This window comes from Oculina patagonica, chromosome 5 (assembly GCF_052425735.1).
Source record: "Oculina patagonica isolate OP01 chromosome 5, crgOcupat, whole genome shotgun sequence".
Classification (NCBI taxonomy): domain Eukaryota; kingdom Metazoa; phylum Cnidaria; class Anthozoa; order Scleractinia; family Oculinidae; genus Oculina; species Oculina patagonica.
This window is the reverse complement of record NC_135762.1, coordinates 2,143,926-2,288,104: the sequence shown is the minus strand read 5'-3', so window position 1 is coordinate 2,288,104 and position 144,179 is coordinate 2,143,926. Positions and strand designations below refer to the sequence as shown.

Below are 144,179 nucleotides of genomic sequence, written 5' to 3'. Positions count from 1 at the left end.
GTACGCTGATGCTTCAAACCGCAAAGTGTGTAGTTCACTTTCCTATGTGTTCAATCTCCTGAAAGATTGCCTGTATAATGTATCCGGCAGTCAATTCCAAGCGAGACCATCCCCCAGGGCATTTGACCGCTACTGAGGCCCAGACAGCGAATTTGATTGAACAGAAGCCCGGACAGTCGGGTATTTGACCGTCGACAAAATGTGTCATAAACTATAAAACGCTATCGAGCTCAAGCTCGTGAAGTTAGTATTTGGTTACGATAACGTAAAGAAGTTTCAAGTCAAATGCCCGGGGGTTTGCCTGGGGGCCCATGATCTCACTTGGAATTGACTGATACATAAATTGTGAAAAACTGTAGACAACCTCTTAAGCACAGACTTAATAAAATGTTAAATAAACTACGTTAACTTAATAAACTGTAAACAATCACATTAGCACGGACTAAACATGTACCAATGGACTAAAACATTTTTTTACATAGAAAAATCTTTTTGGCCGGAAACCTAAGTTTGCCAGCGCGTGGGTTTAGATTACGCGTAAACTACTTACACCCGTGCCCCATTTCTTTGTTATATGTGTATACAATGCTGAAGGACGCATATTTTTTATTTTTAAGCCGGAAACTCGGCGGTTTTGCTAGAATTTTTTCATATTAAGAAATAATAATATGTTGTAATTTCGCATAGGATGTAACCCAATGAAAAAACAGACCAAATACATCGAACAGTTTTAGACTCTCAGTGGCGTTTAACCGGCTTAAAACTAGAAAAAAACAAATATTTATTTCTCCTTACTGGTAAATTCTTATTGGTGCGTTGCAGACATTACTTTTCATGTTAGTTCTGAGAATTTTCTTTCTTTGTTCCGAATCTTGTTCGTTCTCTGCGCTTCAGACATGGAACTGAAAAAATTCAGTCAAAGCACTAAAAAGGAAAATATCATTTGTCTTTCCGTTCACGCGGTTTTATTCTTTATATAGACTCTTTATAGCATAAAATAAAAAACACACCTATCTCCAAGAGGAAGCTGGTCGTTTGGATTCCATCGTCAACGATCAGTCCCAGTTCATCGCTCGCCTCGCCTTTGGTCACGTGTCGATACCGCATCCGGGAAGTTGTTACATCCTGGACACTGAAAGTATCAAGGTGCTGCATTTCCAGTTCGTCCTTGAGGAGAATGCCGTATCTGGGTACAGCGGTCACAGTGAAGGTTATTTCATCGTCCAGTGTATCTTCATCGAAAACCTTCAATTGTTCGCTTCCAAGAATCGCTTGGCTAAGTTCTGGTACTTCTAACGGTTGCACCACTGCACGAGGGGCTTGGTTATTGACTGGCTTCAGAACAATACGAAAGGCCTGATTTTTAATCGTATTGCCCGACAGGTCAGATACGGAAAACTCGAACTGGGCGTATCTAGTGCTAGTACCGAGTTCCAAGTCAGGAGATTTGAAGCTAATTTTCTTGTGTCGTACCTGTAGCTGGGTGAATCTTGGCACTTTTATCTTCATATCTGACAGAATGATTTCTCCTGCAAGCTCAGTTACGTTCGGATTCACGTCTATGAAGTGTGGTTCTTTCGAAATAAAAAACGTTAGCTCGTCATCTACAGAGTCTTTATCTGTGTAGTGAAGAACATCCTCGCTAAGCTCCACCAGTCCGTACTCGTCAGCGGTTATTTCCAGGGGACATCCGGGAAACAGAGATGGCGGCAGATCATCGACTCTGCGAATTGTAACTTGAAAAGTTTTTATTGGAGAAACGTTAGGGTTGTCTGCTTGATCAAACATGACAAAAGCTATTTCATCGCTGAAAACTTCTCCGCCGAGATGTCTATAGTAGAGCCTTCTGTTATTAATATCGGACTGAGAGAACTGTGTAACGTTCTGTTCATAAACACCATCTTCTTGTAAAACCCAGTTTTCGCCTCGTTCGGGCGGATCTCCCATTCGCAGACACAAAACGCCGACACTGTTTTCTTGAAATAGTGAAGAACCTGGATTTTCTTGGAAGTTAGGAAAGCTGATGACTTTGAACTGTATTTTACTGTCCTCTGAGTCAATATCAGTGGCGCTTAGCATGTACTGGTCGACAAGCGCAACCTCCCCCTCGTCCAATATTAGACCAGTGTTGTACACCAATGTTGGAGCCGTATCGTCCACAGGACCAATGGTGATTGGAAACAAGAACTTCACTTCGTGTTCGCCATCGGTCAGACGGAAGATGATATTATCACTGTAAGTATCAGAGTTGTCATGGTGATACGTGATGACAGGTATTTCCAGATCAGTCGCCATGAAGGTATCGATCTTATGTCCCATAATCCTAAGCTCGCCGTGCCGCAGACCGCCGATCACTTGAAGCCGGACATCATTGAAATTATCTTTATCAGCGATGGCCAGATTGGATTTTTCAGTGATAGCGCGAGATTGACCTTCAAACAAGCTCAGGCCGGCGTTTTTTGTGACCATAGGAGCGTCAATATTAGTCGGTTTTACCATAATAAGCAGTAAAATTTGTTCAGATTTCGCGCCCTCTGTGTCCACGGCTTCCAAAAGGGCTTGAAACATGCGCAGTTCGCTGGTCTGTGTGGCAGGCGGTCTGTACGCGATTTTAAACTGTTCGATATCTCTCTGATAGAAAGCTGTCAGCGGATGATAAGGGTCATCCGTGTTTACTAAGGAGCCCTCTCCTGATTGTAACGCTTGAGTGATATTAAAAATTATCTCGCCAGCATCGGTTTCCGTGTCAGAGGCGGCTAGGATATCAGAAGTTATCGGCGCGAACGTGTATTGGTTGACTTCAACGGTATGAGAAGCTTGAAAAGAAGCTACAGGTCGCTGGTTTGATCGAGCTTCTAAAATACGCACGATGATTTGAAAGTATTCCCTCTCGATTCGATGAGTGCTTTTATCGATAAGCTCTACGACCAGGGGAATAAAATCGCGATTAGAAGATGAAAGCTTTTTATGTTGATAGCGAATATTGGCCCGTAAGAACTCGCCACATTCGTACTGCGTCGAGCTGCTTTTGTCTTCTGTCACGTTAACAAGCTGTCCGTATCGCGGAATTATTCCACTGTTGAAGTTTAGAAGTGTCACGGTGCATATTTTGTTTGCGTCGTGTTTGAAGGCAAGCACGTCGTTGTTTATACTTGTGGATATGCCCCCGAGTTCAACCACGGTGATGGGTAGATTTTTGTTGACGATTTCCATGTCCGAGAACGCAACTGTCACACGAAGATTGAGTGGTATTAAACGACTCTGTGTGTCTGTGTCCGCGCGGATTTGTAGCTTAACGAAGTCTTGCATGAAAAACATGGACCCCAAGTGAGAATATTGGACTTCGCCGAGAGAAAAATCACACGGGAATGTGTCCGGGACCAAGAAGCCCACTCTCTGCGATAAGGGATCACTCCGTAACACAGAGACCTTACAAACGGCTCCTTCGGGAAAGTTGATTTTAAGATCGCGCACGGGATCTAGGAACACAGACCGGCCCAATTCCACGGTGATCGGCGATAGCTTTGCCACACGAAGAAATCCATGACAAGAAAACATAAGCTGGAGGAGGCAGGCAACACGCAACAGGCTTAATACTCCGTTCATTGTTTCCAATCCTTTGAGATGCTGAGATTCTCTCTAGTGGACGTGGTACAAATATGACCCGCTTGGCAGCCGCGAAAGCTGTGCTCCTCTCTTTAGCTTGGAACCACTCTGGTCAAATGCTTTCTACACGAGGTTAATGATGTTACCGGAAACCGACTCCGAACAAAAGTTTATTATATCTGCACATCAGCGCTCAAAAAGATTCAATTTACACCTTTATCTGACCGACCACAAATTGACACCGCTATTCGCTGTGCACTCGGTGCGTACGATATTTGCAAAATATTATGCAAACTTGCTCAGACCACCTGGATGCGGAATTTTATAGACCCACGCTTCAAGGTACTGCCCCGAGCTGTTATACCCACTGAATTCGGCTTAATGAACGGAAATGCTCTCGGGAAATATCAGATTCTAGCCGGGGTTAACTAATGTCTGGCAAAATTAACTGTCACGCTCTTATTAGCATTAAGGAGCTGTGAGAAACGATTTTTCAATTCTCATTGTGTTCGCGCCGTGTAGCAACAAGGAGCCAGTCAATTAGGCGACGATTAAATCCCTTCGATTCCTGAAATTTCTATTTTTCTTGTTCGGCGCCAACGCATGCTGGTAAAAATGAGAAACATCTGCTATAAGGCGCTTGAAGAGTTACGAAGCAGATAAGTTGCTTAAGCTCAGCTTATAAACACAATAAAAATAATATGATATTTTCCATTGTTTGCGGAGCTTTGTGTTGTTTTCAAGAGACAGGAAAACCCTCCCGTATATTAAGTAATTAATTTTCTGTCTCGCGCGCGAGGCAACAATTCCAAAGTGGTAGCGGATATACACTTCACTGACGCTATTTGTTTATCTTCACGTGGAAAACGCTGACTAAATTCTCGCATCTTTCATTCATTAACACCACGGGAAACTCGCTGTTTCAACACAGTTGAAAGAACAAAAACTCTCTAGGTTGTACAGTAACAAAACGTTCTGGAAACGCCCGCAAAACCACAGCTTTTTATCTTCTGAAACGAGGGTTGAATGCCATTTTTATTAGGTTCAAAGTTTAGTTTGTAAGCGAGCAATCTCGTACCTTCTCTTTTCAGGTCTTTCAGGTATTACAGATAAAACTCTACGCATTAGATGTCATCTATTGGTGGATTTTCGCTCAGTAGACAAGCTCATTAGCACTGCAGATTAGGTGAATAAGATTTATAGCAATAGAGTGTTTTACCTCGTTAATGTTGATAATAATGTGTGACTTAAATAGTTTTGACACAAATGAGGGGTGCGATCTGTGCCCAGCGGGATCGGAATAGGCGCGGACTACCGTCTGAAGCTTTACTGATGCTTCAAATTTTATCGCAATAAAATCCAGAGTTTTGAAAAGACGAGACATTTAGAAGTTTCCCGGCGAGAAAAGCAATTATTTGCATGCTGGGTTCAGCGGAAAAATCCGCAAGATTGCAACATAACTTTGATGTAACTGTTCTGAAAGATCAGTTACCTAAACAAACAAAGCGTTTTTGATTGACTACGCTAAAGCTTGCTGTTGCCCTATTCAATGCGTTGTTCTTTTTCAATCAATGAATCAAAGAGCTCATTGATAACATGATAAATATACGTCTGAGATAGACCTGCACGGAGTTTTGACTGTTTTTTATCACTTGTTACTTTAAAAATATCTCAGTATGAAAATTCTTCGTGTTGACACCAATCCTGCAGAACAGAGCGCCATGTCTACGTTCTCCAGGTGCAATAGCCCCATAAAGCACGTCATGTAGATAGCGTCCCTCTTACCAGAACACTCCATGCGATAATAGCGAAGAAAGTAAGCCCATAATCTGCGCTTTACCGAACAGAGCAGCTAGTTCTTAATCACATGCTTTTGCCCAACATCGATCGAGCAGATCTTAATGAATTGGCTAATTAGGCTGAAAGTTGCGAGGTTTTAAAGTGAAAACAGACATTAAGGTCACTGATCTCCCATTTGAAGGCGTTGTAAGGAATTTAATAAACGACACTAAATTCTCTGCAGAGAGCAGTTGTCGGCTTTTAGTTATTTTAATGATAAATTGCCTACAAGATGTCGATCAGCAGAAAAGGCAGAGTCTGAAAAAATGTCTACTAAAACTCGACCAGGAGTTAAAAATGGTAAAAAAAATTTAACCCAAGAGGGCGGGGATAGTTCCAGTCCATGCACTAATTCGCTAAACCTGACCTGCGATTGACCGATAACTAAGCAAACAACATCAACTAAGTACCATTTCAAAAATCTTTAGCTGTTTACAAAAGTTACAAAGCACCGGAAAAATAGTAAGATTGCGTGTCCGTGGAACACGAAAGCATTAACCTTTGAGAGTGCCTAGGTCACAATAAGCGTGGAAAAAAATGCCTTTCTACTTTAATTACAAACACAAAACGTTGCGGTTAAAACGAGGCACTCCCTCAGACCTTCTGTAATCTTTCAGATCTTTGACTGCAAAACGAGCAAAGAGGATTTCTTGAGAGTTATAAACTGCATTTTTGCGCTAGTTGACTGCTTTAAGCCGGACAAAATCATGTTACAACCCCAATGTTAGGAGATTTATAGCCCATATTAGTTCCACCTTATCCAATTTAATCATCTGTACTTAAACATTTCGGCTTTTTCTGTTAGTATTTTTACATGTTTTTATAACGTTTCTTTAATCGCCGGAATTTTTTGCCGAGTTTTCATTGCGTTTCAAGATTTTGCATTTCATACGGTGCTCCAAACCTCGCGTGACTTACCCAAGTGATTAAAGTGTGCATGAAACGTTTCTTTGTAGATTTTCACGTGTGGGTCAGTTACTGAGGTCACATTAGATAAAGTTAGTTCGTTTTACTCAGAATTAATCAAAACTGAGGTCCCTTAGGCCGCTTCATGTCACTCTATTGCCCAATTGCAAACTAGAGGGTAAAACTAGTGACTGCAATCAGCCGTTCCAAAGAAAATTTTAGACTGTTCATCCCCCAAAAAGTTTTCCTTCTTGGACCTTCATTTGTCCACTAAAAATATCACAATTAAAACTGTTTTTGTTGCCTGGGAGATTTCTCATAGAAGAACTGTAAAATACTTGTAAAACAAAAAGATAAGAAGCAGAGTATGAAATGAGTTCTATTTACTGTAAATTTACTGTTCTAAATATTGTAAAGTTTACTACAATATGCGTTCTGATCAGCTGTGCAGTAATCTTTGGACTTTTTTAGTTGTTTATTCTGTTGCTGATTAGATCTTTTTAGATCCAGAGTTACTGAGTTCAACAGGATCATTGTCTGCGGCTTTTGATCTTCTATTTTGCTAGAATCTTGGCTACTGCTTTAAAGAGGGGGGTGAATAGGAAAACGGATGGTCGGATTTTGACTATATTTTGGCCCGGATTTCGGATTCAGAGCATATTTTTAAGCGGATTCTCGGATCCTTCAATCAAATTTGGTCATTAAATTACAACGGATCGACGGATTTGGTCATTAAATTGTGACGGATCGGCGGATTTGCATACCCCTATTCACTCCCCTCTTTAAAGTAGCGCACTGGTTGACCAAAAGGGAGACGCGCGGTGGCCTAATGGTTAGCGCGCTGAACTCCGGATCAAGCAATCCGGGTTCGAGCCCTGGCCGGGGCCAATGTGTTGTGTTCTTAGGCAAGACATTTTGCGATGGACTAGCATCCTATTCAGGGGAGAGTAGATATATTCCTACTACAGAAACCGGGATACGCTCCGGCAGTATGGGCCGCATGGCTCGAGGCTTCCCTTACTGGCTGACCAAACTCGTCATTGTTACTCGTCGTTACTTCCAAATGTTGACAAGATTATTGTCTCCATAAGAAATCCGACTCCGTGCGACTTCTTGTTCTCCTCCTCTTACCCTACTCCCCCTTTTTCCCTCTTGCGCCCCGACCCTCTTAACACACCCTTCTTCTCGGCCATATGAAATGAATGAATGGAATACTTTATTAAAGTGTCTGAAGTATTTAGCTTTAAAAAAACTAATTGTGGACACTATTTACATTATTATATATCAAAGCTATTTAAAGTTAAAATATTTACACTTAAATTCTAAGAAGAAGAAAAAAGAACCGTACTACATAGATAAATAAATGAATAAATAAATAAATTACAATATAATATAAAATTTTATTATAAAAGTAGGTGAAATATAAAAACTGCAGTTAAGAGTTAAAAATTAAAAATTTAAAAATGTATATCGGCTAGCTAGCTGCATATGTCACATTTACACTCAGTTTGTATAAGACGTGTAAGGTCTTTTCTCCCAATACTGTTTTTAAAACTCGTGACATTAGGTTTTTCTCTATCACTGTGGTCTAGTTTGTTCCATAGATAAGGCCCGAAATATCGTAAAGAATACCCTTCTGAAAATTCAAAACGTCACTGTAATATATAGTTTACTATAAGAAAGAAAATCACTAAACAGACAGGAACTAGGACTGATAGGGTTCTTGGGAAAAATAAGATTTTCCAAGATGTGGCGCGTGAACAGCCCTTTTTATCCTACGGCTGAAAGAAAAAACACGCACAAACAAACAAGAAAGGAAATTTTGGCAATCAGATCGCGCTCCTGTGACATTTTTAACGGGCTGCCACCAGTTTTTTTGCTGACCGCCCTTTATTTTGACTTTGAAAAACATTATTTTTTCGACCTTCGCTGCCCACAATAATTAGAAGTTCAAATTGAAGTTCAACTTCAGAGTACCGGCGTGAAATCTTCATGGCACAATTCAAGAAAACGAAAATGACGTGGACTAGCGGAAAAGGCCTCATGGAGCTCGGAGGAAAACTCCGGAAGAGGAAAAGAATCATGATCCGCAGAACTCATGGCGTCGAATGACTAACTTTGATATCCATGCTGGTTTTAATTTTGTGACTCATACACCAAGTACGTATTGCGCAGACCCTCCACGAGAAACGCGAGCGACACGCGCGGGAAACGCGCTAGGGGAATGGAACAAAAACCGCGTGAAACCTTTTTCTCTCGCGTTTGTAGATTGATTCTCGCCATACAATCAATGGCGTAAAATAGGAGCTGCTATACCCTATACTTGTGTAACTTTCATTTGAAGCTTGCGTGCTTTGGGGATTATTAGCATAATTATAACAAGGTAATTACCGCTGCTATTTTCGGTTAGAAAAATATTCCTTTTGGCCGACCTATTCCACGTTCAGCTAGTAGCTATATTAAACGCGGCCGAGTTAATTGATACATTAAAACACATGCAAACATGCTTGTCACGTAGGCTACTGATCGCAAACACGAAAAGCTTCAATGCAAACATCATGTCTTCTGCGATTAACCTGGAGGTTAATAGTCATCTCTTTTTTTAATATAAATTTAATGGGATTCTGCGGGTGTACTGGTCAAGGGCTATTGATTAAGATCGATCACTTTTCCAATAAAATGTGCCTGTCATTTTCATTTGCATTCCAATGGGTTTTCCGGAGCGGAACGTTTGATCGAGAGGCACGTAAAAAAATTAGTTTGTATTATTCCAACCCCCGCTTTTCGATTTATTTGTCCGAAATCCGTGCCTAAACTAGCCTGCGAATAAAGCCGCCTCTCATTCACTCCCGCTACGTGCGAAACACGTAGAGCTTTGCGTTTCGCACGTAGTAAGAAAAGCGAATGAGAGGCGGCTGTATTCGCAGGCTATGCCTAAACCATCAAACAATTTCTGCAAGATCAAGCGTGGTCTAACGCTCCAAGCATTAAAAAATGTTATTTTTGAGAATTTTTAGGCACATCTTATGATAATTTTCCTAGTTGATTGTTGCCTATTTTCTCATCACTTTATCTTTTACAGTATATTTGATGATGTGAGGAGAAAAATGGCGTTGATCACACGTAACAGTTACACGGGCAATAGGGTTCCAAACAAAATGTTACGCTGTTTCTGGCGATGGGCAAGTGAAAAGACTAAATCGATTTGTTAATAGTTTAAGCGCTATTTAACAAAGTAAACTCTAAAATTGGAGGATTTTTTGATTAGCAATAAAGGCAGACTGATCCTTTTGGCAGGGAGAAGAAAAACAGAAACGACGTAGAAATAACAAAGTCGAATACACAGATTAAAATATACATATTGTGTTAGGTAATTAACGTTTTAAAGGAGGCTACAAAAAAGATGGGTTTTTTTTTTTCTGTAGGCCCGTAGAAGGTTTGTTTTGCAAATGTGTATGTTTTAACCTGTCTGTCAGTTACTGCGTTTTTACGATCTCGTTTATGTTTTTCTTCTATTTGCTGTAAGAATCAGTGTGCTCAAGACTATTTCAAGTATTCTACTGATCCTGATCTGGTTCTCTGTGGTTTTGCCTTCCTTAGAGTTTTTGAATACGGAATTTTTCCGGCGCGGAAATATGGTCCTTCATTCCCTGCTTGAATTTATTTGCTATTGATGATAAAGGGATTAAAACAATATACTCAGCACTGAGTCAGCAAAAAGAAATAGCTTACTTTCTTAATTCCATGCAATCTTTTTGTTCTTCACGTCCTCTAATACGCCTAAGAACCCTTCGTCGGCTTTTGAACAATACAAGAAAGCCGATTAGGTTATTTACAGCAAGCTAAAGCTCAGCAATGAATTAATGTAAGCTGGCTTGAAGGCGGTCGACTTTAATTTTTGTAATTAATTATCAAGGATGAATTCTATCTGCGGGAGTCTCTAAATAGAAGATTGAAACTTGGTCGTTTTTAATCCTGATTCAGCGTTTAACACTGCCCTGCATGTATTAAATAAATGCAATTGCCAAACATTTGTTAGGTCAATGAAAAAGTAAGTTATAATGGTATGTATCTCGCAGACGTTTTCGATTAATCTATAAATGTACGGAGCGACGGATGTGGCATTTAAAAATAGGTACTTGCAGAGATTATAAAGAATTCGGGAACCGCGTCCCGAAGACCCAAGTTTTGTCGGCTTCATTTTAGACCAAATCTACTTGAGTGCTTGCCGCGTTAAAGATGAGAGGCGCCATAAAATCGCGTTGTTAAAGCAAACAAAATCACTTAAAATAGAAAAGAAGTAATTGCCTCTAAAAACTTCTGCAAGAACTCTCTCGACTTTGAAGTTAAGCATTTAAGCTATTTATTGTATGCAAGCAGACCTCCTTGAAACTGATTGCTTGGGTAACTCGTATAACACCCAAGTTAAACACACATTGCATGTCTATTGCCCAATTTCTCTTATGTCAATAAACCAACACTGTATTACTACAGACTATATACAAATTCAAATTTTAGAGCCGTTATTTTCCTTAGAATATAGTACTGACCCCAAAGAAGACTAGCTCTGTTAGTTGAAATCTGGTCTAGCTCTGTCAGTCTGGTTTTATTAACACTTAAAGTGACGTCTGGTACGAGTATTTCTGAAACAAGAGATCCGGCAAGCCAAGTTGTTTTGTTCTTCATTGCGTGGTCCCATGCATCCAGACTGTTTTTGCAATTCTACGTAGCTCTCACAATTTCATGGTGTCGATCTAGTGAAGGGACCCCTCACCTTTTCGGCAAAAATGTGACGCCCGACTGGGGCGGGGAATTTTTAGCCAGACCCCTAACTCTTTTCTCCGGCCCCCACTTTTTTTCTCCGGGTCTGGATAAACAGGCATTTCAGCTGCCTGTTCTGAGGAGAGTTACGACGAGACTAGACTAACTCATAAGGCAGCTGATATTCAGCGACTATAGACAATATAGCCTCTTGAATTGTAGCACGGCGTATAGGCAGAATATGATAATTTTTCTCATTATTTCTTGTTTGCTTCACACTGCCATGGTATTGTAGAAAGAAATTAGATATATATCACGGCAAGAGAATTAATACAGTCAAAACATCGTAACTGTTATCCGGCTATGGAGAGCGGAAAATTAATTTATTTAAAAGTAGCTGCACACGTGGTATGCTGCAACAGTAGGCAAGAGAACTGACCAAATACAAACTTTAATTAGTTTAATTTCAACTTGGAATAGTGACTGAAGTCGAAAAGTAAATTCTTAAGTGGGATACAATTTTATATAATTATCTTCTCGGTTGAATTTGACTCAAGCCAAAACATCTATCTTTGCGGAAATTTCTTCTTACATAGATTTGTTTTGGTGTTGAAGAACAGGAAGGTTTTAAATATTTTCTCAGCATGTTCTCTAAATGGAAATAGCTTATGTACTTTACACTTTACCAACTCGAGATCTTCATCTCTAAGTTATTTATACGGTAAGTATTTTCTTAAAGTTTTATTAGTGGTAAGTATTTCCAAATTTTTTGATTATTATCTGTGGCTTGTTGTGACCAAAAGAACTCCTGATCTGCCCCTGAAGCCAACAATACAAGCTAAAATTGGCTTTTAGACTGTTCCCAGCATGTTGTCTAACCCAGGATTGGTAAAAGCCGGCTTTCAAGTCATCAACGACGACGTCTTTTAATTTGGCTTTTATTTTGTATTGTGTTGTCAGGTTGTTTTTTGTTGTTTTATATAATGCCAAACTATAATTAACTTAGAATTAGCAATGAAAACGCATAAAAAAGCTCAGGAATGAAGCCATCGTGATTTTTTAATCCTGGATTAACGTAAATTAGATTTCCAACAACCTTGCGGACGGCCACACCAACAAGTCGCCTTTCCAATTAGTTAATTAAATTTGCAGAATCTGCTCGTTATTTTAAGATATCCACTTTTGGGTACACATCTTAAATTTCGGTCGACACGCAGACCCAAAAAGGCCATAATCCTTGCAGACGTTTCCGCGCAATCCATGTACATTTTTATATGTTTCCCCCAATGTTGTGTCTAAGCAAAGACAAGGAAGTCTTTTTGCTACCATTGGGCGCTAAGATCGGTTAAAGCAAAGAGAATCGTAACCGTGAAGGAATTTTGAATACCCGGTCTAATTGGCAAACTTTATACGATTTTATCTCTCCGTTTACTGCGTAGTTTTTGTTTCGATTGAGACGATATATCAAACACTCGAGACTGTGTTTCATCGGCTTTCCAAACACCGTCGAATTTCGTCAAAAATAGTCCGCTGCGCGTTTTATTTTCAACTCTCTTCTCAGTGCTTGGATATCCCGATGAAACACTGTCGCTCGTGTTTGATATATTACTTAAAACAATAAATTAAAATCCAGAAAGACAAGAGGCGCCATAAAATCCAATAATGAAAGAATAAAAAGAAAATAAGAGATTCCCTTTGGTTTTTAAGAGCATTAACGGACGGAAACTTTAGACCTTAAATTTTAGCTGTATAAGAGACCTCCATGAAACTCGGCTTCGGTAACGCTTTTTAGAAGACCAAGTTCAAGATATTGATTTTTTTCTAAAAACAAAAACAAAAGTTATTTAGAAGCCCAAATTGTACCTGAAGGCAGTGTTCCCTGAAGGCGTTTTCTGTTACTGCCATTTATTGATACTGTAAAGAAAAAGATGTTGAGAATTAAAAGAATAAACAGAGATTTCCTGTAGAGCAGTAATCTCTAAGCAGATCCTACGAATAGCAGCATAATCGTTTGCGGTCCCTTCAGGCAGTTTAGTCTAACAGTGACAAATGACTCTCTAAATATGGGAGAAGAAGCAGGCCGCTAACAAAACAACTGGTTTACGTCAACAAGAAAGCGCTACTCGTACAAAAACCCAAGGTGGTGGCAATGTCGACGACTGGAGGTTGTACCAAGCCAAGAGTTTTTGCCCCTGCTATTCTGGAGTCAGCGGTATAATAGGCACATCACTTTCGGTTGGAGCCCGCCAAAAGCGCGCGTAAAGAGAAGGTGGAGTTTGAGGCAATGTCGAAAACTTCACGTTCATGGGAAGAGGAGAAGGAAAAAAGCTCATTCATCATTATTTATGTACAACTGATCTGTACAACTTTATTAAATCCTTGCTACACAAACACTGCATTTGCAACCTCCAGCAAAGGGTCAGCCGGCCACACACTAACTGTACATTTGCAATGTCCATTACGGGACACCGAAGATGTTTCCTTATGGGGGGGTTAACAAACTATTATCATTCATGATTATTGAACACAACCTGTCGACGCCTTAACCCTAGGCCTATCAAGGTTTCACACAATCCTTGACGTTAACAGCTTCAGAAGGCTTTTAACGTTCCCTGCACCGATACGAACCCAGGGTTTTTCCCTTGGTAATTTGGGAACAAGGTTAACGCGGCAACGTGAAAGAGTTTGCATGGATGGCGTTTCCTTTTCAAGAGCACAAGAGCTTGGCCGCGAGACTAAGCGAAAAATAAATTGACAGTCGGGAAGCGTAGAAACCAATCTGTTATCGGCGGTGTACATCGATCCAGTCTCCTGCGACAAGGTTTAGTTAGCTTTTCACGAGTTAATAGTTCAGTTATAGTTAAATTAACGTTGTTATCTCAGTTAGCTTGCGTATCCCAATCGCCAGTATATATTGTTTTCATTGGTTTGCTTCATCCTGTTATCTTTGTTTTACGCCGCCTTTTTCTCTTAGTTTAGCTTCTTTGTACCCCTAAAAGGTTCATATTGCTGGTGCGTTTGCTACAGGATGTCCACTCCCAATTTTACATTCGGTCTTCCATTTAACACTCCCCTTTTGTGGCGTGGAATCAAGGTCACGCCTATCTGTTTTCCAAACTTTAATAGTTATACACTTTTTATGTTAACGCAAGGAAACTTCCTTCCCTCCAGGCTCCAACATTTGCAATTTGATAGGGGTCAAGCAGGGGGGGGGGGGGGGAGAAAGTCGGCACTTGTCTTTGAATAGATAGCAGTGCCTGGAAACGGTGCGAGTCTATGTCAATCAAGCCGTTGCTAAGAAAGACGTCAAACCAAGGTTTTGTTTTCTCGGAAAGATTTAAATATCAATGACTGCGTGCGTGTGAAATGCGAATAGTCGCGGTGTTTGCGTTTGATGTTTTACGCCTAATGTCTCACGTCACTGAGAATGTTTTGGCGGCGTGGAGTAACAACCGAAAAATTTGTCACGGTTGAAATTTAACAACCAAAAAATGGGTAATAATTTCAGAACCATTGGAGTTATTTTTAATTAGTATAATTCACAAGCCTTCTTTTGCCAGACTGGTCACCGTTATCACTGTTCACGGTTGTTTTGATATCCAGAAGACTTCAAAGGAGCAATCAAAATGCAAATAGCTATTGTGTTTTGTGAACGATCAAGACCAAATCATGCGAATTAAACAATGAATTTTGTCAAGCTATTCACTACACCCTTAGCAACCATTCGATAGCTACTGCGCAGTCTCGGTTGCCCGGCACCGCTATGATCACTTTTTGAGTCGTGTAACAAAGGAAGTTTCTTTCCACCCCCCCCCCCCCCCCTTGGGGTCAAGGGTGGGCGCTCAGCAAACGGGTGGCGTATGTTAAAACGGCATAACCGGGAAAATTTCCCAACGTTTGTCTTGGGTTGTAGATATAAATCAGTAATTTTGCCTTTCACGCTTTTAATCCCGAGTTAAGTTCAATAACAAGCGAGTCTTTGAGGAAACATGTTTTCAGAATGCTGGAAAGCAACCTGCAATGGACTAGCCAAATCCATCCCGGAAAAGAAAACAATACTTATTTGCAGCATGCAACAGAAACAATAGTAGGAGGCGCGATGACCCAACGGTTAGCGCACTGCACTCCAGATCGAGCGGTGCGGGTTTGAGCTGGAGCCCTGGCCGGCGTCATTGTGCTGTGCTCTTGGACATGACACTCGACTCTTATAGTGCCTCTCTCCACCCAGGTGTATAAATGGATATCAGCAGAATAATGCTGGGGGCTAACCCTGCGACGGACTAGCATCCCATCCAGGGGGAGTAGAAACCGGGATAAGCTCCGGCGCTATTCTCTATTTTCCAATTGCCCATAATACACTTTGTTTGCCCCCCAAATTTTGCATAAACTATTGTTTTCAAATTCTTTTGGGAGGACTGCATATTTCCAAAAACGATTTTTTATGCAAAATTTGGGGGGCAAACAAAGTGTATTATGGGCAATTGGAAAATAGAGAATTGGACACTTGGCCCGACGTAGACTTTTGTTGTAACAGAAACAAAAGTTAAAGCAAGAAATGTCTACTCCCATAAGTTAATGCAACAAAATCAACCACATCGCTGAGGAGAAAACCTGTTTTATTAAGCTTTTGGGTCTGGATGCAAAATGGCAACAAGCAATCGATCATGCCAAATTTATTTAGACTTGCGATATTTAACTTAACATAAAAAAATCCGAATCTATAATTTAACATTGTATCTTTTTTACAATATTTCATCTTGATACAAAACAATGAACACATGTACAAAACATGCATCAAATACAATATAAATTTCAGACCACCTACGATCTTATCCATAATTTGGATCAGTGATGATAAGCAGCAGTCAAGACCAACAACCCTTTGTGATGCTTACTTCAAACCATGTAAAAACAGCAAAGCAAACAAGACAAAAGAATTTCAGTCGACCACCTTGTTTAGGTTTCCTCAACTTTTCTTATCAATTTTAATTTCTCCACTTTTGTCTAGTCTGTCTAAACCTGCAGTAAACGCGTCAAAACACTAAATAATGAAGTAACAATAACCTGAAAAGGAATATTAGTAACGTCGTGAATAGCCACACCAGTCTTGAAATCACTTTCCAGAAAAGATTATTCTAGCCACGAAAGTACAACAGCCGCCCTTTAACTAAACTACAAGCCAAACTGCAAGCTTTGTTTCCGAATATACATAAAGGAAACAATGTTCTAAGGTAATCACCAAAGGGTGCGGGCTTTTACATGTAAAATGAAACAAATCTAAATGGAAGGGCATGTTGTACAACAAGTGTGAATTCAATGTAGAACATGGCTATTCACCTACAACTGTGTAACAGTATAACATTGGCAATGTACATCAAAATGATTAAAAAGGTGATAAGGTGCATAAAGTGACTGATATCCACCAATACAGTAATTCTGGCTTTTGTTAAACGTACCAAAAAGATAGAAATAATATGGTCATCACAACCAAAATTCAACTTACCCAAACATATGGTGCAATTTTTGTTCTTCAGAAAAGGGATAAGCTTGAACTACTGGGTGAAACCAGTCACTACAGTAAACCACACTTCGCAAACAATAAAGCTAGAGCATATTACAATCAAAGGCTATTCAACTAGTCTAGTTTGCTACATCTTGAAACAGATACATAACATTAGGGCAGTGGACTCTCTCTCTCCAATCATGTCCTATCGACAATACACTGCTGGTAATGAATAAAAGCGAGGCAAACTGATCAAACGACTTCAACTCATATTTATTATCAGATGTGCATTGAATATAGGGATTGATTGGATCACAATTTTTTTTATTTTTTTCCACTTAGTTTTTTGTATGAAAGAAATAAACCTACTTTTTCGGTTATAATAAAATCGTCTATATAAATTGCTTTAACAATAATTAATATAATTTAATTTACACGGTCAAACATGACCTACAAATTAGAAAGCATTCCTGACAGATACTGTTTGAAGTTCGCTTGAAGTTGTTCCTTGCTGCTAGCAGTTCTCGATGAACGAAATGCTTGAAGCAGTAGAGTGTCTCTTCTCTTGATGTATTCACACAATTCCTGAAAAGAAATACAAGTTAGAATTACAAAAGTTTTCCGGATGCAATAGTCACTGACTAAAATCGCAGAACAGTCGTCTGGGCAAGCAAGCTACATGTACTCAATCAGTGAAATAATTTTGGGGAGATGGTGACATTCATTGTAACTACTTTTCATTGACTAGCTCTACAATAAAAATAAATTATTCAAAGCATTCATAAAAATATATAACTTAACTCAAACAAGCAAGCTTTTTGGGGCACAAGAATAAATGGTTTGAAAAAAATCAATGCTGCCTCCTTTAAATATTTTCTTTCAATTTCATATTTCAAGGCAAACCCTGTCTGAATCATTTGGTGCACTGTACATGAAAAGTCATTCAACCCAATGACAAACATCACTGCCAGGTCTAAACAGTTTTGCAAAACCAAATTTTAAAACCTTTATATGAACTTCTCAAAAGAACAACTGATGTTCCTATTTATTTTCATTCTTTATTGTCTACAATAAACTGCTAATTTACCTTGACGTGTTCCGTAGAAAGGTCTCCATTTTGATGCAACTCTCCAAGTTGAACACACAAAGATTGCCAGTCTGATAAATAGTCACAATAAAAAATTTAAATTAATGACAATTTGATAACAAACATTACTGTAGCTACAAGTTTTGGTTTAATGGGGCATTTACAGCAATCAACGATGGTCATTCAGAAACACTACACCAGAACGTTCATCAACTCAAGAGTTGTGATCATCAGCCCATTCAGCATGTGCTAGGAGCCAGCAATTTTGCCACCACCTTACACTAAACTTTGTTAATAAGAAATAGGAGGTCTCTTCTAGTTCAAATTGTTACCAAAAAAAACTGTTTCGTGTAAATTGAGCTGCACACGTACAGATCTTGCATGCTGTGCAGCAGGGTTACTGTGGCTTAGGAAAGCCTTCTTGAACATTAACGTGGGAAAATGAGCTGCATGAAAGGGTCAGCACTCAGTGCCTTGTAATTACAAACAAGATGGCATCCAAACAAGCTTGTGACCTTTGCTGCCTACTACTCCTGCCATCTTGCCCACCACTCAAAAACACTTTGACTGGGCCACATCATAACCTTACACTAAAGTTACAATACAAACACTACAAAGAGATTGTACAGAGCTAGTTGGTGTTAAGGCTTACCTTGTTCCTCATTCACTGTGGGTAACACAACTGGCACAGATTCCACGATTTCCTGGGGTAAGTTGTTCAACACGATGTCGCCAAGCGAGTTGAAATCCACAGGCAAAAAGTTTTCAGGAGCAGTGATAGGAATGGTATGATGCATTTCAACTTCCTGAACTTGTACAGGTTTGGGTTTGTAAGTGAACTCAATAGGTTCACTCGATTTTGCATCTTTTCCATTTCCAAATGTTACCACCACATTAACAGTGACGGGAGAGGTTATATCAGGGTTAGAATACGCTGGAGTGAGGACCACTGCAGCACCCTTCAAAAGAAAAAAAAAACACTGAAATTAGAACACTTTGACTACTTTTGTGTGGTCATTATTTGGCTTTTTTAATGCATGAGACTTCAGATCAAATGGTCTGGGCTCATGTCCTGGTACAGGGCAGCCAGATAAAAATTTTGAGGCTGCCTGTATGGATTGCATCCCATACAGGGGGACTAGCAAAGTCAATCCGTGCCATGGACACCACCTACAAATTCTGGAGCACCCTTCAAATAATGAAACATGGTTGCCACAGACATCAGTTTTCAAAATTCCCTGACTTTTTCCTGATAAAAATCAATTTCCCTGACCAAAAAATGCAAAATGTCAGAAACAGCCAGCCTCCAGCCTTCATTTCCAAAAGAAAAAACATTGCTGAGATCACACTGACCTGAAATATTTCTTCCAGCCTTTAATGTCATTACATCGGCGGTGATATAATTTCAGTTTTCCCCGACTTTTCTTCAATATGTCAGTTTTCCCTGACTCAAAAATAAATTCCCTAACTTTTCCCTGACCTTGAAGAGTTTTAGTTTTCCCTGACTTATTTTCTGACCTGGGGCAACCCTGATGAAAGTCTAGGGCCAAACCATTCTTTTGAACTTGCAACATTCCAGAAACCAACAGGGTTCCTGTCCCTTATTTTTTTCACAAATAAAGTAGCAAAAAAAAGAACACTTGCTTACCTGATGCGACTTACTCTTGTCAACCTCTGCAAAACTCTCCCAATTTTCTGCAAGGAAAAATTGGTTTAACGTTCAAAGAGTGTTTGAAATATGTATTTTGCTCTGAAACCCAGAATCGTGCTGATCAACCCCTATTCAGCACATAATTATTCCCAGGGGCCGACCCATACCTTTTCTTCCCCCACCCCTGCCCCCTCAAGTACCAGGGCAAAAAAGGCTAAGCCAGGCACCAAGCAGACAAGTGTGAATAGGGGATGCAAAATTCTAGTGCAGCTAACCTGGCTGCTTGATGAACTGACTGACTTAATAGCCACTTCAGGGATGGCAGAAAATCCTAACAATACACCTAAAGAAATAGTTAACTTTAAAATAATATGGTAATGATATTAGAAAAGATTATTTTGAAATTTGCATGAGTTGAAATCTAATTTGAGCAAAGCCTCAAAAATTCTCATTGGACATCAAAGAAACAGTGACAAAAAATTGAAAAAAAAATTGCTTATTTCATGAACACTTAGTATTTCAAATCTTCAAGATTCATGCTTAAAACAAGGACTTATGTTTTGATATAAACAAAAATGACCAATCACACATAAACTTGTAATAATCATTTACCTCCAAGGCATATATAACAGGGGATTTCAGGGGCTGTGGGTTAATGTAAATCTCTTTTTTTTAATTTCTATCCAAACTGAGGGTAGGGTTTCTTTGTCACCAATACGCCTTGGAGTTTTATCTGCCATTCCTTGTAAGGATGGTTAAAACAAGCTAATTTCCCATTCCCCTCATGCGCAAAGATAATGACAACCGTCAGCAGATAAATAACCAACATTGTTCAAGAGTCTCTCAAACCTTAAAACAATATGTGGTATAAATTTAGCTTTACAACTTCCATGCAGAGTTTAGAGGGTAATATGAAACATGTTCAATTTCTTTTGGGTAGAATGTTGGTAGTTAACCCCCCAAACAGTTGTCATTTTGGATATTTCTCTTTGTGTTTTTAGCAATGGAAAATAAAGCCAGTTGAATTCAGGGTAAACAAGTTTAATTTGTGATGAACAATTTTAACTCCAAGGCTAAAAACACACAGAGAGAAAAAAAGAAATAACTGGGAAAATTTGAATCACCAGAGTTAAGCAACACTAATGGCCGATTGTTTAAAATGTGTGTTGCAAACAATATGGTTCAAACTACCAGTAAAATGAAAATAAACAAGGAAATACTTTTGCCTTTGATGAGGTGTAAAACCTAACTTTTGCAAGGTAAAACTGTTTGCAAGGAAGCATCTGGCCCAGTCAGTCTAACAGTAAATTGTTAGTTCCTTATGACAGAACACTTTGAAATCAAATTTGCTGTATTGACAATGCAGTCACAACTAGCTCATTTAGAGCCAAGTGATCTAAAATAAAAAACAATTTCGAGTCAAGACTGTGCTCTAAGGAAAATTCTAGCAAAATCCTGCGTGCCTAGCACTTAAGTTTGGGCACCCAAGTGAATTAATCTTGTTGCCTGAAGACAAAAGTAAGTCGCTGCAGCGACCAGGCACTGCTAGAACACAGTCTTGAAAGAGATTTCCTTGAAAGAGCTGGTAACGCACATCACCAAAGGCAAAGCAACTTCCAAACAAGAAAAACCGAATACAAAGTAAAAAGACAAAAAATTTGTCTCACTGTGCAACTGTGGAGATAAAATTCATGCGCAATTGTCTTCCACTGTAATGAAGTGTTAAGGTTGTCGACTGGAGCCCACAATAATAATTGCTCACACATTGCTTTAACCAAACAATGTTTACCACGACTTCTCATAACAGGCTTGCATCAATAACCTTTTTACGATTGTTTTCAGCAAGTCTGAGGGAAAATTTTGACTTAACAAAACTCAAGACAAATTCAACCCGCAATACATTGGGTTTTTTTTGTTTAGCTGTTGTTGTTCTTTTGTTTGTTTTTTAACTGCAACACAAGAAAATGAGATTGCTGCTGTTCCACAAGCCTTTTATTTGTTGTGCATAACGACTGGATGAAGATACACAAGATAGATTATCACACATGCACTCCAAAGACGACAAAATATGCAAATTTCTTGTCTACTTAGTACATTCAGACGTCCAAACTGTAATGAAGCCAGACTTCTTAAACAGTAATACCCTCTTGCGAGTGAGAGAGGTTTACTGTAACTTTGGCCTTAGAATGCACATGTCTGATCACACACTATGTAACCCCATCCACAAGGTGTAATTTTCGCGTTAAAGCCTTAGAATTTCTTGAACCAAATTGCTCTTTAGAACTGTGAAAACAGAATAGAGAAACTTTCCCTATCAAACTTTCTGGTATGATTGAAGAGACATGGTTAAATATGATTCCCGAAAGTTCAAACACTGCTTACTTGAGGGCAAATGGAAGATCTTCATCAGGGTTCGTACTCTTTTTAAGCATTTGAAATTCCATGAGTTTCCATGACCTTTTCCATGACCTTAAAGTTTTCCATGACCTAAATTTGACCATTTTTCTTGGAAACTTTCAAAATTATCTTGATTTCGGGTACATTTTTACCCTTTCCTTCAAAAAAATAACCTGCCCATTTTATTTTGTACAATCAATACCATTTTTCCATGACTTTCCATGATCCAAACTTAAATTCCATTACTTTCCAGTTTTTCCATGACCTGTATGAACCCTGTTCATGTGCAATGAACGACTGCAAAAATAGAATGGCATTCTTTCAGAATGGCTGGAAGAACAGCAACCTCAATGTTGTGCTGATGAGAAGTTTGGTAAACATTGCCTGATGAAGACGAAACTATTCTTAATTTAACATATTGAAACAAGAAGAAAATCAGAGATAGTCAGAAATTTCTCAAGCCAGTGAGACTAATGAAACCAAAACTTTGTTCTACTCATGCCATGACGACCTCAACCTTACAATACTACTTTCACACTTGAATGAAGTTTACGAAGTTACAAATGTTGGTTACTGAAGAAAATGGAACACTACTGTACTTTGCATCAACATTATCTCTTTCTGCACACTCTTACAAGATTGAAATTCAGCTCAGGATTACAGAGAGAACACGAGAAGAAAAGAGAAGTTCTTTACAATAGGAAACATGTTTCTGGCCTATTAGAATGCAGACCAAGCTGTCAGCACTACTTTATGTCAAAAAGATCTTAGAGACACCGAGCACCTGTATTATACAGCTTCCACCGGTAAAAAAGCAATTATGTGAGCAATGTCCATTGTGGTCAATACAGTGTCAACTCTGGAAGCGCAATAACTGCAATCAGCATTAAAACCTTAAAACCCACCCAACAACCCACACGCAACCCCCAACACCATGACAACAAACCCAGTGACAGTACTTTGCAGAACCAACGTGTCAAAATAATTCTGTTCCTTTCAGTCCCAAATTTAATTTATTTTTTGGCCGATTTAGAACTTACAAGTTATAATCTTCAATTGAACCTCATGAGCAGTGACAATTTCACAACTTTGCTCCCTACCATTCAACGACAATGGCACCAAAGCATAAATATTTCAGCGAGCGATGGTGTGCATGTTTATCCATTGGCTATGCAAAGTACAAAATATTAAACAAAAGCTGGCATGCCTCCTGTGGCTGATCTCCAATGAAATTCCTTTACCAAGCACAAAAACAGCTAACGTGTTCTATGACAAGAACAGTTATGCTGGCGACACTTAGAATGCCTCATGTGACTTAAGTATACTCTAAATCAGTTCACCCCCCTCGGTGTGCTTTCTTGCCTAATATCCTGACTGCTACAAAAAAGGCCAAAAAGAATTTTTTTGATCTTGTCCAAACTGAATTTTCTCAGTAAACTTGAAGCTAGTTTCGAACCTTATTTCAAAACCTAATATTTTAGTATTCTACAAATGTCTTCATTTAGTCTCAGATTGATCAAAATATCACCTCACAATGCTTATGTTCAAGGTTGTTACAACCACCTTTCTACATCAAAAAATGTGCTTGTGAACCTTCATCTCAAATGGCAACTACTTTGTTTTAAATGCTTTCTGTTTTTGATTTGTTTTGTTTTCGTTTTCTTTTTTTCAAGCAGAATGCAGCTCTAGGCTGACAAATATCAAACAATTCAACTTTGTGAAGCATCCAATTATCTTCTAATAATTTGAGGAATTACAGGTCACCATAAAAACTTGTTCTATTTAGAAATGAAACAATGACAACTCTCATAGCAACTTGAAGAATTCAGAGCATAACAATTTGACAATGTCTTCATGCGCTAACAGTACTCTCACATTTCAAAGAATGAAATTTAGTTAACAAATTTTTTCTCACAAATATATTTTCCGTCTGTTTTGAAGGAAATAATTTGTTAACAACTCCTCTCCCGAACTAGTTATATAACTATCACCTGAATTCAACACCTTGCTAGGAGAAATGTCAGAGTTTGGTTTCTTTAATGCTTTTGGCCTCAAGGGTGCTGATCTGATCAAAATTTTCGTCATAACACAATACATAACCAGTACATAGTCATGAGAATCATGTGGACATCAAATTCCCTACTAGGTTTTTGGAGGTCAGTGCAGAGGCTTGAAGCTTTAGAACAAGTTTTTATTGTGCCTGTGCATGCTTCTGAAGAGCAAATGGTTATCATGACTCAGACAATTTGACAGAACAAGACAATCACTGAATGCTAACTGACCATTTTTAGACATCAGCATGTTCAAAACAAGTTCCAAAGCACATTTGTTGATGTTTAATGATGTAGATTATAGTTCTTGTGCAACAAGAGTACCATGAAGTGATACTTTGCTACCATGAGACTTTTGCAGACAGTTGTATTTATTGCCAAATTTATTGCACACCTTTCCCACAAGTTTTCCCAACCAAGTAAACACCCCAACTCTACATTACCTGACAAGTCAACCCCCCAAGTCCCTTCAAACAAGAATTCCACAGAGATCAGCCACAGATTAAAAATTACATTTCAACAAATCCAATCTCTTTCAAAATTTGCCAATTTACAGCAAACCACCAGGCTGAGGGTGTCATAGACAAACACAAATTTGACGAACGTAAATAATCTACTTTTGCCAAACAATAAAAGCAATGAATCACTTCAATTTATTTGCCTTGGTCCCGAAGCCAAGAAACAGAGGCATGTCAGCTTAAACATAAAAGTACAAAAAGCTGGGTTATCAGATTACAATGCATGTTACCCTTGGTTATCTCAAAGTTTTCTATTTGAAGCGTACATGTTTTTTTTCTTGATTTTGCTACCTTGTTTGGGATGCAAACTGCTTGAAACCTAAGTGCCTTTAAACATTTCCAATTCAATTCACTTTGCATTGTAAGCTGATACCCATCACTCACAAGAACAAAAGCAAGGAGCATGGCATTCTTCACAGTTTGCTGCAAGTCAGTTAACGTTCATTTAAAGAGTTAACATCACTGACAGACAGCACACAATGAAGAAATTTAACGCCTTGTTTCTACTCCTGTGAACATTCATCAAAACTACAGAGGGAAAAAGAGACAGACTGCCTACCGGAGGGACTTGCCGAAAAGAATCGTACTTTGAAACCTGTCAAAAAGAAAATACATTGTTTAGCTCACAAAGCACCTTTCCATGACGGGAAAAAATTAGGCATTACAAAACATTGGCCACAAAACTCACCTGACTGAAATTTTTTTCCAATCAGACCCAGTTCATCACCGCCCTCAACGGAACCCTCGCTAATACTGGCCCACCAGATTTCTGGATTGCCAGGGGGACCAGCTGCAAAATAACAAACAGATCTTGTCAGTTCTAGAACATGTTCTATCTAAACAAGTTTCCTTCAGATTTTACAATGGTGAGCTCAGCTGTCTAACTATCAATTTTTCCAAATTATGGCATTATTTTTCAATGATTGCAAGTTAAGATTTCATGGTACATGAAGACAATGGTTCCCAGGTAAATGATTTTCCTTTTTACAATAACTACAACCAAATCTTAAACAAAGATGACATAACTGTTTGTAAATAAGCACTACTTACAAGAACTACACTGGAACACTTTCGATTTGCATGACAGCTTTGAAGCAGGACGACCATCTCTTTCTGGTATCTCTGCCTGAAATAACAGTCGTGCTTCTTTGCGTTCCTTCTTCCAAGTTCTTGGATCTATTCCCCTTTTTCTCAACTCTCTATCTCCTTCCCAGTTTCGCAGTCTGCGAATGCTTAGTGAATCAAGCCTATAATAAGAGTGAAAAAAAATTATTAACACAGAATTCTAGCTATAAGTCAATAGCCGTCTTTACACCTTATTTTTGATAAAAAAACTAATTATAGAAAAACATACAAAAAAAAAAAAAAAAAAAAAAAACGGCGAAAATAATTGTGAAAAAAAAACCCAAATTTTAGAGAAACCTTCAGTCGAGAGTCATAGCTATAAGTCATAAAATCATAGCCACACTTTACTCCTTATTGTCCATAAAACATCCTAATTTTAAAGAAACCTTCACCAGATGTAAGAAACTTACACAGCAGTCATGTTGGTATCTGGAGCAACCATAACCTGAACAGCTGGCACTCCCCCAGGTAACGTTGTTTCTTTACAAGGGACCTTGGTTGAGCCAGGCCCGTGAATGGAATGGTAATGTGGCACACCACTGCTGGTGGTCAGGTGGACTGTAATCCACACAGCTTCATCATATCCTGTCACCTAACATGGTAACAACAATATCTAATATCATACAACTCTTATGTCAATGCCTTAGAATTAAATTGTTTCATTTTTTTTTAACTTTTGGCAAGAGAATAATCCACTTTTAACATGTGCAGGGTTACGAGATACTCTTTCCAACTGCACCCATCCTATTCACTGAGCAGCTAATTTCAAAGGATTTATGTACTGCCCACAAACTTTGTGTTCTCCACAGTTATTTTAGCAAAGATTATAAGATAAAGCTGCACGACTAAACACAGTCTTAACAATGAAGTTGGTTAAGTTGGACAGGAAAACCTTTTGTCTAACGACAAGTCAATGACACTGCCTCCCACACAGTACTACAAGCCTGGACACACAACAACCAAAACACTGGCTCAGGGAATATAAACTCAAGTACAGTAATGAATGTTTTGTTTTTAGAAGACAACACAAAAAGAAATTAGCAGTTGTATTACCTTCACAGCTGGAAAAGTATTATCCTGAGAACCATGAATAGGACCTCTGCAGCCTTCACTCTCATATCTTGCTCGGTAATTCTACAACAAGAGTAAAATGAACTTGTCAGTATCAAAAATAATATATCTTGAAAAGAAAGGACTTTCTCAATAAACATTTTACTGATTGCAGGGCTGTGCTCTAAGGGTACCCGGGTGCCTCAGGTGACTAACTTTTTGTCTTTGGGCGACCAGATAATCTTATTTCTTTCATATAAGCTTTATGCTGGGCACCCTGGATCTCATAGTTTGGAAACTTTGGGTTCCTTGTAGCTTTTCTTAGAGCACAGCCTTGGATTGCTAAGTTATTTGAGCATTATTTACAAAAACCTGATTTAGTAAGGACTGACAAATTCAAATTAAATTAAATTAAATTTTTATTGAGATGGCAAGGCAAATACCTCTTCAGGCTCCTCAATAATCACAATCTTCGGTTCATCAGACTTTCGTCCATTTCTCGTGGGCTTGCTTCTTATTCTGGCTGGAGAAGCAACTGGTGGGGAGCTTAGTTTGGTAATAGTAGCCGTTGATGTCGACTGACTGGACACTGACGCAGGGTGCGAGCTGGGTGCCAGTGTAACAGTTTGGCTGGCTTGCACTGACTGAGGACAACTGTGAGATACAGATGTCGGTGAAGCTGTGGTTTGAACACCAGTCATCGTGTTATCTTGGCCAGTCATTTTGGCTTGAGTTTGGCAAGGTTGAGATCCAGATTGATCCATTGAATTTAATGCCAAAGACATACTTGTTTCCACAAGAAGCTTGTTCAGTTCCTCCAAGACACTGTTGTCATTTGCAGTTCTTCTGGAGCTCTTTCGTCTCTTTGGTCTCTCAGAGCTGTTCACTGAAGGTTGGATCAAAGCATTCAGCGGAGAAGATGGATTTTCTGTTTTCACAACTAGAGGTCCATTTACTGTTTGGCTGAACACTGAGGCTGCTTCTTCCATATCACTGACATCCTCAATTCCTGACTCTGATGATGATGCAGAGGAATGTGGTGAAGGTGACGACACTGGGGAAGGTGACGCTGGACAGCTGTCAGAGATATCAGAATCCCACGGTGAACTGGTGGAGGTATCAAGATTGGGGAATCCAAGTGGAGGGCATGCAGCAATCTGTGGCTCAAGGAAGGTCATGTCCATTTGAAAATCTGCTGCTTCCTCCATTGGCACAACAAAATCTGTAAAATGAGAGCATGTAAAATTTGAGGATTGAAAAATAACAATTTCTTTTTCTTAACACTTCCATGCACATGTGAGTATATAAAACTGGTTTTGCCCAATTGCAAAGAGCACACATTATTGGCAAATAGATTTACTCAGTACAAAATCCAATCAGCAGTAACAATAGGTACATGTATCCAGTTCACACCTTCAACAAATGTAAAGGTGTCAGAAGTTGTGCAATTCTCATATAGCATCTTTCTACAACAGTCTTTTTTAGTTTATTCAAAGACTTGTTTCTTGTTTCTTCAGTTTGCCTATTGATATATATCTTACTGAGAATGTACTTTAGTGGAATAAACAAAAAAGAGATCGCTAAGTTGTTTTTCAAACCAATTGCACTGTTTGGAAAGTCTTTGTAATTCAAAATTGACAGATTGTTATGCAACATAACCAAACGAATGTTATGTAAAGAACAATGTTTTTCATACAAAAACAGACCAAAACTATAACTCAATTTCAATTTCAGAATGCACAGGGTTTTTTGCTTCCAAATGGCAGTTACCACAGAGATGAAAGCAAAGTGCAAAAATACAAATTCCAACAGGGGTATTCAATCAGTGTTCTTGCCCAATTGTGCATAACACAATCAATTTATCGACCCTTGCTGCGAATGGAAGACCAAGGAACATCAAAACAGATGATTCTGCTTGAAACACGAGATTTCAAAATTTTTATTATGTTTTTTATTACTATGTTTCTTAAAAGCGTATTAAAATAGAAAAATATCAAACACGTGGGAGGAGAGACACTCAAATCGTGAAAGAGTTTTCGCTGTTGTCAAAACAACACAAAGCAGAGGTGCTTTTACAAAAGAACTTACCACTTGGTTGGGAAGGATTGAAAAGTGCAATTTCTTTATCTTGGGTTTCAGGCGAAAAATGATCTGCAAGAGAACAAAAATAGATGAAGACAAAGCTCAATTTAAACCCCGGAAACGAATGATGTCTCGAGGTTCAAAGTTCGAATATTGTACATGCGTTCTTCACATTTAAATAATTTTCACGCCAATTAGCACAATTTAATTTCCAGATTTTTCGACATTTGTCTCTACCACTGAATGAAATTTTTCCATGAATTTTTTGCGGCTACTGTATACAGAGACGCAAAAACATATATCGTAAATATGTGGCTTGTTGGACCCTGGTAACTTTGCCAACGTGTAAAACCGCTAGATACAGTTTCACCAAGTTTCAACACGTTCGTAACTGCAGAACAAATCGAATTTTTAATGCAAAAAAAATTGACTACAAAAATAAATCAGAGCTTCTTTATCCTGTTTGATTAGTTTATGTTTAGTAATCGTTTTGCTAAGCCGTTTTCAACCAACACCGTAAAACAATGCGTAAATATGACAAGTTTCACAATCGCCAGGTGAATGTCTTGCGAAAGCAGACAGTTCGGTTTGAACGCAAATATTATTTGGCGCAAAAAAATCATTTGCATTCAATTTGATTATACAAGAAGCAATTTGACAGCTCTTTGACAGGGAGAGCTGAAAGCAATCGACGGGTGAGACGGTAAAAGCAATATTGAAGATAAATATGCATGAATGTACATGTGGTCCAAAAACGTGATTAATATCTGTCTGCATTTTGTCGATAAACTAAAGCAGCTCACTACCAGGAAACAATATAAAATATGGTGTAAACACTTAATATCACATTCCTTTTACATATTATAGCTTTGGTCCTAAAAATACACCGTCGAAAAAGCGTTGAATCTAAATTGGCGGTCACCGCAATTCACATACCAGCTACGTTACCTGCTTCGAAGGGATTTCTCTCCTCAAACTCCATCGTAAAGCGCTAGTTTATCCGCTCAATTTCGAAAATGAATCATAAATAATTGTCCCTTATAGCTTTCAGTCTTCTGGAAACGAAATAAAAGCCGAAAGCGAGGGAATAAAGTGAACTTTAGCACTGAACCAATCCTTCCCACACGCCTTCTTCTCAGTTATGAAGCTCGCGAGGCCTACAGGGAGTTATCAATCAACTTTGGCTCCGCCTATTGGTAGTTCGAATAATGACATCATCCGCTACCCAAATATGGTGTTGTTGACCACATGGCGCAAGGCCACCTTTGCATAAATTTTGTATAAATTTTCTATTCGTTCCATTTTATCAGTTTGCATATCTTTATTTTACTCTCCACCAATGACATCGTTAAATTTTTATCCATTACACTTCATTTTTGAAAAGGATAATTTTTGTTTTGGCTGATTATCGAAAACGTGTCTGTAATAAATGCCATAATATAACTTGAGGTAAATTAAAAATTATTTTTAGCCGGGTAGTTTCCGGCGTATTTTGTCTATCCAATGCCTATTTTTCTAGCTGAACGACAAAATAATATCCTCACACACAATCTGAACAACCTCAAAAAACATGCCACGGGGGGAAAGAGAAAACCTTGGGAGACGAAACTAAAACTCGATCGAGGTCGATCGAGGACACGCCGGAAATCCAGTTCTTGATTGTCTTATTATTTTGAAACATCCTTTAGCTCTCCCGGAGACATAGCATTTAAATTTTGTCTGAAGACTTTAATTATCGCTTTTTAGCTCCCCTAAAATTATATATTCCAGCTTTTTTCCTAATTTTAAAAAATAATAGTATTTGAACGAGGCAGGTGAAAAAACGCAAAACAGTTTGGAGGAAAAGAAACCACGATGTTAAATAAAATAGGCAATATTTAAAGTTTATTTCTCAAGTACTATATCTCAAAATTCGCATTTCGAACATACCGCATATTAGGCACTGTAATTTTACAGATATTTCCTGTTGCAAGAGCTAAAGGAAGCCATGCTTGCTGGGTTGCAATCTGTAATAAATGACCTATTCATAGGCCTCGGTTAGGCTAACCATGCGATCGAACTATTGAAGTCTCAAGTTACAGCCTAAGCGACAAAGGTGATCCTGTTTTCGCCTTGTTGGGCCTATCTACGCCATGTGTTTTTCCCTAAAACTGCCGATGTTGACTACAAAATGGAGTTGTTTTGATTAGACACACAAGAAACTTATAAATTATTCAGATCACGCAGAGTCAGTGATCCCTGTCTGACAGCCATATGCAAATTTCCTGTTCAGATTATGGCAACCGAAGACGTCGCAAAGACACAAAGGATTATTCGATTATTCAAGAATTTTCGCTCCGCGCCTCGCCTAATTTCACTTAACTTCAGCCAGATTGTGCTACAGAGCTAAAATAGTGAAACAAGTTCAAACTGGACGAAAAGAAAGTTACGTTTAGTTTATTTTTGAGCGTCAAAGCGAGAAAATTCATACCTATATCGATGAAGTCGACTTCATTGTCGATTGGAGCCATCGATTCACCGACTGCCGTCGTCTGCTTCATCTGCGACCAGATTGTGTCGGTAATCATGGTCTGATTTGAAGTATTTTCAAACCGGTTGGAAGGTCTAGCTATCGGGGGAAACTTTCCTTCGGAGTAAACTCGTTTGACCGGTTTCGGTTTCGCGCGGTATGCAAAGCTTTCCTTCTTCTCACTGGTTTGATAATTTATTCAGCTTCACACCACTTTCTGCGGGTGTTTATATAGCCTTTGATGTCCTGTCGACGTGTGATTGGCTGATAATGACAGCTCCATTCCAAATAAGGGATTTGTCCCATTGCGCAGCTGGAAATGTCTCACTTCGCAAGTGAGCATGCGTGTTGTTTCTATTTTGGGCTAATTTTTTCTGACGTAGCGTTTTAAGTATGAAACAGGAAACGAATACCGGTTTGACGTCCATTAGACCAACCGCAAAAACCTGTTTTTAATCTGACATCGATTGATTGACATGACAACGCTGAATATGTTTTTGTTGAATTAAGACTAAAACTGCAAGGGACCGCAAACGATAATGCTGCTATATTCGTAGGATTGCACTTTGAATTTCTTGTCCCCCGAAACACGTGATGTGGCAGCGCGTGATTCGGGGGACAGGTAGGTTCAAAGTACGGAACTTGATACAGTGTACGGGTTATTGGGCAATTTATTTGCGTTGGCCTTTGGGCTGGCGTCATTTAGATTCGCTACACCGCGCTGATGAGTTCCAATAAGAACGAAACAGCTGCCCGCGGTTGCAATCCTGCTGTATCGGTACCAGTCGTGGTGTTGTCTCGCAAAGCCTACCGTATTTACTCGAATAAGCGCCGCAGCGCTTATTTAATTTTTCGCGCCACTAGTGCGGCGCTTATTCGAGGGCGGCGTTTATTTGAGGGCGGCGCTTATTTAAAATTTGGACGTCGCAAAGAATCTAATCGAAACGAAACTTCTACAGTAACTAAAAGAAGGTTCTTTTGATTGCCAGGATCCGTCTCTTACGGAAGAGAGTAGTTGCACTTGCTGTCCCGACAAAGCTCACGGCCTTCACAACGTTAACAGAACTGCGCATTGATAGAATTTTGGATAGAAAATAATAATAGGCGAGCGGTAAAACATAATAACTTTGAGCTGCAAAACAACGCTTTTGATGATAAGGAATTTCCAAAGCTGTTTTAGAGTTTGTTTGTAGTGCTATTTTTCGTTATAAGGAATTCCTCGAGTAAGCGCCGCATCGGCACTGCGGCGCTTATTCGGGGGCGGCGCTTATTAACTTTTTTGTCCCGAATGCGGCGCTTATTCGAGGGCGGCGCTTATTCGGGGGCGGCGCTTATTCGAATAAATACGGTATTTTTCACGTAGTATGATCAGCCTTGCTTGCAGTTGTTTGTTATGTTTTTGTTGGTTTATTTTTTCATCTTCAAATTTGTTTGCAGCATATAGTCATTTTGGTTGCGAATTTTCCGATGTAGAGAATTTTCTCACAATACACATTTTCATATCTTGACAAAAATTGCGTCTTTGTTAGAATATCAAAAACCTATCTTACATCCATTAATGCGTTTTAAAGCTTGACTGGAGGCATTGAAATAATTGAAAGAGAAACAAAAGCTGTTACTTTACATTTACGCGCAAAATACGTCAGAAGACCAAGAAGGATGAATGTTGATTGTTTTTGTGGTTGAGTGTCCAAATAAATTTATTCCCGCTCGTGATCGTCAGGAGTTTTTTTTTTTTCGATGTATACTTGACTTATGGCCATAAGCCCTAAGTGGGCAAAGGGCCGGGATGTATATTCGATGTATAATGGACATTGTATTCGTTTCCTTCAACGCAAAAGTTGCCAAGGAAGAATGAAACGCGCTCAAACCATCTCACATTACATGATTTGCGGTGTCTGCGGTGTGTACGTTCCAGAAATGGTTGATAGCAAAATCTTGTTATTTTTCTCTTTCCAAGATAACAATGGTGCAGAAATGTCTCCTAAATAAACGAGATCCTACAAGCACCGCTGCAGATTTACTCGATGAATTAAATTTTTGCAGGCTTGTGCGACAGGCCGTTAGCTTTGTACAGTTATATGTTCATAACGTAAAAAATTCCACGCATGATATGTGTTTGAAAGTTTGTCAGATTGAGCGAGCACAATCCACGCATTTTGAATTTTTGTCAAGGATAAAAGGTTAAAACCAACGGTAAGATCACGTACAAACCAATTTCAACTCACACAACATTGAAATGTTCTACTCATCTTCGGTAAAGTTGTTTCAATAAGCAGCTTCAAAAGCTTTTCTATCCAAGACATGTGAAGAATGTGGAAAACTCTGTGGAAGAAAGCCAACAATCACAGGTAACAACGCAATGGTCAACAAAGCGTGTAAAAAATATCGTAATTCAGGCAATATTTTTAGCTCTGTTTTGCATACGAAGCAAAACAAACTACGTGATGCGTAAAATGATCGTAATTTTACGCGAGATGTGTGAAGAAATAAGGGTACCTGACATCGGTCTTATTCTACTTTTGTTGTGCTAGTGTTACAATGCTATTGCGACCCCGATCAGATCGAAAACTTTTGCTTAACGTTTATATATATATGTGGGCAGTGAAAAGGAAGTTGTACTTAAACTTAAAGGTCTGACAAGTGCATCTGTAACACAATATAAACAAAAATAGCTTACCTCCTGGTAGAAAAGTGCTTACAAAATGGTCCACAATTTGCATGGCGTAATCAACACTTTCTCCGGCATATACAGGCGCGTAAGGGCTTTCAGCCAAATTTGGATGTGCAGCTAAAATAGCGAAAAGTCAAAATGCTCAGCCGGTAAGAAGTTTGGTTAAGCTTAAATGAGCAAATCGCCATCAATTGCAATACAATACAATTGCAGCGAGAAAATTCGTACCTTCATCGAGGAAGTCGATAATATTCTTCAATTCCTCCTCCACAGATATTTGGTTTATCTGCGGCCAAATTGTTTCGCCGCCAATCATACTTTTTTTTCGTTTTCCAGAGATAATGTTTTTTAAAAGCTGGATGTGTACTTTTTAAAACCGGTTTAAAGGTCTAACGGGTATCGTCTCATCGAGTATAACTTGTTTGTCCGGTTACGGTCAGGTCGAAGCGCCTTATATAGCCTCCGGTTTCCTTTAGCAGGCGATTGGCTGATAATGACTGCTGGTTATTTAAATTCGGGGCTTTCCCTATTGCGCATCAAGAAATGTTTTGTTTGGACACAGAGCATGTGCGTGGTTATAGTGCGTAATGTTTCTAAAAATGAAACAGGAATAAACGGGTTTGACCAACCACGTTACAAAAAAAGCGGTTCTCCATATGACGTTAATTGCTTGACAAAATGCGTTCGCAGTTTGTTTTCGGGTTTATTATCGGAAATTTACGACAATATGCTATAATTGAACTAATTTACAATACTAACTGCACGTTCTTGCTTGTGATGCTAATTCATCGCAGGTTACTTGGATATCCAAGCATTTTTGTTACCTTGCCAAATAGCTATCGATTTTCCCAAACAATTACTTCTCAGGATGGAAACCCTCGTCCCTAGGGCGCTGGACAAAGGCACGGTGTGAGCGTTGCTTTAATTGTCTTGCCCAAGGATACAACACAAAGAGCCTTCTCTGCCCGAAAACAATTTGGCCCTCTCAAATTTCTGCTCTCACAAATGTTATGTTTTTACATATACGCACTAAGCTGTCAGTTCAAACAATGTTGCAGGTACAAGGAATTTGCATCAATTAATCAATCCTCTATTTAGCGTGGTCAGTACGCTTTGTTTAAGAGCTAGCTTCCAGGTACACCGCGAAATAATAAAATGAAAAATAGATGAATAAAACCTTCATTTTCCTTAGATTATAGAACTGGCCCTAAAAAAGACTAGCTATGGTAGTTGTAATATTGGCCAATAAAATTTGCCCTCCTGCCGTTGTACCAGCCTTTCAGTCAATGTGGTTTCATTAGCAAGTGTATAAATTTATAGTTTATCTATAATTGCATCAGGATTTATCCACAATCTGTAGTTGTTAAAACGGCAGTGGAAAGGAAGACTAAAACGATTTCTACTCAAGAATTCAGTTGTCCCTAGTACGTCCATTTGAAAGGGTAGAGTTTTTTATCCAATCATAGTGAGGGATTGTATCAGCAAAATGGCCCCTCAGTGTATTATTTAATTCAGTCTGTTTTCTGTAACATTAAGTCAAGTTGGAGCATTTCTATGCAAGTCCAGCGCAGGTTACCCCCAAGTGAAGTAACTTTAGTCAAACGTTCGCAGCCCCCCATGGGTGGAGAGAAAGTACTGCGACAACAAATTTCTTTCCTAAGAACAAAAACAACCGAGTACCCTGGCGACACTTAAAACTGCAACTCTCGATTTGGTGTTTGCTATACGCCACCTTGTTCCTTACTGATAAATTTAACCTGTAAGGACTCCTTCGGGATGCCCTTTTCAGTTGGTTTATGCTTTGCCTTCCAAAAAGTAACTAGAATTCTTTTGTTGGCTTTAATTTTCAGCAACCACCTATAGTCGTTCCCACTAATGACCAAAAAAAGAGATGCAACTATTCATTTGTGGATTATTAAAAAAAAAGTTTTCTTGGAGGTAACTCTCAATAACCGAAAAAAGTCAAGAAAATCTGAGTCATTGCAACCGTTCGTCAGCTGAATCAACTAGTCAGTTTTTCCACGTGAGGCTACTAGTTTCTTACTGAATGATTTATTACTGATTGGCTGTGATAGAGCAGGTCTTCTCATTTCTTCTATTAAAGCGTAGTCCTAACAAAACCAAACCTCGTTTTTATGCTCATTGCAAAACAACGGAGTCCAATCACTGTGTTTTTAGATTAATAGGTGCTATGCTCTTATACAGAAGTGTTTTTTCTACACCTAGTTGTGGCCTGAAACTGGTCTTCCAATTTGGAGCTATGCATACAGCAACACACGTTTTCAAACAGGGAGGTCATCCCTACACAATTACACAGTTATTTGTGTTATTTGTATAGCCAGTTTAGACTAAACTGATAGCAAAAGTGAACGCCTAATACTGAAGAAAAGAAGACTAAAATGCGCCAAATAAAGTTTTAGTACTTTTGCCCTGGACACTGGAATCAGACTAAAATCCTTCTTTCTAATACATCCACAACTTAATTTTGACTTTCAATTGTATTTCGTTTTTCTCAACCGCCTTCCTCACAGAAAAGCTATGTTCTAAGTTCCAGATGATCCCAACAGGCGTTATCATGATGATATTCAGTAACAAGTCACTTACTGAAAGTACCAGCCAGAAAATAAAAACTGACTCATTGCAGTTAAACTCCTGGCTTTGAAACTGCTTGTTCAGCTTGTTACTCGGTTTACCATAAGAGTTGCAGAATGACAAGATACTCTCTCTGAAAGGTAGTTTTGGCTCAGTTCCGCTAAAGGAGCCCTGATTTTTTTTTCTGCTTCACTTAATTGCAAACAGAACTGTGAGGATTGCTTCTTCACTTCACACTTTATCTGGCCACTGCGAAACGTATGATTTAATTCATAGACATCACTCAGCAATTCATGTTTGTAATGGTGACAACTAAGTAAATAAATTGCGATATTTAGAGAAGAAGAAGGTTTTTTCAGATGGTTTTCATGCGGGTTTCTCTCATCCAGGTGCACAAACTATGCACAAACCGAAGTGAATTTTAAACTAGTTGGCTTACCGAAACTAAAGTAATTACAGTGTGTTACTTGTATAGTGTCTGTAGTATTACAGATGAAAAAGGAAGAAAATGAGATATCAAGACCTGACGACCTCTGTATTCCGTTTTCAACACCGACCACGTGGCATGGCGAACGTCAGCTATTTCACGAAAACTAGGCAAGTCATATATTCCAGGTTTTAGCTGTTCAAAGTTAGTATGGGATTTTCTGGAAACAAAGTTTGCAATATTTTTGGGTGTTTTGGTAACACTGATACTATTAAAGTAAACAATTGGCAGACCTGCTGGCTTTAGTTGTTAATGAAAAATGTACTGAGCTTGCTTTTTGCCTGTTTAACTTCCACACCGACTGTAGTGAAATCAATTAGAGCAAACCTTGTCCAAATAACGCTTATGATTGATGGTAGTTTTAAGCAATACGAGGCCCTCGTCATTTAGGGTGAAAACCATCTTGGCCCTACTATGAAAGACTTTATAGCTGGAAAACTAGCTAAAGCTATTAGGATAAGAAAAACAGCTTACCTCCGGGAAGGAAATTTATAAAGTGCTGCACAATTCTGATGGCATAGTCAATGTTTTCTCCATAAACTGGCGAGTTGGTTCCGTTAAGGGGTGAACTGGGTCCGTTGAGGGATGAGCTGGGTCCATTGCTGGGCGATCCGTACATCTTCCTTGCTTGTATCCTGTATTCCTGCTTGTGTCTTGTCCTGTACGATTCCTGCTTGGGTCTTGTCCTGAGGCTTGAGTCTTGTCCTGCCCTCCTGCTTGGGTCTTGTCCTGAAAGCTTGTGTCTTGTCCTGTTGTCCTGCTTGTGTCTTGTCCTGAGGCTTGTGTCTTGTCCTGTCTTCCTGCTTGGGTCTTGTGCTGATAGCTTGTGTCTTGTCATGTCCTCTTGCTTGGGTCTTGTTCTGAATCTTGTCTCTTGCTCTGTGTTCCTACTTGTCGTTTTACTTCTATGTGCTTCAGTGTCCTTTTTCCTGAAGCTTGTCTTCTCTCGTTCTGTGTTTCTGCTTGGCCTTTATACTAAAGCTTTTGCCTTGTGCTGTCTTCCTATATCAGTCTTGACTCTTTCTTTTATGTTGTCTTTCTGCTTGGCTCTTGTCTTCACGCTTGTGACTTGCTTGGCTTTTCTGCTTGTAGACCTTTTCTTGCTGATTCTGCAAGTTTTTCCACACGCTTGAGGCTTGAATCTTGTCCTGGGGCTTGTGAAGACCTCCTTCTCTTCTTCAACGAACTGATTTTCAGGTCACAATTCTCGTTCAACTTAAGGCTTGCTTCCTTTGTTCAGTGATCCGCGCGTGCCCTCTGGAGCTTGCCTTACAACAGGTCCTTAAGCTGAGGACGCCAAATGGACTGAGGACCTTTCTTGTAGTTTTAGCACCTACGTTCTGCTCTTCACTGAGTAGCCCTTTCTTCAGCAACTGGATTGCGTCTTGGTGTCAGCCGAGGTTTTTTAGGCTACTTCTTCTAACTGTTTGTCTTGGGTCTCTTGATGAGTGCTGTGTTTCAAAGTTCGAGCTTGGGTCTTGCTCGTTCAAGCTGGAATCCTCGCCAAACGTTTCTCTAGAATGGCTGTCTTGCTTTGAGGTACATCGCTCGAGTATAATTCGTGGTTCTAATCTGTCCTTTCGCACCTGTCGTTGTTCTTCAGTGCTGTGCCTTCGATAACGTAGCTGCAGTGACCTCCGCGAGTATTTGAACGGAATTTAACCAGTCCAGTATTTTAATAATTGCACCTGAACAAACCAGCTTGCAAACGCGGAATCTGATTTGTCAACGGCCTTTGCAGAATACAATCATATTGTTCCAAAACAATGGCTTGAGGTCACAATGACTTGGCGGATATGATAACAAACTCGCCTGAAAGAGAGTTCCAGCAACATTGACGTTACTAAACGCTATCAAACATGCAATTAGACATTGATGATATTAAAGTATGTTCTTCCTGTGCAAGAAACTTGAACAAAACAAAAAGAAGAAGAGATCTTTTGATCGACAATTGACACTTCTGCACGCAGTGAAATACTTCCGCTGCACGAAATTTGAAATTCTGCAACATGCAAGGCAGGCTTTGCAAGAATGGTGTTCTGTTTAATTCAGAAATAGTTTTCCAAATTTTGGAAATTTTGAGCACTAGAGGTGCAATCTCAGCTAGCATTAAAAAAAATGCGGGAAGTCGAAGATATAGAGAGGTCATTTTTTGCGTCCGCATACTGTAAAATATCAATAATTTCCTTTAGCCTTTGCCCTGCAGTTTTAATTTGTGGTTATACAGATTACAACGGTTTCCAAAGCAACGATGTCTTTTTATGCACTAAAAACCAATATTTTTTACCGCATTTAATTTCTTTTATATTATACGAATTCTCGATGGGTTAATTGTGACAGGAACAAATGAAAATAACTTTCTATTCGGAAGCCAAAACATTGACAAGGCAGTGAGGTCACCAACTTATAAAGCTTGCAGTGCAGGTCGCCTTATGCTGCTAACTACATAAAAAACGTTGTGCTCAAAAAAGGTTAAATAGTGTTAGTTGCGACTTTAAGTGAAAAGCTGCACTAAAATTCAGTATTGGAAGTTTTGACAAGGATGGGTAAATAATTTAAAAAGCTAGACATAGCTGAGCAAACCACTAAAAGCGTCCTGTTTATCTTTCTACGGAAGAGAAATTTCTCTGCCGTGTGTCACGGTCTACGGAATGTGTTCCTGTCATGTTCAGGTCTGCAAAAATCGTGACCGAGTGTGGGAGTAAAAGTTTCGTGACTACAAAACTGAAATTAAATCTTTTAAACTGTAAATTATACTTCTGATGAACTAAATGATTGTGCCATAGAGAAAATTTTCAGATAAATAGACTATTTGCTGCCGTTTATATATTTTACCTGAAGAATCGTCAATCGAGTGGAACGTGCTAAACTTAGACATGAACATCCGGTGTTTTTTCGTGAGCTTGTTATAGCTCTTTTGACGTCGCATTTACTCCAGCTAAACACGAAATCAACTACGTAAATTAAAACAAAACAGCTCAGTTATTTTTCAAGTGAATTTTGCTTGATTGAAGCAACTTGTTATGCACAGTAGCAAGATATAGATCGACAGTGTTTATTTGCTGCAGAAAAGTTACAATCCCTGATGCAAGCATTGACCATTTACTTTTTCCGCATTCCCAAGTTCAGACTAGCAGTATTAAACTCCAAAACTTTATCGAAAAACGTTACACATGCCGAATTTTAGACGTTTAAGATCAGTTTAAAATAGATCAATATGATTAGAACATTGTCCGTTATTAAAACAGTTAACTTGAAATCACGGTAGATGCAAACATTCTGCGTCAAATACTGAGTAACCTATAGTCAGTAATTCATGGTATAGAAGACCTAAGTATCTTCATTATGCCAAGATTCCCAATAAAGATTTCTAAAAATCTTAAAAGCGATCAACTCTTCTTTGAATTTTCCACGAAATGGTAAAACTCTACAGTTAAACAATTGGAAACATTTGCAGAAGAACATCCAATCTGCATCTCCGTGCGAAAAGCCTCGACTAAAATACAGTTGAATCCCGGTAACTAGAACCCTCGAAAACTCAAACCTCCCGCTTACTATCGAACTTTTTTCGATTCCCTCGCAGTTCATTTCTTACTAATTATACCCTCAATAACTCGAACCCCCAATAACTCGAACCTTTTTCGATTTCTCTTGAAGGTTCGAGTTATCGGAATTCAACTGTATACCGGCCATGCCGGTACATTCAACTGAAAAGAAAACCGTGAAATAACACATAAAATAAGACAATTACCTATATGCTTTTTGTGAGCACATGCCACCTTGAGTTTGTTCAAACACTTTTTGAGGCGAAAGCTTACCTTGAAAGACAACTTTCTCAGTTTGAACTTATCCGTTCAAGACCAAAGCCGATATGTTACAGAGTGACGGGCAACCAGTCCTCATGCAATGCTCCGCCGTGATACGATCTCCTAAGTACATCGAATAACCGTTAATAAATTCTTGGAAATTTTCTACAAGGTGGCCATTTCATAGAAAACTCAATAGCTCCACAGTTTATCCGGCGGCAGCTCTATGGTTTATCTGATTTCCTTCCTTGATATACTCACTTTTCAGTATTAAATTTAAGCAGTCCGGTTGTATAACGCCGTAGAGTAATTTCCCGAGCAAAAGGAACTTGTCCCGATAACCCTGTTTAAGTTTTAAGTTTCGATTCCTCTGTTATAATTTTTAGTTTTTTTTTTCCGTTTGGCCTTAATGAAAAATGTTTGAAGCAGAACTTCACGATAAAAAGGAAAAATACTGGAATTAAGTAAACGGGAGCCAGTACAAATAAATAACAAGGGCGGTTGAAATGCTTAAATTAAACTGCTTAAGGGCAAGTCAGTGTATGTTTTTCATCAGTGAGATACTGACTTATATACAGTCATAAAGTGCCATGAAAACCAATTTATGGTAAGTTTACACTTTAATTTCAAAGATATAGACAACTATCTACTTATCTATAGTTTATTAAGATCCATATGGGCCCAGTACAGGCTCAGCAGCCCTTTCTAAAACCAATATACGGAGACGCCAAGAGAAAACACTTCTCTTGAAGAAGCAGATCTTATGAATTCGTAAGATAAGGACCGTAACTAGTCTAGATCTTTACCCAGAATTAAAAACAAAATATGTTTTGTTGGGAAATATAATCCCCAGTTAAGATTTTTCTCAAGAAATACCTCATGAAAAATGTGTCTGAAAGAGATTCAGAGCTTCTAGATTTCAAAATTTTCTGGAGGGCATTATCCCCAGAATCTTCGAGCAAGATCTTGCCTCGCCTATGGCAAAGGTCTGGTTACGGCCCTGAAAGATCTTTAGAACCTACTGTTTTTGGCTCACTGTCAGCTATTTAACTACGAAGCAGTCAGTTTCTGTGATAACAGATCATTTTTTCCAAGAACTAAAGGATGTTTAACGCAGCGAAGCTGTAAACTGAACTCGCTAAAATGTTTTAATGTATCACTCAGTGATCAACGAAATAACCATTGAGAGACATAGAAAGGCACTTATTCCCCAAAGTGTGAAGAAATGTTATCAATGGTTTATAAGTGATTTTCTTCCAAGTAACACTTTCAAATGTGAAAACATCGGCACGATTTTTTCAAAGTTTTGGGCCACTACTGAGACCTTGCCAGGGGGTCCCCGAGTCGCTTGCCTGAATTTCAAACTGCTTGATGTCGCTGTTTCATCGGCCATTCTAGGCCTTTTCGTCACTTGTCGGAATTTCATGAGAAAGGTTATTGTTTGTCGCAATTTCATTTCATGTGCTGTCGCTACTTTTTAGGCCATGTCGCTTGTCGGAATTTACCCTGGCAGGGCCTCACTACTGCCCTATCCGTCCGTAGGCAAACCACCTTTTGACAATTTTCATGACTAGTATAGTACGTTTTAGCAATGCCGTGCTACTATTAGTGTATTTCCAAATAATACCAACAACTTCATTGCAGTTTTCAGTTTACTAAGTAGCACTAAATTATGGTCACATTCAGGGCCGTAACCAGACCTTTGCCAAAGACGAGGCAAGATCTTGCTAGGGAATCTGGGGACATAGTACTCTCTCGAAATATTGAAATCTAAAAGCTTTGAAACTCTTTCTTTGACATTTGTCATAAGGTATTTCTTGAGAGAAATCAATTTTGTTCAACTTGGGATTATTTTCCCAACAAAACATTCTTTGTTTTTAATTATAGGTTAAATTCTAGACGAGGCAAGTGCCTCGTCTTGCCTCTTGCCAGTTCTTGCCTCGGTCACATATGATTGTTCGATTGTTTCCGTACACGTGGGGACAACACAGGGACATGCCGCAGCGACATGTAGCAGCGACAAAATCATGTGTTTTTTACACTGAGAGAACATGTAACAGGCACGTGTAGACATGTCGCAGCAACAAAAACAGAATATGTACACACGCAAGAAAATGTAGAAGGGACAGTTGCAGCGCAGCGACATGTCCCCCTCGTGTATGCTGATAATTTTTGGCTTATGCAACACGAATTTCTGCATCATTTTGTCCCTGCGACATGTTGCACGAAGTTCAACGAGTTGTGGCTGCGACATGTCCCTCTGGGTCATATCCCTTATACATTTCTTGCATGTGTTCATATTCTGTTTTTGTTGCTGCTACATGTCTCCGATACACGTCCGTGCTACATGTCCCCTCAGTCGGTTAACAACACATGATTTTGTCGCTGCTACATGTCGCTGCGGCATGTCCCTGCGTCTTGTCCCCACGTGTGCGAAGACCTTGAATTATCAATGCTGTAAAATCGTAAAACACTGTGTAACGGATGTGTTAAGTTTAGTTTTATTAAGTTTTGCCAAATACTCGCTATGAAACCATAGCTTCGTTGCAACGAACATAGTATGTTACAAGCAAACTAGATTAACTTTGAAAACTGCTCAGGCCAACAATATTTCCAAAACCCATATCGCAATCCGTTTCAATCTTCGTCACTTTTTTATTTGGTGTGTTATTGAAATGTTCCTTCACTGTTTTATTAAAGAGGCTATTTTTATATTTCAACTAATTTAATGGTCATTTCCCATGCCTAAATTTAGCTAAAATCCGTGACACAGTCCCTCGAACTGAAAAAAACAAGACACACTATACCAGGTGTTCTCATCTAAGTTGGATAATTTCAAAACCCATTAGTGAGCGAGGAAGTAATATTGTGTTAGGTGATGGAAGCAATAATAAAGTTGAAAAGTCTTGAAATTCAGGAAGTTGAAGTCAACTTCTTTAAGATCAGGAGAAAATAAAGTTCACAATTTGGTGCCGGCTCAAACTAACTTAACCCTTTATAAATGTTGTGGGATCAGTCGTTCTCCTGCATTGAAAAATTTGTAAATTTCCTTAGGAGGGGAAAAAGGTTCGCTGATCGACGGATTTGGCCTAAAAGCGTGCCCGGATTGCGGATTTTTTGCGATACAATACAGCCGGATCAGCTGAGAATTTTGGCGTGGATTCGGGCTCTTCATTTCAGGAAGCTCTGGTCGTGGATAGTAATCCGTTTCGGATGACTTTGCCGTCGGTCTTCGTCGGCACGTTGGTGAAGTTGTAGCAAAACAAGCAACAAAAAGAAACTTCTAAAAAATTTGGTATAAAAACAAACAGCGTCTACCCTCCGTTGTGCATTTACGGATTTGGGGCTAAAAAATAGCACGGAAAGGCATATTTGCGTACCCCTATCGTTCACCCTCCATCTTAGGCTTTAATCAACAACAAGGAGCTTTATTTGCATGACCATAAATACACATAGTATTGCAAAAGCATAAAACGTAACTAAAGCAAAACTGATAGCAATCACAATCATGTAACAGTGAAAAAAATAGCAATTATGTTAGTTTGATTTGATAAAAGATTATCACGTAAAGCTAGGCATGTCAAAATGAACTTCATCAGTTGAATATTTACATAAAAATTGTCAGAATTCATTCAGGCTTCATTCTGTAAATTTCTTGACACCTCAGTCTTTCATCCCCTCGACCAGCGCATAACTGGTTTCTTTTTTTCGCCACAGTTATTCCGCCGTCATATTTTCTGACAGCTTTCTACTATCGTTCGTTTTACTGGTAAAGCGAGACAGCGTAACTTTAAATGGGCTAACACTTAGAAACACGGAGTAAAACTTTGAACAATTCTACTTGAAATGAGCCTTTTGATAGAGAGCCTGCTACCCAGACGTTCTAGGGCGCGCGTCATGCGTTTCTTAGAATCATGGAATCGTCGTTTTATCGACTTATCGAGGTTCCTTTCCATATATTTTACAATTACTGGGGCGAAGGATATCGTTCGTTATGTACCGAGGACTTCGCTATAGAGAGGTTCGTTAAATCGAGGTTCCACTGTTAGTACTATCGTTCGTTCCTTCCATGTGTCTGAAACTTACTTACTTATTCCTCTTCGTCCCTGCATGGTGGTACGTAAGGCGCCAACGTTCTTCGTGTGTCGAAAGTTGGGAGCCAATTTTCTTTTCAGGAAGGATATTGTACTTATGCTCTCAGGCTACTCTTGACATGAAACAAAAGAAGATTAGACTTCATTCTGTAAATTTCTTAACACCTCAGTCTTTCATCCCTTTGAATTTGACCAGCGCATAACTGAGTTTCTATTTTTCGCCGCCGTTATTCCGCCGTTCTATTTTCTTTAAACTTTCTATAGTGAAACCTCGATATAACGAAGGGCCACTGAAGGGACTGGCAAAATATGTTTGCTATACGAGGTTTCATATTCGCGGTTCCTTTCCATATATTTTACTATTACTGGGGCGAAGGATATCGTTCGTTATGTACCGAGGACTTCGCTATATAGAGGTTCGTTAAATCGAGGTTTCACTGTGCTATCGTTCGTTCTGTTCGTAAAACGAGACTGCTGCCTATAAATGGGCTAACACTTAGAAACACGAAGTAAAAATTTTGAACATTTCTTCTTGAAGTGAGCCTTTTGATAGCTGGCCTCCTACGCATACGTTCTTTGGGCTCATTCGTCACGCGTTTCTCAGAAGCGCGTGGCGAACCCAAAGAACGTCTGCATAGGAGGCTATTGGATAGTTGCATAACGATTGTTTTCACTCGTCCGCTACAAAATCCTGCTTAAAATCGTCGAAGTTTCCTTCCGTGTGTCGAAAATTGGGACCTTACTTTCTTCAAAGGAAGGATATTGTACTTATGCTGACGCAGGCTACTCTTGAAGTTGTCGCGACATGAAAAAGTTTTCAGTGTTAGACCTCAATCCATGCATGGCTGGATAAATCACAAACCCCTTACAAGACATATACAACTTTTGCAGTCTATCTAGGCCCGCACTTTCTAACCTGTGGTTACCACAAGCATTACATTGTAAGAAAAATAAAATGAAATCTCCTAAAACTGACTGTATTCACTCACTCGTTCTCACTTGCAACTTTAGCAACTTAATATTTTTTATAGATATAAAGAGGTATTAAAAAAAAGAAAAAAAAATAAGAAAAAAAAAAAAAAGAAAATAAGAAAAAATATGAAAATGTATATAAAAAAAAAGAAAAATATATAAAAATAACGAGAATTTTTGAAATTCGCGTTAATAACATGCATCGCGTTAATTTCCTATAATAAGGTAGTATATATTCCAGTAATGAGCATACAATCAGTCGCGTGAATTCAGGGTGACAGCTCGCTAAATTTGCTTTATATTCTATTATAATTTTTGTATAGTAAGTGAACAAGTTTTTGATACAATTTAAAACTAAATGCTTAAGGCCAAACCTGAAAAAAAAAAACACAAATTTATTTATTGTATCACATTTCATTTATCATTTCTAAACTAAGTTACCGGTTTCGATTTCTTCATTCCAGCGGATATCGAGATAACGTATAGAGCTGTTTCCTAAATCGGTGTTGACACATTTCCATGGACTTGTGTAACAAGGAAACTTGAAACAAATGTACTGATTGCAAAACGTGTCGAGGGAAATAGTTCACCCACTAATTTTTTTTTTAAAAAAAAACCACTATTTATACCACAAGATTTTTACTCAACCAACTTAGCGAGAAAACAATATTTTAAAAACGTTAGGCGACGAAGCATCAGGTCCGCCTTGTTAAACCAATCTGACATTGTAATATTACATTTAGCAACTGAACAGTAGGAAAAAGGTCTGGATAAAAACAACTTTGCTCCGTTTTAAAGTGTCTGAAAGAGATCGCAGACAATGGTTTTTGTGTTTTATCCCGTACAGACAATCGCCTCTAAAAACGTCTGCGTGGGAGGCTACTTCACCTTAGGAAAAAGCCCGGAAAAAAGTTTAAATTTTTTTAAAGACGGACGTTGACCGTTGCTGAATGTCATATAATCTTAGTTTACTATTCGGGGTCGTACGATATATTAACGTTTTTTTACATTTCATAGACTGCTCGCAACTTCCTTGCAGTCGACAACTGCAAGTAGTAACAAAGTAGACCAAAGTAGTCTGTCAAAGACAAAAGGTTAAATAGCCTGAACTGCATTTTTCAACACTAATTTGCATTGAAACAAGGTGTTTTAAAAATTCAAATCACGTACAGTATATAATAGACCGGTTTTGCAATGAGAAGGACTGAAAAGCTCATACTAAGAGGGGGATGGAGGGGGCGGCGAAGAAAACGTGCGAGAGAAAAACAAAGGAAAAAGGGAATCATCACCAACTCCCTTCGATTTACATAACAGATTCGGAGCAGACGTTCTTTGATTTTAAATCTCTACCTATAAACACGATTTAAAATTCCTTCCTATGCAATGAGACAAGAAATTGTAAATTTACTTAGGGTTCTAATGTCACATGACCATAAAGTTGGTCTTTATAAAATGGTAATCTGTTGAGTTACCACGACAGTTAGGTAGAGATCTGACTGCATATTTGCCTTCAAATAAGTTGGCTGAGCAAGCTGAGCGAATATTAAAACTATTTTTAACCCTGTTCAGAAGTGAGGGAATCTAAGCTTGAGTGGACTTCAGTCACAGAACTTTGTAACACTGAATGAGGCGAAATATTTAACTGTCCAAATAACTCTCTCTGTAAATCTACATAGCCATAGGCGTACGAGGCGGGGGGGCGAGGGGGGCTGCAGCCCCCCCAGTGCCGAAATTTTTCGGGCAAAATACTTAGAATTCGGGCAACAAGCCTAGCGAAAAAATAGAAAATAAACCGACAAATCTCAATATAACGTTCAAAACTAATTACATCAACAGAAAAAGTATTGGAAATCTACCGAGCTTTGTGGTTCAAAAGTCCAAATTTCTCACTCACCTGCTTTCCTTTCCTCTTGCAAATTGCTGTAATCATGTTCGATTTTCCTTGCAAATTCTGCGTGACCACTCAGTTTGATTCAGTTGCAATCAGCTTTTCTATAGCTTGAGCGTTTGCGCGCGGTGGACCCAGATGCTTTTCTCAAATGTTAAGTTCTCAGGGCAAGCTTAAAACTTTCGACCGATTCATCCCTTATGGTTTCACACGCTTTTGTGTAACTTTCAAGTGGGGGGAAAAACAATGTAAATTGGCTTGTCCAAAGTACTTTAATTTTCGCTGATCATGAACTAGGGTGAATAAATAAAATATTTCCGAAGAAAAAGGATTCAGTGCATTGACACCTTCGGGCAATGCTACGAAATTAATTAAAGAAGTATCGTTTCCTTTAAAGTGAGTAAAATTATTATTAAGCAGGCAGGCAAGGTTTTTTTACAACTATTTTAATTCACGTTTTGTTTTGCATATTATATAGGCCTCTTTATTCAACCCATGCCAATTTTTTTTTCGGGCAATAAGGTCTCCGCTCCCCCAGGTCCGAAGGTGCCCGTACGCCTATATACATAGCCTCTTGTTATTGAAAGACTGACCATAAATATAGTCTATGTAGGAATTTTACCCTATAAACCCGGACGTTTTTCAAAGGTTATGATTTTCAGCTCTAAGTCTTCCGCTCATACGACGGAGCTTAATCTAACAAGATACGGTTCATTGCCCCCAGTTGACGACACCGGAGTCTCGTTTTATCGAGGTTCCTTTCCATTACTGGGGCGAAGGATATCGTTCGTTATGTACCGAGGACTTCGATATATAGAGGTTCGTTAAATCGAGGTTCCACTGTACTATCGTTCGTTCCTTCCATGTGTCGAAACTTACTTACTTATTCCTCTTCGTCCCTGCATGGTGGGACATTAGGCGCCAACGTTCTTCGTGTGTCGAAAGTTGGGAGCCAATTTTCTTTTCAGGAAGGATATTGTACTTATGCTCTCAGGCTACTCTTGACATGAAACAAAAGAAGATTAGGCCTTCATTCTGTAAATTTCTTGACACCTCAGTCTTTCATCCCTTTGACCAGCTCATAACTGAGTTTCTATTTTTAGCCGCCGTTATTCCGCCGTTCTATTTTCTTTAAACTTTCTATAGTGAAACCTCGATATAACGAGGGGCCACTGAAGGGACTGGCAAAATATGTTTGCTATAACGAGGTTTCATTATATCGAGGTTCCTTTCCATATATTTTACTATTACTGGGGCGAAGAATATCGTTCGTTATGTACCAAGGACTTCGCTATATAGAGGTTCGTTAAATCGAGGTTCCACTGTACTATCGTTCGTTCTATTCGTAAAACGAGACTGCTGCCTTTAATGGGCTAACACTTAGAAACACGAAGTAAAAATTTTGAACATTTCTTCTTGAAGTGAGCCTTTTGATAGCTAGCCTCCTACGCATACGTTCTTTGGGCTCATTCGTCACGCGTTTCTCAGAAGCGCGTGGCAAACCCAAAGAACGTCTGCATAGGAGGCTATTGGATAGTTGCATAACGATTGTTTTCACTCGTCCGCTACAAAATCCTGCTTAAAATCGTCGAAGTTTCCTTCCGTGTGTCGAAAATTGGGACCTAACTTTCTTCAAAGGAAGGATATTGTACTTATGCTGACGCAGGCTACTCTTGTCGCGACATGAAAAGTTTTCAGTGTTAGACCTCAATCCATGCATGGCTGGATAAATCACAAACCCCTTACAAGACATATACAACTTTTGCAGTCTATCTAGGCCCGCACTTTCTAAACTGTGGTTACCACAAGCATTACATTGTAAGAAAAAGAAAATGAAAACTCCTAAAACTGACTGTATTCACTCACTCGTTCTCACTTGCAACTTTAGCTACTTTAATAACAGTATATATTCCAGTAATGAGCATACAATCAGTCGCGTGAATTCAGGGTGACAGCTCGCTAAAATTGCTTTATATTCTATTATAATTTTTGTATAGTAAGTGAACAAGTTTGTGATACAATTTAAAACTAAATGCTTAAGGCCAAACCTGAAAAGAAATAAACACAATTTTATTCATTCTATCGCATTTCATTTATCATTTCTAAACTAAGTTACCGGTTTCGATTTCTTCATTCCAGCGGATATCGATAACGTATAGAGCTGTTTCCTAAATCGGTGTACAAATATTTTCATGGACTTGTGTAACAAGGAAACTTGAAACAAATGTACTGATTGCAAAACGTGTCGAGGGAAAAAGTTTACCCACTAGTAATGATTTTTATCACCAACTTAGCGAGAAAACAATATTTCAAAAACGTTAGGCGACGAAGCATCGCCCGCCTTGTTAAACCAATCGGACATTGTAATATTACATTTAGCAACTGAACAGTTGGTAAAAGGTCTGGATAAAAAACTTTGCTCCGTTTTAAAGTATCACTTCCGTCTGAAAGAGATCGCAGACAATGGTTTTTGTGTTTCATCCCGTACAGACAATCGCCCCTAAAAACGACTGCGTGGGAGGCTACTTCACCTAAGAAAAAAGCCCGGAAAAAAGTTTAAATTTTTTTAAGACGGACGTTGACCGTTGCTGAATGTCAAATAATCTTAGTTTACTATTCGGGGCCGTACGATTACAGATATTAACGTTTTTTTACATGTTATAGTCTGCTCGCAACTTCCTTGCAGTCGACAACTGCAAGTAGTAACAAAGTTAGTAGACCAAAGTAGTCTGTCAAAGACAAAAGGGTAATAGCCTAAATTGCATTTTTCAACACTAATTTGCATTGAAACAAGGTGTTTAAAAATTCAAATCACGTACAAATATAATAGACCGGTTTTGCAATGAGAAGGACTGAAAAGCTCATACTAAGAGGGGGATGGAGGGGGCGGCGAAGAAAACGTGCGAGAGAAAAACAAAGGAAAAAGGGAATCATCACCGACTCCCTTCGATTTACATAACAGATTCGGAGCAGACGTTCTTTGATTTTAAATCTCTACCTAAAGACACGATTTAAAGTTCCTTCCTATGCAATGAGACAATAAATTGTAAATTTACTTAGGGTTCTAATGTCACATGACCATAAAGTTGGTCTTTATAAAATGGTAATCTGTTGAGTTACCACGACAGTTAGGTAGAGATCTGACTGCATATTTGCCTTCAAATAAGTTGGCTGAGCAAGCTGAGCGAATATTAAAACTATTTTTAACCCTGTTCAGAATGTTAATAGAAGTGAAGGGATCTAAGCTTGAGTGAACTTCAGTCACATAACTTTGTAACACTGAATGAGGCGAAATATTAAACTGTCCAAATAACTCTCTCTGTAAATCTACATAGCCTCTTTTTATTGAAAGACTGACCATAAATATAGTCTTATGTAGGAATTTTACCCTATAAACCCGGACGTTTTTCAAAGGTTATGATTTTCAGCTCTAAGTCTTCCGCTCATAGGACGGAGCTTAATCGAGCTATAACAAGATACGGTTCATTGCCCCCAGTTGACGACACCGGAGTCTCGTTTTATCGAGGTTCCTTTCCATATATTTTACTATTACTGGGGCGAAGGATATCGTTCGTTATGTACCGAGGACTTCGCTATATAGAGGTTCGTTAAATCGAGGTTCCACTGTACTATCGTTCGTTCCTTCCATGTGTCTGTTACTTACTTATTCCTCTTCGTCCCTGCATGGTGGGACATAAGGCGCCAACGTTCTTCGTGTGTCGAAAGTTGGGAGCCAATTTACTTTACAGGAAGGATATTAATTATTATTATTATTGTACTTATGCTCTCAGGCTACTCTTGACATGAAACAAGAGAAGATTAGGCTTCATTCTGTAAATTTCTTAACACCTCAGTCTTTCATCCCACAAGGTTACCACAAGCATTACATTGTAAGAAAAAGAAAATGAAAACTCCTAAAACTGACTGTATTCACTCACTCGTTCTCACTTGCAACTTTAGCTACTATATTCCAGTAATGAGCATACAATCAGTCGCGTGAATTCAGGGTGACAGCTCGCTAAAATTGCTTTATATTCTATTATAATGATTTTTGTATAGTAAGTGAACAAGTTTGTGATACAATTTAAAACTAAATGCTTAAGGCCAAACCTGAAAAAGAAATAAACACAATTTTATTCATTCTATCACATTTCATTTATCATTTCTAAACTAAGTTACCGGTTTCGATTTCTTCATTCCAGCGGATATCGATAACGTATAGAGCTGTTTCCTAAATCGGTGTTGAAACATTTCCATGGACTTGTGTAACAAGGAAACTTGAAACAAATGCACTGATTGCAAAACGTGTCGAGGGAAAAAGTTTACCCACTAGTTTATACTCACGGAATGATTTTGATCACCAACTTAGCGAGAAAACAATATTTCAAAAACGTTAGGCGACGAAGCATCGTCCGCCTTGTTAAACCAATCGGACATTGTAATATTACATTTAGCAACTGAACAGTAGGAAAAAAGGTCTGGATAAAAAACTTTGCTCCGTTTTAAAGTGTCTGAAAGTGCCTGTTCAGAAGTGAGGGGATCTAAGCTTGAGTGGACTTCAGTCACATAACTTTGTAACACTGAATGAGGCGAAATATTAAACTGTCCAAATAACTCTCTCTGTATATCTACATAGCCTCTTTTTATTGAAAGACTGACCATAAATATAGTCTAATGTAGGAATTTTACCCTATAAACCCGAAAGTTTTTCAAAGGTTATGATTTTTTAGCTCTAAGTCTTCCGCTCATACGACGGAGCTGAATCGAGCTATAACAAGATACGGCTCATTGCCCCCAGTTGACGACACCGGAACAAGTAACTTTTATCAAGGATAAAATTTTCGTGAGGGAATTCACGTTTCTAACGATAAACTATCATATTTTATCGGTTATGGCAGAAATCCAAACCTCGCTCACAATGACGCGGATTGATTTAACATAATTCCTTATCAATGCGGATGTGAATTTTTCTGCGAGCCGCAAAAGTGGAATCAAATGATCTCTACACCACAGTTTTATGTCAAGGGAAAGGGGTTTTCCCTAAGATACGGAATACAAAAGCAATGTCAACTTCCCGTGAAAGCACGGGAAGTTTTTACCGTTATATGATGCTGTGGCTACTCGGTCTGTTGGCCTTGGCATTCTTGACATATTGTTTACTTACTGTCGACATTAAACAATGTCAAGTTTTTGCACCGTTGTTTTTGAGCTTGTGATAATCTGTGCATTTTTGGTACCGTCAACATTTACCGGATCCAAATGAATAAACTGTTTATTGCTTGAGTGTGACTCCGTTTTCTTTTAGACAGAACCAGAGACACTGTTTGCGATCGTTGAAAGATCTTGAAAACCAGAAAAACCAGTCAAATTTTTGCATAATTTACTTGACAATCTGCTATTTCTTAAAATTATCTACTTAAAACTTTGGGAGAAATTATTTGTCTGCTTAACCTAGATGTTTGGTTTATAACCGCTCAAAACAGGGTTTTTTAAAAACAAACAAACAATGGGTTGAAAAAAAAGAAAGAGAGAAATCAAAGAAGGCTCAAAGAATTTTGCAAGACAGATATATGGTTTCGCTCGAGTGCAAGGCACGCGCGAGTTTGCAAAAGAAAGAGCGACGAATTGACGGTTAAATGAATTGCAGGCCAGAGTCCCATTCTTCGAGAATTCTAAGAGACTATTTGAGTTAAATCTGCTATGCAGTGGTTTCTCCAGCCGTGTTTCAAAAGAAAAACAGAGGCCTGTTTCGTGTTCAAATAGCGCTTCGCGCTTGCCACTCGTCACGCGCGTCTTCCTTCGCGAGCCCGCAGAAAAGGACTGGAGGCGACACATGAGATCCCACAATGCTATGGTGTCGCCTTCCAACCTTTCTCTCTAAAATCGCCTTTCAAGGTTTGTTACTGAATTATGAGAACGTCGAAAATATCCAATCCATCAGACATGAAATCGTTAGAATTCTGACCATTTAAGTATAAATTGTTATCTTTTAACTCCTCATTTTTTAATTTGCAAGATGGCGAAGAAAACCGACAAGAAGAAGGGGCGCTCTGCCATCAATGAAGTTGTGACTCGTGAGTACACCATCAACATACACAAGAGAATCCATGGGATGTAAGTGTGTTTCATTTTATTTTAAAACAGCTAGTTTCAACGAGACAGTGATTGTGATTTTATATTTTTTAAGTATAAACTCCTTGAAGTAGGTTTAATTTTGGACTATTCGTCGATTTAAGTGAAAACAAGTTGCAGGTTTCTCGATATAAGAACTGGAAGGCTTGCATTGCGAGCAGTCATACAGGCTTATGATCTTTTTTGTCGGCTCTAAACACGCTTGGATGCTGAGAGAGTAGTCAGTAGCTAAAGATATTTTGTTATCTTGAATGCCAAGACTCTAGTATGTTTTGAATGTCTTGTAGTATGTAATATATTTCGCCCTCATAAATAGTAAGAATTAATTGTAGGAACACTTTCTTGTAGCTTGTTTGTATCTTTTTACCACGGTATAATTTGCTAATATGCAGCTTCAATTGACAGTAATTGTCCTTGACTATAGATACCTACTGCACCATCCCTGCTCCCCATGTTATCAATTTCATGCACATTAATTTTCATGTTTCCAATCATAAAAACTGCCTTTTCTACAAAAAGCAGCTTGAATTTGTTCAGAACAAAAAAACAAATATTTTAATGACACATTAATAAGAAATAATTGCACAACAAATCAACCATAAGGAAACTCAGGAAAAAAATTATGAGCACCAGATGGGATTTGAACCCACAAACCTCTGTGTTCTAGAACAGATGCTCAAACCACTGAGCTACTGGACACTTGATGGCGAGCAAGGGTCAATCTTGTGGGATGGACGTACAAATTACATCGTGCAGCCATGCAGTCCAAACACGAATACTCCAGAGTCCAAACACGAGAATGTTGTGAAAAAACTGTATTCATTTTGTTGCAAGTATTGTACTACAAGAAATATTTTCATCTAGTGAATCTTTTAGTACACAACCATAAACACAAATCTATGTGCATGATAATGAAACCTAGCAGGTCTTCAAATTTAGTGATTATTGATAAAAGATCACTAATTTGACTTCTTCTTAACAGTGGCTTCAAAAGACGAGCTCCAAGGGCTGTCAAAGAAATAAAAAAGTTTGCAGAGAAAATGATGGGAACCCCTGATGTCCGTGTAGACACCAACCTGAACAAGCATGTTTGGTCAAAGGGTATTAGGTATGTAGTGCTACCCCCCCCCCTCCCCCCGTAGCTAAATGTTGTGTAGGTTGCTGTTGCAAACTCGGAAAAAAAATCTGAGTTCCAGATGAGATTTGAACCCACGACCCTCTGTGATGTTAAACAAATAGAGAGTGTTTTAATTCGATTGTCGTAATAGTAAATACCAAAGCTAAAAGAGTAGCTATTCGCAGCAAACTTAAAAGACAAAATGCACTAGTGAGAACACAAGGCAAATACATGTAACCAGCACCAAGTGAGCAGAATGTACATGGCCAAGCTGCTATTGAATTTGGACTTGCATCTTTGGGTTGAGTAGTTGGTGACAGTTTTTAACACCAATCACAGAAATGCTATAAAGCAAAGCCAAAGCAATTCTAGATTACTTTTGACCTTATAAAAAAAAACCCTATAATGAACAACAACAGCAGTTTCTTTGTAGTTATGGCACAACTGAAAAAAACATTAACTACAGTAGATTGCTTAACTCTTACAATTTAGCTCTAAGGAAGGTGATCACTAATCAGATTAGTCTCAAAACTATGACACTGTTATTTCATGTTCCATATTCTTTTGCACTTGGTTATTGTGGTGTAGTTTGATGCTGATAAACATCTTTTTACAATTTATTTTGTTAATACTTGTTTTTGTTTCGGTTGTTAGAAATGTGCCTTTCAGAGTCAGAATTCGCCTAGCTCGTAAGAGGAACGAAGATGAAGACTCAGTTCACAAACTGTATACCCTTGTGTCTCATGTCCCTGTGGCTACATTCAAGGGTGAGTGATTTATAAGCTATTGTTGTGTGAACTCCAGACCAAATGGTTTAGGTTCAAGCCCTGGCCAGGGTCACTGTGTTGTGTTCTTGGGCAATACACTTTACTCTCATAGAACCACCCTCCCTAGGTGTATAAATAGGTACCAGCAAAATAATACCAGGGGATACCCTGCAATGGACTAGCATCCCATCCACCAGGGGGGAGTAGAAATATTCCTAGCCGCTTAATGCTAAAGAAACCGAGATAACCGAGATGGTCTTGAGGCTTACCTTGTTGTGTGAATAAAGCTGCTCATTATTCAATCATGGAATTGATTTTGTCATTGCTATGTTTTTTAAAAGTGTCAAGCGTCACAAACGACATTGTATATTGCATTTCTAGTTTCTCTTCTGGCACTGTTCTTATTTCGAGATGGGAATTGAAATTTAGTAGAAAGAGACTGTTACTAAGTTTGTTGTTATTTTTTTTCCAGGCCTACAAACACAGAAGGTGGAAAGTGAGGACTAATAAACTGAGCCTCTGTACAGAAATAAACTCTTCAATTAAACAAAGATCCTGTTTTATTTCATGTCTGATACTTATTTTGTTTCCATGGCCCCCTCTGAAAAAAAAGTCTTTGAGCAGTCCCTTGTTTTCCTCCATGAACAATGAAATAACAAGTTGCAAGCATATTTTTCTGTTCCACCTCTCTTACAGGTTTTGTGCAGCCCCTTGTTTGTTTCTAAGTTACTGTTCACGTTATATGAGAGAAACCAGAAGCATATAACTTATATGCTTCTGGTTACCGTATTTACTCGAATAAGCGCCGCTGCGCTTATTAAATTTTTCGCGCCTCAAGTGCGGCCCTTATTCGAGGGCGGCGCTTATTTAAAATTTGGACGCCACAAAGAATCTTATCTTTTACAGTTATTGAAAAGAGCGTCTTTTGATTGTCGGCATTTGTCTCTTGCTAAGGCAGACGTGGCGCTAGCTGTCGTGGCAAAGTTTGCAGCCTTCACAACATTTACAGAACTACGTATTGTAAGAGTGTTGATAACAAAAACTAATGGGAGAGCGATAAAACAATCACTTTGAACTGCAAAACATCGCTTTTGATGTTTATAAAATGTTCAAGCCAGTTTTAGAGTTGCTTCGTAGTGCCGTTTTAAGTTAAACGAAATTCTTCAAATAAGCGCCGCATCGGGACTGCGGCGCTTATTAACTTTTTTGTCCCAAATGCGGCGCTTATTCGAGGGCGGCGGTTATTCGAGTAAATATATGCTTCTGGAGAAACTCAGTAGAGTACAAATACAGGGATGTAGCTATATATGTTTGGGTGGGGGTGTGCCGCTGGGACTTGAAAAACCCTTAACCTATACCAGACCATCTTCAGCTGATTTTGCAACCCTATACTAGACTCGATACTGAAAATCCCTTTCCTATCCCAGACTTGCTTCTTTTTAGAGCTGCATTACTATAAATGGAAAGCCATCTGTCGACAATGTTGCCACAAAGATTTTACTTGCGTCTAGGAAGCCTCTTTCTCTACTAAGTTTTTATTCCTATTCTGGACTTATGTTTCTTGGCAGACGATTCCCTTTCAAGACAATACCTCTGATTTCTATACCCAATCCCAGACTAAACTGCTTGAAAACCATACCCTTCACAGCGGCACTTACTTATATAGCTCCTATATGGGAGTGCCCCCCTCCCAGGATTGTTTCTTACCCTGTCAAGTCCATAATAAAAGTACAACTCAGATCTGTCTGAAACAGCTTTTAATCAACAACAGCAAAGTTGCAGGTTTATTTCATTCAATATTTTCTATATTACTCTATTCTAAGCATTCTAATGAACACCAACATCGAAAATTCACCATTGGAATCAGATTATTCCCAAGATACATAGCCTGTGAACGCAAACGTATTTCTGGCTGTCGTTTCTCCGGCAGAGAGAGAAACGAAAGGCGGAAATATGTCTGCGTTTGCAGGCTACTAAATACACAGCTTATCACAATTAGTAAGCCTGCCCCAGGTTTGCAGATTGAGGGGAACAGGCCAAAATATGTCATTCAAACTAACATCCCATCAAGAAACTAGAGAAAAAGGAAGGGTGGGCTAGTCCTTTCACACCTTGTTAAATGTTTCCCACAATCTGAGTGCTAATCTCATACCCAGATCTCCAATGGTCAAGTAAAACCTTTTCAGCATTAAACAGAGTGAGATCTGGGTACTAGATTATCTTAGAGTCTGGAACAAGACTTCCTAACATAGGACTGCTGTATGTTAGCATCAATTTTCCAGACATGAGTACTAGCCACACAGTTCTTTTTGAAAAGTGTCTTAAGTAATAATAATTATTAATTAATAATAATTATCAATAAATTTATTGAAATACTGACAGTTGTTGACAAATTTTCACTTGGGAGAATATAATGCATGAGGAGGCTAACTATGTATATTAGGCATATTTCTGTGTTCCATTTTACAATAATTTTTGGTTTTAAATAACACAAAATTGCCATATTTATAATTATTTATTGTATTTAGGCATATATACAATATGGTTTGATTTGTCTTCCGTAAATAAAGGAAAAGCATGTTGTCATCATCATTATCAAAACAACACACACAAGTGTTATTGCCACTTCCTACGTACTTTACAACAGAACAGAGCACAGTCAAGGCTTCTTTATTTGTTAAGCAAAGCAAATTAAAAAAGGATGATTTAATTGAAATTCTTTTAGACAGTTCACTCTTTTAGAAGATTTCCATATGAACGTCCTTAATAGGGGGTGGCTGCTTAATAGAATTCTGGCAACAAATTGATTTAGAATGGAGTTTCCAGCTCCACTCTGGATTATAAAAGTTACTTTGCTTATGCCAGAGTATTGTGATTGTGAGTAGCATTGTATCTTCGGTTTTAAGGATCTAGATGGCGAATGCAGAAAGATGTTCAGATAAAAATTACAAAACAAAAGGCAGAAAGCCATCCGTATTCACAAGCTGCTCAGAGAATAAAACTTAGCCAAGTCTTACATGCATATTTTTAGACTAGCTTCCTGATTGCTCAGTAGCCTGAGTATCAGGCTTTTCTAAAGGCAGGGCCGTACTCAGGCTTTTGGCACAGACAAGGCAAAATCTACGATTGTCGAAAGCACAAGCCACTAGAGGGGTCTGGGGTTCCCAGAATCTAAAACTGCTGAAAATCTATTTACAGCATTTTCATAAAATTTCTTTCGAAAAAATCAATCGCATTCAAATGGGGATTATTTTCCTAACTAAAAGCATTTTGTTTTTAATTTTGGGTTAAAATCTAGATGAGGCAAGTGCCTCGTCTTGCCTCTTGCTAGTTACGGCCCTGCTAAAGGGGGATGGAGAAAGGGAAGAAGTGCAAAGAAAGGAAGGCCTGATGCTCGGGCTTATGTCTCAGCAAGTATTGAATTATCTTCTCCTGTACAATGATCAAACTTTTTAACCCTTCCCCTTTAAGAGTCAAAACTGTCAAATTCGTGTAGGATCCATTAGTACAGATGTTCAATACTTCCCAACATGATGTTGACCACCATCTGTATCCTCACAGTCACCAGGATAAGGCTGCATCATTCTAATTGTTCTTTGATTTGTTCAGTTGTCATCATGAATTTTAGGCCCAGACACAGACTGCAATACTGCAGGTAATTCTGAACTGCAGAGTGGTCATTATATACAAAATTGCTCACACTGAAGCAAAATTTGTAAAAGAAAACAGTGTACCGGTATATAGTTTAATGTTGTAGTGTGTTTTTGAACCAGTGGTTTGTCAGTTCAGGACTCCTGGCTTACTCTTCAATGAAAAACGCTGTTAATGCAAATATCAAAAAGACAACTCCACCAACGATTGTCACTGAAAGATAAAACAAAACACATTGCAAGTTTAGTACAAAATAGTAGAATACTGGCTGTACAACAGACATTTTTTTTTTTTTTTTAACACACAGAAAAAAAATATATACCGATATACAATAAAAAAAATAATACAAACCATCTGTGTACACCTAAATAACTGTACAACAGACATGGTTTGTTAGTCAGTTCTTTATGTGTTTGTAATTGATTCAATTATATTTCACAACATGAGGCAAGAATGGCCAGTTTTCATTATTATACAACAAAAAATTATTCCTAAGGATAACGACATCCTGGATCGGGTTGTTCAAAAGGCAATTACAGCCTTTAATATATAATTTTTTGAAAAAAAAAAAAAAAAAAAAAAAAACAAAAAAGAAAAAAAAAAAAAATTTGGCACCTTCTGTACACTAACCCAGGATTTAAACTTGATCAAGGTTTTAATTTCTCTTGTATAAAAAAGCTTTTTATTGCTAATGTTTTGTGGTCAAGGTCCATGTCTAAACTGGAAGATAGAATATATGAAAAGAAACCTCACTAAAAAGTTGTAAAACTGGAATTTAAATTTCACATTTATCCTGGATTAGCTTAATCGTGCTTTGAGCAACCCGGCCCTGGAAAGTAAGCAATCCTAAGCACCTGTTCTAACAGATATTCTCTGTGCAATCAATCTGCCACCAATCACAGCGAGTCCAGTACATAGGGAATGTCCTAATGTACCCCCTATTGTCACACCAACTACGTTCTGCAGAAATAAAATAAAAAACAATGGAAATATAAACAGATGTTGACTAACAAGTCTGAGAATAAAGTAACTCATTAAAAAGTAACAGTAGCAGTATGCAGGATGATTGTCACATGAACATAGTTAAATGACCAAGCTACCACAAGTCTCCTATAGCTCATTATAGTTCACCACTAATTTTCTCTGATTTTGATTGGTTTTAATTGATCACATGAAGCGACAGTGTTCGTCCACGGAGGGCACTATCAGCCCATAGTGCCCGTCTGAGAAAAAATTAATACCCGGATGGATAGTAGTGGTCTGTGAAAATGTTTTGCAAACAAGCGGACCTACAGACAGAAAAACTCATTAAATTCACTGCAGCATTTAGTGGGTTTCTTGACTGGTTGTGTTTTGTTTGTGATTTCGGCTTTCAATTAAGTCTTTTATCCTAAAATGAAAAAAATAATAATTCCAGATGCTTGTTTTGGAATGACCATGCGGGAGAAAATATAATGGTGAACAATAAAAATGATAGTCAGAGTGTTTTTGTCCCGGCACTATCAGTCTAATAGTTGCCTCTTGGAAATTTGATGTTCTTCTTCATCGCTTCTAGGGCTTGTTTTGTAGACAATTACATGTATTTTGTGTTGAATCTTAGTTTGTTCATTCCCCTAGCAGTCACACAAAGAAATCTATTGACAAGTAAGTTGTTGCTAAACTCACCTCCCTAGATGCAAGCAGTATAGTAGCTAGCTGTGACCTATCCCCCCATTCAGCAAGAAAAGTCAGTGTGAAGGATTGTAGTAATATAGGTGAAAGAAGGCCAAAGAACTTTACAGGCTTCTTTCCACCTCTAATGACACCAGTTTCCACATCTTGAGTTACAGTAGATGACTCATCTTTTTCCATCTAAACAAAATATAAATAATGCTTATTACGTGGTATTGTAAGTTGCACAATCACATCTCAGCTTTTATTAATACAATGGGCCTTTTGTTGCTTGCGAGAAGAATCATATATCGTTTAATCGGATCTCACGCTAGAAGGTAATGTGACTTTTGTTGAAGTAGTAATCGTTCAACACATAAGCTGTCAGCTAATTTTATTTATGTTAATTTAATTGTTGACAAATTTCCTAAAAAAAAAGTTAAGACCTCCCTGGAAAACGTCAACCCCTCTGCATGCCGTTTATTTCGTTAGCCCTGTCAAAACTATGAAAACTCTGTTGTCAGAATCACCATGCAATACGATAACTAGCCCTGACCACTGGTAATAATAGAATACCAATGATAGGAAAGCTTGAAGTATAAATTTTCTGATTTGTCCAAACCTACCTCAGCATCTTTCTTTTTAAGTTCAGCTTGAACTTCTTCTAACTCTTCCTGCCCTTCATTTGGATCCATATCATAACCTTCTTTCAACATCTTAAGACCAAAAAATATAAACAGTGCTGTTGATATATACAGTGTGTATTTCCTCGGAATGACAGTTGTCGCATATCCTAGCACTGCCGAGAGAATTGTCATCAAACCGAGAGCAAGCATTGCTCCAGTAAACACAATTAATCTAGAATGCCTCATTGACATAATAGCTGCAATGAAAAATGTCTTGTCGCCTAGTTCAGAAACAATGATGACTGATAACGAGGCCACAAAGGCGTGAATGAATTCAATGCTGGAAACACCCCAGGAACCACTCGAAGCTGAGGACTCCTTTGATATAGAATCTTTAAAGACAGCATTCTGAAAGACACCAAACAGAACAATGAACGTAATATACTATACGGTTGGTACAACAACACTAAGTACAAAGAGCTCCTAAATTACGCTACACTTGTCTGTAAATACTTTATATTCTGCTGCTTTCAAGACGAATCTAATATAAATTTTGACAGCTTTCCCCCTTTCTTAGGTATTAGGATTGATACCCTTAGGCAAATTTCCATAAAAAATACACAACTTGAATAATTTAATAAGCAGTGGAAGAATTTCCTTTAACTTTTAAGTATTTACGTTTAGATATCCTTGAATCTCGTTTTTTTTTCCCTTGTTTTTTTTTTTCTTTTCTTTTCCTTTTAGCCGATACATTAATGTATATTTAAAATTACCACTTTTTAATCGTTTCCTATGTTGTATCATTTTTTCCTTGTTATATGTGTATTCAAGTTTATTTTTGCTAGTTAACATTGATGTTATCTAAAACCGTTATATATACTTTGTTTGTATTATTTTGAGTGACAATAAAGTATTAATTAAAAAAAATAAAAAAAATAAAAACAGAACAATATTATTACTGGTACAGGGCTGCAAACAACAGTCTGTCATCGGACATTGGCCAACCAAAATTTGCTCATGTCTTATTTGTTGGCCTCCTGTAAAGTAACTAAATTAGCTAAGTAGAAAGCCACGTTAAATAAATATATGTTAATTGCCGGCTGGGGGTCCGGGCTGTGACGAGGTCTTGATGCTGCCCGGGCCGCAGGCCGGGGCAGCTTTTCGGCCGAGGTCCGCCTTCGGCGCCCTAAGCCGGTAAATAACTTATTTATTTTTATCCTACTTTAATGTGTTTGATTAAAAAACACCTAAAAAACCTACAAAAAGACTTTCTTGCCAAATGTGTGTTTTTCGCGCGCCGGGTCGCGCTAGTCGGCAAGAGTTATATCTGTTGTATGAGCGCAAACAAAAAATAAGAAGTATCGATTCTGAAAAAAAAAAGAAAAAGCATCTGAAGACACAACACAATGTAGAAGAGCATCAGCGGGTGGAAAACTTTCCTGTCTTTAGTAAACTTACTTTTCGGACTGGAAAGCACTTAGCTTTAATTTTTTACGAGTCAAAAACCTCTGTGTGATTCCAGTCTTTTTGACAAAGTTGCGAAGTGAAACTGAATGAAGCTGAAATGTGTAGTTGGTCGCCTGCACAGTGACGGCACAATATTGCGAGAATTAATTGACTGTTTTATAATAAAGCACTCCGCGTGCAGATTCGGGAAAGTAGCAGAGAAGCAAGGTGTGAAAGGATAATCGAGTCTGTAGGCGACTTGCAGTAACCGCAATGGCGGAAAATAGTGCGATGCACAAACAACGACGGCAAACCACGGCATAAAACTAAACTTCATTTTGTCACTGAGAATCTCGCCTTTGGAAAACTTCGGCCTTATCCACTGCTAATTCCTTCATACACGGTTGGTGAGCAATCGAATCATTTTGGGGAGCAACGTTTCTCGTCCCCGCGAATGAAACTCACGACGACCTGGCCCGTGGGCAGATAGGAGAATCTTGCCCGCGCTAATAACCAATCAGATTGCAGGATTCGTTACCGTGCCCTCTTGGAAAAAAATAAAGTTTCTTATCTTATCTTTAAATATACCAAGTGTGGTCGGACATGATGTCCGGACATTTTTTTGACCGTAAATCATTTTACAGCGACAATGAATATTAAATTCGACCTTTTGTTTTTGGTGATGTCCGACCACAATTTTGTTTTGTCCAACCAAGATGGTGTCTTAGTAGGACATATGTCCTTTCAAGTGAAAAAAATTATTTGCAGCCCTGCCGGTATGTTATTTTAGCTTCATTTTCATGTGATCGCAGGATATCACAGATCTGTGCATGATTATCATCGCAAGTGATTGTAGTGGACTGTAAGCAGTTGCAAATTTTTCATTTCAGAGTTTAAGAGCAAACTAAAGACAATCTTTTTAGGAAAGCTTTTAGTTAGATATTTTTATAATTTAGTGTATTTTTAATACTTAGGTGAATTAGTAGTCTTTTTATTCTTTTAGTTCTTTTATTGATCTTTTATTATACAAATTGTAACTTTTTTAATAAAGATATGTAATTTTTAATTGTAAATAACTTGTAAAGCACTATTGGTTAGAAATAGAAATAGCGCTATATAAATAAAGTATTATTATTATTATTATTATTAAATTGGTGTCTTCAAATGATTGCAGAATGTTTGAATTATGAGTATGTAATTCACTGCAAGCATCTTTATCCATTGCAACTGTCTGGGATCCACTGCAAATTATCTGCTGTTACATGGAAACCAAACCTTAGTGAAAATGCAACACAAACTGAAAAATTTTCTTGGAAATGATGCACCATACAAAATGCCCGCAATATAAACAAACAGGTGTTGGGTAATCGACATTCCATTGCAAGTACGATTGTCAACTGTTCGATAATGGAATGTTCGATTGAGTACGATTGTCAACTGTCAGTAACCAAACACCGATTTTGTTCTATGGGATTTTTTTTTTTCCAAAAAAAAAAAAAAAAAAAAATAAAAAAAAAAAAAAACCCCCATTCACCCCCTCTTCTATTGCCGACTGTTCGGTAATCAAACGTTTGATTTTGTTTGATTGACCAAATTTTATTGTGAGTTCAATTATGTTCGATTACCGAACCCAATTGAATGATTGGTGTTCGATTGGGTTCAATTACCAAATGTTCGATTGGGTTCAATTACCAAACCTTGATTGGATATGCCAGGTATAGGGTATTTTTTGTAGATTTACTTAGTAGAACCTTGGCCTCGTCTATTGTCTATCCATGAGCTGGATAACTTGGTTGTAATTGTACCATTGGTGCCTACCTCATGTTAATAGTTCACCACTAAATTTTTCATGTATGGTCAAAAATAATTGAACAACACATAAACTCATTATACATGAGGGTGAAGTTGTTGACGTACACAGCCAGTTAGATTTTTGTCGATAAGATTTGTGTCGCAGTCGTTTCATATAGCTGGACTTGTAAAGTTACAAATTAAACCAATTTAAATATCACTTTAATTTAATTGATCAAAGGTTACACAGAACTCGTGACGTTGCATTGCCGGCACGTTTGTAAATAGATTTCGATTTTGCGATCGTTTGATAATAATAACACAAAGATAAGCCACGAAAACCCTTACAACCTTACAGAAAATGTTTCCTTACCACTTCATCTTCAACTGGCTGTACAAAGGACACAGAATCCGAAGCTTTCGTTTCTCCAGCAGAATCTCTCGCCGGGATTTCAGACGAAGCCTGAAGAACTCGTCCCGCAAGACCTTCAAGTTCATCAGGGACTGCTGCGCAAGCCACGGTGACACGGCACATTAAAACAACGGCGATCACTTGAAATAAACTAAGACTTCCCTTACGATGTGTTCCCATGCTGAATTGATAAAAGAGGAATAATTTAAACCATTTACTTTCGCTGTACCGTGTTGATAAAATATGAATTTTTGAGAATTTTTGCGCTGAGCTTCGCAGCATGTCAGCGGTTTACTTGTGTAACTCATGTGCAAAAGTAACAAATTCGGTTGATTAAGGGAGGGGAGGCTCAGGCTAATAGGGATTAAAATATCCGAAAGGGAAAAAAATTCAGCTTTTGCGCTCTTATACTAGCGATGAGTCAGTCTTCAAAGGAACCACTGTGTTTCGAATACGGGCTGGGGATAATTTTATTTCCTAATACAGCTAGTGTTTCGGGCACTTGGTGCTAAAGCTAGAGAGGATTAGGAGAGAAACGACTAGGACTTTCCACAAGTTGCTCGAGATTTCCCAAAAAGTTGCCGTAATTTCTCAAAAAAAATTGCTCAAAAGTTGATGCAAAAATCAAAAAAAGTTGCTTCTGACAACAGAAGTTGCTCGAAAGTTGCTCCAAAAGATCCAAAACGCTGCTTCTAATCAAGAGAATTTTTCTAAATATGTGCTAATTTCCCTTGCAAAAATTATCATATATTTTCTTTTATGCATCAGAAATCTTGCTGTTGTATAAAGAAAAGAGCAGCTTTTTAAAAAAATGACGAAGGGAAACTTCGAGCAACTTTTTTGAGAAATGTCGAGCAACTTGTGGACAGCCTTACCGTTTTTTTAAAAAAAAAAAAAACCCAAAAAAGGGACTGCTCGTAGTCTAACACCTTCTAAGGATCTCGCTTAATTGACAGCTGAACACCTTTGCCGGAGGATTCTTGATTGACAGAAAATACACTTGCTTCTGATTGGCTTTTTGTGAGTTACTTGCACTTAGTTGGCTTGAAAATGATTTTGATTCATCGCGAAGGCAGAGGTTCAAATACCGGTATGAGGCGTGCCGTCCGAAAATTAACCATAGTTAGTTCAACTACAATGAGTTAAACTCAGCTTGTGGCTTTAAAAGAAGCATTTTGGCCAAAGTAACAAAGTATTCTTCCTATCAATTGGATGAAAATGCTCTTTCTGGTGGCCTCAAGCTACAGATTTAAGGGCTGGCTTCGATTAAGACTTAACTTTATTTCTGGTCGGCGAGAAGGTTTTTTGCCAGTCCCTCGTTTTAGTTGGGACAATACAAATACAACAGCAAACAACGAACATTTATAAGAAGCCCAGCTTCATTGAGAGCTGAAACGACGGATTCAAATTTGAAATATTGACAGGATCTTTACCACGTAAATTTTTACACTGCAGAGCTATTTCATGCCTTCATAAAAGGTGAGTTTTAGTTTTATTAGAAATGTGAATGAAGTTAAGCTTAATTTTCCACTGAGTTACACTTGATATATTTATTCCCGAGATTTATTTCATTTTATTTTATAAGTTATCGAGCAATTTTGGAAGGAAGTTTAACAGTCTCTACGGACGATAATTTTTTTTGTGCAGCAAAACTGTGCGCGTGCAATCGAGCAAGAATGACCAAAGCAGCGCTGTTTATGACGAAACGATCGAAGACGGTTTCCATGGAATTGTGAGAAAACTGAGTCATTTGCTTCAGCTATCGATGCGGTGAGCATTGAGATTCGGAGCAGGAGATATTGTAATATTTTTCGAAGTCAAACAAAAGTGAAAATTCGGAAACAGTTCAAAACCGAGAAACAAAAGCACAGAAAAGGTTTAGAGAAACTTGTGGTTCACACCGGTGTCAAAAACTGCCGTAAAAAAAGCGATGGCGTCCTATGACAAGAATCGCCTTTCTCCAGTTCAACAAAAATCTAGAATACCAGTCCGCACAGTAACTCGTTTAAACAACGACAGCGGAAAAAGTTCCTCATCAAAGGACAAAGCTAATAAAAAGCAGCGCATTCAAAGTGATCGCTCCATGGAAAAGTTTCAAAACAAGCGGCCATCACGGATTCCGATCGTAGTAGGTCAAACAAACAGAAAGACTGGCAAATTCGCCAAGATTGTGATACCTGTGAACGACAAAAGACCTTTGGGAAAAGACTCAGGTATTGTCATGTTGTGATAAGCATTTTTATTTTATTTGAACAAAGATTTACAAGGTTATTTTATTTGTGGCGTTTTTAGTGTTTATTAACTTTTGAACAAAGTTTATTATTAATTTTTTTGTTTTTAGTTTTGAACTTTTATAAGTACATTTCTCTATATGTCACTTTTTATTATCAAACCGGACAAACATTTCTTAGAGATAAGTGCAAATCGGGTGTAAAAGGATTTTATGATGGAAAAAATTGCGAGCGCCGAAAGAATCAACAACAAATTCGAAAACGAGTATAGAATTAAATTAAAAAGGATGTCTCCTTCCCATTCTTTTTAGTCGCAGCTTAAGGTGAAATTCAAGCTTTAAGTCGAGTTAATGATTCTGTCTTTAACTATTACAGGAATTAACCTAGAAGAGAAACAAGCAAAACAAGCTGCAAGGACTAAATCTTCTGCCAGCCCTCCAAATGCGAAGCGTGTTGCAAAAACAACACCGTCTTTGAGGCGAAGTGAACAAGTCACGCCATCAAATACGAAACAGGTGAATAAAACACCGATTTCTTACTTAAAATCCTTCCAGAGTAGTTCTATATGAGTAAATAAATGAAGGATAGCAGTAAGATACAACATAGAGCCTTTGTTATTGTATGGGTATTGAAAATGAAATCAAAGTTGCGACATTACACGACGATCTCAGGAACTGGAGTGATGATTTACATGTGATAACTAGAAAATTGATAAAATCGTCTTTGAATGGGGCCAGGGCTTAGTCTTGGAAGCAAATATTGACGAGGATACGAATCAACGACTTTTGAGCTAAAAAAAAATCAGTCGACGATCTGCAAAAAGGAACCAGAAAAAAAAATCTGTTGATACCCATACAGAAGCTATGTGAAAACGTTGAATCGAACCTCGATTAACCCTATGCCTTTATGGCGCAAAGAACGCAATCCAAGGGTCGCCCCCCCCCCCCCCCTTCCACCTCCGAGCAAAAACAACAAACAAAAACTCGATTCCTCCCACCCTCCCAATAAATGTACCACGGGCATGCCCATCGGTACCATCTAAAGACCCCCCCCCCCACCTCCTCCCGCCCGACTGGGGGATGGGATCATATCACGTAGTGGTGAAGATTTCCTCCTGTCCTAAACCAACCGTTTCTCAATCTTATTCCTACAAACAGGTCTCCAGTTGTGAGGAACTGATCCATAAGAAGGAACTTGAACAGCTTGAAAAGGAAGATTCAGAAATAATAGAAGAACTACAACTGTGGGTTGAGGACGGAAACAAAGAGAACAAAACTTTGGAGGAAATAATTGAAAAAACCAATGAAGAAAATGCTAAGCTTTTGGCTCAGATCAGTGTCATGAAGAAAGAAATAAAAGCCTTGGAGGAGAAGAACAACACTCTTCAGACTGAACTGGAAACGAAGAGAGCTGACTTTAACAGTCTAGGATGTAAAGTGGACGCCTTGGAAAAGGAGTTAGCTCACTTCAAAACTTGCGAGCTGGACTATAAAAAGCTTGAGGATCAGCTAGCGTCGTTAACTAAGGAAAATGCCCGAATCACCTTCGAAAAGATTCAAGAAATAAACCAACTTAAGGAGGAACATTCGGGGGTTATTAACCAACTTGAGGAGCAGTTGGCGACATTGATGAAGGAAAACGCCAAAATCATGTTTGAGAAAGACAAAGAGCTTAACGAACGACTTCAAGAGGAAAAGTCGAGGGTCTTTGACCAATTTAAGGATCGGATTGCGTCATTCATGGATGAAAACGCTAAAATCATTTCTGAGAAAGAAAACGAAATGAACGAACTAAAAAAGCAAAAGTCGAAGGTCATTCAACAACTTGAAAGCGAAAAGTGGAGTATTATTGGCCAATTCAACGAACGGCTTGCAGAGAAGGACAAAGAGTTGAACAAGCTTCAACACAAAAAATCGAACATGTTTGACCAATTTAAGGAACGGCTAGCGATGTTAATGGATGAAAACGCTAGATTCATGTCAGTTAAGGATAAAGAGATTAACAAACTTAAAGAGCAAAAGTCGAAGTCCATTTGCAAACTTGAGAATCATCTAGCTAAACTGATGAAAGAAAATTCCACGATGAAAAAAGAACTGTTCAAGATATCGGATAAGGATAAAAAATTGGCTGAACTACAACAGCAAGTAGAGAACTTGAAAGAACAGAAAAACTTGACTCGATCTGAACTGGACATGGCTAATCGCAATTTAAACTACTCAGATGTCAAGATTGAAAAGTTAATGAGTGTTAGAAAACGAAAAGATTTAAGATAAAGGCGGTGTGTATCATTCAAAATTGTAAATATATGTGTTTTTGCTCTCTTTTTACTAAATAGAGAGAGTAAAGAAAGACGTTGATGTTGTGTAAATAATATTTATTCACCTATTGTAAATAAAATAAATCGTGTGACAACTTGTATCACTCTACTGATGAATCTTCTGATTACAACAAGGAGCCAAAACGTGTGCCGTCACTTTTAATTACATCACATCCTTTCGTGAACGTTTATTACAATCAGAAGTCAACTGTTAGACGTCCTCAACTTCTAATCGGATAATTCCGCATCGAAGAATTTGAATAAATTTAATTGGTCACAGTTTTGAGCTCCTTGCTGTAAACCCATATCTTATACCAACCTACGTACAAGGCAGTTTTTATGCTTAAAATCACGTCAGGTCGTGCGGTCAGATTCCAAGGCTTCCATCATCAACCTGCCGTCCTACAACTCCATGGAGCCGCCTTATTACTTTTGTTATTCAACCTCATTCCCAGAGCCCGCTTTTCTTTTGGTCAGCACCAAGAATACAGATGTCAAAACCGAATTTTTTGAGCATGCGCAGATTTCCCTAGTTCCTTGCCCGCGGGTGGGGGATAGGGCCGGTCCAGCTAGATCCAAGCCCCTTCTTCTCAGTTCCTTGCCCGCGGGTGGGGGATAGGGCCGGTCCAGCTAGAACCCCACCCCCCAGCCAAATTTCCAAGCCCCTTCTTCTTAGTTCCTTGCCCGCGGGTGGGGGATAGGGCCGGTCCAGCTAGATCCAAGCCCCTTCGAACATATACAACTTTTGCAGTCTATGTAGGCCCGCAAAGTTAATTAGGTTGGCATTGGGTCGTGCTTGATTTTATTTCTTAATTTTTAGCATGTTCAATAAATTTTGGAGAATAATCTTTGTTTGGGAATTTAGTTTTCCCCCAACTATTCTCCACTAGTGCACTTTCGTATCTTTCTATATCTATTTTTTAATTTATTTAGCATGACGAAGCATTATTATTAAACTTAAACTTACTCTTATTTTCTCGTCTGACCCGCAACTCTAATCCCTCGCACCCGTCTCTATCTAGCGCTCGACCTTAGCACGGCCAGAACAATCCGGCCAATCTTCATGTCTTGGGGGACCTAGGGACGAGCGTAAAATCTCTTTTCCACTTTTGATCTTTCACACCACTTGAGAAACCAGTCTTTCCGATTCCGCTGATAAATACTTTCAAGAAAGCACGTCTTACAAAATTAAGTGATTTTTGTCATTTTTGTAAACAGCTAATTTAATTTAAAGGCTAATTTTCTCATGTGTCTGTTGGCTGTTTCAAAACAATAGAACTGATCAACAGCTCGAAGTACTCCTTGGGAAGTCATAACCCGGCCGGTAGACTAGCCTGTCTTGTTAACTTTTTACTTATAGGCGAGTAAAACAAGGTGACACGAGACAAGAGCTTGCGCACATCCTCCCCGTCCGCTACATCCATGGGCATCTGTTGTTCGCGATTTAACGCTCGTACATCAGCATTGCAACGTAACAAGAACTTTACAATGTCAATATATCCCTCGCTTGCTGCGTGGTGTAAAGCCGTCGAACCTAGACCGTCTTTCTTGTTCACATTTGCTCCAAACTCGACCAAAGCCTTGACGCTCTTCAGGTTCCCATCAAGAACGCATTGGGTAAGCGCAGTCATTCCAGAAGCGCTAATAGCATCCAGTTCAAACTCTCCCTCTCTTTGACGCAGCAAGTTGATAATCTTCTTCGCTTCCGTAAACTCTGAATCCAATGAGTCGTTACTGCACGCGATTTGAAGGATTAAGTCGAAAGGTTGCGGACACGATTTTACTCTGTGCGCTTTCGTTTTGCTTTTGGGTTTCTGCGTTGTTGAGGCAACATCCATTATTGTCTGATTTCAATTTCACTGATTTCAATTCAACGCACCACAGTTACCAAACTGAATAAGCCACAGCACGTTCCGCTTTTGTTTTCCGCGTTGAAATGAGAGAGCTCAGGTCTTTTAACTGAAAACTGCTGTTAATTAATATCCTGATAACCTGTATCTGATAAAGTCGTATCAATATCGCATGACGCGCGTTCAAACATTCACGATCAATTATTTCACGCATTGCTACACGTATAAACACGAGGGCTGTGCAGTGTTTATTATCGGTACAGTTAAGCTTCATTTTAAAACACTGAACAATTCTTTTTCGAGAAAGTTTATTAGTCACAGAAAAAATTTATCGTAATGTTTATTTGTTTGTATGATTGAGTATAATTCCGCAAATCCAAAGAAAACTAACATTGCAAGTGTTTATCTTGGCTGACCACAAGCTGATTGGTAAACATAAAAAAAAGGCAATTAACGCCAACAAAAACTTCCGGCTTTCCAGGAAAGAAAATTCCGTTTGTCCACAGAAAAACATATTCTTTTAAGACTTTAAATAGTCTGATCTTTTCTTGGATTTATCTGCACAAGACATTGAATGGCTGGTGTTGGTTTTCTTGATCAGTCACAAAACTCGGTGTAAAACTACATGCGATAGAGGCGGAAATCAGCGCAGCGCCGGTTTCAAAATTTGTCGCAGGAAAACCTCAAAATGTCGCGCAGGTCACAAGACTTCACATTGATTTCCTTAGTATCAATATCACTGTCATGCCAGACTCCCCGCTACACCGTTATCAAGTTACTTTGCATTTTTACCTTACTTGGAATAAATCACATCAAGGTCGTGATGATGACTAGTCTCTTTTTGTCTATAGATCAAGCCTGTGTAAATGGACAGGGTGTTTATATAGCCAGACATTTAAATCGTCCCCCCCCCCCCCCTCCGCTTTTAAAATGAGCCTCTGGATATAGAGGGCAACCTCATCCCGCCCATGACATTAATAAATTGATTGATTGATTGATTGATTGCGGATTGATTGATTGATTGATTGATTGATTGATTGATTGATCAGAATTATACCAAAGTCCAAGCTCTTGAAACAAGACACTTTCACACGCATTGCGTGCCTAGGATAATTTGCGACGCAAATGCAAGCGCAAACGCAAGTGAAAACACGAGTGAACTAGCTCAATGCAAGCGCAAGGAATGGACAATTTTCTATTCCTTGCATTTCAATTACCTTTGTGTTACGTGTGAATTGCAAACGCAATGAGCGCAAACACAAGAAAGCGAAGAGTGTCTTGTCCGCCATCTTGGAAAGAAAATTCAACTGCGTCTGCGCATCTTACGTTCCCGTGTGAACGTCGTTTGCATTTGCATTTGCGCCGTTTCGAAATTTATCCGGAATTAGTGTGGAAGGAAGACATTTAATCTGTTTTCGGGCTGAAATTGCTGTTTCAATTTATTCGGAATAGTGTGGACAGGGTTTTAGTTCATGTTTATCTAGTCCTGTCCAGTAGTTTACTTTTCGTTTCGTTTCGCTAGAATTCCAATTTCCAATAGGCAGTTCAAGAGTTTAATATAGCTATTATTGGTGGGAAAGTTTCGAGGTCGGGACCATTTCGAATCCTCTACCAATGGTCAATTCTCGAAGGCAGGATTTTGCATGTCGCTTGCTGAATATTAAATATCAGGGTTAATTTGTAATTTGTGATCGTTTTTGTAGAGCTTTGTAGGGTTACACAGCATTTGGTTCGCTGCTTGGTATTTGGCTGAACAGCTGTCTGGCATTTCTCTTTGAAAATTAATTTAGATTTTAAGTTTTAATTCGTGGAATAACTGTTAGGCTAGCCGTAAAGCTAAGCTTATTTTTACGTTAATAAAGTATTTATCTATCTATCTAAAATGAAGGGTTTATACGTGCAAGCTAAGTTTTATTTTGTTATGAAATAGAAATGTTTACAAGCGAAAAGGAAAACATTCAATTTAAATGCATAATTTCTAAGTGTAAAATTATAATAACCAAACGTTATGTTGGTTAACAACATTAAAGAATTATTTATAAGTGACAGGTTATATGTGTTGGTTAGAGCTTCATAAATTGTATGAGACAAAAACAAGAATATAACTAAAGAAAAAGAAGAGCACAGAACCTACCTAGAATTGGAACTAATAAATGAATAAAATAGTTCAGTCTAACAATGCCTTCAGTACGTAGACACTTTTGGCGTGTTTGTGAGAGCAGTTGCCGTTGTCAAGGATGTGAAAGAGTTTTCTCGTGGCCCGGGCTAAAGGAACGAAACCACTGTCATCGTGTTTGTTCAGGCTCTGGTCCGGACTGTAGCAGTTGTTTGCCAGAAAAAGACAGGTAGAACAAATTTAAGACTTTTTAAGCAAATGAAAGATCGTCGCAGTAATGTACTCAACATATCCGCAGCACAAATATATGAGTTTCATATATTCATTGCAAATTTAAGACCGTAAAAATGTCAATCGTTTATTCATATTCTGGAAGCGGGTTTTGATTTTTTTTTTAGAGGACGTCGTCTGTTGTAATTGATATAATTTTGCAACGAATATCCAAGGTAGGTTAGATATATAAGTATTCTCGTATTGTATACACTGCCATTCGTGATCAAACTGTTAAACATTCAGGTCTTGGCAAACTAAGTTGCAGAAATTTTATTCAAAGGTATGTTGCTCTGTACGCTCAGATGCAACAACAACAACAACAACAGTCTTTTATTTCGTGCCCAGAAGAGTTACAATAAATAAATACATGCAAGAGGAAAAATTTACAATAAAAAAAGAGCACAGCCACTTAGAAATAGCTAAGGCTAATCGAGCTAAGTGGCTGGGCCAAGCGGAAAAAAATATGAAGCATAAGGCGCTTATTTTCAAATGCGTTGCTTATTGTGCGATGCTGTTTCAGTGTTAAACCCGCTGAGTATAAAGTATTGTTGATCTTCTGGTAGCTTTAATTTGTTTTATGGATATTGTCCGCATTTTTGTACTCATAAATCAAATTAATTTGATCTTATCTGTTCTTTTACGAGTACGTGTCAAAAATTATCGACGTTTAGCCTCGTTGTTGAAAACAAAAGGTATCGTTTATCAGGATGTCAACGATCATTTTTTTTTCCTTTGAAAGATAAACGAAATCAATTGTCGATAAAATTCATACACCTTATTCGATGGTTTAGCATACCTTATTATAGGAAATTAACGATACACGGTATTAACGCGAATTTCAAAAATTCGCGTTAATTTTATTGATGTTAACTTTTTTACTATAAGGATTTAACCAGAACTTTTCTTAAATTCGCGTTAATTTTATTACGCGTATATTTTGTTCGCGTTGTTAAAATGCTTCGTTATATTCCTATAATAAGGTATAATACGAGCGGATATTTTGCGAGTTGCGTCAGTAGCATTTTTCCGAGTGCAGGGGGCGAGAAAAAATGCGACCAATGAGCAAAATGTCCGCTCGTATTACTATCGAATAAGGGATTTAATATTCCACTATTTTCCACTAAGTTTGGGTCCGTATTCCGTAAGTTTGTCCGTCCGTATTTTTGCCCTGTTCTACAGTGTAATAACGTGGCATATTTTGCGCGTTCTTTTGTCCTAATATGATAAAATGGCGCAATAGTGGTAATAAAATATATAAAATCGAACTCGATTTAACAACTGTTGTCTATCTGTAACAATTCGATAAAGGAAAACTATTAATTTTAACCTGATCGATGCCGAAATATTCACGAGAAAAATTTGTTTATCACTAATTGAAAAAAATTCCCATTTTCGGCGTTTTTATTAAAAAGTTAAAGTTCTGTGTTTCTGCGAACTGGTGACAGGGTATCATAATTATCATAATAGATTCAAGGTTTTACACGTAGCGTGAATAAATAAGCACCGCACCTTTACCGATAATAATTTTATTAGCGCCGCTCTCGAAAAAAAACGCCGCGGCGCTAGTTTGGGTATTTACAAAGAGACTTTAAAACTTCGTTCATGTTGCCTCTTGTATTTGAAAAGAAATACTTTCGCAGAGAGACTGAGAAACTGTGTTTATGTTGCCTCTTGTATTTCATTCGAAATATTTTTAATATATGTTTGGTGCGTTGTTGTCATAAATTATCAACTCGGATGCTCTGCGGAGCGGTAAAACCTGCAGTTTTGTGTCCAAGAATTCGTAAAAGTTATGCGTTCTTAACTAAGACAGTTTTGTTTCACACTGCCCTCCACGGCCACCTAGGTGTTGGCGAACCGTTAAGTCTGATCTGAAAAACTAAAGTTAGAAGATTTCAGTACTTTTAAACTCTAAAGGAACCCTTTGTATAGCATTCTGTGAAAGTTCACTGTCTTTTTTTCGTTTTAGTGTCAGATTTGACCGCGATGGCATTAACCAAGAGATTCCCTCTGCTGTTTATTTTACTTTTGGCTGGCTCTGTTTTGGTTTATAACATAATTAGAAGCAAAACAGAAGATGAAGCTTCGAAGATTCTAGAAACGTCCTTACCATTGAAAGAGCATGTAAAACAAGAAAACAAAGAGTCAATTCCTGCCTCAAGGCCAGGCCCCCAAACTGGTAAGTAACCGGTTTAGCCGGATATTCTTCTACAACCCTTGACAAAAATCTTGGGAAGTTTTGCCCTTTTGTTCTTCCCCTCCCCTCCCCTATTACAGGAATGGGGATTACTAAATTGAATGACGAACTCTCTCTAATCTCTCTAATGCTTCGCTCGGTCCTTACCAGAAAAACCTGGTGGGATATTCTTCCAGTAAGGCCCAGCAAATACAAATAACCCTTACCTTTCTCGCAAAAAAGAACCCCATCCCCAACCTCGCGAAGTTCTGCGAGACACGCATTACAAGTTTACTTTGGTTATTTATCTTCTGATGTAACTATTCAAAGCAACCCGTGAGAATATATTGGCGTTTGCGTGAAAAACAAACGCGTTACGTGAATTTCCCTGTTATTTATCATGTCACTCAGTGCGTATCAGTGTGACCGTGTGGTGTCGCTCACTGCTTATACACGAACCACTATTTGGTAATTACGGTATCTCTGATCCGTGTCCCGGGGGGGGGGGACTCGCATATGAAAGGACGGGGATCCTTGTCGGAAATTTTGAAAAGAATCTCTAAAAGAGACCAATCTGGGTGTGCTTCAAGCTTTTCTTGACCCCTAAAAGATACCAAAAAAATAAGTGTGGAATTTATATTTGTATATTTCTTCGTGTGCAGCCCTTAACGAGCCCATTATAGCTAAAAATATTGGCGTTTTTCCGAAACACCCTAAGCGAGACCAAAAATCCGAAACTGACACCCGTAAGCGGGGAAAATGCCAAAATTGATTAGAATTACCAAACCGATTTCTTTCTTTTTTAGCGGGAATGCCTTGGTGGCTCAATATGTTGTGTCACTGAATGAAATTGGACCAATACACTCTAGTACAAACAGCATAGAATTCCACAATGTCATTATACGACAGTCACTTCGAGAATATTTTTAATTTCGAGGTTATCAATCAACGACAGATTTGTCCCATTTATACATTACTTGCAACAAATTTTGGACGTTTTATTTCGGACGTTTAATTTTCGGACACTTTTTATCTCATTTTGGACCAATTTCAGACAAAAATTTCGGACACCGGCTTTGCTAAAACATAGCTGAAGTAAATTTACGTCTGCAAAACACAAATTAAGCTGAAAAAACATCCGTGAAAATGATAATTTTACTGCACCCTCAAGGTTTTTCTGAGATACACCGACGAGAAAATAACACAAATTCTATCAAGCCGTTACGTGCCTCAAGCATTGTCTCAACTAGTGTTAGCTACATAACGAAAACTAAGAGCTATGGAGCTCAAATAATAGCAGAAGTCCTGCCTAATAATATGTAAATATTTCGGACGCTTAAAATTTCGGATGGTTTTATTTTTGGACACTTTTTAGTCCGAAATTTTATTCATCAGAAATTTTTTTGCAAGTAATGTAATACAGAAGTTTGACTGTTTTTTATATAAAGAGTGTTACATCACTTTTTTTGAAAGGTTATCGGCGACAAGAAAGGGGGTGAGACATCAAGGAAGTTAACGAAACTCAGCAAAATGAGCATTCTTGAAGAAATCCATCAAGTCGTTCAAGTACCAATGAAATTCATACACGTCACTAGGAACCCCTTTGACAACATATCTACCATGATGCTTCGCTTTACAAAGTCACGTGACAAAGTTAGAGAAGAATCAATAAAAGTGAGTTGGGTTTAATTTCATGAAGCCATGAACAAACGGCCTAGAAAGTAAACATTGCTTGGTCCACTGCATCCAAACTGTTTTTTACTTGCCCAGACTGTTGTTTTGCGCGCTCTAGGTATGTCAGTGTACTGAATAGAAAAAATCAAGAGAAGATATAACAAGAGAAACTCCTGGGGACGGGGAGAGAAGTTTTTGCACTAGCCTTACTGCATGGAGTACGAAATTCGCGCAAAGCATTACCCCCCCCCCCCCCCATCTTTCTACCAATCATTATCTAAATTTAAGGTACCTAATTATAATGTAGATCTAGTTATTTCTAAGAAGGAAAATATAGACGGCAAACTGATCTGGACGGCTAAAGCGGTCAAAAATAAACAAAGTGTATTAACAACTAAAATATATTGAAAAAACTTTGCCCGTCAGGATAAGTTTGCCGTCTATATTTTTCGTTTTAACTAAGTTACTAATCCAGGTCTTCAAGAGATCCGGCACCACTCATCGGTTCGTCGCTGTGATATTGCAGAGTTTTATTATATTAGTTCTAAAGTTCTAAGAAGAGTTGTGATCGGGTCAAAAAGCCTGTTCATAACAAAAAAGAAGCTTGTACTAAACCACGTGCCGATGCGTCAACTTATCAGACATACTCCGCCGTAAAGCACATCGCAGGTTTGGTTGAAAATTTTAAAAGAAATTCTGTAGCCTTTTACTTTTTGTTCATTTTTTGTGGCATAGCTAGCAGAGCCGTGCAATCAAATTCAGTATACGAAAGCATGCAATCGCTTTATGCTTTCAGCTGTGCACTATTATTATTTATAGTTCACCACTAAATTTTCTCCGATTCTGATTGGTTTAAATTGAACACGTGACGCGAGTAGTAATGTACTACACTCTGAGGCAAATTTGCCTTAGAGATGTAGTACATCACTACTGCCCGCCGACTGGAACAAATATGGGGACAAAAATGGATTCAAATATTGGAATCAAATATTGGAATCAAAACTGAAATTCAAGCCATGGAAAATCAAAACTGAAATTCAAACCCTAGAAAAAAAAGCCTGTAAAACCAAGCCTGAAAAACCAACCCTAACTCAACCCTAGGTTCAAAATAAAAAAAAACTTCTTATACTCTTTTTCAAAATTTTGGATACAGTGCTTTTAAACAAGCCGAGTTTTTATGCTGTTGTTATTATCATGGTAAATCTCTTGTACTGAATATCTGTTGTGAATTATCTTCTAAAACGATTATGATTTTTGTTATTTTTGAATTCATTTTTTCTTTTTCAAGGTCGGATAATACACTGTTTAAATCATTGTAAATGTTACATAGGTATTTACTTGTTTCATTTTCTTCATTTAATAATTTTGTTAATGGCTTGCAATGTCCATCTTGTTTTAGTTTTTTTTCTAAATATACTAAAGTGTCTAGATTTTCATATACCAAATCTCCGAGTTTTGATAATTCTTTTAATGTTACGATATACTTCAGTGTGTTTATTGCGTCATCAGACATATTTTTGAATGTATCTGCTTTGAAACATATTTTCTTTAAATTTTCCATGTTTATTTTCATGTTGGTCATTTATCTATATATATAGTGTATGTTTTTATTTTTATGCGTTTTTTCATGAATCTCTTATACTCTTTTTTAAAAATCTTGCATCTTAGTGCGTTTAAAACAAACCTCGTTGACATAATGAAAATCAAAACCTAGGATAAACAGATGAGTTTGTCTTTAATATCCATAAGGATATGTTTCTATACAGCTTTCTGATATGTGTTTTATTGCGCGCTTGTCATATCCAAAGCTGTATACCTTTTCCTCATATTTGTTAACAATTTGTTTATTCTGTCTGGTTATCTTATTTTCATTTACTAATGTGAGTTCTTTAAAATCGCCCTTAACCATCTTAATCATATTTGTGTGATTTAGTATTTGTGAATTTTCATGATTAAGGGAAAAACCTTTAATAACACATTTCTGTTTATTATCGCCATATATGAAACTGTAGTTTTTAGGGCCACCGCTTACGAAGGTACCTTTTATAACATCACCGTCTAACTCATCTGTTAAATCGCCTAGCATATCGCCTGTTTCTATTGTCTTACCATTCTGGGATTCGATATACACAATACTATCTGTATCAAAATATAATACCTGTTTATCTAAATAGTCTAGTTTTTCATACAACATTAGCCGTGCACTGCTAGTCGTAAAACATGCTACATAGATATTTGTATTATAGCTATTATCAACACACTGATCTTTATAAGTATAACTCATCTGTACCATTTCTTCATTTATGAAGTTTATGTTTAAATTATCTATTTTATCATCGAGAACTACTTGATAAAATTCATTTATATCAGTCACGTATTTACATTGATTCATGTTATTTCGTTGGCCAAATTTTCCCCAAAGTGAGTTTAAACACATTTTTGCAATTGCTCGTAAACCTGAATTTTCATGTAATTCACCTAATTCAATGTCTAAATTCTTTTTAACTTTATTTCTAAAAATTATCTCGTCATTGTTATTTTTAAAATTATATTTTGTTGATTCAAGTTTTAGCTTCATGAATTTTTTTATATAACCTTTGAATAGATCATCGGATGAGTTCTCAAAATGCCAAACCTCATATATTTTTATAATTTTATAGCCTTTTTCAATGGCCTTATTGACCTCATCTGTTGTCCATGTACCAATAAACGCTCGTTCATTTTCACTATGTTGGCATCTTTCTTGTTGTTTTGATTTAGCACATGATATACACAGAGGGAACATTAGCTTTTTAGCCTTTTCACATTTGATTCTCTGAGGTAGAACAGCATGGTATAATTCTCTTGGAGCTAAAATTTTACATTTTATGAATCCATACCATTTTGTATCGTATTTTTCTGGTGATATTATTTTTTTAGGATGACCAATGGGATATTTTTTATAGAACTGAACACTCGGATACAAAGAGCAAAAATCCACATATTTACCACATTCACCTTCTTTGAATTTATACAATAGTTTGGTAGCATTTGTCCGTCCACCATAGAAAGCATCTCTTGGGTTTAATTGGCCAACCACTTCTCTATTCCAATCATTTTTATAATATTTTTGAAAACTTTTATCCTTTTTTAATTTACATTCCCACATTTCAATAAGATTGTAACCAGCAGTTGTTATTTTGTTGTTTTTATCTTGTGTTTTATTATACAAAGTACCCATATCACTTTGATTCTTATTATTGATAACATCAGCCTTGTAGCAATCTGGGCATCCATGCCAGAAGCAACCTTGAAATTCATAAATAGTATTTGTAGATGCACAAAAACCATCTACTTTTAATTTGTTATTGTTGCATTTGATAACTTTTTCACCACCTTCCAAGGCATGTTGAATTTTAATTTTATTTTTCTTACTTATGTAATCAAGCCATGCAATACTGACTGCACTATGGTTTTCTGTTTGAACAACATTATCAACCACAGCTATGGTATTTTTTGGCATATAATTCCCTCTATAAATAGCCATACAAACACCAGCTATTGTGATGTATTTTAATGGATCGATATTTTTTTGATTCATGAAATCTTGCCTGAATTTTAACATACATCTTCTTAATATATCAACATCTGACCTACAGTATTCAATTATTTCTTTTTTGAAATCGAAAACATAATTTTCATTAACACGCTCATTATACCATTGTAAAAATTTCTCTCTATCTTGTGTTTTCATTTGATTAAACCCATAATGTTTTTTTGCAGGCATATTACCAATATAGTTTTGATTACACAGTTTGTTAAAATAATGTGGAAAGTAACCTTTTTTAAGCTGGCTTAAACCAAAAGTTTTAGGAAACGATGATAAGGGTTGCTGAATAAAATTTAAGCTGTCAATTATTTTGATTCTTAATTGTGGAATTTCCATCATCATAATTTTTGCACCATTGTAAATACAGTAAGGTTTAAAACCATTATCAATACACCATTTAAGAATAAAATGAGAATCGTACCCTTTGGAATTGTGAGCCAGAAGTGTGTATCCTTTATATTTTTCATTAAGAATACAATTACAAAAACTATTAATATCATTGAAGATTGATTCATTACCATTGAAATCATGACAGATAGCTAAATTGACTTCGTGTATTTCAGTGTTTTGTGTACATTCGAAATCAAAAAATAAATATTTTTCATTATACGTTTTACATGAGTAGCAATAATCTTTTTTGGGAATGTTTTTATTTAATTGGCATGGTTTTTTGCTATTTTTGATGCAATTTCCACCCATAACTTTAATCTTTTTCATGAAACATTCATGTTTGCTTTCACAATATTTATTACAATTATTACACATTTTGAAACCGCATTTATGTATTTTAATATATGGTTTTAGTATGATTTGATTGCATTTTAAACATTTTGCTACACTGCTACATACTGAATCATCACTATCTTTTTTCGATCGGTTACTAGTATGGTTTTTGAAGCAAGTATTACCATGAAAAACACGATTGCATTGATTACATGTAACGTCTTTACCATTACATTTATTTCCATCTGGAAAATATTTGAAACAAGATAGACATTTTTGGGGGCATTTGTGTTTATCACGTCTCGTATAAGCTTTTTTACAAGAATGGCAGTAATATGCTACATCTAAAAAAGCTGTCATTGATTTTATGACATCAAAATGATTCCGTGTTTTGTATAAATAAATTTTGTCTGTTTTACCATTATTGGCTGTATATATGATTTCATTGAACTGTTCAGAATCTATGATATTAATCTCTACATCTAAATGTGATGCAAAGCTATTTACATCTTCTAAAGAATTTCCATAATCGTTAATTTCAACATTAGCATTATTATGAAGTTCTTTGGCTTGAATTTGTTGTAGTTTTCGACTTTTATTGAATCCATCTTTCAACTGAGTTGTGGTGTAATTCTCAGGGTGTAAATTAGCATAAGCTGTTACAATGGCTCTTGCTAAGCATAATGTATCATTATTTTTTATCGTAATAATACATTGCTTTCTATTCACTGTTTGTTTTGATAAATATAACCGCCCTTTTCCTGCAGGTATTTTAACAGATTGAATAATTATTTTGCAATTTTCTAAATCTATTTCTTTATACTCCAACGTATTGATTATATCTGAAAGTTGATTTAACTTGAAATCAGAAACTTTTAACAATTTTGTTGAGATAGGGTGATCTAATTCATCATTTGAAATTACCAATCTGAATCTATCATTACCTTTTAACTGCCTTTTCTTTATTGTCATTTCAACCATTTTTTCAAATACACTGAAAACATCATTTTTATCACCAATGAAATTTTTGCGTACATTTATTTTAAATTCGTTAGTGAAAGCATTGAATTTTTTATTAACCGTATTCCCAATTTCAGTTATTTTGAATAGAGGTTGGTCATTGGATGTTGAATCAAAAATGCTGTCATCGAAATTAAATTCATTTGAGACATTAGTTCTAGGTTTTGGAATTGGTTTTATTTTCTTTGTCCTTGGCAATGGTACTGGTTTGTAATCATCCCTGAATTCAGGGGGTGGAAGAATGATATTTTCCTCATATGATTGAACCATATCGCGGACGCTACGTCTGGGAGTAGGCTTCGGAGGGCGTGCTTTGTATATCCTTGGTTGGTTTGCTTTTAGTGATAATATGAGTTGTATAAGCTCGATTTTAGATAGTTTGTTGAGATCAAATTCGTCCATATTAATATTGGTTGAGATATTTTTTTGTGTCATTTTTTGTATTATATAAAATAAATATTTCTTTAAGCCAATTATGAAAAAATATTTTTGGAAAAATTGGCTTAAAGATTTGTTATTATATATATATTAATAAAAAATGCTAATGTCAGTTAGATTCAATGATGTTGAATATTACATTCACCAAATATATGATTTATATGGTGTAGATAGTGATGGAAATATTATTAATATCATTAAAAAGGTCCCCCATAAAGGTACTAAATCAAAAAATGGGTATATGATGTGCATGGTTAGAAAGCATGGTCAAGCTGGTTATAGATGCATGCTTTTACATCGTTTTGTATGGGAGTGTTTTAACGGTCTTATCCCCGATGGTAAAGTAATTGACCATATTAATAATATCAAAGATGATAATCGTTTATGCAATCTTCAACTGATTACACAGAAAGAAAATTGTAAAAAATCAGCTAAAGAAAGAGATTACTCATTTGTAGGTGATAATCATAAAAACAGAAAATTTATCAAAGCTATCAAGATTGATACTAATCAGGTTACATTTTTTAATAGTATGTATTCCTGTTCAAAACACCTTGGTATCAACGTCGGAATCATTAAAATGGTTTCTGAAGGCTTGAATAATTGCAAATCGGGATATTCAAAAATAGATAATAATCGGTATAAATTCGAATATGTGAACCAAGAAGATATGCCTAATAATTTTATAAAAATGCCAAATAGACCCAAAAGAAGTATCAAAAAGAGTGAAAAACACTAATAAAGTATATCATATATATTAATAACCAGTAATAAAATATTATTGGTTGTTATACAACAAAAGTCAGTACTGAATACTGCGAAAATCGATATGCCATCTACATATCTACTCAATATATGTTAGATAATTTTACCTTTATATCATTTACGGTCTTTGTCATTATCGTATTTTAATATTACTATATATTATTTCTTTATCCCCCAGCCGTGTAGTGACATGATTAATATTTAATAATGCATGAATTCTTGCCCATAATTAAACCATTTGGTTGAAAAGTTGGTTCGTTTTTTGGTTTTGGTTGAAAAGTTGGTTCGTTTTTTGGTTTTGGCTTAGGTTGACATATGCAAATCAGGGCTGGAACCCCAACGGTTTTGAAATGATTAATATTTAAAATGCTTCTTCATGAGTAAGAATTTTTTTTATTCTTATGTAGTTTTATAGTGCGTTTAAGTGATAGATATAAACAGATAATTATTTTCTTTATTAATATATATAGAATGTGTGATATAACATTAAATATCAAACACCTACTAGAAGCTGATAAAAGCTCGAATGATATAGCCTTCATTAATAAAATGTATTGTATTCAGAGCATCCTTAAAACAAATATTTGTATTATTAAAATGCTATCTTCAGACCTGAATAGCAGATCTGAAATATCAAATGAAGACAAAAATCATGTACGTTTAAAGTGTATACCTGAAGACCAGAAAAGACGACGTGGAAGACCTCGTAAAGATCAACATTAAATAAATAATTATTCAGTTTACGGTTTTAGCCATAAGTTATAAATGATTAATGACTAAACCATTGACCGAAAAAAACCTGCTGACGCGTCAGCAGGTATTTTAATCTGGTGTGATTTCTATTGACCAATCATATTTCAACAAATTTTACTCAAAAAGTTTACACAAAAGTTTACACAAAAGTTTACACAAAAGTTTACTCAAAAGTTTACTCAAAAAGTTTATTCTGAAATTTACTGCCAAACACAGCTGTGCCGTGAAGTTATGTGTGTTATATATATAATGGTTTGTAATTCTGAAATCCACGATGAATTAAAAAATTTAAAAGAACCTATATGCCCTTTCTGTGATCAACTATTGATAAAAGGTATCAAGGATGCTGAGCAATGCTGTAGTAAGCAGGATATAGAAAATATAAATGGTATGGATGTCTGTCTAAATTGCGGTTTGGTTCATAGTTATGATTATGTCAGTGAGTACATTGATTTTTATGAAAATATGCATAGAATACGGCGAGAATCGGTATATCATCGTAAATACCACATTGAGGCTGTTTTAAACGATTTATGTATTAAAAATGGAGTTCAATTGTCTCATAATCAGCGCGATAAGATTTACAAAGTGTTTCATGAGATCGAAACTATTCTTCCATCTATAAATAAAAGACGAAAGAGGATGATCTCAACGAAATATATTATAAGACAGCTGTTTAAAATGCTCGATATCCCATACAATTTTATCTGTGTTACTGAATCGAGAAAAACGCTTGAATTTTATAATCGATATTGGGCAAATATTTTAGAATTGAAAAATGCAGAGATATTGCGCCTTATAAAGTAAAAATTTTATCATATTTTACCATATACTTATCTATAATCGGGCTGTTATCACTTATGTAGTCATCGGTGTTTTTCATCGTTATTAGGATATTGGATAGGTCGAATTCACCCGTTCGCAAAATAAATTTTAGTGTGTTAAGTATATGCATATAGGATTGTGATGCATATAAACAATTTTGAATTTTTAAATCGAGATTTTGATGATGCATCCAGCCTTGTATTAAAAGCGCTATTGTACTAATTGCAACCAAACTAATACCTCCTGTAGCAATACTTGATGCAAGGGAGCCGGATGCAAAGAGAATAGACAAAGAGTTACCCAGTAATTTCCATTTTTTGAAACGTTTAACAGCCTGCTTGTAAGCCCAACATTTTCGATGATATGTTTGATAATAAGCTTTCAATTCTATAATTTGTTCTTCAGTCAGTTCGCTTGATATATGGTTCCATGTAAATATGCATTTTCGATGTTTAGTCATATATATTAGTTATATATGATTTTTTTGTTTTATCATTTTGTCATTTTAGCATTGCGCTTGTTCTTTATTGTGTAATACAGCTTCCTTATGTTTTGAATTAATCTCTCAATAGAATCAATAATATTGCTAACCAATTTCACTGTTTTCATATAATTTAGTTAGATAATTTATTCGAAGAAAACATTTTTTGTCTTGTCTAAAAACTGGATTTTATGATACTCTTTACCATTTATCGGGTATGTATTTTTACTAAAACCGATTCTTTGTATATAGTAACCTGAAGAAATTTGGAGGCTAGATGCGTTCAGCGTATACCCCGAGAAAATTTTATCGAGACTAATACCATTGTTACAAATACCGATCCGAAATTGACTCCCTATTTTAGTATACCAGAGATTCAAATATTTACCTATATAAGCAGATCTAATTTCCTCATAAGATACATCTAAATCATAATCGATTGATAACTGATTAGACTCTATTTTGAACCATGGGTAATGAAAACTACTCCCATTATTGAAGTTTATTTTAATTCTTTTATTATCACCGGTCTTATAGTCATATTTTAATGCCATATATATAGTCCAGTCATCGGATCCAGTTATATTTTCATTTAAATTAATTTCGAAACCACTCATAAAGCCCTTTTTTGGATCAAAATCTGCTAACAATTTTGTGGGATTAAAGACAAGATTACCATTCAATCCAGACACTACAGCACCGTTGCTATTTGACATGATGAAATTTGATGGATCTAATAAATCAAAAAAGTATTCAAACACTTCATTATAATAACTTTTGGGTTGGAGTGATAATATTTTTGTTTCAAGATAGGCCTTAAGATTATCATTGAAGCTATTCAGTTGTTTATAATTGACGGCTTGGCTATCACTATTTCCCTCTTCAATACCATAAATAGCTTTATTATCCATATTGATCGCTGTGTTGAAATTAATTTGGTCATTAGCTATATAATATATTTGATCATAAATACTTGGTTCGACATTGGATTGATGACCAGATATTCCATAAACAGTGAAATATGTCTGTAGTTTAGGGGCATAAGAGCTTCCTGTTTTATTTTTCATGACTAAATCGAGATACAAGTAATTGTTTCCGATGCTTTGACTTTTTGTGAATTGGCATATCAATCTGACATATTTTTGTGTTTTGAACGTTTTTCTGCTAACGTTATGAATAGTTTCTATGGATGATGTGCCATATATTTCCAAACTGTCAGGGTCAATATCATCACTAACCCACATAATCTCAAGAACAGCAGTATATTGATCATTGGTCAATAAATACAGATTTAGTCCAATTCTTGAACTGTAATAGCCTTTAGAACTGTCAAGCAATAATTTCATGTCAACAACCTTTTTATTTACCTTATGTGGAGAATTTTGAAAGGTTACAACATTCCCCAATTGGACATCATCTTCTTCACTCACTTGTGCATTGGGATCATCCATTATATATTTGAATTTATTTTCACCATTAGCTGATTGAACATGACTTTCACCAACATGATCAAGCATATATTTTTTGTTTACAGCGTCTGTATCATTGGTTGGGTTTTTTAGATGGGTTATATTATACCCACCCATATGGAGATTTGCCTGCATCATGTTACTACCTTGAATATCAAGTTTGCTTAGAATTTTTTGAGTCAAAACGCGTCCTACGACCTTCTTTAAAAAACTGTTATCAACGTACGATTTGTCTGCTTTGTTTTGAAGGCTTTGAGCTAAGACACCTCCTGATTTCTTCGTTAAATATGTATTATCAGCGTACGATTTGTCAGCCTTAGTAGCAAGTTTGGTATCAATTTCAGTCCTTACTTTGTTATCCTCAACACTAACATAGCCTACGTTTGGTACAGATCGATCGTTATATAAACTTGGATAATACACTTCGGTATTTTGCAATGAAAGGCCGGCACAATCAAACACTGTTTCATTTCTGTTCTTTTTAAGGAAGAATTGGTTAAGATATCGTTTATTTACGGCCGTCTCGAGATCCCTTGAATAATTTTCAATTGAATCATCAATCGCAACGTCATCAGGCGTTTTTAGCCCTATTACTCTCTTTTTATTCAAATTGAAATTACCTTCAGGCGTAACATCAAAGCCGACTCCTGGGTCACCCTTTTCACCTCGAGGGCCTTTAATTGGTGTAATATTAGTGTTATTTGATTGTAATAAACCGTTTGAGTAACTCATATTATATCAATCAGTTATATTATATTATATTTTTTCATTGAAATTCTTAGTTACGAATTTTCGTGGCTTATCAATATATAAAAAGCTAAATGGGTCTGCAGTTGCTTTGAGATAGTCGTTTTTACTGATTCCAAGTTCTCTGCAAATCATTCCTTGTTCATTATTAGATGGGAATTCGAAAATACAGTGATGAGTACAATTTAATCTGATTGTTTTATCGGTATTATAATAGCTTTGAGATAAATAAATGCAACTGCAATTTTTATTTCTTGAATTTGTAAAATAGTTGCGTATTTCGCTATCATTTTTTGATCCCGTATTGAGATAATCGTCAAAGATGACTAGTTTTTGGCCTTCATCTGATATTTTATCAAGCGGTATTATTTTATCATTACTTGCTTCAATAACAGAATAACCAGCCTCTTGTCTAATGGGTTCAAAGGTATTGAAAAGATGTTGATATTTCGATTGCTGAAGATTTTTCCCATAAAGATATATTTTATCATAAAACAAAAGCCGGTATATCATATCAAGTAAAAGGTTGCTTTTACCCCCACCCGAGGGAGAAGAAATCAACATCCGGAAACATTGATTTGGCATGAAATCGTATAGTTGTCTAAAGTTTGAGGCCATATCGTCTTCAGTGTCATAATTCGGTATTCTCATTATATTATATGGGTATATTATTTTCAGTTCAACAAGGTGTTAAACACGGTGTTCAACAAGGTGTTAAACGCTATGTTAAATGTTGATTTTTATATTCAATTTTCATTTTTTATGTAACGTAATAATATAAAATAAAATGAGTTTACTTAGATGGAAAGAGCTTGCAAAGAGTAAATCTGATTTGGGCGATAAAATCAATTATGTTAAAAATGCAATCACACAAAATAATATCGGTCAGCAGACAAGCCAAGAGTCATTTTCGAAGGTATTCAAACCAGTGACAAGTAAATTAGATGATGTAATTAAAAGTAATTTGCAGATAGCAAAAGTACCCAAAAATCGTGTCAAAAAGGGGATGAGAGGTGAAATGGAAGCTCCAGATTACTATCCTGAAGTTGATCCTTTTGAGGATATGGACGTAGATAATTTATTTGATGAGCCTGTAATGCCACAAAATGAAAAACAGATTGTACCGAAACCACCAACATATGAAGAATCTTTAAAAGATCTTTTAGAAGGAAATAAGGAGATTTATGTTGATCCCCAATATTTTCCTGAATATGAAGATGAATTACCTCCTGAATACGATGAGGATGAAATTGATTATGCTTTAGATGCTGATGATGAAGTAAGTGAAATACTAGAAGACGTTGGTATCGACGATTATGATGTAGTGCAAATGAAATTAGATCAGCCTGAAATGACACCAAAGAAAACCAAGAACTATCTTAATAAGATTTTAGAGAAAGCCAAATATAAACGGAGACAATTGAAAGGTTTCAAGGCGAATGTTACTAAAGAATATAATAGGGGAACTATATCTGAAGCGGAAAGACAGATTAAAAATAAGAGAATAAGCAATGCAAGAGTTGCATTAAATGACTACATCAATCATTACGAAAGTAAAGCCAAAACGATAAAAGGTTCTGGTATTCGAAAAAATCAGAAAGGTGGAAATGTTATATTTTTTAACGATGTAAAACAGCTTCTCAAAAAATTGGAATTGATCATCGGTTCAATAAACGCAGGAAACACATCAGTTAAAATGCGAAATATGGGAGTCGCTATATTAGACACACTTTTAAAAAGGTCTACTATAAATAAACAACAATATAAACAGATATATAATCTGTACTTTAAAGTCTAATTTATGTAACTGTATTATATATATGGATCGTGAGTTAGTATTATCATCATATAGTGTTAAAAATCAAGGGAATAACACTCCTCAAAATTTTACAACTAAATTCAACAGGCCTATAACATTGGATAGCAATTACCAATATATGATAGGTCTCAATCGTATTATTAACATGTCATTTACATGGTTTAATGTAAATCCCTCATATGGTAATCAGCTGATTAAATATAGTTCAGATAATGGGAATAAATTTGAAGACATAACTTTCCCTGCAGGTGTTTGGAATTATTCTGAATTTGATGAATATATTAAAGAGATTACTAAGACGGGGGATGATGATAACCCTATATATCCCATCTCTATTGATTTTGATTCAACAACATTCCGAGTCACAATCACTTTATCTCAAAATTATCAACTTGATTTGACGCATAGCAATTTCAACGACCTTATAGGGTTTGATAAAAAGGTATTAAAGGATGCGGTTAATATTGGTCCAAGAGTCCCAAATCTAAGCCAAGATACCGATATATTAAATGTACATTGCGATCTAGTCAATACTTCTTTAGTCGATGGCGAAGAGTCGGATATCATTTATACTTTTTCGACCAGCGTACTACAGCCGAGTTATTCGTTTACAATCGAGCCTCGTAGGGTCACATATAACCCGGTTAATAAGCAACAGATAAGTAGCATTCGAATATACATCACAGATGGGAAGAGACGGTTAATTAACCTGAATGGAGCGGATACGTCTTTTTCATTAATTTTGAAAAGGATAGAATAATATAACATAATAGTATATAATGAAACCATATGAATTCAAGAGGTTTTACCATCCAAAATTTGGTAAATTTGTATATAAGCACAAAGGGTCAGGGATTATCGTTGATAACATTTTCAAACCGATGAAGAGTGTTATGTCGTCTGTTGTTAAAAAAATTGTCAAGCCCTTAGGTAAGAAGGCAATAAAATCAGGTATTTCTCATGCAGGTGATAAACTGGGTAAAAGGGCATCAGAAAAAGCCGGAGACCTTATAATGGAAAGGCTAAGGAATATGAGGAAGGGAAATGCTGGGCAAAAGTCACTATCCCCAATCTTACAGAAAGTAAATGCCTCACCTGTCAGACACCAACAGAAAAATGAAAGTACTGATATGATCATTAATAGATTAATATCAGGATCAGGTGTAAAAAGAAGGCGTTGAGTAAAATGAATAAAATGATTAAAAAAATTGGTACATAATTGCAAAATTATGTAACATAATAATATATGTCTTTTAGAACAAGCGAATACTTACAGAGATATGAGTTGGTTCGATTTCAACTCGATGATGTAATTCGAGTCCCAGCTAACGGTCAGCACCAACTTAAAAACGGCTATAAGTTCACGATTAACGATAGAAGTTCATTCTACGATTGGTATAATGCGTATTTCGAGGTGCAATTTCAGGTGCAAATGTTAGCTGATGGAGCAACCACGGGGGCGAATCGTATCACAGTTATTAATGGAGCACATTCATTGATTGCCCACATGATGATTAAATCAGCAGGAAAAATCGTTTATGATACCGATAATCTCCATAAAGTTACTTTCGTTAAGAATCTCCTCGAATATAGTGACGATTTTAGTCGTTCAGTAGCAAAAAATAGTCTTTGGTATCTAGATACCGACCATAGGATAGCAAATGCTAATCAGAATGCAGGGTTTGAGGCTAGGCGACTTTTGACGACAGGTCTCAATGATGTCAATGTTGTTATACCTCTAAATCGTTACAGTTTCTTTGAAGAGCTGGAAGGTCGAATGTTACTCCCAATGCAACTCCAATTCAATATACAGTTACAGAATGACGCCGAATTACTTAAAAAGGCCGATGATGTAGCTGATGGACGAGTGGTCCTTAATAGATTCCTTCTATGGGTCCCAAAATTGACTCCAAAGGACAGCCTATATGATAAGTTTGTTAGTTCCTTCTTGGTAAAGAACACTTGGACGTATATGCGCGAAATGTATGAGGTTTCCGCACCAACGAATAGCAGTGGATTCTTCCAGATCTCATCCAGTATTGATAATGTTAAGGCTATCTTTGTATATCTACAACGAGCTAAATCAAACAATGCAGATGAAAATCCCTATGAATTTGATACCTTCAATATCAATCTTGACCGTGGGAATGGTAGTTATTTGACAACATGCCGATTGGAATACGGCAACGGAGTGTTTTATCCTGAGACCGAATATGATAGTGAGTCCAAAGTTAGGATCTTCAATGATTTGATGTCTTATGGTATGAGAAAGAATGATTACAACAGCGGTACACAACTCAACTTGGCAAATTACAACTCTCTCTATCCTATTATCTTTTTTGATTTATCATATCAAGCAGAGCGAGTAACTAGAGACCCAAAGCAGTTGATCTTCAGATATAAACTAAACGCTAATAGTGCGGGAGATAGTCCTTTCAACGTCCATGCCATCGTTCTTTATGATGAGACAATCGTCATTGACAAGGTGGGGAATGAGCTGGTTATTGTATAAATCAATCAATTGAATATTATGTATAAACCATTCTATTTTGTATACGTTTTATAAACAAGAAATTATATAACATATAATATATATACAAGTAATGACAACTTATCACTCTCATAAAGTGAATCTGTCAGAAGGACAGCGAAGGAAGCTTTTGACTGCTTATAGAAATAAAAGTGAGATCACTATTCGCTTAAGCAATTCAGATATGACTGGCAATGACAGTTTAATGCTAACTCAACGACAAATCAATAAATTGAATAAGGCTAAGAAGTTAGGTGTTGGATCTTATTTAAACATCTCAAAGGCACAAATTCGAAAGGTCATTAGGGTCGGTCATGGGGCACCGCGGATTGGTTTTCCAATGATTGGAATAAGTGCTATGAAAACGAAAACAAGATCAAGAAGGTCAACAACTAACAAATCAACAACTGATAACACTTCAAAGAAGGATGGTGGAAATATTAGACTACCAAGTAAGAAAGATGTATTAGCTTACACACCGCCACCATTCATTGGTTCTTGGGATGAATATGATAAATTTCTTAGAACAGGTGGATTGGTGCTTCCAAAAAAAAAGATCTTAAAACCGAAAAGAAAGTAAGAAAGCCAACATTCCATAAGAATATACCAATGAGTAATTTTGATTTAATAAACTGGTGTTTATATTTGAATATACCGATAAAAAATGTACTAATGAGAGACGAGACTGTGCCACATAATCACAAATTAGGAATATTCATTTACAATCTCCAACCGTCATATCTGAGTGGTAGTCATTGGGTTGCAACTTATGTAAAAGATAAGGTAATCAATTATTTTGATAGTTTTGGTATGCCTTCATTTCAAAAAATAGTCGATCACGCAAAAAAGAAGAATTTAACATTGCTACATCAAAACAATCAGATACAGAATATAAATACAACCACATGCGGATACTTCTGTTTATACTTTTTGAATGAGATGAACCATGGGAATACGTATTCTAATTTGTTGGAAGTGTTTGACATATATGACACAATGAAGAATGAGAAATTCATTCAACATTATTTCAGAAATATATAACTTATATATATAATGGTTAAATCGTATTGTGTACGTGAAAAAATAAAAACTAATTCAGTTCCTAATTCTGAAAAATATATGAGAACAAAAAACAATCGTTTAATACTCAAATCGAAATGCGTTTCTTGTGGTATTACTAAAACCCGTTTTGTTAGTGAGAAAAAAGGGCGTGGAGTAGGTGAAACGATTAACAAAAAGGTCGGCGAAAAGATTCCAGGGTTTCAACAGGCTCAAGACTTAGCATCGGCTATCATGGCAGTTACCGGAGGTGATAAAGATCTATTTAAAAAATATTGGCGCGGTGACTTTGCTAAAGGTATATTTAATAAAAAAAGCGGAATTCAGACATCTAATTTTTGGAAGCCTGCTGGTGCATATACAAATGAAAAATTTAATCCATCATGTAATTACACAGAATATAAAAACGGCAAATGGGTTAATCATTATTGTGATTAATATCTAACATATAATATATATGTGCCTGTCATACTGCGTTTCATGTAATAAAAAAACAAATTCAATCAATACTAAAAAAGTAAAAGCAAAGAATGGCCGACTTATGGAAAAATCAATTTGCTCAATCTGTAAAAACAAAAAGAGTAAATTCATCAAAGGTGAAGGTATCGATATCCATAAAGCTATTTTAAAAGTAGCACCAAAAAAGGGTTTTGTAATGCCTGGTCATCGTTATACAGGTCCTGGTAATCCTTTAGAGAAACAGGTAAAGTGGGATCAAAAAACAGGTAAAATACTGGAGATATATGAAAAACCAACAGGAAAAACGGACGCCGTGAGCATGCAACATGACGTGGATTACTCAGTATGTGCAAACAAACCATCAAAAAATCAGGTTAAATGCAAAAACGAAGCTGATAAAAAGATGGTAAAAGCCCTTGATGCTATCCCATGGAAAGACAGACAATGGGGTCATGCTATTGCAAGGAACACTATTGCTACCAAGGCTAAAGTAGGTATGGGTGTAAAACAAAAGAAGACAAAAAACGGAAAACGGCGTTGAGTAAAAATGATTGGTCTCAACAATTAGCCGATGAGTTACATAAACCAATCAGACGAAAATTTAAAACTAGAAGAGTAATATCAAATGGAATTGACGACATATGGTCTGCTGATTTAGTTTTTATGGATAAACTTTCAAAATGGAATAAAGGTTATAAATATCTATTGACTATAATTGACGTATTCAGTAAATTCGCTTGGGCTATACAATTGAAAGATAAGAAAGGTACATCAATAACTAACGCATTCAACAATATTGTCATTAATGACAAACGTAAACCTGAATTTCTCTGGGTCGATCAGGGATCTGAATTTTATAACAAAACATTCAAGGAATGGCTAAAGCAAAATGATATTAACATGTATTCCACTTTTAATGAAGGTAAAGCTGTTGTTATTGAGAGATTTAATAGAACTTTGAAAAATAAAATGTACAAACAGTTTACTATTCAAGGTAACACACAGTATCTTGAAATGCTACCCATACTGGTAAAAGAATACAATAATACAAAACACAGTTCAATAAAGATGACACCAACAGAAGCTTCAAAGGAAAAGAATCAAGGAATTGTATATCTTAACCTATACGGTGATATGGAGCCATTATCAGCAAAACCCAAATTTAAGGTTGGTGATAAGGTCCGAATATCTAAGTATAAACGAATTGTTTTCGATAAGGGTTATACACCAAATTGGAGTGAAGAAATGTTCGTAATTACTAAGATCCAACATACTAATCCCATTACATACAAAATAAAAGATTTGAATGATGAAGAAATAAAAGGTAGCTTTTATGAACCTGAATTATTAAAAGCAAAACAGGATGTATTCAGAATTGATAAAGTGATCCGTAGAGATTATAAGAAGAAACAAGCTTTAGTTAAGTGGAAAGGATACAGTGATGACTTCAACAGTTGGATTCCAATCAAGGATTTGAAAGATATATAAACAATTTTTAATTTTATTTATGGAGTATATGTTAAGAGTGCCTTAAAATCAATTATCAAGTATTACACATGCAAATAAAAATATTAAGTATAATATTTTTATAAATCAGTATTTGATTACAAAAAATATTTTAGGACATACATTCATTTTAAAAAAACATTGAATTTATCAACAACTAATTTTTCATCTAATTGATTTTCATTATAAAAAAAGGTATCAATATTTATAATACTACAGCCGTTATCAAAAAGCATTTCGACAATATCTAAATTAAACAAATTTGATATTACGTAATTAGTATCTTTATAATTATCAAAATATGCTTCAATATAATCGGCCCATGGGTTAGCCCCGCCATCCATAACAATTACACTGTTTGGCTGATTAAATACCATGTGCTTGAAATTAAATTCATCTTCTAAGATTTTAGCAATTATTTTAATATCATTCGATCTATTATTTTTATCCGAGGTTAAACCGATTATAAATCTTTTATTATTCATATATATATTACAAAGAGATTTTATTTTTATATGTGTTTTTTCCTTAAACGCACTATTAATGATATAAGAAATTAATATATTGTGTCATTAATATATAACAATTGATGTTTTGGAATGATAATATTGTTAATGGCCGATACCAGAGATGGTTTACCAAAGAAGACAAAATGAAAGCTATAAGGCGCACAAAAGCCCGTTATATGCGAAATACACGATGGTTTTGTGAGCAATGTAAAAAAGAGTACAGTCTGGGTAGCAAGTGGACCCATATAAGACAATCCCATTCGAACGCAGTATAAAAAAAGTTTAAAAAAGAGTATAAGAAGTTTTTTTTATTTTGAACCTAGGGTTGAGTTAGGGTTGGTTTTTCAGGCTTGGTTTTACAGGCTTTTTTTTCTAGGGTTTGAATTTCAGTTTTGATTTTCCATGGCTTGAATTTCAGTTTTGATTCCAATATTTGATTCCAATATTTGAATCCATTTTTGTCCCCATATTTGTTCCAGTCGGCGGGCAGTAGTGATGTACTACATCTCTAAGGCAAATTTGCCTCAGAGTGTAGTACATTACTACTGACGCGATAGTGCCCGTCCGCCGGATGGCACTATCAGCCCATAGTGCCCTCCCGTGAAAAATGCCCGGATCGATAGTGCCCGCCCGTGACTGTTTTTTGTAAACAACCCGCTTGCAGACAAAAAAACCCAACCAAATTCACTGCATTTAGTGGGTTTCTTGTCTGGTTTTGTTTCGTTTGTTAAATTTCGGCTTTCAATTGAGTTTTCATCCTCAAAAGTAAAAATATCTCACGATGCTTGTTTTTGTATGTGCGCGCGGAAGAAAATTTAGATGAACAATAAAGACAATAGAGTGTTTCTGTCTCGGAACTATCGGTGTGATAGTTGCCCCTTGGAAATTTGATGTTCTTAAAACTAGCATATTTGCCCTCGAATTTTCGCTTCTCGGGCTAATATTTGTTTTAAGAACATCAAATTTCCGCGAGGCAACTATCAGCCGATAGTTCCTCGACAGAAACACTCTATTGTTAAAATAGTTGCACGCGGGAAGTTTTGGAGAGCACTCAAGAATCTAGAGTTGCTCTCGATCGGCTACGCTCGGCGAAAAAAAATTGACGGAGGAACTCTGATTGTGAAACTTAAGGCAAAGACATTCCTGCAACATTTCTTCCTGGATAGAAACCTGTAAATTCCACTGTTAGACAACTGCAGATAGGCCTTTCTCGATTATGCTAGTAAAACTGGCATTTAATGCTACTAGAAATTCTCGCATAAAGCCAAAAAAATGCTAAAATAATGCCTGATTTCTTTAAAAAATGCCACTTGAATTCCAAAGAATGCTTTATTTTATTTCAAACAAAACGTACAAACTCTTACATTATATGCTCATATCAACAACAGGTGATACTTAATAATTGTTTGTTTATAAAAAAAATAAAAAAAAAATAAAATAAAATAAAAAAAACATATGTAAAAAAATTAAAATATATATATATTTTTCAAAAAACTAAAAAAAAACACACACAAGTAACACAACACAAGTACACAAGTAACACAACGCACAAACAGTCGAAACAGACAGAAGACAATCAAATTAAGTAATCAAAATTGTAAAACTTTAGGATTATTTCTCCTTCTGAGTGCTGAAATCTGGATCACTGTCATGAAAAATGACAGAAAATGCTAGAAATTCTTTTTCAATAAAAAACGAAAAAAAATGCTCGTTTTCCCAAAAAATGCCGAAAAAAATGCTAGCATAATCGAGAAAGGCCTAACTGCAGAGCAGTATCTTCCCTCGACTTTGGATCGCACCTCAGACGCACCCATCCGCGTATCAGGGATGTCTTCCAGAATATTTCTCATACGCGCGTCGCTTTTAATAAAAACATAAAAATGTTTATTTTTTTCCAAGAGGGCACGGTAACGAATCCTGCAATCTGATTGGTTATTAGCGCGGGCAAGATTCTCCTATCTCTGCCCACGGGCCACGGTAACGCTTTCGTGAGTTTCATTTCGCGGCGAGACGAACGAACCCATGACAGTTTTGCTCTCCAAAATGATTTAAATCGATGTAGTTGCTCACCAACCGTTGTAAATTTGAAAGGGAAAATTAGCAGTGGAATTAAAGGCCTTGAAGTTCTCCAAAAGGCGAGTATTTATTCTCTTTAGTGACAAAATGAAGTTATAGTTTTATGGCCGTGGTTTGCCGATCGTTGTTTGTGCATTCGCACTGATTTTCACGCCATTGCGGTTAACTGCAAGTCGCCGGTTTACAGACTCGATTTATCCTTTCAAACACCTTGCTTCTCTGCTACTTTTCTCCAAAACCGAATACTGCTTATCGCCATTCAAGAAAATGAGATGCTTTATTAAAAAACAGTCAAATTAATTCTCGCAATATTGTGCCGTCACTGTGCAGGCGACCAAACTACACATTTCAGCTTCATTCAGTTTCACTTTCGCAAACTTTTTGTCAAAACAGAATACTGTGGGAATCAACACAGAGGTTTTTGACTCGTTAAATGCAAATGTAAATAGCTAAGTGCTTTCCAGTCCGAAAAGTAAGTTTAATTAACTAAAGAACTCACAAGCCGAAATGGAGTTAAAAGTGTTTCGGAACTCGCTGATTGCTCTGTTCTACATTGTGCTTTTCTATTATTTCAGATGCTTTTTTTCTTTTTTTTTTTCAGATGAAATTTTCCTTGAGTACTGTTCATTTTAGTGAATTTATTTTGTTTGGCAGTAAGCTCTTATAGCAAACAGATCATTATTTACCCTTGCCGTAGCTCATTTATGGCGATCGACTCAACATTGGATGCGCGCGTATATAAATACAAACACATTTGGCAAGAAAGTCTTTGTAGGTTTTTAGGTGTTTTTTAATCAAACACATTAAAGTAGGAAAAAAATAAATAAGTTATTTACCGGCTTAGGGTCGGTCCGTATAGTGAAAAACTGTGACCTCGGCCTTGAAAATGCTGCCCGAGGCGCCCTCGGCCTGCGGCCTCGGGCAGCATTTTCAAGACCTCGGTCACAGTTTTTCACTATACGGACCTCCCAGCCGGCAAATAACATATATACATATCACTGTAAAGGTATTAAAATACAGAATCCGTGATTGGTAAGCGCGGCTTGATTTGATTCTAGATTTGTCGATTTTGTGGCTGTTTTTTATGCTAGAGACGCGTATTAAATCCGTCTTGGGCAAGATTTTTCTAGTGCGTCTGTTTGTGCTTCTTACTATAAAGACGAAAACAAGTAGGATTGTGTGTCAGGCCCAGCTACCTGCTTTAGTCCGTTTAAACGCCGCACTAAGATACCAACTAAGGGCTTTAGAGACCAAAGAGTTCTTCCCTATTTTACGCTTGTTCCTTTAGTATAATAAAGTTGCACGAGGCATTAAACTGTTTATTCGCTTGTTTTCTTTCCAACAGATAAACAACCCAAAAATACTGGACTGGAAAATAAACCAGTACTTTCAACTTGTAGCCGCCAACCAACGTGTCCGAGAACGGTACGGAGATGCTGTTATCGATATTCCAGGACACGAAACAGTGCTAAGACCCAAAGAAACGCTGCTAAGATTGTGTGACCATTTGCAAGTCACCTGTTCTGAGGATTACATCGAAAAATGCAGCGAGGTTTTGTACGGAACTCCTTCAGTAACCAGGGACAAAGTAGTCTGGACCGAGGAGCAAAAAGCGCGCGTAACAAAGATAATGAAGAAATACCCTTTTCTGAAACAATATTCATTTGATGATGAATATGCTAAATAATGTACTAATATTTGTTAGAAAAGAAGGCCTCAGGCACATATCCCACAAAGAAAAAGTACTTTAATTTTTAACGTTTCTCTTTTGTGGTTTTACGTAATGTAAGGTTCTGCAACCGTTTAAGAATTTTTTGATGATTATCAAGATGTTTATGATGGAAGAAAATGGGATGGGAAATTAGAGATTTTAAAAAATTTTTCGCTTTATTCGAGTGCGACGTTTATTCGAGGGCGGCGTTTTTAAAAATTCAATTAATTTCTTGCTAACAACGGATCAATTTAGGTTTCTGGGAAACTGCTCACCTACCCCTCCCAAAACCTAACATTTTGCCCAAAGCGATAAGTAAGGGTTAATGTTAGGTTTGGGGAGGGGGTAGGTGAGCAGTTTCCCAGAAACCTAAATTGATCCCTAACAACAGCATAGTAACTGAACATATGAATTTTAAAAATAGAAAAATGTTTTAGTGCTTGTCTGAAAAGTCATTTTCAATATCTTTCACATTGTTACAATCTAGGAAAATATTTTTGAGGCTTGCTCAAACTTGATTATTACTGGATTTGCTTTTTGACTCTATTAATTGGAATAAACGCCGCATTTGATGGAGGCGTTTTATCAAATAAATACGGTGCATAGGGAACTGAAAAAGTTGGTTCTACTTGCAATTATTAATAATTAATTCATGTGGTTTGTATCCTCAAATTTGATGTTTGCGACCGTATCCCGTAAATTTTTCCCCAAGCATCTTGTATCCCTATAATCATTTACTTAAATATCCCGTATCCTGATAACCCCTAATAGGGCCTCAAAATTCATACACAATAGGCCATTTCCGAGTTACCCTTTGCCTTTCTTTCAAAACGAGTCTACGTGTGAAACCATTCATATGAAAATGAGTTTCACCGACAAGACCATTTTTATGCAAATCAAACTCATTTTCATTTGAATGGTTTTGCAAGTAGACTCGTTTTAAAACAGAGGCAAAGGGTAACTTGGAAATGGCCTATTATCCTTGTCTGTGACATTTGGACTGGGATAAAAAGAAGGAAGAATTCAGTTAAACAAGCAAATATCAGAAACCACAAAATATTCATTTTAATAAAAAAAGTATAAATAGAATTTAATACACTGCTTAACAAGCAAGCAAATTCCTACCCTCCCATCCCACGCAAGTATTTTAAATTACTTCCTCTCCACCCTGACCACAAACTTTTCAAGAATGAATTATACCGAACCCTAGTCCCCTTGGGTCCGTATTTTAACAGCTTTGAATTCTTATACCCATAGTAAATTTAAACAAAATAATTATTATCACTCAATTAATTATTAATATTAAAGTAATAAATAAACAGCTTGGGTTGAATTAATTATCTTTGAACTTGGCAAAGGTCATTGAAATAAATTTAAAAATTTAAAGACACATCAGAAAAATCTGGAAACAATTAATCCGTATGTATTATGGAAAGTGTTTTTTCAAAGAAAAGATATTGCTGTTTTAAAAAGCGTTCAAAAATTAGCTTTCATTTGATTGACTACTAATAAATAATTATTAATGTTCGCACTTCTACAAACAGTCAGACTAACTCAGCTCATTTCGTTGACACTTAAAGGGACTATGTCACAGATGCTACCAGATTTTTGAACAGACAAAATTTATATTTGTGTTGCAGGAAACCCAAATATAATAGTCCGGTTTAATTAGAAATTGCTATATTAGAGCACTAAAACTGTTAACGAGCATCTTGGGCTGCAGATGGCTCGGATGGAAATGGATTGCAATTTGAAAATGTTAGGCAAACGTTTTCAAATTGTTTCCGCACGTCTTTGAATATCAATAATTTTAGCCGTAGCTTGATTTCTATCAGCAAATTAAGGTTATAAATTCCTTTTGATGTTCAAAGATAATGTTTATTTAGGGTTAAGTTGCCTACCACTAATTTCAGAACAGTTAGACCAAAAATCTGTGAAATCCCCTGACAGAAGAATACTTCTTTAACACTTTCCACATAATTTCTGAGAGCTACCAAAACTGATCTCGGTCAAAATAGAAATATTCTATTAAATAATGTTGGCCATTAATTTGTTTTCCATTTTCAAATGCATAAAATAAATAAATAAATTGTAATAATTTCTTAGATTCCCGTCATAAAAAACGATACTAAGGTGAATTCTTCAAATTATGAATGTTATTCAAATCTGGGACTTAGTCCAATAACTGTAGCACTACTTAGCAACCTTTGAGCAAAAAGAACAACGTAAATTAATTTAAATATTTATATCGTTGCGAAATCTTCATTTTGCATGGTCCATTGCTAACGAAAGAGAGTATTATTCCCATTGCAAATGAACTTACCACAATAAATAATAACTAAAATAACGTCAAAATCTATCCTGGATATAACTCGATACCAAACCAAACCAAAACAAACTTTCTCAAGAGCAAAAGAAAACTTATTAACAAAATAAGCTATTTACAAATGAAATCTGCCATTGCGTTTACTACGAAATTATGAATTCCATTTGGTTAGAACTTTCAATTTCTGTTAATGATGTGAATTAGCGATTACGAAATTTCGATTTCAAGCATAAACAAGAGGTTTTACGCGTTGCTTGACTCTAAAAGATGTACAACTCCTTCATAAGTGAAGAACATGATTGCAGTATTGGGCACTTGTCGAAGTAAGTGAGTTCCCAAACCTCCGTAAAGACCGCTCCAACCTTCCTCCTTTACGACAGTTTTTAGCGTTTGAAGAAACGATCTGTACTTGTGTTTTCCGAGAAATTCACTTTCTTGTTGACGGAGGCGAGTGCGGGCAACTTCATGCGGATAACAGAGACTCGCAGCGATGGATTTTGAAACGCCGGCAGCGAGCATACACTCAACAACGTTCAGGTCCCGCAGTGTCTTGCGTTGAAACTTCAGTAATCTCGCTTTCACTTGCTCGTAGATCGTGAAATGAACTACCGTCTCGGAGATTCCCACATAAGACGCTGAAAGTCCTCGGTAGAAAGCTCTGATTCCTTCGCTTTTGTAAGCGTCTCTTACTATGTGAAAAGCGCTCACTCTTCGCGCGTCTCTGTTATCTAATTGCAGTCGCGTTTTCACAAACCACAAAGGATTTGTGACTGTGTGATTAACAAACGAAGCAGAAGCGGCCGAAAACATATAAACCAGCGTAGAATCGGCGTTCAGTTTGCCAGATTTGTTCAACTTGTCCTTTGCAGTGGAATACAGAGCGAAGTAAATCGCTCTTGATGGAGTGACACCGATCAACGTGGGCCCAAGGCCTTTGTATAGCGAAAGGAATCCTTCCTGTTGAACCATGTACCTTCCATACGAAATTATTCCCTTGAAGCGGTTTGCTGCGATGTTAAGCTTCGAGTCGGCCACACTGGCTGTACTGAAATTCGCGGCTGGGCCAGTTGACGAGATATTTTGAGTAACACGAAGTTTAGCAGTTCTCTGAAGCCGAAATGCGGACGATTGAAGTCTTGTCTGAATAACTTCAAGAGGACATGTTACGAAGGCGCCGAACGAACCGCCTAAACCACCGGCGACAAAATGGACGATCGCAGAGTGTTGTTTCTGTGGCTGACTCATGATGTTAAGAAAATAACCAAGGAACAAATCTGGCTTAAACACGGCAAGAAAATTGCCGGAGAAAATAATATTGCTCAGCCGGCTTAAAAAATTCTGATGAAACAAAAATATATTACAGGCCGTCTTTGCGGTAACGGCGAGTGACGTCATGACAACACCCCCAGACTTACCATATTTGGGTGGCTTATGTAATATCTTACTGGTCCGCACCAGCGTCCCAAATTGCACGTGAGGTCAATACGAAATGTTGTTTATTCTTGGAAAACAAAAGGAAAACCCACTGTCATGATGCCAAAAGTATAAATGTTTTCAGTATATTTCTTGGGATAATTGAGCTCATAGATAATTCTGTTGAAATTTTCTTTGCGCCATTTTGCAATCATGGGCGGATTAGAAAATCTTTTATTATCTCGTCTGGTTTGAAACATGTTGGTAAATACAGTCTAAACATATGTCTCGGAAGCACGCCATCATCAGGCATCATGTGATTTGCTGTGCGTCGTATGATCGACTACATACATGAACTAATTTTTCTGGTTTAATTTATTTGCCTTTTTTGAGGAAGTCTGCCGAAAATTACGATAAGGCTCTTCCGTCAAAGCGAAGAAAACTAGAATGAAACATAGTGCGGGTGGAAAATATATAATCCGAGTCCCGAGAACCTTTGAAGAGAGAGAGGGGGTCAGAACACTTCTTCAAATAAGCTTTGGAGGTTTTTTGCAGCGCCAATTTTTTTTTTTGGCCGTTTTGGTCTGAAAAAGGGTATAAATTTTAGCCATTTTGGCCTGAAATAAGTATCATGGTTTTTAATTTTCTTTTTCATTATGGTCTAAAACTTGGCATGCTTTTTAGAAAAAACCTATCCATTTTTATTATTATGCGTCTCTTCATCTTTTGAGAAGTGCAGTCTGGTGTATGAATACTAGTTATGCAACGCTTTCGAGTGGTATACTATGGAATATCCCACGAGTCACTTGTATTTTCTCGGTATACACACGAGCCTTTAGGCGAGTGTGTATACGAAGAAAATACAAGTGACAAGTGGGATATTCCATAGTATACCACGAGAAAGTGTTGTGTAACTATTTTATACCATGCCATAGAAAATACGCTTACTAAATTTCATCGAGAATAAGATCGTAGCGCACGATGGGAAGGTTGGGTTGAATACCGTCGAATATACAACGGCTTTCCTGTATTCTAATTGGCTGTATTTTCTATGGCATGGTATAAAATAGGGTATCGAATTTTGGAATTTGTAAGAAAAACACAAATGGGTGGTAGTTTGGTTTCCTTATGACAAGCACGTGAGGTCAGGATATTTTGACAAAATGGCTTTTGTCAGCTAATTCTGTGGAGAAAAAATGTTGATAATTCTGTTGAAATTTGCTATGTACCATTTTGCAATCGTGTCTCCATTGTTCAGTGGAATTAAATTAAAAAAAAACAAAACAATTGATTTTAATCTCCTTCACGTGGTCAAGTATGGCGCTCTTTAATTCAAAAAATAATAAAACTTGGGGTCTGAGAGTCACGTGGGTTCACGGTCAGGTTTGCTTCCTTAAATAATCTTTTTCATGATCTGTCAGTAGTGGGAAAAATTTTTAGATTGAGGTGTTCGTAACTTTCTTTTATTCTTTTCTATCGACAAACGCACAAAGTGGAATGAACAATAATCACAATTTGTAGTTAGCCTAATAAGCCCCGGATAAAAAGCTTCAAGTGCCGAGTCGACCTCTTACGTAACAACATTAGTGTTCGAGTGTTGTTTTCCGGTCGATTTTTTCCTCAATGTTTTTTTTTTCAGTGAAGATTTTCTTTAGGGAATGATACTGTTGTAAACTAAGATTAGGTTGGTTCAATTTATAATGTTTCTATTAAAAATTTTACTTCACCAGACATATGCGACAAAACATTTTGGCGTCTTGGCTCATCGGACCCACCATGAATAGAATATCATTAGTTGCACGAAACACTGCTTACGCAAAGCTGACTTCATGGCGCTTCAAAGAGAAAACTTTACCAGCTAAGAGGCGAAGAAATATCGTTTTTTTTTATTTTCGAGGCAGTGCGACTCTCTTGACCCGTTATATTAAGTAACGTTGATTTAGTTTACGGTAAGTTCGCTCGGAAAATTCAATTTACATGTCTATTTCTTATGTAGATTTCTCAACTATATATCCGCAGACAAGTGTTGGGTTCCCTTACTGGACAGGTGTGAAAAAATAATCGAAAGAAATAAGCATATACCCGCCTGAAAAAAAATGAATGATTATTTATTGTCCCTCCGCCAGTCATTTCCTGTAAAAACCGGGTTCATCGGCTTAAAAATTTCTATGATGAAATTAGAATTCTATGAAATCACGAGCAAGGGTCCCGTGCTTGACATGGAAATGTTTGCGCTTCTGTGATTGGGCAATAATAGTCGGCAACTCTTTGGTCACTTTAACGTTGAACTGCGCACGTGGAAACTGTTGTAAAGCTCCTTCACAAGTAATACAGAAGTTTGCATTTGCACTTGCTTTACGGAGAACAAAAAAACTGATGGGCTTTTGCAAACTTCTTCACGTCGACACCCTTGAATATCCCTTTGACATGGAAAGCCAACTTTTTACTATCTTTGACCAAAATTACACAAATATTATGCAATTATCATTACTAACATGGCACACCTCCCGCCTGCGTTTGGCGTTTCTAATTTTCTTTGGTGGTCCATGAATTCATCTTCCTTGCATAAAACATTTTTCAATGCCTTACTAATGCACCGACCAATGTTTCTCGGTTAATGCAGAACCACAACAACAACGACAACAATCTTACATGGTATATCATTCATATTTTAATATAAAATTTTACGATCATCAGCATAAGCATTTTTGTTACCCCACTCACGCGGATACTTTATAATAAATGGTTATGGTCAGTGCTCTTGGTCTCTGCACACCAAAAACCCACATACCGTAAAATTCCGGTTATAAGCCCCCCCGGTTATAGGCCCATCTACCTTAAAACAAAAAAAATACATCCGGTTATAAGCCCCCCCGGATATAAGCCCCCCTCTGCTGAATGACGGTACTGAACAGGGCTAAATGTTGCTTTATTATGTGTTTTTAACCTTAAAAACGTATTTCGATCAACACTCCCGTGGCTCGTTTCGAAACGTTTTTTTTTTATTCCGCTTATAAGCCCTCCCAGATATAAGCCCCTCCGCTGATAAGCCCACCCAAAACCCCTTACGAAGTTGTATAAGCCCAGGGCTATATAACCGGAATTCTACGGTATTTAGCCTTCCTAACAGGTGCAACAGATAACAAATACAGGGAGAAAGTTTTTTAACCTGAGTAGTAATGTACTACACTCTGAGGCAAATTTGCCTTAGAGATGTAGTACATCACTACTTCCAGTGCTGGATACAAAATATGGGACAAAAATGGATTCAAATATTGGAATCAAATATTAGAATCAAAAACTGAAATTCAAACCCTAGAAAACCAAGCCTGTAAAACCAAGCCTGAAAACATTCTTATAATCTTTTTTATTTTTTTACTGGCCTGAATTCTAATCTGGAAATTAAATCTTGAATACAGTGCTGGCAATACGCGATAGCTTTTTTGGCAGATCATCCGTTTTACCTAAAATTTTAAAAGGATCAAGCCTCGCTCCATCTTTATCCAACTATATATTAACTTAAGTTTTTAATTTTTTAAGTAGAATATTTTTGTATTAAAAATGAAAATATGTAAACCAAGCAAAGCAGATTATTTTTGACAATATTTAAAATCAAATGCTCTTATAGTTTAATTGAAAACTCTTGGATCTTAGTGGGTTTAAAAATCAAATCGCTCGCTCTGCTCAAACCCTAGGTCAAATTAATATCCATATGGTATTGTATTTATACAGTCATCTGATTGTGCTTAATGACTCGTTTGTCATATCAAATTTGTATACTTTTTCTTCATATTTGTTTACAATTTGTTTATTCTGTCTGGTATTTATTTTCATTTACTAATGTGAGTTCTTTGATTTCGTTCTTTAATTTTAATCATATTTGCGTGATTCAGTATCTGGGAATTTTATGGTTTAACCTGAAACCTTTAATAACACATTTCTGTTTATTATTTCCATATGTGAAACTGTAATTCTTTGGACCTCCAAAACGAATGTATTATTTATACTTCACCCTCTAACTCATCTGTTAAATTGCCTAGCATATCGCCTGTTTCTATTGTCTTACCATTCTGGGTTTCAATATACACATGCTATCGTATCAAAATATAATACTTGCTCATTTAAATATCTAATTTTTCATAAAGCATTACCTCCACTGCTAGTCGTAAACTCTACTATATATTTGTATTATAGGAATTATCAACAAACTATCCTTATAAGTGTAACTCATTGTACCATTTCTTCATTTATTCTTTAATTATCAATGTATCGTCGAAACTACTTTATTTATATCATTACATATTTAATTATTCATTTGTTCTCTTCCAATTACCCAAATAGTTAAAATTTTCATGCTCGTAAACTGAATTTTATTTAATTTACCTAATTAATTCTAAATTTGTTTTGACTTTATTTCTGATCATTTTCTTTTCATTTTTAAAATGTATTTTGTTGTCAATTTTAGCTTCATATTTTTTTATATATCCTTTGAATAGTCATCATACTTCTCAAATCCAAACCTCTATTTTTTATATTTTATACCTTTTTCAATGGCCTTATTGACCTCATCTGTTGTCCATGACCAATAAATCTCGTTCATTTCACTATTGGCTCTTTCTTGTTGCTTTTTTTGCACAACAAAGGGAACTTAGCTTTTCACTTTTTCACTTGATTTTCACTGGTAAAAAGGATGATATAACCTTTTGGTGGTAATTAATTTTATTAGTCCATACCATTTTTTATCGTCTGTGTTTTTATAGGTGTCCAATGGGGATTTTTTATAGAACTGGAAGTGGGATATAGGAGCAAAAATCTACGTATTTTCCGTATTCATCATCTTTGAATTTATAAAGTAGCTTTGTGCTATTAGTTCTACCTCCGAAGAATGCATCTCTTGGGTTTATGGCCCAACCACTTCTCTATTCCAATCATTTTTATAATATTTTTGAAAACTTTTGTCATTTTTCAACTTGCATTCCCACTCTCAATAAGATTGTAACCAGCAGTTGTTATTTTGTTATTTTTTGCTTGTTTTACGCTTCGTTGATTCTTTTTTGATTCATCAGGCTTGTAACAATCTGACAACTCAGAAAAACTTGAATTATAAAAGTATTTGTGATTCACATCATCTACTTTTATTTGTTTGTACTTTTTCGCCACCTTCTAAGGTGAATAATTTATTTTCTTACTTTGTATCCCAAGCATACTTACTTTACTATTTTTTCTGTTTGAACAACTTATCAACCACAGCTATGTATTTTTAGGCTATAATTACTCCTGTAATTGCCATACAAACACAGATTTGATGTATTTTAGTGGATCATATTTTCTTATTCTGATCTTGCCTGTTTTAAATACATCTTCTTATATTCCACTCTGACCTACAGTATTCAATAGTTCTTTTTTGAATCGAAAATATTTTCATTACACGTCGTCATACCATTGTAGAATTTCTGTCTTTCTTGTGTTTTCATTTGATTTACCGTTGCTTCTTAGGGCATATACCGTTTTTGATTTTTGTTGTGTGGTACCTTTTTTCAACTCGTCTGCCATTGGACGTGTAGGGGTTGTTGGTAAAATTCAAACTGTCGATTTTTTGATTCTTAACTGTGGTATCTCCATCATCATGATTTTTCTCCATTGTAATATAGGCTTAAAACTGTTATCAACGCACCTTTTAGTATATGACTGTCACCCTTTGCTATTATGAGCCAAAATGTATATCCTTTATATTTATATTGAGGATTCCGTTACAAAAACTATTATTCATTGAGTTGATTCATACCATTGATCATGGCAGTAGCTAAATAACTTCATGTGTTCCAGTGTTTTGTGTAGATCGAAAAAAATTTTTCATTATACGTTTTACATGAGTAGCATATCTTTTTTGGGATGTTTTATTTTCGGCATGGTTTTCGCTCTTTTTGATGCAATTTCCTCCCTTGTATTTCTTTTCTTTTTTTCGTTTTTGGTTTTAGTTGTTTGTGATTTTTTGCTCACTCTAACTATCACTATCTTTTTTCGATCGTTTCTTTTGTTTTTAAAAAACTTTTACCATAACACGATTCAGTTTACAGGTAAGCTACCGCTACTTTACCATCTGTTTGAAAAAATTTTTGCACTTTATCTTTCCCTCTAGCTTTTTTACAAAGTGGAGTGCTACTGGCTGTCTTTATTTTTTTTCTACTTTTGGTGTTTTTATCTCACTTTTATTTTCGCTTCTTTCTTTCTTTTTTCGCTTCTCTTACTTCGCTTACCCTCCCTTAGCTGTTTTGGTGTTTTCTGGAGTGCTGTTATTGGGCGGGCTATTTTTTTTTTTGTGTTCCTTCACATTTTTAACCGACCTTCCTGCCGGATGGTTATTATTTCTTTATATCCAACGTATTATATCTGATGTTTATTAGAAACTTTTATTTTTTTAGGTGATCTTATATTTTCTTCTATTACCTTTTACTGCCTTTTCTTTATTTCTAACATTTTACACTATTTTTTGTTTTTTCGTGTTCGATCCTTATTTTGTAGGGTTGGTCATTGGATGTTGAATCAAAAATTCATGTAATTCATTGAGTGTCCTGTTTAAGGTCTTATCGTTCTTATATTTTTGTTTTATTGATTACTTTTTTCCTTGTTGAGTTTTTTACAAGATCTTCCATTTAGCCTAGTGCCTTTGCATCCCTCAGGTAACTTTTTGATAGTTGTTTAAAGTATTATGGGTTTTTGTTATTGGTTTAGGAGTATTTGATGAGATTGGTATGTCTTCTTTTTTGGTATTTTACGCGAGGGGGTGGGGCTTTGATTCGGCTTCTGGGTCTCGTGTGCTTTCGGCTCGACCTTTTTGTGCTCGTGTGCTTTTGGTTCGGCTTTTAGTGATAAAATGAGTTTTATAAGGTCGGTTTTAGATAGATTGTTGAGATCAGATTCGTCCATTTATTTGGTTGAGATATTTTTTTGTGTCATTTTTTTGTCTTTATTACCATTTCTTTAGTCCTTTTATATTTATTTTTGAGATTTTAACCATATATTTTTGTCACCTAGGCAAAGATAATTCTTATGTGCTAATTATATTATATATATTCTTTATTGTTTTCACTGGTTTATGTTGTATTGGTCTTCAAGCCTTGTGAAGTTTTTATATCTTCTTTCCTCTGTGAGGTGCTTTCCAGCGAGCGTGTAGTCTTGATGCACTACTTCCTTTTGTTAGCCTTCTGCTTTCCTTTGCGTTTTCTGTCTTCTTCTTTCGTTTTTTTTTTCGTCCCATTTATTATATACTATATATTATTTCCTTAGTGTTTTTTTAGTGCGTTTAGTTATTTTTCTTTATATTTACTGTAACATTAATATAACCTTTTATTGCTCGTGTTGCTTCTTTATGTATTTATTAGCATCCTTAATATTTGTATTATTAATGCTTCTTAATTCTAATCTTAAATGTATACCTGAGACAGAAACGACGACGGGGAAGGCCTCGTAAGGATCAACATTAAATAATAATTATTCATTTACGGTTTTAGCTAAGTTATAAATGATTAATGAGTAAATGTTTTTAATGACGTGATTTCTATTGACCAATCATATTTCAAAAATTTTACTCAAAAAGTTTACTCAAAAGTTTACATAAAAGTTTACACAAGTTTATAAAAGTTTACTCAAAAATTTATTTAATTTACTGCCAAGCTGTCCGTGAGTTATGTGTGTTATATATATAATGCCTTGTTTTCACTTTTTTTTTCTTTGCCATTTATGCGATCAACTATTGATAGAGGTAAAGGATGCTGGCCATGCTGTGGCGGTTAAGGTGGCGGTTGTGTTCTACTGTTCTTTTTACTCGCCGACGGATATCATCGGCACGGGAACGTATGTAATAGGGACAATGACTAGTGACAAGGATCGAATTTAAAAGTGTTGATATATCGCCGGCGCTATTCCTGTTGTAAACAAAGGTAGAGAAATTATTTTTTTTTTCCGGTTAGCCTATATCGATTGTGTGGTTTGCCAAATCATCTTTCGTGGTCTTTCTCGCCTCTTTTTCGCTACGGAGTCACGTCTCGGGCTGGAGCTGGCTATTTCGAGATTTTGATGAGCATCCAGCCTGAGCGCTAGTATTGAAACTAACCTCCTGTAGCAATACTTGATGCAGGGGCCGGGCAATAGTGGCGCCCAATCGTGTTGGTCTTTTCTTCCTTAATCCATGGCTTTTCGATGTTAGTCAATTTTGTTTATTGCCCCTTTTTTCTCTATTTTAACGGATAACCCTGCCGCAAACCCCTTTTCCTCTATCAACTACATATTCATTCTTTTGGATTTGAATACATTTATTTGGGTTCTTTACCTCTTCACTTTTCCCTCTTACTCTTTTTCATACCTTCCAACTCTTTTCAAATCTAAACTATGGTTCTCTATCTACACAAACTTCTTCACCTACTTAGAAGAAATTCCCTATTCTTCTCACTTTCATTTCTTTTCTTATGCTAACCTCTATCTTCCCTACCTAACAGCCTCTTCTACATCTTTTTCCTAACTAACACCTTTTCTCAAAAACACATAACTTTTTACTCTAATTCCATATACCTAACATCAATATAAAAACTATCTACCTTTATGATTATTTCTTTTTAAAATATTAACGTATTTCCTATATTTTTGATCCCTATTAGATAATCGTCAAAGATGACTAGTTTTTGGCCTTCATCTGATATTTTATCAAGCGGTATTATTTTATCATTACTTGCTTCAATACAGAATAACCAGCCTCTGACTAATGGGTTCAAAGGTATTGAAAGATGTTGATATTTCGATTGCTGAAGATTTTTCCCATAAAGATATATTTTATCATAAAAAAGCGGTATACAATCAATAGGTTGGTTTTACCCCCACCCAGGGAGAAGAAATCAAATTCTAAACATTGATTTGGCATGAAATCGTATAGTTGTCTAAAGTTTGAGGCCATATCGTCTTTAGTGTCATATTCGGTATTCTCATTATATTATATGGGTATATTATTTTCAGTTCAACATGGTGTTCAACACGGTGTACATCAAGGTGTTAAACGCTATGTTAAATGTTGATTTTTATATTCAATTTCATTTTTTATGTAACGTAATAATATAAAATAAAATGAGTTTACTTAGATGGAAAGAGCTTGCAAAGAGTAAATCTGATTTGGGCGATAAAATCAATTATGTTAAAAATGCAATCACAAAAATAATATCGGTCAGCAGACAAGCCAAGAGTCATTTTCGAGGGTATTCAAACAGTGACAAGTAAATTAGATGATGTAATTAAAGTAATTTGCAGATAGCAAAAGTACCTAAAAATCGTGTCAAAAAGGGGATGAGAGGTGAAATGGAAGCTCCAGATTACTATCCTGAAGTTGATCCTTTTGAGGATATGGACGTAGATAATTTATTTGATGAGCCTGTAATGCCACAAAATGAAAAACAGATTGTACCGAAACCACCAACATATGAAGAATCTTTAAAAGATCTTTTAGAAGGAAATAAGGAGATTTATGTTGATCCCCAATATTTTCCTGAATATGAAGATGAATTACCTCCTGAATACGATGAGGATGAAATTGATTATGCTTTAGATGCTGATGATGAAGTAAGTGAAATACTAGAAGACGTTGGTATCGACGATTATGATGTAGTGCAAATGAAATTAGATCAGCCTGAAATGACACCAAAGAAAACCAAGAACTATCTTAATAAGATTTTAGAGAAAGCCAAATATAAACGGAGACAATTGAAAGGTTTCAAGGCGAATGTTACTAAAGAATATAATAGGGGAACTATATCTGAAGCGGAAAGACAGATTAAAAATAAGAGAATAAGCAATGCAAGAGTTGCATTAAATGACTACATAAATCATTACGAAAGTAAAGCCAAAACGATAAAAGGTTCTGGTATTCGAAAAAATCAGAAAGGTGGAAATGTTATATTTTTTAACGATGTAAAACAGCTTCTCAAAAAATTGGAATTGATCATCGGTTCAATAAACGCAGGAAACACATCAGTTAAAATGCGAAATATGGGAGTCGCTATATTAGACACACTTTTAAAAAGGTCTACTATAAATAAACAACAATATAAAAGATATATAATCTGTACTTTAAAGTCTAATTTATGTAACTGTATTATATATATGGATCGTGAGTTAGTATTATCATCATATAGTGTTAAAAATCAAGGGAATAACACTCCTCAAAATTTTACAACTAAATTCAACAGGCCTATAACATTGGATAGCAATTACCAATATATGATAGGTCTCAATCGTATTATTAACATGTCATTTACATGGTTTAATGTAAATCCCTCATATGGTAATCAGCTGATTAAATATAGTTCAGATAATGGGAATAAATTTGAAGAATAACTTTCCCTGCAGGTGTTTGGAATTATTCTGAATTTGATGAATATATTAAAGAGATTACTAAGACGGGGGATGATGATAACCCTATATATCCCATCTCTATTGATTTTGATTCAACAACATTCCGAGTCACAATCACTTTATCTCAAAATTATCAACTTGATTTGACGCATAGCAATTTCAACGACCTTATAGGGTTTGATAAAAAGGTATTAAAGGATGCGGTTAATATTGGTCCAAGAGTCCCAAATCTAAGCCAAGATACCGATATATTAAATGTACATTGCGATCTAGTCAATACTTCTTTAGTCGATGGCGAAGAGTCGGATATCATTTATACTTTTTCGACCAGCGTACTACAGCCGAGTTATTCGTTTACAATCGAGCCTCTTAGGGTCACATATAACCCGGTTAATAAGCAACAGATAAGTAGCATTCGAATATACATCACAGATGGGAAGAGACGGTTAATTAACCTGAATGGAGCGGATACGTCTTTTTCATTAATTTTGAAAAGGATAGAATAATATAACATAATAGTATATAATGAAACATATGAATTCAAGAGGTTTTACCATCCAAAATTTGGTAAATTTGTATATAAGCACAAAGGGTCAGGGATTATCGTTGATAACATTTTCAAACCGATGAAGAGTGTTATGTCGTCTGTTGTTAAAAAAATTGTCAAGCCCTTAGGTAAGAAGGCGATAAAATCAGGTATTTCTCATGCAGGTGATAAACTGGGTAAAAAGGCATCAGAAAAAGCCGGAGACCTTATAATGGAAAGGCTTAGGAATATGAGGAAGGGAAATGCAGGGCTAAAGGCACTATCCCCAATCTTACAGAAAGTAAATACCTCACCTGTCAGACACCAACAAAAAAATGAAAGTACTGATATGATCATCAATAGATTAATATCAGGATCAGGTGTAAAAGAATAAAATGATTAAAAAAATTGGTACATAATTGCAAAATTATATAAATAATAATATAATGTCTTTCAGAAAAGTGAATACTTAAGAGATATGAGTTGGTTCGATTTCAACTCGATGATGTTATTCGAGTTCCAGCTAACGGTCAGCACCAACTTAAAAACGGCTATAAGTTCACGATTAACGATAGAAGTTCATTCTACGATTGGTATAATGCGTATTTCGAGGTGCAATTTCAGGTGCAAATGTTAGCTGATGGAGCAACCACGGCGGCTAATCGTATCACAGTTATTAATGGAGCACATTCATTGATTGCCCATATGATGATTAAATCAGAGGAAAAATCGTTTATGAACCATAATTCCTAAAGTTACTTTCGTTAAGAATCTCCTCAATATAGTGACGATTTTAGTCGTTCAGTAGAAAAAATAGTCTTTGGTATCTAGATACCGACCATAGGATAGCAATGCTAATCAAAATAAGGCTTTGAGGCTAGACGACTTTTGACGACAGGTCTCAATGTCATGTTGTAACTCTTCGTAATTTCTTTGAGAGCTGGAAGGGCGATGTTACTCCGTGACTCCATTCATAACAGTTAAAATGAGCCGAATTACTTAAAAAGGCCAATGATGTAGTGATGGACGAGTGGTCCTATAGATCCTCTATGGGTCCCATTACTCCAAAGGAAGCCTATATGATAAGTTTGTTAGTTCCTTCTTGGTAAAGAACACTTGACGTATATGCGCGTGTATGAGGTTTCCGCACCAACGAATAGCAGTGGATTCTTCCAGATCTCATCCAGTATTGATAATGTTAAGGCTATCTTTGTATATCTAAACGAGCTAAATCAAAAATGCAGATGAAAATCCCTATGAATTTGATACCTACAATATCAATCTTGACCGTGGGAATGGTAGTTATTTGACAACATGTCGATTGGAATACGGCAACGGAGTGTTTTATCCTGAGACCGAATATGATAGTGAGTCCAAAGTTAGGATATTCAATGATTTAATGTCTTATGGTATGAGAAAGAATGATTACAACAGCGGTACACAACTCAATTGGCAAATTACAACTCTCTCTATCCTATTATCTTTTTTGATTTATCATATCAAGCAGAGCGAGTAACTAGAGACCCAAAGCAGTTGATCTTCAGATATAAACTAAAGCTAATAGTGCGGGAGATAGTCCTTCAACGTCCATGCCATCGTTCTTTATGATGAGACAATCGTCATTGACAGGTGGGGAATGAGCTGGTTATTGTATAAATCAATCAATTGAATATTATGTATAAACATTCTATTTTGTATACTTTTATAAAAAAATATAAAATAAATATATAAATAATAAACTTATCACTCTATAAGTGAATCTGTCAGAAGGACAGCGAAGGAAGCTTTTGACTGCTTATAGAAATAAAAGTGAGATCACTATTCGCTTAAGCAATTCAATATGACTGGCAATGAAGTTTAATGCTAACTCAACGACAAATCAATAAATTGAATAAGGCTAAGAAGTTAGGTGTTGGATCTGATTTAAAATCTCGAAGACAAAATTCGAAAGGTCATTAGGCTTGGTCATGGGGCACCGCGAATTGGTTTTCCAATGATTGGAATTAGTGCTCCGAAAACGAAAAAAATCAGAGTCAACAACTAAAAATAACAACTGATAAACTTCAAAGAAGGATGGTGGAAATATTAGACTACCAAGTAAGAAAGATGTATTAGCTTACACACCGCCACCATTCATTGGTTCTTGGGATGAATATGATAATTTCTTAGAACAGGTGGATTGGTGCTTCCAAAAAAAAGATCTTAAAACCGAAAAAAAGTAAAAGCAACATTCCATAAGAATATACAATGAGTATTTTGATTTAATAAACTGGTGTTTATATTTGAATATACCGATAAAAGATGTACTAATGAGAGACGAGACTGTGCCACATAATACAAATTAGAATATTCATTTACAATCTCAACCTCATATCTGAGTGGTAGTCATTGGGTTGCTACGTATGTCAAAGATAAGGCAATCAATTATTTTGATAGTTTTGGTATGCCCCCATTTCAAGCCATAGTAGATCACGAAAAAAGAAGAATTTAACATTGTTACATCAAAACAATAGATCAGAGATAAAGACTACCACCTGCGGATACTTTTGTCTATACTTTCTCAACGAAATGAATAAGGGGAATTCGTATTATAATTTATTGGAAGTGTTTGACATATATGACAAATGAAGAATGAGAAATTCATTCAACATTATTTCAGAAATATATAACTCATATATATAAATGACTAAATCGTATTGTGTACGTGAAAAAATACAAACTAATTCAGTTCCTAGTTCTGAAAAATATGTGAGAACAAAAAACAATCGTTTAATGCTCAAATCGAAATGCGCTTCTTGTGGTATCACTAAAACTCGTTTTGTGAGTGAGAAAAAGGGGCGAGGAGTTGGTGAAACGATTAACAAAAAGGTCGGTCAAAAGGTTCCCGGTTTCCAACAGGCTCAAGACTTAGCATCGGCTATCATGGCAGTTACCGGAGGTGATAAAGATCTATTTAAAAAATATTGGCGCGGTGACTTTGCTAAAGGTATATTTAATAAAAAAAGCGGGATTCAGACATCTAATTTTTGGAAGCCTGCTGGTGCATATAAAAATGAAAATCTCGACCCAAAATGCAATTTCAGTGAGTATAAAAATGGAAAATGGATAAATCATTATTGCGATTAAATATCTAATAATATATATAATGTGCAATCGTATTGTCTATCGTGTAAAAAAAAAAAATATTAAACTCTAAAAAGGTAAAAGCTAAAATGGTCGGCTTAGGAAAATCAGTTGCCATATATGCAGGAAGAATAAGAGTAAACGTTAAAGGTGGAGGCATTGATATTCAAAAACACCTATCAAAACTTGGAGAATTAATATGAGAAACCTAAGGAAAAAAGTAAATTATTGTGGACCTGGTACTAAATTAGAAGAAAGATTAGCTTCTAAGATCCTAAATATAAAAATCCAATAAAAATCTTGATAGATATGTCAACAGATGATATTACTAAGTAATTAAAATCACTAGCTGATAAAATAAGGCAGATGATCTTATGCTTAAGAGAATATCAAAAATACCATTTAAAGACCGTCCGTGGGGAACAACAGGGGTACAAGCTTTAATCGCTAGTAAAAGAAAAATCGGATTGGGTATAAAAAAAGAAGCCAAAAAACGGAAAACGGCGTTGAGTAAAAATGATTGGTCTCAAAATTAGCCGATGAGTTAATAAACCAATAGACGAAAATTTAAAATAGAAGAGTAATATCAAATGGAATTGACGACATATGGTCTGCTGATTTAGTTTTTATGGATAAACTTTCAAAATGGAATAAAGGTTATAAATATCTATTGACTATAATTGACGTATTCAGTAAATTCGCTTGGGCTATACAATTGAAAGATAAGAAAGGTACATCAATAACTAACGCATTCAACAATATTGTCATTAATGACAAACGTAAACCTGAATTTCTCTGGGTCGATCAGGGATCTGAATTTTATAACAAAACATTCAAGGAATGGCTAAAGAAAAATGATATTAAGATGTATTCCACTTTTAATGAAGGTAAAGCTGTTGTTATTGAGAGATTTAATAGAACTTTGAAAAATAAAATGTACAAAAGTACTATTAAGGTAACACAAGTATCTTGAAAGCTACCCATACTGGTAAAAAAAAATAATAAAAAACATAAACAAAAAGCTTCAAAGGAAAAGAATAAAAGTATATTTACCTATACGGTGATATGGAGCCATTATAGAAACCAATTAAGGTTGGTGAAAGGTCCGAAATCTAAAAAAACGAAGGTGTTCGAAAAGGCTATATCCTAATTGGTCAGAAGAGATATTATCGTTGAAAGATAATACACTAATCAATAACTTATAAATTAAAAGATTTGAATAATGAAGAAATACAAGGTAGCTTTTACGAGTCCGAACTATTGAAAGCAAAACAAGAAGTATTTCGTATTGATAAAGTAATTCGGCGGAACTATAAGAAGAAACAAGCTTTAGTGAAGTGGAAAGGTTATAGTGATGAATTTAATAGTTGGATACCAATCAAGGATTTACAACATATTTAAACGCACTACAGCTGTTCAAGCTATGATAGCTGGTAAAAGAAAAGTTGGCCTTGGGACAAAAAACCGTCAAGTAAAGAAAACTAATAAAAAGAAATAGCTAATGAATTTAAAACTGGATTTCTATGAAGGATTTAATATATAAATATATATTAAATATATTTATATATCAATCAAAATATAAAAACAAGAATTTAGTTGGCAGTAATATCATATATTTGTTCACCTAACACAAATAAAATATCAGACCAGTATCTTTGATTAAATTCTTGTGTTTTTTGTTGTTTACTAACTTTAATATAATCACTTGGTATATTTAGATGTTGAAATATCCTCTTTAACAAATAACGAACACTTATAAGTCTTTGTCTTTCTTTTTTCATATTTCTGTCTTTTGTTATAAATTTATTTATAAAACTACGATTTACAAAAATTAATTGATAGATTTTATTTATTTTTTCCCTTTGATTATCACTAATCAAAATTTTATTATCAGTGCTTAATTTATCAATTATTTTATTGATATGGTAAAGGTTATTATTCAGTTTTTTTTTATATGTTTTATTCATTTCACGTTCTAATTCATTCCATTTTTCAACGCTCATACGATTTGTTGTCATCAGATCCCACATTTCAGTATAATTAAATTTATCTAACATAACTTTTCTATATAATAATAAAACATTATAATTTTATATAACTTTTAATAGTGCGTTTTAATCAGCATTTTTATTAGACCTATTTTTATTTTTATGATAAGCAAATGAGATTAGAAACACGGGTATCGAAATTATTACCATTTTTGGCATCTTGAATAATTCTGAGAATAAAAGTTTATTTTATGACAAACGTTTATATAAAAGTTTGTATAAAAGTTTATTGTAATATGATTGGTTAGTTAATATAAAAATAGAACATTCGAATCTATTGTATTGAACAAATATTATGAAACCATGACAATAATGCAGATGTTTAACCTTGAACTATAAAATATTAATCACCATAATTTTAAAAAAGTCATAAATATATAAAAAAATAACGAATCACAAAAATATATAAATTAAAAATTTACATAACTGTCGGTTAAAGCACTAAGATGCAAGATTTTTAAAAAAGAGTATAAGAGATTCATGAAAAAACGCATAAAAATAAAAACATACACTATATATATAGATAAATGACCAACATGAAAATAAACATGGAAAATTTAAAGAAAATATGTTTCAAAGCAGATACATTCAAAAATATGTCTGATGACGCAATAAACACACTGAAGTATATCGTAACATTAAAAGAATTATCAAAACTCGGAGATTGGGTATATGAAAATCTAGACACTTTAGTATATTTAGAAAAAAAACTAAAACAAGATGGACATTGCAAGCCATTAACAAAATTATTAAATGAAGAAAATGAAAAAGTAAATAATATGTAACATTTACAATGATTTAAACAGTGTATTATCCAACCTTGAAAAAGAAAAAAATGAATTCAAAAATAACAAAAATCATAATCGTTTTAGAAGATAATTCACAAAGATATTCAGTACAAGAGATTTACCATGATAATAACAACAGATAAAAACTCGGCTTGTTTAAAAGCACTGTATCAAAATTTTGAAAAAGAGTATAAGAGATTTTTTTATTTTGATCCTAGGGTTGACCTAGGTTGGTTTTTCAGGCTTGGTTTTACAGGCTTTTTTTTCTAGGGTTTGAATTTCAGTTTTGATTTTCCATGGCTTGAATTTCATTTTGATTCCAATATTTGATTCAATATTTGAATCCATTTTTGTCCCCATATTTGTTCCAGTCGGCGGGCAGTAGTGATGTACTACATCTCTAAGGCAAATTTGCCTCAGAGTGTAGTACATTACTACTAACCTGTATTGTGTGAGTGGGATTATCTCCTTTGGATGCATTTTGTCCGCCCCGAGATCCAAACCCCTTACCCTTTTATACACCATTTTGACAGAAAAAGGGCTCCTTTCGTATACCTTTTTTCAGTTACTGAAAAAGGTACCCCTTTCACATACCTAAACGACATGGCATAAACCTAAAACAGGAAGTCGTGTTGTCATTCTTTTTGTACAGTATGTTGCCCTATTTCCCGGACACCCCTATTTCCGGACACTTCGACTTAACAATTTTGTTTATCGTCGTAACAGTAAAATTAACTTAAACAAAACGTTCAGAAGACTTAGCGATTAGTCTGCTTTCGTTTGCTCATTTCTTGGCCGAGCTGCGCTCTGTTTAGACGGGAAAAATCAAGTTTTCGTGGAGGTAGGTAAAAAATTTTTCTTCTTAAATGCGATTTTTACAGCGCGTCAATTTACATCGTTTCAATAGCGCTCTGCTCTTGCAAAGTGCGCGATAGATTATATTTATATTTACATTAAGGTAAAGGTAAAAGGACTAGGTTTATCAGCATATAATAAATTTTCGGTTTTCGCTCTTAATTTCCGAGCACGGTCACCAAAGAGTTAAGTTGCATTTTTGGTGAGGTGTGCCTAATTCCGGACACATATCTACAGCAAACTTGTTTACCTATTTGAAAACAATTTTATGGAATAGGTTTTGAAAAACAAGCATTTTTGTAACTGTCTGTGCTGTATTTAAGCTTCAAAACCGGTTTTGGTATTGATTAATCTTCCTTGGCATACTTCGTTTCAAGTGGCCGAAACATTCACTGAACATTGCTTTAAATTTTGCCTGAAAGACAATTTTTCAAAAGAATAATTCTTTATTTAGCCCTTATTACTTATATTTTGCCACGATCGGGAATAATATTTCCGAGAGAAAGGGAGTATTTTCCTCTAAACGATCGTCCGAAATTAGGGCAACTGGTCCGGAATTAGGGCACTGAATTTGACCAACTCTTTCCGTGATTACAAAGAAGCCAAAGCGATTTAGAAGATAAAACTTCACGACCTACTTACCAGCAGTGGAAGCTACATTGTGGGTAAGTTTCACCTCGTAAGTGCTGTTTTGAGGTAAGATATTACGGTTAGTGCAAAAAGTGTCCGGAAATAGGGCAACATATTGTATCATTTTATAAATTTAAATCACGTGTGTTTTGTTTGAAAATATTTTAAATGAAGGTTTTTTTAAATACCTAAATAGCCGACATCCCTACCCTTTTCACATACCTAAACTTGTAAAAGCCCTACCCTTTTATATACCTGAGGCATGAAAAAGTTAACCCGTTGAGGCAGAGCCTCCCTGTATAGGCCATTATAGGGAGTAAACCCCGGGGGCATTTTCGTCACATTTACCACTTGCACCTCTATAATTTTTTAAAACCTGCAATGCAGGCTAATACAAGTTTTCTTACATTACTGGTAGACCTCTTAGTTTTAACTATATTGTAGACACTGTTAGCGAGAACCTCCTGAGTTCTCCACTGTGCCTGTACTATCAAGGTTTTACTGAATGCACTTAAAATCATATGCATTTGTTTACCTTACATTTTTGAAAATTTACCTATAATCCCCTTTTCTTTATCTTCATAAATTATTCTGTATTTTTGATAATAATTTATTTACAACCCTCCTTTCTTCTCTAGGTGCATCATAAAATTACTTTGCCTGTGACTTTGTACTTGTCATTTGTTGCTGGTCATCTAATAATTCATTATTAAGCAACAAACTTCAGAAATAGCTCTATTTTTGCTGAAATTGCCAGGGCATTCAATAAGATTTGAAGTAGGTTGCTGCCTTTTCGCTGCCCCTGTCAGAGAGCAATATAACGAGCTGAAAACATCTCCCTTTCACAGGGTACTGTATAAATTTTAGACAGCGATTCACAATAGAATCCATGTCACAGCTCCAAATGGGTTCTAGAGCTCGGGCAGTGTGCTGAGTTTTATTGAAAGCCCTGTATTGCTACCACTCAAACATTACAGACAGCAGTAAGCTGTCATTTGTCAAGACACTTATATGTCTAATCATCTGCTAAGAGTCAGATGGCTCCCCGCCTGTTCCTGACTGACTTTCTTCTCCACTTTGTTGACTACTAGCATCACTTTCACCCTTAGCTTGATCCTGTTCCATTGCTAAGACTGGACTTTCTTCCTCACTGGGTTGACTACTAGCACCACTCTCACCCACAAATTGTTCTTGTTCTGTCGCTAAGACTGGACTTTCTTCTACATTTGGCTGACTAACACTACCACCATTTCCCTCAGCTTGTTCTTGTTCTGTTCCTAAAGCTGGAGTTTCTTCTCCGCTGGCTGGATCAGCATCATCAGCTTCACCACCTAGGTCTGGTTGTGCAGCATTCTGATTGCCATCTTGTAGGAAGTCGTCTAATATAATATCCTCTGGGTTGGGAACTGGCTGCAGGAATTCTTCATCAGGGCAGATTTTTTCAAAAACCTCCCTAGCCTGTGGTTTAATGAAATTTATTATATGGCTACAAAAGTACGCGCGCTCTGATTGGCTGCTGAGCGGGCATTATTTTCATGTAATGACCGGGCATTATGAAAATTTTTTTCGGCTGGACGGTTTTTTGAGTTGTGAGTAAAAGCTACTAGCGAGGGGGCAAAAAGAAAAAATGCCGACAAAATATAACTATCTTTTCAATAACTGAAAGAAAATATAAGCATACCGATACTTCTTTAGTATTAGCGACGAAGAGAGCCACAGAGAGCGAGAGCGAGTTTTACCTCCAGTGTTTTTCCCTTGATTATACTCTTTTTTTTGAATAGTGCTTAAAGGCCATATAATAAATAACTTATTAACCTCATCCGTTCGGTCATTACAGGGGAATCTCAGACCTCGACCTTGATGTATTGACCTCGCTGTCGCTCGGTCAATACATCAAGGCCTCGGTCTGAGATTCCCCTGTAATGACCTCACTCTCGGTTAATAAGTAGTATAGATTTTGTCAGAAATAAAATTTAATAACCATTGATAGAATTAACTTACTGTGAAATATCAACTCTACTAAGCGATTGTCGTAACTTTGAAATTTTACGTGTTTTAGACTATGAAAACACGACTGCTGAAAAAGCAATGTGCATGCCTGGAAGTCTAACTGCAAGTTTTAATTTTTCACAACAGAGAAAGGCTGTGAACACAGACAAATTTTCACAAGAAAGACAAAAAAACTTCCCTGCTTTTCAGGCTAGGTGGAAGGAGCAATGTAGAGCAACGTGGAGAGCGACAGGGGGGGGGGGGTTGAAGCTTGGGAGAATAGGGGTGGGAGGGGTACAGCCATACCGGAGGCAGGAGAAGAGAGCATGGAAAGCGGTATTCCCAAGGTGGCAGGAGCCGGGAGAAATTGAGGAAAATGTTACAAAATTTCGTAATAGCCAGGAACCACTAAGAGAGGTGCGGAAACTGCAAGAAAAAAGTACAAGAAGTGGGAAGTACAAACCACCCCGTAACACCCCCACAGCAATATTTGCTTCCATTCAGTACCTGTTGTAGAGCTTCACCAAATCCTATGGATGTTCCTGGAAGTGACATAACATGTACATTTGATGGCAAGTCACCAACACAAGAGGAGTCAGGGATCGCTTGGTTGAAATACAACGACCACAGGACTGTGGGCTTGTCGCTTTGAACATTTCCTGTCAAGTGAATAAAAAAGAGAGTTATGTAAAAAAATAAGGTAAAATGAGACAAGTGATGTAGCCTAAAAACATGTGACAATGCTTGAACATGGCTGCCACAAACATCAGTTTTCAAAATTCCTTGACTTTTCTTTGAAAAAAAAATTCCCCTGACCAAATAAATACAAAATTATTTTTTATATATAGTAGTGGCCTCTATCCTCTGCTTCCAAAAAAAGCTTCACTGAAATCGCATTGCCCTGAAAATTATGTTTCTTCCAGCCATCATTGGTGTTAAATAACTATAAGCTGTACTATTTTTCAATTTTCCTTGACTTTTTCAAAATGTCCATTTTCCCTGAGTCAAAATAACATTCCTGACTTTTTCCATGACTGTCAATAATTTTATTTTTAACTGACAATTTCCTGGCCTGTGGTAATACCTCAAATTTAAACTAAAAGTGATTTAAAACCTCACCTTCAGATGGAAAATGAAACAGCTTGTCTGCTGTTGGTTCCAAATCGTCCTTGGCTGACGACAAACCTTTGCTAACTAAATGGACGACATAAAGACCTTTAGGACATGCCATTGCAGTTGGTCCTAATTCAATGACTCTCACTGGCTCCCCTCCTTCTGAAGATGGTGGGACTGACAGAACAGTAATGTGATCCTCATCAGAAGCCTTCAAAGAGCTACATGTTATGAAAATTGCTCGAGAAACAAACTGTGTGCATTCTTTTTTGAACATTTCTGGTACATAGGAAAACTCGGTTATCAACCATTTGCATTTCAGTGCTTGCTTCTCCGAGATTACGCCTGTGCATTCGCGGTTAGCTTCACTGACTGTGATTGCGGAGGCCCCTCGTCTGAGGCAGTATAAACCACCAAATACAGCACACATTCTGCAGAATGCTTGTGGTAGCTCGCCAGCACCATAAAGAGGCCAAATGAAAGGTGTGTTTCCATAACGTCCAAGGGATTGAAGGAAACTTTGTGTGGCTTTTAGTCCTTGCACTGTAACAGTTTCAGGTTTGACCATTGCTATGGCATGAATTATAAAATGCTGCAAGTTGGGGGTCAATCTACGAGACTGGAGAAATTCACTGTAAGGTTTGTCTTCAAACCCTTCATACTGGTCTCTTTGTTGCTCAAAATCAAGGCAAAAAGTCAGATATTTCATCAGCATTCGTTTCTCCACAACAGATATTGCACTGCTACTAAATACATCAGCTCTCGAACAAGGCACCTCCTCCACTCGACCATCCATGTACGTCAAGATCCTTGTGACGGCTTTGAACTCTGCATAATGACTGATATTTGCCGAAATCAATGCCTCCACAAGTGGGCCTCTGGAGAATAGAAGTTTAGGAGAAATATCAATGTTGAATCTTCTCCAGTATGGCTTTAGATCATCAAATGTCATGTTCACATCTATGGCTGGTTTCTGCTCATTTCTCTGTCTTGGTGGTGGCACAAATGGAACTTCTGGTAAGTTACCAGAGTCGGACTCTGTTGGTAATTCTCCTTCATTTTCCCCATTTGATGCTTCTTCAGCACTTTTGACTTCACTAGGAGCATTTTCACTTTCCTCCTCTGATTGAAGAGTGCTGTCGCTACGGTTCAAGTCAGACACGCCCGCTGTCTCGACCTCAACCAAGGGTCTTTCTGCTAAATTGTCTTCAGTGTTTGGTTCTTCTGAGGTACCAGCTTCTACTAGGTCATTCTTTTCATCACATGATTCTGATTCATTAGTTTCTCCTGAATCTGGCAGTTTCTGAGTTTCACTGGGGCTAACAGCAGTTTCAGATGATACTGGCTCAGAATCAACAGACTCTTGTGGTTGTTTCTCACTGAAAGAATAATGAGGGAAAGTTGTCAATGGATAAATGACTGTAAACATGGTTGGATCAAATTGAGGTATGCAGGATGTTCAGAGGGCTTCGTAACACTAGCCCTTTGCATACATTGGGGGTCTCTGATACTCAGTAAACTACTATCCTGTTGAGGGGGAGCAGGGATGGCACAGTGGTGAGAGCGCTCGCCTCCCACCAATGTGGTCCGGGTTCGATTCCGGCCAGGTAACATATGTGGGTTGAGTTTGTTGTTGGTTCTCGTCCTTGCTCCGAGGGTTTTTCTCCGGGTTCTCAGGTTTTCCTCCCTCCACAAAAACCAACACTTCTAAATTCCAATTCGATCGGGAATCCGAGGGCCACAGGTTTGTCAGTCGAAGACTGTTACATGCAACCCTCGTAAAACAAAGTTGATTGATTATACATGTCTGAAAAAGCAGAAAATGTGCAATGATGCTATGGGGTACAGGGGGCTAAATAAACGGAGTTTATACTACTTTGATTTGGTTGTGTCAAGTTACTTTTAATACAACTGAATACATTAAGATCTGGGTCTGGGTCATCAGTAATGGAATGCTTTGGCATGAATCTCAGAAACCTCTTTGATGGAAAATGGAATGACTGTGTGACAAAGGGTGTCTGCTTCTAAGAATTAGCACTGCTGCAAAAAAGAGTTAAGTGCACTGGCTGCATGGACCTAAGTGGGATGTAGGTCACAAATTAGATTAATTTTGTTTATTAAGGGCTGGTAGATGCATGTAACATAATGATATTTTCAAGTTGAAACTTACCTAAAGTAAGATTTAACCACAACATTTCTGATCTCATTAGAATGACCAGGAACTGGAATTGAGTAGGTACCAGTCTCCAGGCTGGGTGGTTCACTGTTGTGGGTACCAGACTCTGCTGGTCCATCCTGTTGTTCTTTTGCATCATTAAGACCTTTAGCCTGCAATCAAAGATTTCTGTTGAGTTGCTTTTATAGAATTTTCACATATTCTTGTGCCATTTTGAATGTTTTCTTTTCAATAGTTGATAGCTAAGTTGTGTTTGCACATGGCAAGCAAAATGTTTAGAGTACATGACAGGAAAACTAGCAACAATCATCTCTCCTGGCCTTCCATTAATAGTCAGAGAAAATACAAGTACCATAAACACCCACAGATAAGCTGCACCCTGAATTTAGCAACTCAAATTTTGAAGAAAAAGTTTTTTGAAAGTAAAAGTGCTTAATTTATAAACAGGGAAAAAACAGTGGGCCATGATCCATATCTACCACACGATACTCTTGTTGTTTTTTCGCTCATGGTGTATCAATATTTATTGCATTCATGAAAATATAGGCCATTGTTGATACTGCAAACAGCTTTTAGGGGCTTTCAAACTTGCAAAAGCAATGACCAGTACTCCCTTACAGTTTTAGGTAATTATATTAATTTGTATACTTTTCCATGAAAGTGTCAATTCACGAAAATTTTCGGCACCTTTTCCAAATGTTCCAGCAGATAAGCCGCACCCAGATTTCGAACGAAGATTTTTGGAAAAAAAGTGTGGCTTAACTGCTGGTTTTTTACGGTAAATGGACTCATTTTAGATTCAAATAAATTTGTAACTTTAGATTCAAAATTGTACTTTTATGAATGGAAAAATTTCATTTAGTTTGTAACTAAAGCTTTGCTTTAACTAAACTTTAAGTCTAAATGAATTTGGATGTTGCCTTTCTCACTCACCTGATTACATTCAATCCATTTCAACAAAGTGTCAAAAGTGAAAGTTACCCATTGGCCAGAATAATAATCATTCCTGAAACAAAGATATCTTAGGCATCAGTACCATAAGAACATCAGTCTGTAAATGTTTTTAAGCAATTTGGCTTTTTTAGAAAATGAGTTAGCAAATATTTTTTTCAATACCTTGTCCATCTTGGTCGGACGAAAACAAATTGTGGTGGGACAGATTTTTATTCGTCGTTGCCAGAAAATGATTTATGATCTAGAAAATATTGTCCAGACATCATGTCGGATCACACTTGAGATTTCGTCGGACATTAGAAAATTTTGGTTGGCCAATGTCCCATGACAGACTGTTATTTGCAGCCCGGAGTTAGAGAAATAAGATTGTTACAGTATCCTTTTACTAACCTGTCCAAATGAAGAACTTTAAGACCAACTCTTGATAGGGAAGCTGCTACCACAGATTCTGGGAAACCTTATTACAAAACAAAACAAACATAAATTAGACCCACATTTCAGTACAGGACAGGAGGGAGGGGGGCCTCTTGAAAAAGTTTGGGTGAGGGTGCTCTCCTGGGATCAAGGAACTCCTGTCCCATCTCAGACCAAAAAAAGTTTAAATTTGCCACCCTCAGACTGGAAGTGAAGAGGGTGTTTTTCTACATAATTAAAATACTACAACATCTGCTATATGAAGACCAAAAATTGGGACCCCACTGCAGACCTCTAAGGTCAAAACCAGGACCCCATCCAGCTGCATTTATCTGTACACAGCATATATAGTTTGTGCCCACCCTCACCCCCCCCCCCCACCTCCTCTTCCAAGAGGGTAGAACTTTATCGTTTGTGATTTTTGTTAGTAGCTTGTACTGCTCCTGTCATGCAAGTCACATAGAGCTTTTAACATTGTCTAAGGCTACAATTGTTGTGGTGTTTTAGAGCATGTTTTAAAATTCGATCGATGATGTGATGGTGATCGGAAAATCTCATTCACTGCACTGCGCAATTTGCTTCATTGCTTGCAAATGTCCTTGTACTGGCAGCACAGTTATAATTATCAGTGACAAAAAAATTATAAGATTCTTTTCATATCAAATTTTAAAACATTACAGTATTTATAAATACAAACCATACCAGTTCCTAGCAAGATTACATCGAACTCTTCTGGAAGTTCGTCCGCCATTTTGCGAAGTCTTCCGTGTAGCAAATAACAAAGCAGCTGATTGGCTGTCACGCCTTACCCAATCAAAAGAACTTTTAGAAGCATCCGCTGAACTGTCATCTCCGGTACACTACTTCATGTAAGCTACATTTCAGGTGCATTCGTTTGTCACTTGGAAGAAGGTGAAAATCTCATTCTGTGGAGAATGGTAAAGCTTGTAATATTTGACCTCGGGGGTGTCGTAATCACAAGTCCTATCTTTGCATTTCAGAAGTATTCATGGGAGAAAGGAATTCCAAGGTAACTCGAGAAATAAGCTGGCTTTATTTACTTTTGTATGCATAGTTTTGTTACTAACATGATCATTAAATCTCATCAGCTATATATGGAAGGGTGGAAATATATGCATCCGTTAAGCTTTATATTTCTTCCACATTAGTCCTCATAATTCAATTTAAGGCTATACTGGCAGACATCTTTAAGACTGCTACAAATGAATCTGTATCAATATCAATATTGAACTGCTGGGAATACTACTTGTTATAAGATAGTACCCTGGAGGTTGTGGGGGGGGGGGGGGAGAATGGAGGGGGTATTTTTGAGTGGGGGTGTGCTACTGGGACCCTGAAACCCTTACCCTATACTAGACAATGTTCAGCTGATTTTGCAACCCTTTACTAGAATACTCAATCAACATATTGACTGACTTTTGGCCACCACCATATTCTTCAGCTTGGTAGATGCTTGTTTAAATTTCCCCCTATATATTTCCCTTGGCACTTGTTCAGTATATTGGTTAACACTCGGTTGACACCTCAACCATTACATTATATTTATGATCAGCTGTCAGCAGTATAGAGCAATTTTCAATTGAGTGTCGCAAACCAAAACCAAAGTAATCACTCTGGCCAATCACAAAGGACACAGACAGTCCAGTGAACAAATCAAAACTCGAAGCAAATACATGTAGCTGGCACGAAGCGCGGGAAAACGAGTCACGATTGGTTTTTGTTTTACTCCTGATTGGCTGAGAAAGTGGCGCGAGATTTTTAAGCCAATCATAAGTGTAGTAATGCAAAACCAATGCAAACGCAATTTATTTTCGACACTCAAGTGAAAACCGCTCTATTCTTTGACTGTATATTGTGTGTTGGTAAGAGTCTGAAATGTCAGCCGTCTCCTCCCCCTAACCCACAGTGGGTTTAAGAGTGACAGATCTTAATTTACTTTGTTGAATTTCTTAATTCCAGTGACTTTGTTCTTAAGACCTTTATAAGCAATGCAAAAAGACTTGACACTGGACAAGTGTCTCTTTCTCAGGTATGTCGTGTTTCAGTAGAACTCAGCTTCTAATGATATCTTCTTGTGATTCTGATTGAAATTTTAATGGTTTAGTTAGAACATAGCAGGGTTGAGGAATGGGTCAGGAATGTAATTTCCTTGAGGAATGTAATTCCCTTGTGAGAAATTATTCCTCCCAGGTATGCACAAGATCAAAGATTGCGTCTCTCTGGCTAGAACAGCGTAATGCATAAGTGTTGGCCGATGCATGCAGAGGCGGCAGAGCATTTTGGAACATGAGGGGCTAAGACTGTCCCAAAAATACTCAGCAGGTTTTCATATTTGGTGCAACTTTTTTCTGTTCAAGCAACTTTTTGTTTTCTGAACAGTTTCTAGACCAAAGATTTCCGAAGATTCTCCAATTTTATTGAACGACATTGTTGTAAGGCCATATGAACATTTCCGAACTTTTCCAAAGATAAGTGAAGTTTCCCGAAGACTTCCAAGGAACTTAAATTTAAGATGTTTGAACTCACTTGCGAGATGGACTATCGTGACAAACCAATTTTACACTGTACTTGCGATTTTTTCGCCACCAAACTGTGGGGGGCTCAGCCCCCCCCCCAAATTTTTGTTTGGGTGGGCTTCAGCCCCCCTGCCCCCCCTGCTCCGCCACCTATTTACATGTATTGATTAGATTCATTTTTTTTAATTCATGATGTATCCACATGCAGTGGGGTATTCAAATTTGTATATGATGTGGTTAAAAATTATATATTAATTAAATCCAGTTTGATTTTTATTTCCTTTTTTCAAGTTATGATAATGAATCTGAGACGATGAAAAATAGAAAATAATTACTGGTTTACAAAATTTTAACCAAAGATAATTTAAACCACAACATATACATGGCAAGAATCCGGATTGAAAAATTCCTGTCTGAAAGCATAATTTTCCAGACGTGCTCGTGTTTCATTTGTTTGCAGAAAATTATAGGACCCTGCTCTTCCCAGCCCTTTTGTTGGTTCCACCACTGTTGATGACTCGCATCCCTGGGCAAAAATTTTGCCAATTTAGCATTTGTTTATTTCTCATTCAGTTCTGCTCTGAAATGGACACAATTTACAAAGATTACGCCTCACAACAGGGATATGATCTGTGTAAGGAGATACGATTTCAAGAAATCATGGACGAGTACCTCTCAACTGCAAAAGTGATCCCAGAAATGCTCAATGCCACTACAGCTCTTCGGAAGCATGGTAAATAAAGCCTTTTTTATATACATTTTTTATTAATAAGGACTGATACCAGCACTTCCACTTTGTGATATTTTCAGGTATCAAGACCTGTGTTCTGACAAATAACTGGACCAATGACACAGGGAAGAGCTTTAAGTCACTTCCACCCTTACTCCATTATTTTGATGAGGTGTTTGAGTCATGCAAACTTGGTTTTTGTAAACCTGATCCTGATATTTATACCCATGTCTCCTCAAAGATGGGTGTCAAGCCTTCAGAGGTGAGTGAATATTAAATGCATTTATTGACTGTCAGGGGGGTGGATGGGACACCATGATAAATGAGAGCCAGATTATATTCCTGTCCAGACCAACAATAAGTATATTTATTTAATATCATGATGATACCACATAATTATTACAAGTTATGGGAAAATGTCTTATGGTGAATGTTGCGTATGCCAAATAACTTGCTAATGCATGTGATGAGGCCATAAAGCTTTTTCTTGACTGTTTTATATGTTAACCTGTATGGCGTCACAGACATCTGCTTATGGTAGAGTTTCCTGTTGGATTGTCTCATTAGGGTCGTGCAGAATTGAGTTTAATAACATTTTTATTAGTATAGTATTGACAAAATAGTCATTGAAATGGTAAATTTTAATTTAATGATAAAATAAATATTTATATTTTAATAATTATGACTTTGTTTTTGTTCTAGGTAGTATTTCTGGATGATTCACCTCAAAATCTCAAACCAGCCAAAGAGATGGGAATGACAACAATTCTTGTCAAAAATCCAATCACAGCTCTGAAGGAATTGAAGGATATAACAGGAATTGATGTAAGTTCCTAATCCATCCATCCATTCTATTTGTCTGTCTGTTTCTCTCTGTCAAGAAAATAACTAAATCTGAATTTTTTCTTTTGTATTAGATATTTCAGCAGCATGTAGTTGAACCATGTCCTGCCCACAATGCAGTTCATTGCTATGTCAATCTTAAGGTACCAGTGGTGGTCTTTATTATATAAACATCAGTGAAATACCAGGAAATCTTTTGTGCGAAAAAATCATATCTTCACACGTGAAAATAACATGTTATTTTCACATGTGAAGATATCGATTTCCAAACATTTTCTGACAAGTTTGCCCTGTTTCAATGCTGAATGAGCCAAAGTAAATCGATATTAAGTCGAAACATTTTCGGATCTTCCTCAACAATCTTCGGCAATCTTCGGATATCTTCGGAAAAGTTCGGAAAATGTTCGGAAACATTCGTACGACCTTCAGACAACATTTTGCAAATCTTCGGAAATCTTCAGAAAATGGTTGGTAATCTTCGGAAAATCGTCAAAAACATCGTAATTGGTGGTTTATATAATAAACAGAATATTACATGGTTGCATGAAGATATGAAATTTATCTTCGAGTGTTCAAATCGATATCCCACTTGATATCCCACTCGATTTGAACACTCGAAGATAAATTTCATATCTCCGCGCAACCATGTAATATCCTCTATTTATTTTTTAACAAATATTTAATGTATGTTTATTTTAGTGTACAGTGTTCCTGGAAGGGGCAGGGGTACTGTCCTAAAATTTGGGTGGGTGTGTGCGGTAAGCTTCCTGAAACCCTCATCCTTTCTCAGACCTGAACCCAAAATCATTACCCCCTATGCATACCCCCCTCCTCAGCTGCCTAGCGTCCCATCTAGGGAAAGATGCTATTTTAGAAACTGAAGAATAAAGATAGATGCATTTATAAAAGTCATGATGAGTTACTGAATTGCTTGGCTTGATCAGACTTGACTTAGCTCTAAACTTGTCAATGTTACAAAATTTATACAACTTGCGTGCGTTATTTGTAGACAGGCATCAGAATGCATTATGTGGAGATGGGACATGGACCTGTTGTTATTCTGCTTCATGGTTTTCCTGAGTTGTGGTATATTTGGAAATTCCAGGTATATGTACAGTTTGATGTTTAATTAAGATCCTTAGAAATATTAATTGGAAGCTTATACATTGTGATCCGTTTCCTAGAAAGAACAAATCAGATTGTTATTACTGGTATAATTACAGCAATAAAGTCTAAGGCTTGAAAAAAAAAAAAAATTGCAATCCAGCTTTACCGTTCAGACAAACATCTCTCAAATTTTGCTTGCCATTAGGTCAGTCAAATGCTGGTGTAAGTTTGTTTTAAAATCATAGTTTAGTTTGCAGGTGGCCTCCCTGGGCCCTTGACCATTGGGCAAGTGCATGAGTATGAAAAGTTACTTGCCCTGCAGGAAAATTACTTGTCCTGAGCCACCAGACAGGGTTTTGAGCCCCAATTAAACTTCTTATTAAGCAAAATTCACACTTATCTACTCCATGGGCATGCACTCTCTAAACACCCATTCATCACTTTTACCATTTTTCAGATTTTTAGTTCTCATGTTGTAGTGATTAAGAGCGGTTTCCACTTGAGTGTCGAAAGTAAATTGCGTTTGCTTTGGTTTTGCATTACTACGCTTTGTGATTGGCTTAAAAATCTCGCGCCACTTTCTCAGCCAATCAGAACTAAAACCAAAACCACTTGTGACTCGCTTGTGCACGTTTTCCCGCGCTACGTGCCATCTACATGTATTTGCTTCGAGTTTTGATTGGTTCACTGGATTGTCTGTGTCCTTTGTGATTGGCCAGAGCAATTACTTTGGTTTTGGTTTTACGACACTCAATTGAAAACTGCTCTAACTCATATACTAAACTAAAGATTTTTTGCATTGTTTAGATCACAGCTCTTGCCATTGCTGGCTACAGAGTAATAGCACCAGATCTGCGAGGAATGGGACAGACGTCTAGTCCTCATGGTATTTGTTTGTTGAGGTTTAAATTTTTGACTTTCACAACCAGTTCTGCTACCGAAAATATTTTAATATTATTTTTTGTTATTGTTTTAATTTTTGATTTCAATTTTATCTAACTAATATCTTTTTGATTACAACCTTTTTAGAAATTGATGCATATGGCCGTGAAAAAATCTGTGCTGTAAGTATTTTATAATAATTAGCAATTACTAATTGTTTTGTATTGTATGGTGTTTAATGTGCATACTTGTTATTTATTCCATAGGATGTCATTGCTCTTATGAATTCACTGGTAAGTGTCAAAAATTTATTTAATAAAATATATTGTCTATCACTTCCACTGCCACTACGACTAAAACAATCTCTACTGCTACTGCTGCTGCTTGCGTGACCACGACTGTGATAACTTCTACTAGACTAACTGCTATCACTACCACTGCCACTACAACTGCCACTACCGCTTCTGCTGCTGCTACTGTGGCCGTGATCATGACCACTACCACTGCCACTACCACTGCTGCTGCGTCAGCCGCGACAGCTTTGACAGCTACTGCTGCTGCGACCGCCACCGAGAGTGTTTATGAATACTTGCAGTCTTTCTAGTGGAATAAAAATTTATAGCACTACAAAAATCATTTTTTTTCCATGATGATTTTCTTTGTTTGACCTTAATGAAAGTGTATACATCAAGCTACAGTAGCAGGCCGTGACCTTGGTGGATTTATTGCATGGGACCTAAGTCTTCACTACGCTGAACGGATTCTGTAAGTAACTTTCCTATTTGTATACTATTATATAGCTTATTACATTGTATTCATTTTAGTTTTGATTATGAAACCCAGCATGATTGTGTGATGTCACATTATTAATAATTAACAATTATTGGATGAGGTTGAGCATGATAGCGATAATTATCAAGGCCAAAGTTTCTATTATCTGCCGAAGCCAAAGGCTGAGGCGGATAACAGAAACTGAGGCCTTGATAGTTATCGCTATCATGCGAAAACCGAATCCAATAATTGTTTTATTATGCACATTCCTGAGCTGCACTTGTAAGGACAAGAGCGCGCACAAAATATACTTTTATAAGCTTACAACCTTTCGTCACTTCTGCATGCATAAAACTATTGTCTGTAGGTATGACGTGTCTTCTACATATGTAAAATCTTAATGTCTGTAGGTATGACGTAAGAGAAACAGCAAGCAAGAATTAGCTGCGTGCTTATAGCCAATCAAAATCAAGCTGGTGACACCAATGTATAATAATAATAATTTGTACAGGAGAAGCTCGGTGGGAGGCGTGGTGGCCTAATGGTTAGAGCACGGGACTCTGGATCGAGCAGTCAGGGTTTGAGCCATGGCTGGGGTCTCACCTCTCTACACCCAGGTGTATATTAAATGGGTACATTCCCATCCATGGGGGAGTAGAAATAATCCTGGTCGCTTCATGCTACAGAAACCGGGATAAGCTCCAGCCTGATGGGTGACTTAGCTCGTATGCGGACTTAACCTTTACCTTACAGGAGAAGCTCACATTAAGACTACCTTGTTAATGAAAAATTGAATTAAATTTTATTCTGATACTACAGTCAAGTCCTTTTGCTGTGGATGTAACAAGAACCACAGAAAATGGAGACTGCAAAATGTTTGTTTTTCCCTTAAATCACTTCTCGCAATGCACAAAGTACAGATCCTTGCGTGTGAGAGTAGGGTGTGTGAGGTGAGAAAATTTGTTAGCAACTCTCCCCAGTCTCACTCTCCACTTTGACACTCGTCCACAGTTTAGTATGGGGTTGCAAAATCAGCTGATGAACATGGTCTGGTATAGGGTAAGGGTTTCAGAGTCCCAGCAGCACTCCCCCACCCAAAAATATACAGAGTCCCCTTCCCCAGGAATATTGTCAAGATGTTCATATTAGTTAGTAAATTGAAGAGAAAATGTACATGTGTGAGCTTAAGGTCAAAACAACTGCAGCCCCTAAATATATAACCTGCGATCAGGCTTTCCTTTTTTCGCGGCGGAGGGAAGGCGAAAAAAGGAAAGCCTGATACAATTTAATACTTGTCAAGTCGTCTGCCGCCCCTAATTAAAATATCTGTCAACGTCGTCGAGAATGTCGGAGATGCCATCAGATAAGCGTGATTAGCACCTTCAAATTATATTTTTACTCTCACAAACATGTGTTTGAATTACCCTTTTTGAACGAGCTGATCGGAATGTTTTTTAAAATTTGTTTTCTGCAAAGGCTGATTTTGTGTAATGTCAGGTCAGACATTTCAAGGCCGTAGTTTTCGTCACTGGCACGATCGTCTGGCGTCTTTGGTGGTGTGATGTAATACTCTTCGACAGCATTGGTGATAGATCACGCTCTTGCCGAATCCTGTCGGAAGCACCGCCAAAACATCTTTTCTTTCACAAACTATTCGTCGAATACACTCCCTTTGTTCGTCTTTAAATGTTTTGTGAACAAAACTCTTGAGAGATTTTCTAAAAGCTAGAAGAACTCACTTTCTACTTCATTCCGCTCAACACCCGCCATGATAACAATCATCTACGCGCGATATTTTTGGACCGGAAATTAGACTTGAACTCAATTAGCCAATCAGGATAGAGTTCTAATGTTGCCTTTTGTTTCCTGACCAATAAGAAAAAAGTCCAGATTCTGGACTTTTTACAGACGACTCGACAAGTAATTGTATCAGGCATTCATTTTTCCGTTGACCCCTCCGCCGCGAGAAAAATAATGCCTGATCGCAGGTTACTAAATATAAAGTGTCCATGTTAAGCAGGTGTCCATACGAAAATGGGTCACCTTGCAGAAGTTACCAAATTATTTGATTGGATGTTCCTTTTTTTCTCTTTTCAGAGCTGTGATAAGTATGACACCATTTATACCCACTTTACCTGAGATTAACCCACTGGAGAGATTGCAAGCAAACCCAGGGATTTATCAATATCAGCTTTACTTTCAAAAGGAGGTCAGTTATGAAAAAAATTGCATTTGATTCTTGTCTTGTCTGGATTTGGTTTTTTGCATTTGGACAAATTACAGTTTAGGACTTCTCACTGGTATGTCTGAATTATTGCTTTGTTATTTTTGGGAGGCATTGTGGTATAATGGTTAGTACCTTGGACTCTGAAATGAGCAGCCCAAGTTTGTGCCCTGGTGGTCATTTTGTTGTAAGATGTTCCTTCAATTGGAAACAAGACACTTTACTCTCACAGTCCCTTTCTCTACGCAAGAGTACAAATGGGTACCAATTAATTAAAATAATGCTAAGGGGTAGGGGTCAACCCTGTGATAAACCAGCATCCCATCCACGGAGGGCCGGGGAGGCGAGAAGGCACACACTTAACTTGTTGCTTACATTATTCTGAAATGTTGCCCATTATTTAGTAGCAAATTTGATCTATCAGGGTGTCGCAGAGGAAGAACTTGAGAGAGACATAGAAAGAACATTCACCCTTCTAATGAGAAGTGCCACAGAAATGGTGAGAGTTGATTACCCACAATTTCAATGTGCAATATTACTTTTATATCAAATTTTGTTGTATTTGGAGAATGAAAATTAATATAATATTATTATATACTAAAAAAATTTGCCTAACTACTTTTCTTAAATAATTTAAGTAAAAAAAATTCTTCGTTTTTATTAAGAGAACTGAATAGTAAAAAGTAACTTGCTGGAAGCAGCTTATTAACGGGTCACTGTTTGGTAACTACAGACATTTTCAATTTTTTTTTCAACAGCTTCATGTAAGCACTGGTGATGTACTAGAGAGAGGTGAGTATTAATTTTAAAAAGTTTGATGTAGTTCAAGTTGTCTGAAAACATTATTTCTTGAATGTCATTACAATAGTCACCATGAAGAACAAGTAATCCTATTGTTAGTTACCGTAAAATACTGTAGTTTAAGTAATCGTATTAATTAATAGTGAATAGTGTAAATGTATTGTAAGTAGGTCATTGTATTTCTGAAAAAGAAGTGCAAACCAGCAAAAAAAAAGAAAACCTCCGAGCAATATTTCTCATTACAAGTAAAAATAAAGTCCACATGCCAAAATTCAGCTACTTTTTTAGCACTTTTAAAAATGACTGAAAAATCAAAAGAATGTTGTTGCTGGGTTCAGCCATTTACTGATAAGAAGGAAGAAGTATTATTTGGCTCAACCAAGAACCATGTTTTTTTTTACCTACTCTCTGATGACCCAGTTAGTACAAGCATGATAATTATCATATTCACTTGATAATTTATTTCAGGTGGCATGTTTACTGGGCTGCCAGATAAGGTCAACAGAAGCTGGATACTGACTGAAGATGACTTGAAGTATTTGGTCGAGATGTATAGCAAGACAGGATTTAGGTAAGGAAAGATGACTTTTACACATGCAATTATTTACAATTTAAAAGGATTTCTGCAAGGCATACAGTAGTTTTATAAGGCCCTGGCTAAACGATCAAACATTTTTGTCCAACATCATGCCTGTTGCACAGAACATGAGGTGGCTAAACAAGCAAACAATGTGTGATCAAACATCAAACAAAGTGAGCCCACCTAATGCATATTACCACTGAAATTATGTCGTGACGTCACACTCATGCAACATTTTTTGGTTTCATGTCTTCATAGAGGACCATTAAATTGGTATAGAACAAAGGAGAAAGACTGGCAATGGAACTGCAAGATAGCTGGGCGCAAGGTGATTTCTCAATCTGCCACTGTCTTATTTCCTGCTGGGCTCTGGGGAGGGTACCAAAGGGGGGTTCGTGATCCCGTTTCACGCACAAGTTTTAACCAAATTCACGTGTCACGTATACTTGAAACAGCAAAATTCACGGATCACGTTTCTTTTCTAACTATTTTTCACGCGTCACGGTCTAATTTTTGCCCTATTTTCACGCGTCACGGACTAATTTTTGCCCTTTTCACGTGTCATGCATAAACCCTTTGCCCCCCTCTCTGGGGTGGGGGTGGGGTGGCTATATAAAAGGGATGGGGATGTTCATCATCTTGGTTAGGGAGGGGGGCAGGGGGGTACTCCGACTTGTAAATGACGGGGATGATCGAATGAAGGCAAAACTCAGGACCCAAAAAAATCCCTAAGTCTTCCGACATTACCCAAAAATAAATCCCTGGACCAAAAATAACCCCTAAAAAAAGGAGGGGCAATAACGCTCGTGTTTGATTATTCGTCATACCATAAATACACCAAGTTTGTTTCAGGAGCCCATGTTTGTTTTTAATACCCTAAAAGATCCCCTATTTGAATCAAGTCACCCAAAAAAATACTTGCCAAATCTTCTTACCCAAAAAATCCCAGAATCGACAATTTGAAACCCAAAAAAATCCTTCGATCATCCCCGTCATTTACAAGCCGGAGTACCCCCCTGGGGGGGGGGGGGTTGAAAATTATGAAGTTTGTCTCACTTTGGGTGTTCAGGACAAAACGCCTAGGTCTCGTTTAGGGTTGAATGTGCAGAAATCTTAAATGCCGCCATACTGTGTTGGTGCCTGTTGGAGGTCAAAACCAATCAGGCATGAAAACTGGTGGAGGTCTTGGTCACTTTGGTCAAAACTGTTGAGCCACACCCAGATTGATCTCTTTTAGGGTTTCCAACGAGTCTTGCGTCACTTTCATATGGATGTTACCCTGGGATCTCATGTCAATTTCCAATGGGTGATCAGTTCTTTTATTCTCATAACCAAATGTTTGAGTCTACGCATTTCATATGTTGGGCCAAGAAATTAGATGCCATCACTCTTCAGACTGAAAGAGTTAATTAATACTAAAGAAAACTTATTGTAAGTTTGTCATATTTTATAACAGGTTCAACAACCAAGTTTAATGATTACCGCAGGAAAAGATCCACTTATAAGACCACAATTCTGTGCCAGAATGGATCAATGGGTGAGTAAAATACAGTCAAACCACCCATAAGCAAACTCTTGGGACCAAACAAAGTGTCCACTCACAGCACTGAGGAGAGTTGTCTGCTTGTGAGAGGTTAAGGTGGCTGAACATAGTCTCACATGCTCTTTAAATTTGGGTTCGAGTGTGCAAACTCATTAGGCTTTGAGACAAACAAAATTTAAATGCTGCCTGTGCGCAGTTGATCAAAAAGCGATAGGAATTCAACTTTTTTTGGTTGATTTCTAATTAGTAATGAAACATGGTCTTACACGACATGCAAAAATTACAAATGTAGCTGATCTTGTAACCTGCCAGTTTTTAGCTCATCAGCTTCAATGGTGTGGGCATGAAAGCAAAATATAGACTGGATCAAAGATTAGAAAAATAATTGTGTTCAGCCGCCTTAAAATGTTGTGTTTGTATACATGTGTATCTCTGGATCTCTAAGTGTCCACGTAAAGAAGAATGTGTCCATTAGTAGAGGTTCCACTGTAATCAATCATCACATCAAAAAAAGATGTCAATGATTCTTTGGAGTTAACTAAGTGTACATATTACATTGTTTTTCCCTCAGGTTTCTAAATTAGACAAAGCACACATAGAAGGGGCTTCACACTGGATAACCCTAGATTGGTATGAAAGTTTTGCTTGGATATTTACCATTAATTTTTTTATATGTAGTAGATAAAATATGAGCGGGAGATCTGTTTGGGCGTTTACAATGGCAAGCCGATAGGCAAGCCATTGTAAACGGCCATACAGATCGGACGCGGATATTTTATTCTACTTGTGAAATGAAAACAATAAATTGAATGCAAAGTATTGTTATGCGAATCAGTAGAGATCTGTATCAAAAGTTAATGAATACTAATTAGCTGAGCAGGAGTTTGTATCAAAAGTTAATTAATTCTATTGTTTGATTTGTATTGGGGTTTACAGTTGTGTACATGTGACCTGAATATGGTACTGGGATTGGTTTGCACCCGCATGAATATTTAATGAATTTTACAAGTAAAATTATAACATGATCACAGTGTTGATCACAGGTATTAATAAACTGATTTTTTTTCTTCAGTCCTTTAGAGCTTAACAAAATTATGGTGGAGTGGTTGAACAAAGTTCACTCTGCGCAGTCTGATTCTTCCAAGTTGTAACACTATAACACAGCTTAAGAAATGCCTAAAGATCTTTAAGGAACAAGAAACTACAGTGTTTTTCCTTGGCAAAACTTGTTATCTACATTATTCACTAGAGACATAAGACCTACATTATTCACTAGAGACATTAGACTACATAGCGCTGTATATTTTGAATAGTTAACATATATATTTTTTCTGATGTAATAATATATTTTACAATCAAAGTATTTTCACTCAAGGCAAACATCATATGACATGCCAGAGGTGTATTATAATAAAAAAAATATTATAATTATATTTAGTGATTTTGTAGAGTTTCATTGTACACCTTGTGTAACTTTCCATTGTTTTAGAAAACTGTATCAATTTTTGAAATCTTACTGATTAAATAAAAACCACAATAAAATATGTTAAAGGAGAAATGCCTGACTTCCATTTATTGATTTTTTTGGAAAATTTATTGAATAATGACAGGAACCTGGGCCTGGGGAGGGGGTACTCAGGTATATTTTGGGTGGGTATGTGCCGCCTGGGTCTCCAAAGTAGCACCCCGTTTTAGAAAAAAATTACATTCAAAATGATTCCCCATTCTTGAAACAGGTCAATTTTTAGCACCATGTTTTGGTTGCTGATAGCTTGAAACTTTTGTATGTTTGAAATATCATACCCCGTTCTAGGAATTGTTTTAAAATTGATACCCTGTTCTAGATTGGGAGCCCAAAATCACAACCTGTTTGGCAGCACATACCTGTATACTTTTAGGCAATATGGCAATAGACCATATACACAATAGCCGCCATGATGGTTTTCATATTATTTAATGCAAATTAGCCAATGTCTTTCATAAATCACGTGCCTAATTTGCATTATAAAGCGAAAACAAACATGGCGGCTATCGTGAATAAGGTCTATTTTTTGTGTATTCCAATGTGTCTAGACTAAAAGCAGTCCTATTTTTTCAAGTTCCATTGTGCGTGAAGTGCAGAGCACAAGTGGAAAATTTTAGCTTCATGCTTGATAAACAGAGAAAAAAGAGGGACTTCCTGTGGTTTTATAGGGGCAGAGCAGGGGGGATGTAGCCCCCCCCCAAAAAAAAAATTCTGCCCCCCCCCCCCCCATCACACACACACACATTTCAGTGCCGAAAAAATCGTTAGTCGTCAGTTGGTTTTTCAAGACACAAATCGTAATCAGGGTCATGCTTGGCAGGATATTATGGTGTAGGACTTTCAACGAAACTCCCCTTCCTAAAACGCTACTAGGAGAGGTCTGTAATCTGTTATGATTGTATTTGACATTACCTGTGGCACCGGCAACTTCAGACTTCAGAGCAAACATTTTCAAATCGGAAATGAGTAGGGCAATGCGCCCTCCTCGGGGGGTGGGGGGTATGCACTTGCCTTGGAGTATGATGGGGCCCCCATGTTTCAAAACGCTCCGCCGCCTCCGAGTCTAAAACGTGTCGCATAATTTTGTTTCACCGTGTTGCATCAGAATTGTACAAAGTGTAAAGGGGATATTCCCCGGGAAACATGGACCAACATAACATTCTTAGACAGTAAAATGGAACTTCAAGTATTTTTTCATTGGTTTATTTTTTTTTTTTTTACATTTGAAACCACTATTTTATGCTATTGTTCAACAATAAGTAAACAGAGCATATTACTTGACCTCAAGCTCTGAAATTAAAGATTTAGAAAAATAAGATCTGCATCATCTTCAATGCATGCACCCAAGTTTAAAGGAAACTTTTCTCGCAAATTTAGTGGTCTTTACACAAAACTACGCACTTGGAAGCCACAAGCTTGGTTAACAATCACTTCCCTCAAACTTAATACCTGACCCCTGAGTTGTCTGGAAACTTGACTGTAAATTTGCTACTAAATAGACAATGCAGTTCTTACAGGCAAATGGGTAGATAAGATTGACTTAGATTTTATTAAGTTGAAGGCTGAATCTTCGTATTTGT

The 144,179-nt window shown here is 36.7% G+C and overlaps 11 protein-coding genes across 14 annotated transcripts in view; 5 read left to right on the top strand and 6 right to left on the bottom strand.

Annotated features, from left to right (window-relative positions):
* LOC144654761 (cytosolic Fe-S cluster assembly factor Nubp2 homolog) overlaps positions 1 to 40,355 on the top strand; it is a 98,995-nt gene extending 58,640 nt beyond the window's left edge. The window contains exon 8 of the mRNA XM_078514997.1: positions 40,346 to 40,355. The gene's annotated coding sequence lies outside the window, so the exon portion shown is untranslated. The remainder of the gene's footprint in view (positions 1 to 40,345) is intronic.
* LOC144654167 (extracellular matrix protein 3-like) lies at positions 973 to 3,789 on the bottom strand. The gene has a single exon (XM_078514259.1). The coding sequence runs from the start codon at positions 3,604 to 3,606 to the stop codon at positions 973 to 975; it is 2,634 nt and encodes an 877-aa protein (XP_078370385.1). The 5' UTR covers positions 3,607 to 3,789.
* On the bottom strand, positions 15,712 to 34,111 carry LOC144654694 (nuclear factor NF-kappa-B p110 subunit-like). Of its 3 annotated transcripts, XM_078514905.1 has the most exons (13): positions 33,988 to 34,111; positions 33,766 to 33,876; positions 28,583 to 28,645; positions 26,938 to 27,716; positions 26,498 to 26,578; positions 25,855 to 26,036; positions 25,370 to 25,566; positions 25,008 to 25,109; positions 24,879 to 24,914; positions 19,351 to 19,397; positions 18,355 to 18,661; positions 17,703 to 17,773; positions 15,712 to 17,200 (listed from the first exon to the last, which is right to left on the bottom strand). In XM_078514905.1, exons 1-13 carry the CDS (start codon positions 34,073 to 34,075, stop codon positions 17,066 to 17,068), a joined length of 2,199 nt encoding a protein of 732 aa, XP_078371031.1. In that variant the 5' UTR covers positions 34,076 to 34,111; the 3' UTR covers positions 15,712 to 17,065. The 3 variants fall into 3 exon arrangements, with proteins under 3 accessions (XP_078371031.1, XP_078371032.1, XP_078371033.1); XM_078514906.1 differs by lacking the exons at positions 33,766 to 33,876; positions 33,988 to 34,111 and adding an exon at positions 31,047 to 31,481; XM_078514907.1 differs by lacking the exons at positions 33,766 to 33,876; positions 33,988 to 34,111 and adding an exon at positions 29,525 to 29,880.
* Positions 40,356 to 53,472: 13,117 nt separating the features above from the next.
* LOC144654757 (large ribosomal subunit protein eL31-like) lies at positions 53,473 to 56,177 on the top strand. Its single transcript, XM_078514992.1, has 5 exons — positions 53,473 to 53,493; positions 53,615 to 53,712; positions 54,713 to 54,838; positions 55,502 to 55,614; positions 56,087 to 56,177. The coding sequence occupies exons 2-5, from the start codon at positions 53,615 to 53,617 to the stop codon at positions 56,119 to 56,121; spliced, it is 372 nt and encodes a 123-aa protein (XP_078371118.1). The 5' UTR covers positions 53,473 to 53,493; the 3' UTR covers positions 56,122 to 56,177.
* Positions 56,178 to 57,354: 1,177 nt separating this feature from the next.
* LOC144654735 (putative divalent cation/proton antiporter TMEM165) lies at positions 57,355 to 65,447 on the bottom strand. Its single transcript, XM_078514967.1, has 5 exons — positions 65,152 to 65,447; positions 61,542 to 61,949; positions 60,931 to 61,116; positions 60,120 to 60,225; positions 57,355 to 59,478 (listed from the first exon to the last, which is right to left on the bottom strand). The coding sequence occupies exons 1-5, from the start codon at positions 65,368 to 65,370 to the stop codon at positions 59,414 to 59,416; spliced, it is 984 nt and encodes a 327-aa protein (XP_078371093.1). The 5' UTR covers positions 65,371 to 65,447; the 3' UTR covers positions 57,355 to 59,413.
* A 1,464-nt stretch (positions 65,448 to 66,911) lies between these two features.
* On the top strand, positions 66,912 to 69,861 carry LOC144653947 (uncharacterized). Its single transcript, XM_078514080.1, has 3 exons — positions 66,912 to 67,403; positions 67,797 to 67,936; positions 68,579 to 69,861. The coding sequence occupies exons 1-3, from the start codon at positions 67,121 to 67,123 to the stop codon at positions 69,692 to 69,694; spliced, it is 1,539 nt and encodes a 512-aa protein (XP_078370206.1). The 5' UTR covers positions 66,912 to 67,120; the 3' UTR covers positions 69,695 to 69,861.
* Positions 69,862 to 70,405: 544 nt separating this feature from the next.
* LOC144653952 (notch-regulated ankyrin repeat-containing protein-like) lies at positions 70,406 to 71,660 on the bottom strand. The gene has a single exon (XM_078514083.1). It carries the CDS (start codon positions 71,574 to 71,576, stop codon positions 71,049 to 71,051), a length of 528 nt encoding a protein of 175 aa, XP_078370209.1. The 5' UTR covers positions 71,577 to 71,660; the 3' UTR covers positions 70,406 to 71,048.
* Positions 71,661 to 77,729: 6,069 nt separating this feature from the next.
* LOC144654755 (uncharacterized) lies at positions 77,730 to 100,320 on the top strand. Its single transcript, XM_078514991.1, has 2 exons — positions 77,730 to 77,827; positions 99,941 to 100,320. The coding sequence occupies exons 1-2, from the start codon at positions 77,774 to 77,776 to the stop codon at positions 100,280 to 100,282; spliced, it is 396 nt and encodes a 131-aa protein (XP_078371117.1). The 5' UTR covers positions 77,730 to 77,773; the 3' UTR covers positions 100,283 to 100,320.
* A 1,028-nt stretch (positions 100,321 to 101,348) lies between these two features.
* On the bottom strand, positions 101,349 to 104,004 carry LOC144654649 (solute carrier family 25 member 36-like). The gene has a single exon (XM_078514849.1). It carries the CDS (start codon positions 103,875 to 103,877, stop codon positions 102,876 to 102,878), a length of 1,002 nt encoding a protein of 333 aa, XP_078370975.1. The 5' UTR covers positions 103,878 to 104,004; the 3' UTR covers positions 101,349 to 102,875.
* A 2,689-nt stretch (positions 104,005 to 106,693) lies between these two features.
* Positions 106,694 to 129,840, bottom strand: LOC144654692 (rab proteins geranylgeranyltransferase component A 1-like). 2 transcript variants are annotated; one of them, XR_013570971.1, is made up of 8 exons: positions 129,759 to 129,840; positions 129,033 to 129,099; positions 128,622 to 128,694; positions 127,683 to 127,840; positions 125,519 to 126,891; positions 124,907 to 125,058; positions 121,368 to 123,868; positions 106,694 to 107,214 (listed from the first exon to the last, which is right to left on the bottom strand). XR_013570971.1 is itself a non-coding variant. In XM_078514903.1 (7 exons), exons 1-7 carry the CDS (start codon positions 129,805 to 129,807, stop codon positions 123,437 to 123,439), a joined length of 2,304 nt encoding a protein of 767 aa, XP_078371029.1. In that variant the 5' UTR covers positions 129,808 to 129,840; the 3' UTR covers positions 121,364 to 123,436. The 2 variants fall into 2 exon arrangements, 1 of the variants encoding a protein (XP_078371029.1); XM_078514903.1 differs by lacking the exon at positions 106,694 to 107,214 and having other exon boundaries at positions 121,364 to 123,868.
* Positions 129,841 to 129,922: 82 nt separating this feature from the next.
* On the top strand, positions 129,923 to 142,632 carry LOC144654704 (bifunctional epoxide hydrolase 2-like). The gene is made up of 19 exons (XM_078514923.1): positions 129,923 to 130,086; positions 131,037 to 131,106; positions 132,167 to 132,326; positions 132,404 to 132,585; positions 133,026 to 133,148; positions 133,241 to 133,309; positions 134,176 to 134,271; positions 135,081 to 135,159; positions 135,303 to 135,337; positions 135,422 to 135,448; positions 135,835 to 135,920; positions 138,024 to 138,135; positions 138,575 to 138,649; positions 138,909 to 138,942; positions 139,420 to 139,522; positions 139,790 to 139,859; positions 140,988 to 141,068; positions 141,646 to 141,704; positions 142,147 to 142,632. The coding sequence occupies exons 1-19, from the start codon at positions 129,992 to 129,994 to the stop codon at positions 142,223 to 142,225; spliced, it is 1,635 nt and encodes a 544-aa protein (XP_078371049.1). The 5' UTR covers positions 129,923 to 129,991; the 3' UTR covers positions 142,226 to 142,632.
* The last annotated feature ends 1,547 nt before the right edge of the window (positions 142,633 to 144,179 follow it).

Bases quoted from the DNA above. Each gene is read 5' to 3' on its own strand.
- LOC144654167 (XM_078514259.1), bottom strand. From the start codon at position 3,606: ATGAACGGAGTATTAAGCCTGTTGCGTGTTGCCTGCCTCCTCCAGCTT.
- LOC144654694 (XM_078514905.1), bottom strand. From the start codon at position 34,075: ATGATTGGCGGCGAAACAATTTGGCCGCAGATAAACCAAATATCTGTG. The intron at 26,037-26,497 runs GTAATACAACTG...TTACCATGTTAG, and splicing joins ATACTTTTCCAGCTGTGAAG to GTGACAGGATATGATGAAGC. The intron at 25,567-25,854 runs GTAAGTTTCTTA...CTCTTATTATAG, and splicing joins GATACCAACATGACTGCTGT to GCTTGATTCACTAAGCATTC.
- LOC144654757 (XM_078514992.1), top strand. From the start codon at position 53,615: ATGGCGAAGAAAACCGACAAGAAGAAGGGGCGCTCTGCCATCAATGAA. The intron at 53,713-54,712 runs GTAAGTGTGTTT...TCTTCTTAACAG, and splicing joins CACAAGAGAATCCATGGGAT to TGGCTTCAAAAGACGAGCTC. The intron at 55,615-56,086 runs GTGAGTGATTTA...TTTTTTTTCCAG, and splicing joins CCCTGTGGCTACATTCAAGG to GCCTACAAACACAGAAGGTG.
- LOC144654735 (XM_078514967.1), bottom strand. From the start codon at position 65,370: ATGGGAACACATCGTAAGGGAAGTCTTAGTTTATTTCAAGTGATCGCC. The intron at 61,117-61,541 runs GTAGGTTTGGAC...TATTTTGTTTAG, and splicing joins TTAAAAAGAAAGATGCTGAG to ATGGAAAAAGATGAGTCATC. The intron at 60,226-60,930 runs GTGAGTTTAGCA...TTATTTCTGCAG, and splicing joins TACTGCTTGCATCTAGGGAG to AACGTAGTTGGTGTGACAAT.
- LOC144653947 (XM_078514080.1), top strand. From the start codon at position 67,121: ATGGCGTCCTATGACAAGAATCGCCTTTCTCCAGTTCAACAAAAATCT. The intron at 67,404-67,796 runs GTATTGTCATGT...TAACTATTACAG, and splicing joins ACCTTTGGGAAAAGACTCAG to GAATTAACCTAGAAGAGAAA. The intron at 67,937-68,578 runs GTGAATAAAACA...TCCTACAAACAG, and splicing joins CGCCATCAAATACGAAACAG to GTCTCCAGTTGTGAGGAACT.
- LOC144653952 (XM_078514083.1), bottom strand. From the start codon at position 71,576: ATGGATGTTGCCTCAACAACGCAGAAACCCAAAAGCAAAACGAAAGCG.
- LOC144654755 (XM_078514991.1), top strand. From the start codon at position 77,774: ATGATGCTTCGCTTTACAAAGTCACGTGACAAAGTTAGAGAAGAATCA. The intron at 77,828-99,940 runs GTGAGTTGGGTT...TCTTTCCAACAG, and splicing joins TTAGAGAAGAATCAATAAAA to ATAAACAACCCAAAAATACT.
- LOC144654649 (XM_078514849.1), bottom strand. From the start codon at position 103,877: ATGAGTCAGCCACAGAAACAACACTCTGCGATCGTCCATTTTGTCGCC.
- LOC144654692 (XM_078514903.1), bottom strand. From the start codon at position 129,807: ATGGCGGACGAACTTCCAGAAGAGTTCGATGTAATCTTGCTAGGAACT. The intron at 127,841-128,621 runs GTGAGTGAGAAA...CTTTGATTGCAG, and splicing joins AATGGATTGAATGTAATCAG to GCTAAAGGTCTTAATGATGC. The intron at 126,892-127,682 runs GTAAGTTTCAAC...TTATTCTTTCAG, and splicing joins GTGGTTAAATCTTACTTTAG to TGAGAAACAACCACAAGAGT.
- LOC144654704 (XM_078514923.1), top strand. From the start codon at position 129,992: ATGGTAAAGCTTGTAATATTTGACCTCGGGGGTGTCGTAATCACAAGT. The intron at 133,310-134,175 runs GTACCAGTGGTG...CGTTATTTGTAG, and splicing joins ATTGCTATGTCAATCTTAAG to ACAGGCATCAGAATGCATTA. The intron at 135,449-135,834 runs GTAAGTGTCAAA...CCTTAATGAAAG, and splicing joins TTGCTCTTATGAATTCACTG to TGTATACATCAAGCTACAGT.